Genomic DNA, 143,304 nt, shown 5'->3' on the forward strand with positions numbered 1-143,304 from the left:
ATGCCTTACTTTCCTCTCTGGGCATTAAGAGTCAGGACTATGAATGCTGCTGGATACAACATCTGTATACAAGAATCAACTGAATTTGTACATACTAGAAGCAAACTAGTAGAAATAAAAATTTTAAATAAGTGTCGTGTAGAACAGCCAAGGTTGGGGCTAGAGTGAGGAAAGAGAAGCACCTATGATGCAAAATTTAAGGAAGTATTCACTCTCTTTCTCTTCTATTGCCTAACCCTAGTCCTAGCCTTAAGAAAGTATCAGAAATTATCAAATAGCAAGGAACAAATCTAATGAAGGATGTTCAACATTTCTACAGTGAAAACACTGAACACTATGGAGAGAATTTAAAGAAAGCCAAAATATGTGAAGAGCTATACTTTGTTTACGTCAGTTCTTCCGAAGCTAACCCATAGACTCAGGGCAATCCCAGTAAAAATCCTAGCTGGTTACTTTGTGGTAATTGAGAAGATGATTCTGAAATTTATATAGAAATTCAAATGATTTAGAAGAGCCAAGGCAATTCTGAATAAAAACAAAATCGAGGACTTATGCTACCTGATTTCAAGATTTACTGTTGTTAAAAAAGAAAGGGAGTTGGCCTGTTGGTGCAGTGGTTAAGTTTGCAGATTCTGCTTCTGTGGCCCAGCGTTCGCTGGCTCAGATCCCGGGTGACAACATGGCACCGCTTGTCAAGCCATGCTGTGGCAGGCATCCCACATATAAAGTAGAAGAAGATGGGTATGGATGTTAGCTCAGGGCCAGTCTTCCTCAGCAAAAAGAGGAGGGTTGGCAGCAGATATTAGCTCAGGGCTAATCTTCCTCAAAAAAACAAAACAAATCAAAACAAAACAAAGAAGAAATAGGCCTAAAATGGAGTCATTTGCCCCTATGACAGCAAACCGAGATTTAATTATAGTTTCAACCTATCCCAGGAATGCGACTTTTTAAACAGTCAATCTGAAATTTCCTGATTAGCACTGGTGGAACCCCAGCCGTTCCTTTCCACCCAAAAGAAGAGTCCCGGCCTGAAACAATCCTTTCTTTTCTTATGCTAATAACTTCCTTACCCTACCCTCCTTCTGCCCGTAAAACCTTCCATCTTCTAAAACTCCTTGGAGCGCTCTTCTATTTGCTAGACGGGATGCTGCCCAATTCATGAATCATTGAATAAAGCCAGTTAGAACTTCAAATTTCCTCGGTTGAATTTTGTTTTTTCACGCTATACAGCTACAGTAATTAAGACAGTCTGGTTGTGGCGCAAGAATAGACAGACTGATGGAACGGGAAAGAGTCAAGAAACTGTCTCTGGATTTATGGCAAAAGTTCCATGGCAAGTCAGTAAGGGAAGAATTTTTTTGCAATAAATGTGAGTCGATTGACCATTCATATGGATGTTCATTCAAATTAATCTTGACCCCTACCTCACACAATATACAATAATTAGTTTGAGATGGATTGTCATCCTCAATGTGAACGTTAAAACAATAAGCATGGGGGCCAGTCCCATGGCCGAGTGGTTAAGTTCGCACGCTCTGCTTTGGTGGCCCAGGGATTCACTGGTTCAGATCCTGGGCGTGGACATGGCATCGCTCATCAAGCCATGCTGAGGCGGCGTCCCACATAGCACAGACAGAAGGATCTACAACTAGAATACACAACTATGTACTGGGAGGCTTTGGGGAGAAGAAAAAGAAGAAAAAAAGAAGATTGGCAACAGGTGCTAGCTCAGGTGCCAATCTTTAAAAACAACAACAACAACAATAAGCCTGATGGAATATCTTGACTGTGGTGGCGGTTATATGACTATATGAACTTGTTAGAAGTTTGTCCACTTTGTGACAATTCATCCAGCTATGTATTTACGTTTTATACTCTTTTAATTTTGAATTATAGTTCACAATAAAATTTACTTAAAAAGCAAAAAAATAGTGTAAGAACCATACATGAAAATGATTGCATTTTATTGTATAAATTACACTTTAATAAGAGAATGGAAAAACAAAGTAAGTAATGCTTTTGAGCTGTAGGAAGTGAGCCACCCTGACACAGATCAGTCACCAACCCCAACTTTGCGAACTGTGCATCCTACGACCTCTGCCCGCTATGTACAAGTCATCCCATTCCGAGGGCATCATGGGAGGAAGTGGAAAGTTCAGTAGGCAGGAAGAAGTCAGAGGAGTTGTGTGATGAGTATCTGACTCTATTTAGATTCAGTTTCAAGATATGATGAACATGCAGAAGAGAATGGAAAGCCCCGCTGCCCCAGGTCCCCAGGTTTTAGGCAGGAAACTTCATTATGAGTAAAACCAGAATACCAGTGTGTATTGAATGGATGAGCAACAAGAAATCATTTTTTCTCTGGATGCCAAATCCAACTTGCCCTTTGAAATCACCTTGTCTTTTCCTGGTGTCTTGGTTTGGGTCTATCCAAAAACAGATTCTGAGACGTGAACTTGAGAGCAAACAGTTTATACGGAGGGGACATATGGGTAGGGGGAGAGAGGAAGTGAGATAGGGAAGGGAATGAGCCAAAGAAGAGTGAGTTTTCAGGCAGGTGTCACAGAGCTATCCCCACTAGGGGTCCAGGAAGCTGTGGTACTGAACCAATAACCTTCTATCCCTTTAGTGGGTGAGGACTGCTTCCAGGTACCCGAGCTCTGCAGCAACTGTAGTTTGTCTTGCTTGAGAGTTGGGCACCCTCCCTGGCCAGATAAAAGTCCTCAGCCAGAGTCGCATGTATCCGCAACACACAGCCTGCCTGCAGAGGGTTAATGCCAAGGGACATGGGCACACCAGCGTCTGCTAAAACTGATTAGAATCCTGGGAGGACCCATAGCTTTCCAGGCCCTTTTAGTCACAAGCAAAAAACTCCTTTTAATAGTCAAAAAAGGCTTATCTGCTCTAATATTCAATATTTTGTTGTACTTAAGCCCTCTCCTTATTTCAGCGGGGCCCTGCCTTAGTCGGGGGACCAGCAGGAAAATGGTCTGATCACTTTTCTTTCTGACTCATTTTTCTTCTCCTTTATTTCCTGCTCTCTCTGGTCTCTGCAGGTCTGGAGTGGGCAGGGGATGAGATGTAAGGGGCGGGAAAGGCTTTGCTTGACTGGTTCCATTGTAATTTGGCTCTGGTGTTCTCTGACTGAGGCAGATGCCCACTTGGTGGAATATTTTGTCGGGAAACATTTTTTGGGGGCTCTTCAAGGATTCTACCATCGCTGATATCTTGCAACTACAGTTCCCCTGAAAGCGAGCAATGACTCCTCCTGCTGGCCAACTGATAACCAAAGCAAGGTTCTCCCTTCTGCTTTCTGCTTTCTGCTTCCCTCCCCTGCTGTGCTTCCGTGTGGTCCTCCTGAGCACGGTCTCTCTCAGGAAGACCTGGTCCAGCTCCCTCCAGCAAGCCCACCTCCGGCCTTTAGGAGGAGCATATCCACCCTTGTCTCATCAGGCTCTTGAAGTACAGGCCATTTCCACTAGTCATGTCTCTTTCTATAGCTGCCAGCTTCCTACAACTCACAGAGTGAGTTCCAGCCACAGCCTCCAGACTTTAGACTCTGTGGGTGTGGTTCTAGTCTTGTATCCTTTATGTCCAGCTCTCCAAGGGGTTCTCTTAAAGCCCCTGTCGCTGGCTTGAAGTGTGCATACTGCCTCATGATGCCAGCTTGTCAGCTAGGAAGCTTTGAGTTGCAATGAACGCAAAGTCCAAGTCAAACTGGCTTAAACTAGGAAGCCTTTAACTATAAGATTAATGTGTTCCAAGACAGACTGATCCAGCGGTTTGAAGATATCTACAAGGACTCAGGGTCTTTGCGTTTCTGTCCTCTGTTGCTCACCCTGTTGGCTGCATCTGAAGATGGCTGTTGCCAGATGCAGTCCAGGCTTCGTGTTTTCTGGTCAACATCTAGAGATTCCCATCCTTCTCAGGGGATCCCTTGTTCCACCATTCTAAGTGAGAGTCCTGAGAGTCAATCTGATTGGCCCAGTTTAAGATACATGTCCACCCCTGAACCAATGACTTATGGGTGAGGGAAAGGATGGATCCAACTTGGTTTGGAGGTAGGTCACTTCATTTGTAGTCCGTGGTTGGTGTGCAGAAGGGGAAAATGCACAAATGAAACTCTGCGTATTGTTAGGAAGAGGGGAGTGGATGCTGAGTAGACAACTGTGTTCATTTCCTAGGGCTGCCGTAACAAAGTACCCCAAACTGGGTGGCTTAAAGCAATAGAAATCTATTGTCTGACAGTTCTAGGGGAAACTAGAAGTTCAAAATCAAGATGTCAGGAGGGCATGCTTTCTTTGACAGCCCTAGAGGGGAGTCCTTCCTTGCCTCTTCTGGCTTCTGGTATTTGCTGACAATCCTTGGCATCCTTGGTTTGTAGATGCATCGCTGCAGGTGCATGGTGGTCTTCTCCTTGGGTGTCCTCACATTATTTTCTCTCTGTGTATGTCAACGTTCACAAGACATTTTCTTCTCTTACAAAGACAGCAGTCATATTGGATTAAGGACCCTCCCTACAAGAGTGTGACCTCATTTTAACTAATCTGCAATGACCCTATTTCCAAATAAGGTCACATTCCGAGATACTGGGGATTAGGGCTTCAACATATCCTTTTGGGGGACGCAATTCAACCTGTAACAACAACAAACATTTACTTAAAACTATTCTCACAGCTTATTTTGGCACAAAATTGTTTAACGTGATCATATAACTTATTCATTACACTTGAATCAAAAATTAAATTTGTCTCTTTTTTATAAGCAGTTTCAGTTAAAAGTAAAAAAAAAAAAAAAAAAAGGGAAATACTGACCCTCTCTGAAGTTGTTCAGAAGTACATGTTACCTATTCGGAAAATAAATGCCAAAAAGGAATACCAAAAATATTTGTATCTTGGCAGCATCGTTAGAAGGTAGGCAAAACCTCTGAAGGATGGTCTTGTTGGTGCTCACTCATTGGGATGAACGCCTTTTGGGGATTTGGGGGAACAGCCACTTTCATGATCTTGTTCTTAGAGGAACCTAGAAAAAGGTAGGAATAAAATCTCAGTGGAGTGATCTTTTCAGCTGCTCATATATCCCACGTGCTTTTCAACTGATCTGCTTCCCAAGGGTTACTCTGTGAGTCTTGTATATATCCCACTCTTTCTCTCATACCTATGTCTATATCTACCTGTCTATCTATCATCTATTTATCATTTTCTACCTACTATCTATATTTCAATTCGATCTACACATATTTAACTTTTTAATTACATAAATAAATCAAGTTTACCGCAGATCAGTGGGTAGGGGTAGGGGGTGGGGGCATAATTTTGCTCCCCAGAAGACATTTGGCAATGTCTGGAGATGTCTTGGTTGTCACAATTGCGGGATGCTAAGGGCATCTAGAGGATAGAGGCTAGTGATGCTTCTAAACATCCTGCAAGACACAGGACAGCCCCACAATAAAGAACTATCTGGCCCCAAATGTCAATAGTGCTAAGGTTGAAAAATCCTGCCATAGAACCATAGAAAATTCAAAGAAACAAATGGAAAAATAATTACCACTAGAGATGTCCACAATTAACATTTTGGCCAAATCCTTCCAGATTTTTTTTTATGGGTAAAGATACATACAGAAATGATTACAGATGTATCAAGAAAGAAATGCGATTATCATCAACATGCTGTCTTATAACCTGACCTTTTCCACTTAATAATATCGCCCTATGTCAGTAATTTTATATCTATCCCATCATTTTTCTCATTAAAAAGGAAGAACTTTTTAAAAACAAAAGTTTTACATTCCTGTGGTTAAAAATAAGAATGCAAAAGTATGTAAAATAAAGAAATGTTCTTTCACAGGTGGTTATGTATATTTTAGTACCTGTGAATTCTTAAAAAAACCACAAATTGGATTATGTAATAACATTGTTGTGCACTTTGCTTTCATCACTTAATAATATATCTTAGGACAATTTCCACATGACACATGTAGATCCACTCCGTTTTTTGTCCGGTGCATAGACTTACCTATTACCCTATAGATGGGCAGTTGGCTCTTTCCGCATTTTTGCTGTTACAATCAACGATGCACGGACATTTCTATACCACCTCTCAGTAGACTCCTGGAGTAAACCCCAAAGCATTGGAGTTGGCGAATCAGAGGATATGCAGTGACACTTTTGGGAGTTATCGCAAAATTACCCTCCAAGGAGGTTGTCACATTTACGTCTCCCACTCTCTCTTCCCACAGCCTCACCAATAAAATATTTAAATTTTGCAAATCTGATTTAAGAAAAATAGTATCCAATGGTTTCATTTGTGTTTCTTATATTAGTAAAGTTGTGCATTTTTTCATGCTCAATGGCTGTTTTTCTTTTTTCCTATCAAACGTTCATCTCCTTTACCCATCTTTTTTCTGTTGGGTTATCTTTTATGTTGTTGACTATTACAATCTCATTGGACTTAAATCCTCCATGAATACTTTCTCTTTGTTTGTCTTTTTCCCTGCAGAAATTAAATCTTTTATTTAGACACAAATTAAAACAATTTTTCTGTTTATGGTGTCTGGATATGTCATGCTATAAAGGCCTTTTCTATGCCAAGGATATAGTTAATTTCATCCATGTTTTCTTCTCTTATGGTTTAATTTTTATATTATATAGAAAAAATCTATCTTAAGTTTATTTTAGGGATAAGGAAAAAAGGTAGCCGGTCACCCCGAGACTATCTATGGGATCATCTATCTCACGCCACTAATCTGAAATGCACGCTCACCCTTGTCTCTATTCCATATGCATTTGGGGGCTATTTCTGGACTTTCTGCTTAGACGGAGAGTCCACTTCCCAGATGCCCACTCCTTCAGGAACAGGCCGTTTGTTGGCGTTTCTCCCTCTCCTGTCTGACCCTGTCCATCATATGTGTGTGCTAGCCCACCTCTCAAATAAATGGCCACCCCCGTGTCCTTGCCTTAGTCTTGAGTAGGGGAGGGAAAACCTTACCTCTGCTCCTCTGAGGTTTTCGTCTGCGGCTCTTTGGCAAAAACTGATCAACAAGAGAAAAACAGGTTATTAACTTGTGCAGCACACATGGTGCAGGAGAAACCTCAGCGGAAAGTGACTCAAAGCAGAGGCTTGGAACCCTGGCTTATGCGCATCTCCAACAAAGAGCAAAAGCTCGCAGAGAAATGACAGGACAAAGGAAAGCAGTTTTAGGCTTCCGAGGACGGCAAACTGTGGGAAGGTAAATATACAGGAGGCAGCTGATGGAGTAAGGTTTGTGTGCAGATTCCTCTGGTGCTGATAAGAGTCTGTCTCCAGGGTGAGGAGAATGTATGTCCTGCCTGTAGGCAGAAAAGGGAAGGCAGAGCTTTTCCTGTGTTTGCTGCTTCTTAATTGCCCTCAGCTCAAAATAAATTTTGTGCCAAAGAGGCATATTTTGAGGTGACTTATTCTGCTTTCCATACCTGCCTCGGGGGGAACTTGAACTAGTATGGGGCCACGGGTCTCCCCCACTTCCCCCAAAACCTCTTAGAATGAAAGCAAGTGGTAGAATAAATTCCAGGCAGCTCACGGAAGTCCGGGGAGGGGGCCTTGTAGACCAGTCCGATGACTTTGGCTTTTACTCTGAGCAAGGAGGGAACCATTAGAGGATTTCAAGCACAAGTGTAACAAGATCCGACTCATACTTTAAAGGCTCATGCTACCTCCAGGAGGAGATGTTAAGTAGGCAACGGATGTTCAAATAAGCTCAGTCAGAGATCTAGCTAGGTGATAGGGTTTCAGAGTCATCAGCTCAGAGATGGTATCTGAGGCTGTGAGGCTGGGTTAGCTCTCTGAGGAATGAGTATGGTTAGGAAAGGGAAGAAGTCCAAGAACTGAACCCTGGGGCACATCCTCCTCTAGAGGTCAGGGAGATGGGGAGGAACTGGCAAGAAACTGGGAAAAAGCAGCTGGTAAGGTAGGAAGAAATCTGGGAAAGGGTCAAGTCCTGGAAGTCACTGCAAAAAGCGTGTAAGGAGGACGGAGTGGCTGGTTTTGTCAAATGCTGCCGGAAGCTTCAGTTAGATTAAGACGAACGTTGACTGTTGGATTCAGCAACATAAAGTCTGCTCCTGACCTTGACAAAAGCAGTCCTGATGAGTGGTGGGAAAAGAACCTTTCTGCATTGGTTCAAGAGAGAAGGGAGAAGAGCAATTGGGGAAAATGAATAGAAACCTCTCTTTGGAGAATTTTGCTGTAAAGGCAAGGAGAGAAATGGGGCAGTAGTTGGAGGCGGTAATGGGACAGGCAAAGGTGTTTTAGGATGTCAGAAATAGTTGTGTTTTCATGATGCTGGGAAAGACCTCATATAGCGGAAAACCTAATGATGCAGGAGGTGGAGGGTAGAATCCTGAAGTGATGCCTTTGAGTAGATGAGAAAGAACGGGGTCCACTGTCCAAATGGGAGCTGTGGCCTTAGCCAAGGGCCCAACTGAATCATCCATGGTAACTTTCCAGGCAATATAATAGGATATTGCGTCTGATAGCCCCATTGTAGACCTTGTAACAGCATGTCAAAAAAGGAACAAAAGAGGTATCAGAGCCGTTCGCTCTGTGGATGACTTGACTCTTTGGGGATGATTTTGCACATGAAAATTTACACAGGAACACAACTCAAGTGTTCCCTCCTTAAAGCAGACTTCCTAACAAATCACCCCATTTTATTTTCTTCACAGCCTTATTCACCATCTGAAAAGCGCTTGTTAATCGATCGATCAATCAATTAATTATTTGATCTCTACATTCTAGAACATACACTCTGCAAGGGTTATGACCTTGACTGTTTTGTTCATTGCTGTCCTCCAAAAAATAGTAGTTGGTCAATAGTACACTGGTAAACCAACTCTCTGAAAAAAAAATTCAAAAAACAGCAAAACCCTAATTTGTAGCATTTGCCAATTACTGTGGTGTAAGTATTCCCACCATGGCCAATTTCAAGCTACCCACACAACATCACCAAATGTGGAGTTGGAAAGAGATGCGCACAATTGGCTTTCATGAGCCGGTACAAGCCAGCTGCCCTGTGCTTGGCCCCTAGGTGGTACCCAGTAAATATTGTTGAGTTAAAGAATAGGTGAATTATCATTAGCTTGAGCCATGATTCCATTAAAGATAGGCCTCTGGATATTCTTGGAAGGTTTATATTTTTCCTGTTACCTTTTAACCCTCTGTCTCCTCTCTTTTTGTTTGTCCACTGGGCATTCTGTATGTCTCCTGCACTTCCTTATTGAAAACTGCCCATGATGCCGCATATACCAAACTTTTTCTGATGGTTTGAGGCAGTGGAGGGGAGTTCTGTCAGGTCCTGACCCTAGGAGCATCTTCCTATTTATCCCTCTGTAGAGATCTCCAACTTGCAGGGTCATTGCTATCCTCCTTTTCTTCTCCATCAGCTGCTTTTTAAGAAACTAAATGTTTTCCTCCAATTTATCTCTTTTCAGGCCCACCAAACTAGCCTGGACATCATCTTTCTATAGCCAAAAACTCATTAATGTACCCCCTTGCCCGAAGGACATCTCTCTACATAGCATCTTCTAGCACCTTCGACCATCACGGTGCACCAGGAGAAACCTTGCAATTTTTCTTTCCATCATGGGCAGGGTTAAATTTGTGGGCACAGTTGCTACTCTGATTCCCATCTCCTCACTCCTCCTCGACAACCTTACACATCTTAGAAGACAAAAATGACGTCAGTGAAGTTATTTTTTCTTCACTGTGAAGTCTTTCCTTACAAGAAGAAAGTGTGTGAATGGGTAAAGGAAGACATTTGCCAAGCAGTCCCTGGGAATCTTATTGAAATGATTCTATGGCTTTGACTGCAAGTGTCTGATGGCATCTCTGGTCAACACGGCTGTCTCAGATATTATGGAGGATCCTCTAACTCAAGACTTCAGAAAGACAACAAACGATTTAATGGATATGGACAGGCCTAAGACAAACTTCCTGTTCCTCTTCTTGAGTGAAAACTCACCTGAACAGGGCCCTGGAATTGTCACATCTCTGGTCTCACTCGGATTTCTCTTTGATCCTGTTCCGGGCTAGCTAATTCTGTTTGTGTGTCCTTCACAGACATTGTCCTGGCCTCTTCTGCCCTGTGTAGCTGCTTCCTTGTACTGGGGACTCCATTACTCAATGGCAGGAACATGTCAGTCTCTCCACCTGCAGCTGCCTCAAAAGAAATCAAACTCTTTTTCAACTGTGATGGAGAGTGTTTTCCTCCAGTGCTCTCTGTAAAACCTCTTGTGTGTTATTTACAAATTTGGAAATGATTTTTTTTCCTATTTGCATGGTTCTCCGCCTCTCTCTTAGCATTCTCCACTAGATGCCTTTGCATTTTCCTGTTTTGTTAATTGTTCAGCTGCAGTGGGAAGGAATTTGTGTGTGTGCCTTTCTTGTGGCTGGTGTTCATTAGACAACAATATAAAGGCCATTCAACTTCCTCTGCAACTCTCTTAAGCCTTTTCCCTAGGGTTGGGAGAATTTTTGTTTTATCACCTTACTCCAGAGAGAGCTCTTAAAATCCCTTAACAACTTTATGAGCTGATTAAACACTCAACTTCTCATTTCTTCTCCAAACAACAGTGAAAACAGAAGTAGTGACAAAAAATAGTTACTATTTTATTGAGTCCAGGTCAGGTATTCTATTCTTGTCACATATTTTTAGATTTAATTCTCAGAACAGCACTAGAATTATTTCTATTTTCATATAAAGAAACAAACACAGAAAGGAATGTGCCCTAGGTCGCTGGAAGTAAATAACAGATCTAGAAATCAAAGGCAGGGCTAGCAGACTCCAAAGTCCTCGCTTCTAACCTTTTCACTAAATTTCGAGATCTGTCTCTGCCAGGGTCCATTGCAACCAAATTATTTTCAAGGCTGGAGCACCAATAACAAAAGCCACACTCACCTTAGTGGAGATGAAATTAACTCAAGGACAGCCCTGCCCAGTGGACGGGGGATTTCTACCTTCAGAAATACCTTTCTATCTCTTGTGCTGTAATAACGTTTATTTTCATTGATCAGTGCCCATTGAGATTGTTTCTTTAAAAATTATTTACATGGAGGCCCAAGAGATACCCAGCACCATGGAAGGTATTTATTGCTCTGCATTAGATGGCCCAAGACACTTAATGTTAAAGAAGTGGACTTGGGATCCATGATGATGATGATGATGATGATGATGATGATGATTTTTTAAGTCTGGGCTTATTTCTTGACTCCATAACCAAATTGGACTTTTCTTATAAGATGTTTTAATTCCTCTGGAAGGTACAAGGAGCTATCTTTCCTGGTTACACTCAGTTTGTAATTAAAAGCCTTTTCTAAAATCAGACCATGTTCCCGATGTACCTTCTTCTTTTGGAACTGGATAGAAGTGCACATTCTTTGGCTCCCCCCAGACTTAGTGAATCAGAATCTCAGGGGGTGGGGCCCAGCCATGTGTGCTGTAAGAAGCCCTCCAGGTGACTCTGATGCAAGCTCAAGTTTGAGAACTGCTGCTGTAGCCACTCAGCATGTTGGTGTAGACACTCATCTTGCTGGTGTAGACTACTCCTCTTGCCCCACTTGCTTTCCTAGGCAACCTCAACCACTCCAATAGTTTTAGCGACTTCCAAATATCTGCAGCCCAGACCTGCTTTCTGAGCTCTCCACTCAGTCTATCTACCTGTCCAAATGACATCTCTACTCGGATATATCACCGGGACCTCAAACTCAGCATCTTAATAAACGTTTATGTTTCAATTAAGTGCCATTTTCTCATTGGGCTAGGTTGGTTTGGCCTGTCTTCTCTGCCATTACAGTTCATTAAGATTTCTTGTCTCTGCCACCCCAGAGCTTGGTGAGGGCAGGGGCTGGGTCTGTCTGGGGATGGCTCACTTAGGAACACAACTAATATTTATTGAGTGAGTGAATGAAAGTCCTTGTATTCTTAATACCAGGGGTCGTGGGCTGAACTGATGTGTTGGAGCCCTAACCCCCAATGTGACTGTATATGGAGGAGGAAATAAAGGTGAAATGAAGTCAAAAGGGTTAGGCCTTAACTTGCTATGGCTGGCTGCCCTGTAAGAAGGGGAAGAGATGCCAGAGATCTCTCTCTCTCTCTCTTTCTCTCCATGCCTGTACAGAGAGCAGGCCACTTGAGGACACATGGAGATGGTGGCCATCTATAAGCCAGGAGGAGAGCTCTCGCCAGAAACCAAATTTAGTAGCATCTTGATCATGGACTCCCAGCCTCTAGAACTGCGAGAAAATAAATGTTTAAGGCACTTCTCTGGTGGCATTTTGTCTGTTGTTTAAGTCACTTATTTGGTGGCATTTTGTTATGGCAGCCTGAGCAGACTCATGCATCAGGAGGCGACAACTACAGCCCATGTGCCAAATCCAGCCCGCCACCTATTTTTGTAAATAAAGTTTTATTGGCACACAGCCACAGTATTTGCTATGTGTTGTCTACGGCTGGTTTTGTGCTACAGTGGCAGAGTAGAGCAGCTGCCACAGAGACCTTCTGGCCTGCATAGCCTAAAATATTTACCATCTGGTCCTTATAGAAAAAATTTGCTCCAGGCCCTCCCCCCCGGATGTGTCTCCAGGAAGGCCAGATCCAGATGCTTTTCTGTGCTATACTGTGCCAGGCGCTCTAGGATGCCAGCCTGGCGCAGTGGGATTCACGTGGCCCCAAAGCTGGTATAAACACATCTGAGCAAAAAACAGTGTTATGGGGGAAAAACAGTCTATGGATATTAACCAGGTTTGCATATGTTAGCAAAGTCATTTCAGCATTCCTTTGACTTGACTAACATAAATCTCAGTTCTTCAAAATCTCCTTTCAACTAGTTTTAACACCTTTCTGGTTCTCTCATTAATTAATGAATTAAATAAAACCACTGACATGTGTTCATTTTATATTTGTGTGAGAGTTGTTTTTAGCTTTTTGGAAAATTATAACATGAATGCAACCTATTGACCCATCCATGGATTGCTCTGGGGTTAGCTGGGCAGGAAGAGCCTCATGACACACAGGTAAGGAAGATGAGACCTAGTGACACTTAGCAAGAGAGAGGACAGTGGGACATTGTGGTCCACTTTTGAAGAGTTAGCCCTCTTCAAAAAGGCCATATGGAAAGAGTGCTGATAACAAACATTTGAAAGAGGTCACCGTATTTGTCCGGTAAAACATCTAGGATTTCTAAAGGGTTCTTCATACTCGTGTAGGGGAGAAACATTGAAGATTTGTTTGTTACTTGGGGGTTTTAACTTTCAGGATTTGTGACATGAAGCTCTTTTGTTAATGGAGGCTGTTTTCCTCTTCACGAGGCAGGAAAAACAGGAAACTCTGCTTGCTGTCGCACCTGCTCCAGAGTCTTACTTGCCCCTAGCGGTTGCTCTACGTAGATCTTATTTCCTGGGGCCAAGTGGTGATGCCATCTTAGTTAAGGCTGTCAGTCTGAGAAGACACATCTTCTTCTCCATATGGGGCCCCTCACAAATACACACAATGTTTCTGTCTACCAACCGCACATTTCACAGAGAGCTCCCATTGGTAAGAAGGGTCCTCTTTATGTCACCTCTGGTGTGGAGACACTTCTCCATCACACCTTGCCTCCAGAGCAGTGGTCAGATGCTACCTATGAACTCCTGCTAGAAAATACTCACACTGCTGGGGGATGAAGCTCTCCCCATGATGGTATCCACTTAAAACCACCCACTTCATGTCTCCCCTTGAAAGACAACTGTCTGCTGTGGTTATACTTACCTTAAGACCCAGCTTTTTCTTCTCTGTTCAAGCCACCATTGAGATTCCACTTGCAGGAGGCACTCACGGAACGGAGAATCCATAGGGCAAGCCAGTGGAAGCCAATAGATTGTGCTCTGGTGGAGGCTGTCCAGATGGGTATCCAAATGCCACTTCACTGCTTGGTGACTTCATATACCACTCTCCCCCCTTCCCGGCTCGCTGCCTGAGTCCTCTGCATGGAGCTCACTTCAGAGCACTGCAGTCTAAGGGGAAATCCAGAGGGCAGCATTCCTGGTCCTTGGGGACTCCTAGGCCCAATGAAGGCCCCAGAGACCTAGGACAGTGGACAGTTCAGAAAGCAGACGGAAAAGAGTCAAAGACACAAGGGTCTCCTCACAATTTGACCTGAGATTTCTTGGTCTAGGTCATAAATCCATTTATAGGCACAGGAATGTCCATATAGGAAAACCATCTCATGCACCAAGTCATTATGTTAATTCACTCTTACTTAGAAGGAAATAATTGTACTTCTAACCTTGATTTTGAACTATTTGGTTGGAGGGTTGAGAAGAGAGTTCTGCTTTTCGAGGATGGGCGGCAGGATGAGTTCGGAGAGGAAAAGGTACAAGACGCTTCCAAAGAGGTCTGTGCAATAGCAACATTATGTCACCAGAGGGCAGTGTAGACTATCTGGAGATTCTTGAGCGAGGCAAGGTATCAGAGGACCAGCAGGTAAAAGAAAAAGTTTCACTGTTAAAGTTAGAATAAGCAATAATCCGGGTAGTAGAGTCTTTTCTTTCATTCTGCTCTATGTTTATCTTTTCATAATCTTATTGGCCATTTGTATATCCTCTTTGGAGAAAGGCCTACTGAAGTCCTTTGCCCGTTTTTGAATTGTCTGTGGTTCCTGGTTGTTGACCTTCAGAAATTCTTTACATATTCTGAATATTAATCTTTATCACATATGATTTGCAAATATTGTCTTCCACTCAGTAGGTTGTCTTTTCACTTTTCTTGATATTGTCTTTTGAGGCACGACATTTCTTAATTTTGATGAAATCCAATTTAACTATTTTTTCAATCGTTGCCTGTGCTATTGGTGCCGTATCCTGAAATCATTGCCAAATCCAGTGTCGTGAATATTTTCCCCAGCTTTCTACGATCTTTACAGTTTTTTTTCTCTTAATGTTATGTCTTTGATCTATTTTGAGTTAATTTTTGTGTATGGGATAGGTATGGGTCCGACTTCATTTTAGCATGTGGATATCCAGTTTCCCCAGCACCATTTGTTGAAAAGACCATCCCTTTGTCTTGGCACCCTTGTTGAAAATCAATTGACCATGTAGATGAGGGCTTATTTCTGAAGTCTATTCAAGGTCTCTTGCAATTCCATATAAATTTGAGGATCGGCTTTTCCATTCCTGTGAAAAAGGATGTTGGAATTTCGGTAGGAATTGTGATGACTCTGTAGATGGCTTTGGGTAGTATGGGCATCTTAACAATGTTGAGTCTTCCAATCCATGGACACGGGATGTCCTTCCACTTATTTAGGCCTTCGTTAATTTCTTTCGGCAATGCTTTGTAGTTTTCAGCACACAAGTCTTTCATTTCCTTGGTTAGATTTATTCCTAACTATTTACTTCTTTCGGATGCGAATGTAGATGAAATTGCTTGCTTAATTTTTTTTTAGTTGCTGAAGAATATCTCTGGGCTGGGGATCAGCCCGAGGAGAAAGCTTGAGATCTTTTTCAGGTCTTTTCTGAGCCTACATCTGTCCCTGGGCTTGTGTGATGCCTTTCTAAATTCCCCTGTATTTGTGGTTACTTTTGAGTGTCCTAATCTTAAACGTCTGGCTTCCAAAAGGGGAGAAAGGGAAAAAAGAAATAAAAACGCCAAAACAAGTGAAGCTGCTTTAAATCCCCAGGAAACCACCTCAACCAGCGGGGGTTGCAACAATGGCTGCTTGCACCTCAGCAACGAAAACAGCAATCAGCGATAAGATCACAGAACCCCAGATTTGGAGGACCAGTTCATTATTGCCTATCCTGGCTCTAGAAAGCCACCTCAGGAACATGGGCACAGCTGTCTGCCACCGGGCTGGGGGGTGGGCAATACGTAGCCACTAGAGTGCTCAAGGCTGACATTGGCCAAAACTAGCCACACTTTACCAGTCGAGCTTTCTCCTGGAAGCTGCAAGCATTCAAATAGACTCCAGAGTTTCAAAACAGGGACTTCAGACAGTTTCTGCTAGTTAGTTGTTGTCTAAGGGATGACACAGATTCCTGGTGCTTCCTACTCTGCCGTCTTCCCTGATGTCCCCTCCTATTATTAAGCCCCATAATAAAATTAAGGGACGAAAATGAAATCTCCCGTTCTTTGTAGGTTAAGCTCCCAAAGAAATTGTAGCCCCAAGGTCCCCTCTGGCTGAACAATGTCCTTGTTCTGCTCAGACTTAGCTGCAGAGAATTGAGCGCAGTCTAGATTCTTACTGCCCTGTCCACAGCAGCCGGTGACCCTTGGGATACGTGGCTCTGCTAGTACTACCAACCCAGGTTCATCCAACCCTTGGTCTTCTATGTGTCCCACATTCTCTAAGTCCAAGAGGCCAGAGGGTCACCAGAATTGATAAGAATATCACTAGTCTGGTTCCAACCCACAAAATAATAACAAAAAAACACTAGCAAATTTGTAGCCAACCTAGCAATGACAATTCCTTGATCCCAGGACCCCTAAATTCATAGATTCTAGCAAAGACTTCCTCTTACCTGGGGTGCGGAACAGACAGATCAAACCACAGAGGGAGGAAAAATCATCAGTCAGTGTCTACTGTTCATTGTGGATCTTCATTTTAACTGGGATTGGCTTCCATCTGAATGTCAATTGTGGCCTATGTTTTCTGCATCCTGGAGAAGACCTATTTCAATGGCTTCCTTCTTCAGAGTGGTATTTGTCTTCCACAAATGTTGTAAATTTTCAGTAATAGCGCCCCCTGTTCTTGAGGCTTCTTGTGGCTCCCTTTTCTCCCACAGCGTCCATCCTGGATATTTAAAGCTTCTTGATTTCCATTTGCCCTTTGAGCCCTGTGCTCTGGCACACCAATGGTGAGTCAGTGTTGGACCTATCTATGAAGCAGCTTCTTTTCCAGCAGGCCCCTCTCCAAGCAAAGACTATAGCTACGTAGCTCTCTTGGCATTTGTGGGGATTTGAGGGGCCCCCACAATAACACCTTTTATGTGCTTGATTTCAGAGCCACTTAAGAGAGATAAGAAGTCAGGTAGTTGGAGATCATAACATCAGCTTTATTACTAATCAAAACTTGACTGAGGGACATGCTTAGATATGTGACCACAATGGATTTCCTCATACTGGGCGCCATGATTAGGGAACCTGCCCCAGCCAGGCAGGACCTGCTCTCGCAATGCCTATTCCAGTCTAGAAGCCTCTTCTCTGCCCCTAGGATGGCTCCGGAGAGATAGGCAGGAAGAGCCCATACTTCACAGCCTGTGCTCCCTCTCCAGAAACATCTAAGAATTTATGTTTCATGGAGAGGAGGAGGATGCAGGGAAGGACCAGGAGTGTCACGCTGATTGATGTCCTCCCTCTGAGAAGGAGACATTGGGAGCTGGGAATAAATGTTCCCACCCAAAGTTCTCAGCCTCCTGCTCTTTGCTTCCAATTTTCATCCACAGGAAGAAGCCTGGGCTCTTCATTCTTCAACCGTAGTGGCCACTGTTGCTGCTGCTGCCTCCTGCCCCTGAATTCTGAGGGCCCAGGGACCCTACTCCTCTGGGTGATAAACTCCTGGTGTCAGCTTTGACTCCTCCCTCAATACAGGATCCTGAGCTGAAGCTGTTTTTGGTGACGCTTACAAAGACAGTTACCTCAGTGGTCCAGTAAGGACCAACGTGTCTGCTGACCTGTGCTTCTCCCCAGCCTCAAATCGTCCCCTACTTCTGAGTGTTGTAGGCCTTGAATAATCTGAGCTGTCTCTGTGGGAGCAGAAATGTCATGTTTCAGTCCTTTCCCTGAAGCCATGAAAAGGCCTCTGTTATTACATACTTCCTTAAGTTGTTCCAGCAGGATCTCTCAAAGTTCAGCCCGCTTCTTAGGTTAGTTCTGCCCTTGTTCTTCTATATGTGGGTAGGATGCTGTTTCTAGGATCAGAAAATCTTTTTTCTTTCTCACTCTTTTTGTCTTAATCACTAGACCAAAACCTAGTTCTTAAACCCATCTCTATTTCTTCCAAAACCTTTTTTCTTCACATACTGAATTCTGAGGATTTTTTAAAGTTAGGAAACTTTCTTTCATAAGTTAACAAATACCCTGGCTCAAATTGGCCTAAATAATGAGAAGATGAGAGATAATGAGAGATCTTTCATAATGGAAAGTCTAGCAGTAGGACACAGGTGTCAGACTTGGTTGATTCAGTCGCCCAATGATGTCATCAGGCCCTTGGGTACTTTCCATCTTTATGCTCTGATGCTATCAGCGTTAACTTCACCCTAAGGCTGCTGGTCCCTCTCGTGGTCATAAGACGGTTACTAGCAGCAAATAGGTGACCTGCCGTCTTGTTTAAGAGCCACACAGAGAAAAAGACTGAATGGTTTTACACAAAAGCACCAGGCTTGTCTTTTCACTCTCTTAATGGTGTCTTTTGATGAACAAAAGTTCTCAATTTTAGGTAAGTCTAATTTATCAATGATTTCTTTTATAGTTAGTGTTTTGGGGTCTTGTATAAGAAATCTTTGCCTTCTTCAAGCCAAGAAGATATTATCCTACATAGTCTAGAAGATTTATTGCTTTACCTTTCATTTTTAGGTCTATGAGTCACTTAAAATTAATTTTTGTGTGAGGTAGGATATTCAATTCCTCCAGCACCATTTAGTGAAAAGACCTTCCTTTCCCCACTGAAACGCATCAGTGTCTCTGCTGTAAATCTGGTGACCACGTGTGTGCGTCTGTTTCTGCACTCTCTAGTCTATGGATCTATATGCCTATCTTTGTGTCCATGTTGCATTGTCTTAATTACTAAAACTTTACATCAAGTTAAACATTGTTATTCTTTTTCAAGATTGTCTTGGCTAAGCTTGGTCTTTTGCATTTCCATTTATATTTTAGAATCAGTTAGTCAATTTTCACAAAAATCCTACTTGAGTTTTGGAAACCAACATTTTATTGAGCTCTCTCCACCCCTCGGAAATCTATTCCAGCAGATTTTCTTTTTGTTGTGGGCATTACAGACAGGGAGGTGTGATCAAGACTCTCCCAGTGCTTGCCATATGACCAACCCAGGAGAGGAGGACTCCTTCTCCGGGAAAGGCAACCATAAAGTGGGCTGGGGTCAGGAGCAGAGCAGGCCCTGCCAGTCTTGGGTCAAACAGTTAACTCATAACAACTCCAGAGAGATAATCAATTAATTTCTTTCACAAAAAAACAAGAAAAAACTAGTATGACACCTCAGTAGTATCCTAGCACTCAGAGTTTAAATATAAAAAAGGGATCACAAAACAATTAAAAAGACAACAAAACCAACAGGGCCACCTCCAGGTGGTCAATGGGGAAGGGCGGGTCCCATCCTCTGCGCTGACCGGCAGTGGGCGTCACTGGAGGAGGAGTCCCTGACTGAGCGGCAGCATCACAGGCAGCACCAGCTCCTTCCGTGGTTGGGGGACACCCTAGTTTCTGAGAGTCAGGAAGCTCCCGAACCTTATGGTCTCCCTGAGGTTAGTGAGACTATCGATAAAACTTCTAAAAACACCTTTCACATCTGTCTGGTTGTAAGTGAAAGCCAAGCTGTACATGGCCATCTGGGGCAGCTGAGCAAGGTGAGCAGCATCCATGACAATTCTTTCTCATCATGATGAAGGCCAGCTGCAGGGCAACGTCGTCGGGGTTGTCACTGTTGGGGGAGGACTCACGGTCAACGTAGTCCGTGAGATCGATCGTGCCAGGAACCTCCTCAGGTTCCAGAACATGCTCACACAGGAAGGTGTCCAAAAAGAGGTCCCTGGAGAGGGAGCCTGCTTGAGACATTTCTTCTCTTGCGTTGGTAGTGATGGTGGCAGCGTCTGTAGCACTCGAGCCAGGAATCATATCGTCTACCCTTACTTGAATTTTCTTGAAATTATATTAGATCTATAGATCAACCAGAGAGAATTTACATCTTAACAATATTTAGTCTTCAATCCAGAAACTTGGTATACCTTTCCATTTATTTAGGCTTTTAAAAAATTATCTCAGAAAATGCTTTGTGATTTTCAGTGTAGTATTCTTGCACATCTTTTGTTAGATTTATGTTTATTATTGACAGTTTTTGAAGCTTTTGAAAGTGGTATTGTTTTCTATTTTTATTTCAACTTATTTGTTACAAATACATAAAAATTTAATATGCAAAAATAAACTGTTTCTTTAAAGTTACCTTGCTAAATTACTAATTAATTCTAATAGTTTGTCTATAAATTATTTAAAATTTTCTACACAATCATCTGCAAATAATGGTAGTTCTATTTCTTTCTTTTTACGTTATTTAAAAAATTTATTTTCCTTGCCTTATTGCATTGGCTAGGATTTCCACTAAATGTTAAATAGAAATGGTGACTGTAGACATCTTTGTCTAGTTTCAGATTGAGTGAGAAGTAGTTAATATTTCACCTTTAAGTATGATGTTAGGCATAATTGCTGGGTTTTTCTTGGTATACATTACTTTATTAGAGTAAGAAAGTTACTTTCTATCCTTCATTTTTGGAGAGTTAAAAAAATAATGAACAGATGTTGAATTTTATCAAGTGCTTTTTCTGGATCTATTGAGATTATTATATGATTTTCTCCTTTGTCAATGTAGTGATATACATTCCTTGATTTTTAAATATTAAAGAATTCTTGTATTTTTAGAATAAGTCCCACTTAGTCAGGATGTGTTATTCTTTTTATCTGTTGCTGGATTTGGTTTTTAAATGTTCTGTTGGAGTTTCTCCATCTATGTCTATGAGAGATACTGACCTATAATTTTCATTTTTATAATGTCTTTTTTATTAGGATTTTGCTGCCCTCCTTCGGCAAGTGGGGGTGTGTTCTCTTTTTTTACTCACTGTAGATTGGTAATAATCCTTCCTTAAATGTATGTTTTGAAGAGTTCACACGTGAAGTCATCTGGGCCTGGATTTTTTTTGTTTGCTTGTTTTCTTTTTTTGTTTGTTTGGGAAGGGCATCTCAAAATCTTGATGTTTATTTACTTATTGCATTTTCCCCCCCTTAGGATGTTCGCAATAGTCCAGAACAAGGAGAAGATTTTCCACAAGAACTTTCTGAGTCACTTCAAGGAAAATAAGGTGGAAATGGCAAATGCAATAACAAAGCCGTTTCCTTTCCTTGAGAGCCTCAGAGATCATGCCTTCATCATCAAAAAAATCTATAATGTACGTGAAGTTTATTATATCTCCTCATGGTAATTCAGCCCCATATTAATTTATGTCTGGCACCCTGGATTCAAAATTTAGTATATCAATAATGGGCTGATAGTCCTTTTGTGCATTTCACGGGAAGACTCTTTTAAGTTAATCATCCTGTAAGGTGGAGGGTAACATCGCAAGCGGACATCACTAAAGATATTTCTATTCTCGCTGAAGACTTTCTCTTCTGTGGCATGTGCTGGAGTGGGGGTAGATGGTAATGGTGATATGGCTGGATTGAAACGGATAGGTTTTGCAAATGGACGGCAATTTATACCGCATAACAAAATAAAACAAAATTAAAATAATTAAGAGAACTGGGCAGTATTCCATTATAATATCCACTTACATCATATGATATCTCCAGAGAATCTGTGCTATTATAAATGCACTTTCTGCCTGCTGTTGTCTCCTACAAAGTGTGCAAATTTTGTTAGGTGGTTCTGGAGTCTCAGAATTCAAGTAAATGTGATTTATCTCATGGAGAAATAGAGGAGGAAGCCATCTCTCCACCGTGTAACTGCGCGGTTCCTTTGTGCACTTTACAGCAAGGGCACGACCATCTCCCTACTTCCTAGAGTTATTTCACGACTTCTCACACCTGGGGTTGGGCAGTAGCTGCTGTGCAGTTGACAGAATTGCTATAAGATCCATTCTTGAAACCACCTGGAAAGATGAAAGCTCAAAAGTTAAGAGAAAGAGTTCCTCTGTTATTTTAAGCAGTTGATCAAATATTTAAGAAGCTCTAAAGTATGACATGAAAAATAGTAGTCTATGTACGTTGAGAAAGTAGAATGAGTGTTCTATGCAATTAGGTCCTAGATGCTTGTTTAACTTTGCAACTATTATTTTATATACTTTTTCCATTGCACTTTCTAAAAGGATTCTCAAGAAGCCTGTAGAAACTTGGTTCCTGTAGAGAGAGTGGTATATCATGCACCCTGTCACCTTGAGAAGGCATTTGATAGGTGACTTCTACAGGCCCTGTGCAGCAGGATACATCTGAGGGAGTATCCTGACTTAATTCAGGTTCACAGAAGCTTCAAAAATGGTAATCAATTCTCTCTTCCCTCTTGGGGTCCAGGTCTACTTCCCATTCATTCACTCAGTCATTCATTTAACAAGTATCTATGAAATACTTACCATGTCCCAGGCCCTGTGCTAGTCAGTGTGGGTGTAAGTAACAAAACCGATGTGTTCTCTGATCTCGTCACTGAAATGATCAGTCACACGACTACTCTGCCAGGCCCTACTTTGGGTTTACTTATGTCCTTTTTTCTTCTTCTGGAAATGTGTGATTTATCCTCTTTCACAGGTGCCTGATAAAGAGGAGGCGCTCCTGGACACGTTGTGACGTTTATTTTAAGGTGACCAGAGTGTCGTTGATTTCCATATAAAACTTTATCTGAGACAGTTTGGCAAAAAATTAGCTCTCCAAATAAAGAAGAGAGAAGTTGTAAGAGCCCACTCAGCCTAGAAGGCTGAGCTGACTCTGCACACGACGGTCGGTTAGAGGCAGACTGGGCAGTTTCTGACGTCCTAAACTGAGGATAGGAATTTTATTTTCACAGTAACAGGGGAGTAAGTTCTTAAGCAAGGAAAAAAAAAATCAAAAGACACTAATATAAGGTATGGAGTGTATTGATTTGTGAAAATAGTACGTTGATTAAAATAAGAGTAATCTATTTTCTATACTGATACCTGTGTTAGAGAAAGAAATAGCTTGTTTTCTATATCCTTAGTTTCTTTTCTCATCTTGACTTTTTTCTTTTATTTACTTTCTTAGAATTTATTTTGCACTTCTTTTTCTAATTTTTTGAGATAGATGCTTAGATCATTGATTTTCAGCTTTTCTTCTTTTCTAATGTACGCATTGATGGATACAATTTTTCCTTCTAAGTATTGCTTTAGGTGCATTCCATGAATTTTGATATGTGACATTTTTATTATAATTCAGGAAAAGTTTTTCTAAGTTCAATTGTGATTTCTTCTTCGATCCATGAGATATTTACAAGTTTATTTATTAATTTCCATTTAGATGGGAGATTTCCTTTTTGTTATTGACTTTTAGCTTAATTTTATTACTCTCAGAGAATATACGTGGTACTATTTTGGTCTTTTAAAATTTAAGACTTGCTTCATGGCCCCCCATTTGTCATTTTTACGTGTGTTCCATGTGTATGTGAAAAGAATGTATATCTACCAAGATCAAGTAGGATTTATCCCTGGGATACAAGGATGGTTCAACATATCCAAATAAATCAATATGGTATACCACATTAGTAGAATGAAAGATAAAAATCATACGGTCATCTCAATAGATGCAGAAACAGCATTTGACAAAATACAACATCCTTTCCTGATAAGAATGCTCAACAAAGCAGATATAGAAGGAACATGCCTCAACATAATAAAGACCATATATCAGAAGCCCACAGTAAACATCATACTGAATGGTAACGTGTTGAAAGCTTTTCCTCTAAGATCAAGAACAAGACAAGGGTATCCACTCTCGCGGCTCCTATTCAACATAGTGCTGGATGTCCTAGCCAGAGCAATCAGGCAAAACAAACAAATAAACAAAAAGAAATAAAAACCATCCAAATTTGGAAGGAAGAAGTAAAATTGTATCTATTTGCAGAAGACATGATCTTATATATAGAAAATCCTATAAACAAAAAAATTGTTAAAACTAATAGGCAAATTCAGTAAACCTGCAAGATACAAAATCAACATAAAATAACAATGGAATGTCTGAAAAAGGAATAAAGAAAACAATCCCATTCACAACTTCATCAAAAACAATATAAATATTTAGGAATAAATTTAACCAAGGAGGTAAACAATGTACACTGAAAACTACAAGACTATGATGAAAGAAATTGAAGAAGACACAAACAAATGGAAAGCTATCCTGTATTCATGAATTGAAAAAATTAATATTCTTAAAATGTCCATACTACCCACACCCATCTGTAGATTCAATGCAATCCCTATCAATATCCCAATGGCATTTTTCACACAAATAGAAAAAACAGTCCTAAAATTTGTATGGAAATACAAAAGACCCTGAATAGCCAAAGCAATCCTGAGAAAGGAGGAGTCATCACACTTCCTAATTTCAAACTATACTACAAAGCTATTGTAATAAAAAAAAGTATGGTACTGGCATAAAAATAGACACACAGACCAATAAAACAGAATTAAGATCCCAGAAATAAACTGTCACATATACAGTGAACTAATATTTGACAAGAGAGCCAAAAATACTCAGTGGGGAAAAGATAGTCTCTCCAATTAATGGTGTTGATAAAATTGGATAATCACATGCAGAAGAATGAAATTGGATTCCTATCTTACACCACTCACAAAAATTAACTTGAAATAGATTAAAGACTTACATGTAAGACCTGAAACCATAAAATTCCCAGAAGAAAACATAGAGAAAAAGATCTTTGGTATTGGTCTTGACAATGATTTTTTGAATATGACACCAAAAGCATAAGCAAGAAAAACACAAATAAACCAGTGGGACTATATTAAACTAAAAAGCTTCTTCACAGAAAAAAAAAAATCAGCAAAATGAAGAGGCAATCTATGGAATGGGAGAAAAATATTTCCAACCCACAAATCAGATAAGGAGTTAATATCTAAAATATATACAGAACTCATACACCTCAATAGCAAAAAAACAGTCCGATTAAGAAGTGGGCAGAGGAACTGAATGGACATTTTTCCAAAGAAGGCATACAAATGGCCAACAGTGCTCAACATCACTAATCGTAAGGGAAAGGCAAGTCAAAACCACAATGAGATATCACCTTGTACTGATAAAATGGCTACTGTCAAGGAGATGAGCTAAGTGTTGGTGAGGGTGCCGAGAAAAGGGAACACTTGTGCACTGATAGTGGGAGTGCAAATTGGTGCAGCCACTGTGGAAAACAGTATGAAGCTTCCTCAAAAACGTAAAAGGAGAACTATCATGTGATCTAGCAATCCTACTTCTGGGTATACATCCAAAGGAAAGAAAATCGCTCTCTCAAAGAGATATCGGCATGCCCCTGTTCACCGCAGGATTAGTCACAATAGCTAAGACATAGAAACATGCTAAGTGTCCTTAGATGGATGAATGGAAAAAGAAAATGTGGTATGATATGCAATGGAATATTATTTAGCAATAAAAAGAAGAAAATTCTACCATCTGTGACATCATGAATGGATCTTGAGGCTATGATGCTAAGTGAAATAAGTCAGGCAATGACAAAATACTATATGATCTCACTTACGTGTCGAATCTAAAAAACCCCAAACTCATAGAAACAGAGAGTAGAATGGTGGATGCCAGGGGGTCGGAGAAATGGGGAGATATTAGTCAAAGGATAGAAACTTCCAGCTATAAGATGGATACTTCTGGGCATCTAATGTTCAGCATGGGGAATATGGTTAACAATACTGTATTATATACATGAAAGTTGCTAAGAGAGCAGATCTTAAATGTCCTCACCACACACACAAATTTGTAATTATGTGAAGTGATGGATAAACTAACCTTGTTGTGGTATCATTTTGCAATGTATGCATTAAAAAAGAAAAAGAATCTTGCTATGGTCATGATGGTGTTTTGAGTCTCTTTATGTCATTGTCACCTTGAGCCCTCTATTCAACAGCCTTTGAATGGGCTGGCATTTACCTTTGGCAGCTGCACAGGGACTCTGGTAAAAGACACTTCAGGTCTCTTTGGAGAAGACTGGGGATTGTTTATTGTATATACTTGTGGCATATAGAGTCTTTCAATGAAGGGGTTCCAAGTCTGTGAACTAGGTTAGATACAAAAACTGGGTAAGTACTCTCAATTTCCCTTTGTGGTAGTGGACATAAGCTTTCTTTCTTCTTGGAACACTGTGGTTGTGTTGTTTTAGATGCCCATGAGTCAAGGTGTTCTAATTGCCATTCTGCCTTTGCTGCCTATTTTTGTAATTACATCCACCTGGCCCCTGTTGATTATGTGGCATAGTATCTGGCATTTCCCTTCTAGAATTCCATCAGGCCCATTCATACTAGGAAGTTCCATTACGTGGTACCATCTTGTAGCATCAGCTCCAGTTTACAGAGGAGAGGCAAAAGTGGGGTTCTCAAAAGTGCCAGCACTCCTGCACAAGTGCATTTTTTATTGGTTTCGTGAAGGAAATATCCTCTGGGCTTATAGGCGTAATGAAGCCATAGGGCATGTCTTCTTGTCTCATGTAATATACCCATTTTAACATTCCTACCCTCCTGAGCCTTCTGACTCCTTCAATACTATGCCAAGGCATTTGGGGCATGTCCACCTCATTTACAAAATGCCATCCTTTTTTCCAAGCTTCAAGGAGCCAACTCAGTCATAGATAGGACCAGCTCCAGGTGTCCTTGCCAGTACCTTATACCTTGACGCAGAGGAGAAGGCCTCAAGGTCAAAAAAAGTCTCCATTATCCAATCTTATATTCTACCCTTCCTGGTCCAACACCCTAAAAATCTACTCCTACAAGTGTTTCTCTGTTGTTTCTAATAAATATTAGCCAGGTCTTGCTAGGTTATGCTGTGGCAATTAACAACCCTCAAGTTCCAATGTCTTACACAACAGAGTTTACTTCTCACTTACTCAAAGCCCACAGTGGATCTGGGAGCCTCTCAAGGGTGGTAGTGAATATATATTCCAAGCTGTTTCAATGTGTAGGCTCTGCCATCTCAAAACAAGGCCTCCATAATCAATGAGGTGGGAGAAAGCATGCATGGAAAATTCTCACTGCTCTTCTAGAATCGGCCTGCAAATGACACATGCCACTTCTGATCGTATCCATTTGTCAGTGTACTGGTCATTTGACCCTGCCTAATGCAAGGGGTTGGAAAGTTTAAGGATATATATGTGATATCTGGTGAACACTACTGTTTCTGCCACAAATAAAAATGGTAGACTGGAAAAGAACCGATTCTAGACAATGATGGAATAATGAAGCCACATTACTAAATCCCCTAACTCAACAAAGCAAACAAAAAGGGAGTTAAAAAGAAAAAAAAGTCAAAATTTAAACAATAAATCTAAATGAAAAATATAACTTTATCACGAGGCAAAGGATTGAAAACAGAATATGCTACAAGAGAGTGCTCAAGAATAAAATATTTTGCTTGGTCTGCGATGGGACTGGTCAATTTTTCTGGGTAGCTGTAGTCCCAGAAAGCTTATTTTCTGGCAGGATCTCTGAACCTTTGACCTGTTTAGGAGACCATCCTCTTTTCAGTCATCAAATCAGTAAAGGAAGATAGAGCTTTGGATACATTTGTTTCTGAATCATCCCTAAATAATTTTATCAATTATAATAAGAAACTTTTTTGACTAGGTCTACCATGAGATGGAAACTACATTTATTACCCAAACCTCTTCTGTCAGACAGTTAATCATGGTGATTCAGGCTCTCAGAATTAGCTGAGGGTCAGTGTTCAATGATCCTTTAAGGACATGGGAATTTTCCTTTTTCCAGTGTATAGTTAACCTTGGGAAATAGACATAGGTCTCTCTGGGAAGGGTTAAGAAACATATCAACCCTGGTTTGTTTTATTTTTTTGGAAGATTAGCCCTGAGCTAACATCTGCTGCCAATCCTCCTCTTTTTCACTGAGGCAGACTGGCCCTGAACTAACATCCATGCCCATCTTCCTCTACTTTATGTGTGGGATGCTGCCACAGCATGGCTTGACAAATGGTGCATAGGTCCACACTGGGAATCCGAACAGGTGAACCCCAGGCCACTGAAGTGAATGTATAAACTTAACTGCTGCGCCACCGGGCAGGCCCCTCAACGCTGGTTTTTATGGCCTCCATTTGTCTCAGTTTCCATCAAATAGCTGAGTCGACACTAGAATTGCTCCCCTTTGCTTGAATTATCATTTTGAATACAGAATCCCTACTATGTGTAGCCTCCTGCGCTCTCGTGTTCTGGGAGGATCACAGGGCATCCTGCCAAGACCCAATTAGATCAGCTCATCTGCAGTTGAGTCTTACATGTGTGATCTATACGGAGACATGCAAGGTCACCACGATGCCACAGCAGAGCTATTCCCCAACAGAACCAAGAATTATCAGAGGTTTTAGTGCCCAAGTGAAGAATGCTTCCATCAGCTGTACCAATTATGATTCTATGAATTGAAAATTGGAAATTATATGCAACCATGACAGGCTTCCTGATGCCACTGGGTATGAGCCAAAAATGGATGCTGTCCAGTATTCAGTAAGGTAATCAGTGACCAAAATACATAAATAACAATAGCTTTCTATAAAGGGTAATAATCAAAATAATAAAATATAATGGGAAAAGGTCGCTTTCACAATAATGAGCAAAAAGTATAAAATATGCGAGAGTTAAAAAAAAAGAAATAAGTTAAGTCTTGTGTGAGGAGAAGAGAAAACTTTACTTAAGAACCTAGTAAAAGACTGAAATAAATGAAAGCACAAAATATGATCCTTTACAGAAAGACTTGATATTTTCTACTGTAAATTTAACCCCGTGTTAGTCAATAAGAGAACTTGACAAGACAGTTTTAAATTTTACTTAGAAAAATAAATGAGCATATATGGCCATGTGAGTTTGAAAAAGAAGTATAATATGAGGTTGTTTGTGCAGCAACAGGCAAAGTGTTCAGTGAGGCCACAGGCACAACATCATGAAGGGGTGGGAGAAATGAGGTATGTTATAAAACTATGGGCTCAAACTGAGAACTGGTTTTTACTTATTTCCTGAATTGCAAAAATGTTTTTGAAATTATTCTCAAATTTGTCCTCTAGTTGAAGTCCCAGCCGGACGAATTTCCTGTCCTGAAAAAGCAAAGACAAAAACAATAACTCCCAAAGTTTCAGAAAATCCAGAGCTTCATTTTAGACTACCCCAAACATTGTGAGAATTAATCCAGTGAAGAGAAGCTTATGTTCCCTGATAGCTTGATCATTTCTCTTTATCCAGAAGACAGAAGAGCAAAAATAGTGCCATAACTGCCATCTAATTTTTCATAAGAAATTTGATTGATTTGATTTTACAGAATTCTAGTTTTTTTATTTTGAACACAGCACATACTACTTGTAACAATACGATAGCACAGAAATGTCTAAGGTAAATTCATGGTGTCTTCTTTTTCCCTTCATTCTCACCCCTTGAGGTAATCTCTGTTAATTTTTTGACACAGCACTAGGAAATTCAGATCTAAAGAAGTCCAAGATTTTGAAATTTGAGAAATTCAATTTCGTATCTTCCTTTAGAGAAGAGAAACACTGGTTGCCTTTAAAATGCACTTCTATTTCTTGTTGAATGGAGTAGGTCTGCAGTCTACTGCTCTCTATGGGAGAAAATCAACTATCTAGAAGAGAGTAAGCTCTGAGGTCGTTTAGGGTAACGTTTGCAATGACATTTTCTGGTTTGTTGTTATTTTCCCCTCTGTAGACCACAGGGCTTTTAGAATACTTCTAGAATGATTACTTGTCACATCATGAGAGAAGTTGTAACATTTACCTGAGACAAGAAACTGAAAGTCAAAGTGACTTAATTGAAAGAAAAAGGGATGCAGGTAGAGACGCTTACCTTGTAAAATGCCCTGTGGTTCTGAAAGATGAGGCGCATGTCCCGCACAAACCCCTCCACTCGGGCGTACATCTTCTTATTCAGCTTTTTCTTGACTTTGTTCAACCACATGGGCTTCCTCTGGCTCCAGAATGCCTGTTTACTCTGTTGACGAAAGTCCCAGAGGGCAGGACCTTAGCATGGTTCTACCTTCTACAGGCTTCCTTTGTTATGGACTGAGTGTTCGTATTCCTACCCTTCTCCCCAAATCATGTGTTGAATCTTAACCTCCAATGTGATGGTATTGGGAAGTGGGGCCTTCAGGAGATAATTAGCTCATGAGGGTAGAGTGCCCTTATAAAAGACATCCCAGAGCGTGTGCTCTCTCTCTTTCCTCCCTGTGAGCATACTACGAGCAGTTGGCAGTCTGCAGCCTGGAAAGAGGGTTCTCACCAGAACTGGACCATGCTGGCACCCTCATCTGAGACTTCTAGTCTGCAGAACTGTGAGAAATACATTTCTGTTGTGTAAGCTACCCAGTCTACGGTGTTTCGTTATAGCAGCCTAAGTTGACTAGGACATCCATCAGTAAGGCAAAGATAATGGCAACTTGTACCCTCTGGATTCATATGACAAATTCGACAAATGCCAGTTTGGGGCTTTGTTGCTGTTACTTACATAGTATGGTTTTGAGGCAAAAAAGGGGCTTTCTGAACAGGAGTAGATCTTCAAGAGGAGGAACTCACATTTCTGCAAAATACCGAGGAGATCTTAAGTGAAAAGTGGCTTGGAGAGAATGAACTCTTATGAATGCTCAGACAGAACACACAACTCCCAAACTTGTAGACGTGAAACAAACATGGAATGGAGATTTTCTTTGGAAGACTAATTTTGATGTTAGGTCATGTGACCAAAGCACAGCAAAGGGACAGCAATTTGCCTTTGGACACCATTCCTCCAGCTCCCTGCAAGCCTGTGCTGCTTGTTTCAACTAAACAGAAAGGAAGAGGCTCCAGGTTCACATTTCAACTCACCAACTTCTCCTCATGCAGCATCTGCCTCTTCAGGACCTCAGATTCCTGATGACGTTGTTGGTTTTCTGAGCACCTTTCCTGAATAATCTTCATGCTGCAGAAGATGCAACTCCATGGGTTCCTGAGAGGTAAGACATAATGGGAGCAAGCGCAGGTCCTCTGTGAATCAGCCACCATTCCTATAGCTGCTAAAGAGTTCTGTTCAAGAATGACTAGTGCTTTCCACCTTGTATCCAACTTCTCTCTTGGAGGTGCCTCTGCACTAGAGCCCTATGTGGGCTCAATTGCCAACGACACCCCTCCCATCAATAGTGGTAGCAGGGCTGACAGTCTATTGAGTGGAGTGCCATGTGGGTGATGGACTATCATTCACCTCAAAGCTTAGGCTTCCCTTATGAGCCCCTGTGAGCTTGGTAATGAGACTTTGCAGAGTTGAGCATTGGAAGTCTATGCCTTAAGCACCAGAGTCTTGGGCCTCGATGAACCATCAGACCGTAGTAAAAATCAGGAATCCAGCTCTCATTTATCAACTTTACTGAATAAGCACTGAGCACAAGCTACAAGCATCCTCCCCTCTGGCACTGCCATAACAATACCTAGAATCTGTGCTACAGAAACTTCTTGGAAAGGAAGTCTACCAACACAGTGTCAGATATCTTCCATTTGTCCCTAGATTCGTTCTCCACTGTTCTCTACCAGGCTCTCTGTGCTGGGAGGCCTTTGATGATCAGGTGGATACAGTGATCCATCCTAGAGATGTCATTTAGCCTCTCCCCTGGGCCACCCCAGTGCTTGCTCAAGGAGTCCATTACAAAGTGCCCCTGGTACAGGGATGGGGACCATATGTGGGCTTAACAAAAAAGCAAATTTGCCTTCTGCTGTTGCAGATTGCCCACCTACAGAGGTTTATGCTGAATCCCTGAAATGGTACCATTATCTGGGAGCTACCCGAGAGTAGGTGGATTACGTTAGATTCTTCCCGTTATGGAGGGGCAATGCTCTGTCCTCATAAGGACAGACACATTCCTGGTACACATCATCCTCTGCCCACACCACCACTTATAGAATTGCCTGATCAGTCTCCATGTTATCCCACATACCATCACCTCTGACACATTTTACGGAAGTGGAAATACAGTAGTGGAATTCAGGGTCTTATCATATACCCTGTGACTCAAGTTCAGCTGACTTGATAGGCTACTAGGATGACCTTCTGAAGGCTCATCACAGCCCCAGCTTTGTCTGCTGTGTGATATTCCCATGGCAGGTCGAATATGCTTTAAGCCAGAAGCTAATGTATGGTGTCATCACCTCATCAAAGTGCATGGGTCTGGGAACCAAGTGGGAAAGGTGGTGGTGACCCCTCTTTATACTACACCTAAAAACCACCTGAAGAGTTTTTGCTACCTATTAATATACTGCTGCCAGCACTTAAATAGCTCTGGATCACATTTTTGGACCCTAATACTTAAGGATGCTACTCCTTCTGCAGCAAGACACATATAAGCAGAGACAAACTTTGCAGGCTGAGTGTGCATGGTGGGAGGAGCTGTATCACAAGAAGGAAGGGCAAGAGGGGGCTGGGTCTCACTAACCTGTCAGCATCTATAAGCTGGACGTGGCATTTCTCGTGAAAGGACCTTGGACACGTATCGCAGCAGAACAGTTGTCCCCTTGTACAGCACACCTCACATTCATTTGAGTTTTGTGGCTGGAAGGGGAGATAAGGCAGACATCACTGGGATTAGCGAGACCCTGGAAGGTCAACATATTGGGACTCTAGAAGAAACAGCGTTTGCTTGTAGCATCAAGATGACACTTGTAAATTTCTCCCCTCAAAATATTAAGGAACAATATTGAGCAGAGATTTCAGAAGAAGACATTCTGGTATGCAGCAAAGTTCAGGAGGAAGTGGCTGTGTTTTAGAACAGAAAAGTTTTCCTTATGAAGACAGAGATTCTGATACAGAAAGGCTAGCAACTAAAAAGGGATGAATTAAAGATAATCTGAGAAACTTACCATTCTGCTGGCAAAACATGGCTCATGAATACAGTGCCTTATCTAGTTGTCTACATTGCATCATCTAAGTTAACTCATTGAAGAGTGATTTACTGAGAATTTAATGTGATGGAATAAACTTCCGGGATATCACCGCATCCCATTTTCTCAGCCATGAGTTCCCCATGAGTTGAAGGACCTGGGAAGGAGTTCCTGGACTATGAATTCTGTGCCTGGGGGGCCCCTGGGCCTGTGACAGTACCTCTAGGTTGGAAAGACCATGGGCACAGATGACCAAGTGAAAGCCAGGGAGGATGGAGCTCCTCAGCTGTTGGAGCTTGGGGGAAGATGCCCCATGACTTAGCTTGGCATATAAGGTGTGGAGATGCCATCTCTGAATGGCCAGGGAGTGTAGTAACAGCAACCACTAAGGTTGAAGGCCCAGGATCTATCCTCACTTTCTGAGCCCATGGAAGAAGACCTGGTGATTTGTTCTATGTAAGGAAGATGGAGGAGTCCACAAAATTGAGGCTGGATTTTTCACCAATCTCAATATGTAAGACCTTTATCCAGATTTAATTTCATTTAGTGAAGTTAAAAATTTGACAGTGTTTGCATGCAAGTTTTGTAGAATAACAAACACATGTTAAAAATAGTAGAATTTCGGGGCTGGTCTAGTGGTGTAGTGGTTGGGTTCATGTGCTCCACTTCAGTGGCCTGGGGTCCGCCAATTCAGATCCTGGGCACAGACCTACACACTGCTCATCATGCCATGCTGTGGCAGCTTCCCACATAGAGGAACTAGAAGGACTTACAATTAGAATACACAACTATGTACTGGGGCTTTCGGGAGAAAAAAAAAGAGGAAGATTGGCAACAGATGTTAGCTCAGGGTGAATTTTAAAAAAAGGAAAAAAAGGAAACAGAATTTATAGACCAAAATAAAAATTGGTCAACGAATGAGCCTATTGGTAGGCATGGGAAGTCACGATTTTTTCCTTTTTGGTGATAATCTATGTAGCAATAACATGTGAATCCCTACATGCTATAATCTCCATGTATGAGGGTAGTGTGTCTGTGCTAAAAAAATAAATGTTCAGAAGGATGGGTACCTTGCTCCTCTCCTGGGACCACCCGAGCAGAAAGAGAGCAGCTTGAGGAGAACTATGTGGTGGGTAAACATTTCATTCAATGGGTAGCAGCTCTACACCTAGATGAAAACATTCTGTCTACACCATGGGCTGGAAGGAGTAATTCACATCCTGGTGTGACAATCTAGGTACAAAATAATGCACAGACTTGGGGACTGGCCCACCCACTGATGGGTGGTTGGGACTCTGGTGGGTGGTCAGGAAGTTGGGAGGTGACAGGGAGCACTCTTATGCTTTGTTCTGTGACACTCCACTCTCTTGGATTTTTTCTCCTAACACTCTGCCTCTTTATTTTCAGGATATTCTCTTAGAATGCTGGAATTCCTTGGGGCTCTGTCCTATATCCCCTGCTCATTTCACTTTCCTGGATGACCACAGCTACTTCATGACCACACCTACCACATTTATCCCCAGACTTTAAGACCTGTATCTCTGGTCTCCTTTTGAGCCTCCAAACATCCAAACTCTACTTTCCCTCAGATCCAATTAGATGTCTTTGCTCACACCTAAACCCCATCCTACTTCCAACCACATTCCTTGTCTTCCTGTCTTGAATCTGCTCCTCCTTTAGTGCTTCCTGTCTCACCAAGCATCCCACTATCCACCCAGGAGCCCCATTCCAGATATCCAATCCATTTCCAGTCCTGCTGATCCCAATTTTTAAATATCTCATCTCATTCTCAGTGCTTCTGTGCAGTCTGCTGCTATAAGGATGCAGAGGCACTACTTATAATACTATCTTCTGAGCCAAAGCAGAATGGCCTGCTATTTGGGTTACAAATCATAACGATCAGAATACCATCCCTGGGCCCAATGAGCTGAGGTGAACTGGGATATCTCAATTTGTAAATTCTCTTCATTTATAAACTTAATATAAGAAGAAGAGACGCAAAAGTCACATATATGAGGAAATTCTAGGCTGCAAGATGTATCTTGCCCATGTGCTACCTTTCAATAGGACAACTGTGGAATGGCCTGTTAGGGACATCCTTGGGCACATCCCCACATGGGCCTGGGTTGCCCTGGCACGGGGCCATGTAACTGTTTTTCCTTTTTGTCATAACAGATGAGACTCATGTATGCTGACCACTATTTTTAGGCTGCTGGGTCAAGGTTTCTAAACATCATGCTATAAAGTACACTGCAAGTGAGCCCTGAGAAAGAGTAAGTAACACGTGAATCCTGTGCTTGAAGTTCCATTGTCTAGGAAGCCTGCAAACTTGATGTATACCTCTTTAATCTTTTTAGCAAGAAATTTATCCTTTTGTTTAGCAGTGATTCTCAACCTGCTGTACAATAGACTCACCTGGGAAACTTTAAAGAAATTCTGACTCCCGGGGTCCCCTTCCCAGAGATTTTGGTTCAGTTACCCTGAGTTGGGGGATAGGCAATATGATTTTCCTTTTTTCTTTTTTCTTTCTTTCTTTTTTAAACATTGGCACCTGAGCTAACATCTGTTGCCAATCTTTTTTTTTCTCCCCCTCAAAGTCCCCTAGTACCTAGTTGTATATTCCAATTGTGAGTGCCTCTGGTTGTGCTGGCAATATGGTTTTAATGTGCAGTCATTAGTTGAGCCCTCTGGCTTCTAAAGCAGTGGTCTTTGAACCAGCAGCATCAACATCATCTGGAACTTGTTAGAAATGCAAATTCTTGGGCTCCACCCCTTACCTACTGAATCAGAAGCCCCGGAAATTCTGATGGACACTACAGGTTGAACAGCACCAGTCTACAGTGGCCCACAACTTTGTGCATTCAAAGCACCAGAGGAGCTTTGGAAAATCTCCATCCTCAGGTGGCACCTCAGAACAATAACATCAGAACTTCTGGGAGTGGGATCCCCCAGGTGATCGGAATGTGCAGCCAAGATTGAGATCCCAAGATCTAGAGGAATTTCTCCCGAGCAAGGGCCGGGGGTTGTAAGTAGAGTCATTATTAGCCTACAAGCTCTGACACAAGAAAAGTTATGAATAAGGGTGAGGACATCCTTGCTGGAAGAGTTGCCTTTTCATCTTCACAGAGGGCTTGGCTGTGGACTGTGAGAAATAACTCTCCTTGTCCACTTCAGTCATCAGTAAAGTTACATGGACACCAGAGATGAGAGCTCTTCCACTACTCAATTGTGGATGTATCTAGATCTTGCTGGGCAATGCATTTGCTAGAAAACCAGAGGGATGGCAACTCTTTTCTATCTCCTCTCTCTTGGTGTCTGGTATCAGTCCGGCTGAACAACATTCTATAGTGAGAAGTGCCCCCTGGAATTGTGCAAAAGGGTGACTGCCTAAAATGTCCATCTTACTGCAGTGAAAGCAATCAAGGTATGATTTAGCTTAGAGAGAGAAGCCATCTACGATTTTGGCAGACCTTAAAGCAGGCAGCCATATGGCCAGCAGCGAATGGACAGGACCTGTAGGATCAGAATGGTCTGCACATTATTGAGCACCAGCCAAGCAGTTTGAGTAAAAATGCCTGTGATTTGCTACATAGTGATGATTTCAATCCTAACCAGCTCAGCACCCTATCTCCCTTGGGATGGGCTACAGGGGTTCCATAAAGGACCCACTTGCCCTGTGTCCATTTCTCTGCAGGACTCACAACAGGGTCCACATCTTGAACCCACCAGCCTGGCCTGGCTTATTCCTTCTGGGTGATGCTTAAACCCATCTTAGCTCTGCCTGCACCCTGGAGTGGATTTTTTGGGATTTTCCTTCCCTTGCCTTCTTTAAAATGCTGTGATCCTCTCAAATTTACTCTTTTCCCTTAATCTGCAGGCCAGCCCCGCCCACTACCACTTCAAGCCCCATCTCTAGAGATCCCAGTGGTCTAGAGCTCTGCCTCTTGTACTCACTTTCGAGGGGAAATGAGGAGATGGGAAGGTTTCCACTGAACAAATGGAAAGGATGCTTTCATGCTGAGACACCCAACCTTAAAACCATCTACCTGGCGTAGGTGATGCATCAGCTGTTCTCTGCCCATCACACACAGCAATGTGCTCCCACTGAGTGCGAGCATGCTTCAGGGAAAAGCAGCAATGGCACAGATAATGCACTGAGGGAGAAGGCCTGGATTATTCTGGGGGTACAGGTGAGACTTAGTACTTACATAAGGGTCAACAAAGGCATCGTCATGAGATCCTGGTACTGCCTGCTGAAAAGAGAGAATGATTGAGTGACAATGTTGAATATGATATTTCATTAACCATACATCTGAGCAGTCTTCTTCATGTAAGAGATTCATGCCAGAGCCCTCTTTTTGTTTCATATCTGCCTTTATGGGTCTATATATCTAATAGAGAGTAAAAAAGCATTAAATTTTGTGTCAGTGACAGTTTGGCCCTATGCAACTTCCATTCCCTGGTTCTCAGACTCAAGGCAGGCCTTTGTGAAGCCATGTAGGGAGTCTGGCTGCCCTGGATTCCACAGACGGAGTTGGAGCTGCAATGAGAGAATCAGGCTGAGGACTCACCACCCACAGCCTCTAGTGCCCACAGGACCCAGGGTCCTGGATGCCATGCATGTGTCCCAGAGAATTCCACCACCTTCGCAAGCTCTCCTAGGGCACAGTCCTGAAGATAGAATGGGTCCAAGGTCCTTCAGTGCTGTCTGAAGGTAAACACATCTCCTCTTTCTCCTGAATCCCAAGAACTTGCATTGACCTTGGATATCAGTAGAATGACTTGACCTCTTTCCAGTCTGGAACAATGACTGCCTCAGCTTTTATCTCCAGCTTGGGACAGAGAGGCCATTAACAAACCACCCAGTGTGCTCCACAGCATAATGACTTGGGAGGTGGCCATGTCACTGCCGGCCTCTCTGAGTGGCCTAGAATCCCCCACCCCATTAATTATGCTCCCATGTTAGACAATGAAGTTGAAACAATCTTTTGGGTCTGTCATTTTGGTCTCCTTTGCATTGCCATTGGCCAAGCACATCATCCGATGCTTAGCAGTTGCCCCACAGTTGTTTGTTAAGTGGATACCCAAGTGCACAAACAAACGAAAACAGCTGAGACTCAGGAGAAGAGGTTTCTTAGCAACCAGTAAATTATCAGCTTGGAGTTTTATATCTTACTATCTTGGAGCACCTCAGCTATCACTATTGAGTTTAACAGGAAACTTATGAGTAGGGAAGCTGCCAACAGCACCACCTGTCACTGCCATTTGGTGCTGAGAGTGACACAAGCAACAGAAGCCAAGGGGCTGAGGAAGGAAGAGACCCTCTGGAGAGATCTTCTGAGAACTGCGGTGGTCATGCCTTAGGAGCTGTAAGCCTAGAGGGAGCCACAAGAAGGTGCCTGTGATAAAAGAATGGGAGAAGGCCAATTCAATTAACAGACTGAGTTACCTTTGGCTCCTTAGAACCGGGTAGAGATGTTCAGTCTTAGTGAACAGATCAAATAACATCTCTTTCTTCAGAAAACCCAGTGGATTCCTAACCTAGTTAATGAGTCTCTAGCATAAAGTCAGTAGGGCAGGTAGCCCCAGAAACCAGTTTTGGGAAGACCACAACTTCCTGGTGTGGCAGAGATGGCCAGGGTCACCTATGTTGGAGGTTAGGAAAATGGAAGTTCTTCCATCTCTTTCTTCACTGCACAGGTTCTCACTCACATCCAGTCTTGGGGAGGCAATGGAATGCATCAGCTATCTCACCACCTTCCCTGGAATCCACACAGCAGGGAAGCCACTGGGCCCTGAACTCCACATACTACTTTGAAGGAACGAGAAGTCACCTTCATAGATGGAACCAAAGTCTGCAAAACCCCTCTGATGGAGCCAAAGTGCTTCTCCACAATGGAAAAGATTTTCCAGGTCAGCAGCCTCTCCCACACGACACATCTACCTCCTACCCACTCTATTCTCTGAGGTGTCATCTCCATAAAGGAAAAAAAATTCCCTTGAAGAAGGATTGCTTGAAGAAGGATTTAGTGTGAGTGTGTGTGTGTGTGTCTGTGTGTGTGAAAGAGAGGAAAGATGCAAAAGAAAAGGGGAGAACGTGCTTTTCGTTCTTGGCTTCCCTGGGTGACTTAGGGCTATATATCCATTCTAAGGGGGAATTCTCTACATTAGGTTGGCTGGAGTGACCATGGGACATTTCTGGGGAAAGTTTTGCTCCATTCTTATTTCATTAAAGCTAGATCTCAGAAAAACCAACGAAAAAACAATCAGTGTTGCTAAGGCAATAGTCATTAAACGTATCATTTTGTGCATTTCAAAATCATGCTTTTCCAACTCCAGCCCCAACTTTTATGTTTCATTTTAAGACAGTATGGCATATATATCCTTTTCTAAAACAAACATATAAGGTCAGCTCTGTTATATTATCTACTTATAAAGGTTATTCCCTCCTCTATCTCAAACGTTTTAATGCTCAAAGAAGTCCTGGCCTCATACACTGTAATTTTTGGAAGCAGCAACTGCACCATATTATAAACCAAGTTTAATCATAATTGGTTAATTTATAAACTATTTAAAACAAGGTCAAAGAGATGGAAAATCAACAACATGAGAGATGAGACATTGGCAGACGGTCATCTGATAATCACCTTTTTTCTTTTTCTTGGTGGGTTTGGTAGAAATCCTTTCTGAAAGAGAAATGAAATTAATGCAATGATGGGTCTTTGCTTCTCTTTTGTGAGGCTGGCATTGCCAGCTTCCTTCTAGATATGTCCCACTGTCAACACAAAGTCAAGGTGTCTTCATGGAAAATAACCTCTCTCCAAATCTGTAAGATGCTGCTCTCTGTTATCCAGACTCAGCTCTAAAAATGACACCCTCTCCCTTGCTCTCCTTATAAAGTCTTGCCAGGTTTTCCTTCACAACCTCTTCTACACCCACTGCTTCCTTTCCATCCCGGCCCCCTGCCCAGTGCCCCTGGAGCTTGTGACTTTATACCTCGCATACTACAGCTGCTGCATTGGAACACACCTGGTAAGTGACTGGTGTCAGGCCCCCTCAGTGGCCTTGGGTACACAAAGGTGTCCAGGCCTTTGGGGAGACAAGTGGGAAGGGCTAGCATTTAATGGGTAAGGACAATAAAGTGTAAATCATGCTTTCACAGAGTATTTTGCGATCCAGGAATGGGTGAGAATGGTAGGCTGAATAATGTTCCCCCAAAGACATTCAAGTCCTAATCCTCAGATCTGTGAATATGTTAACTTATGTGGTAAAAGGGACTTTACAGACATAATTAAATTAAGAATCTTGAAATGGGGAGATTATTCTGATTCTCTAGGGGAGCCCAAGGTAATCACAAGGATCCTTATAAGAGGCAGGCAGGAGGATCAGAGTGAGTAGTAAGAGATGTGATTATAGAACAAGAGGTTGGAATGACGCGAGGAGGGGGCCTTGAGCCAAGCAATGCAGGCGGCATCTAGAAACTTAAAACAGCATGAAATAGATTCTCCTTGGAAGGTTCCAAAAGGAACCAGCCTGCGGACACCTTGACTTGAGACTAATAAAACTGATTTAAGGCTCTGGCCTCCAGAACTATAAGGTAATAGATTTGTATTTTTTTAAGCTACACTAGGCTTGTGGAAAGTTGTTATAGCAGCAACAGGAAACAAATATAGTGAGTTTTAAAGGACTTTAGAGAGTGTGACATTTGAGTTGGGCCTTGCAGTTTGAGTGACAGTGTACCAAGCAGAAAGGCGGAGAAGGTCATTTGAGGTTTCCATGGCTTTAAGTGCTCTACCCTCCAATCCATCTTGCATTCTCCCATCAGATTAACACTTCTAAAGCACTATTCCAACTCTGTCAGTCAGTCCCTAACTCAAAGCTCCCGTGATCCCCCCCATGATTAAAGGAAGGATGCAGACTCTTTCCTCTGGCCTCAGGGCCTCTACAATCAGCCCAGGCCATTTATTGAACCTTATTACCTACAACTTCTTGAGAAATCACGGGGAAGATTTTCATGCCATCCTTTTCCATATAGGATCTTGTTCCTTCATTTTTGTTTGTCAGAACTATCCTTCTAAGACCCAGCTCAGTGCAAACTCTTCCAGGAAACTGTACTCAACCTCAAAGCCAGAAATGACTTCCCTCCCCCAAGCTACTGCATCTGTTCCTGCCAGCATCTCTTGTTGAAGCACTGATGTGCTGTGCAGTCCTATGGTTAAGAATGTGCAGCCATCCTCCTGGTTAGGGACCGGGCTTTTGCACCAGTAGTCCCTGCAGCTTTGATAATCTCAATAGATACTTGCTGAGCACAGAGTTTTCATGGTCATTCAAGTGGCACAAGAAAGGGCTGTCTGGGGCATGTGATGAGTCAGAAGGCACGGGTTCATCAGCAACAAAGACCCGACCTGTTTTGTCCACATCAGGGGGCAAAAGGAGGTATTTTAAAGTGCAATTTATTCATATCCTCTTTCAAGAATGAATTTCATATGGCTATCAAAAGAAATAATATTGAAATATTCTGTAATCCAGGAAACACCCATACTGCTGTATCATTTTCAGAATCATAGTTCTTCTGTGTTACTTTAAACATTGGCCCCCAAAAATCTAAGACCTTCCCCCCCTATTTAAATTACTCTCCTGTGACCAAATTACACAATGGCAATTATTAGTGGCAGAGTCAAGGCCCCGATTTACTGTTCTACCTTCAAAAGGATAACAGTTCATGCATTTAAAGGGTTTAGCTATACTATAAGCCAGTCAAGATAACACCTGAGTGGAATGTTAGTAATAACATATGCATTGTGACGTGGGCGAGGCGGGTCATGATGGTTTTCTGGACACTGGGAAATTCTGCTAATGCTTGGAGTTGGTGAATTGTGACACTAAATCCTTGATTTCAGCCCTTTGTCACTAGAATACCTCAATCAGGAATTTCAGGGGCCGTCCAGCGCAGCGCACAGACAGCTTCCAGTTCTTGGATGGTCCGTAGTTTCCTTTGACTTCAAATTCCCTCAGGGTGAACCAGCTTTGACCCTCACTCTGGATGCACTTCTCTGAGACTCCTGTGAGATCAAGACAAGTTGAGCTCCCTTTGTCACCAGGGAGTGCCCCTGACTGTGAAAACCCCAGAACTCGGCCTCCTACCACGTGGATCTGGGTCACCTATTTTGGGCTCAGAATCAACAGCTAGAGAGCTGAGTTCCGCATCAGGGGCCCCACAGCAGCCTGAAAGGCGAGGTGGAAGGGGACTTCCTGCCGTGTGTGCACACTTCTTTGACCTTTGTGCAATAATTACCACCCACGTTTACTTTTAAAAATTATTTCACCACACTCAAAAGAGAAAAAAAAAAAGAAAAAAATGAAAAAAAAAAAAGGCTCTAAAGAAGAATGAACAGGATTCTTTCCCTTCCCTTCTCTGTCACCTGAGATAGAGCCAGGCTGAGTTTTGGGGGCTGCAGATGAGGGCCACAGGTGGCTGTGTGGCAGCTGCCTCCATAGCCATATCTCCCACCTCTTGTACAATGTTGATCATCCAGCTAACAGTGATCAATTATTCCTCATATTTTGACTCGTGGCTATTTTATGTTAAAAGTGATTATGGAAATATTATCAAGTGGAAGAGTTAAATTACACACATGCAATATAGTCATAGGGCAAACATTTATACTTGTTGGTGCCCAAAGAACTGTATTTGGGGAGGGAGGAATCAATCCTGACAGATGAACATTTGTACTGTACTTTAACAATTAGAATTTTCAAAGTATTTTATATCTATCATTTTTTTCTCATAATAATACGGTGAGGTGGACCAGCCTCGCTGGCCTAGCGGTTACGTTCAGCGTGCTCTGTTTAGGCGGCCTGAGTTCGTTTGCAGGTGTGGACCGACATCACTTGTCTGTCGGTGGCCATACTGTGGGGGTGGCTCACATACAAAAAGAGGAAGATTGGCAACAGATGGTAGCTCAGGGTGCAATCTTCCTCAGCAAAAAAACCCCCAAACAAACAAACAAAAAACGGGGATGCAAGTTTTATTACCATTCCCATTTTGTAGAGGGGGAAGTTCAGGATGAGAAAGACCAAGAACCTTGGCCCGGACAAAACAGCCACTCTTGGGATAGCTGCAACTTCAATCCAGGTCTTCCGATTCTACATCCTGTGCTCCTCCTGGTTAGTGCAAGGCCATCAGATGTTACAGGGAATGGGGCTGTGAAGGCTGTTGTTGGATTTCTCAAATGTGTCCACTTTCCACACTGATATTGAAGTACTTGCTCTTGTGTCGGATGCTGGATGGACATCCTGTGGACCTTTCCCATGGGGGAAAGCAGAGATGGCCTGGTAGGCTAATGTTTATAAATTTTTAAAAGTGTGGAAATGCCATCTTTCCTCCAGTCTATCTGGGATGCTGTGCAGAAATGAGCTAACAGGGCAGAACTGAGACTGCAATCTTTAGAAAGTTCTGCTTGCAAGGTTGGCCCTTGGCTGGCATGTTGGAATTTAGATTTTGGGAAGGGCCTACCTTTCCCAGAACTTAAAGAGTGGTTCACTGTGCCTAAACTGTTTATTCAAACAGTATGGTTTGTGATGAAAACTTGCTTTCCTTCTGGGAGTCTGGAATTTTGGCATGTGCTAGGCAGAGGGTACTTACGTAACTAACCCCTGATAAAGACCTGATAAAGACTCCTAGGCTCAGGGCAGCTTCCCTGGTGGACAACATTTCACACATGCTGTTACTATTTGTTGCTGGAGAATTAAGTGTGTCCTGTGTGACTCCACTTGGAGAAGACTCTTGGAAACTGGCACCTGGTTTCCTTCGGACCTTGTCCCATGTGCCTTTTCTTTTGCTGATGGTGCTTTGTATTCTTTCAATTTAATAAATCATAGCCATGAGTTCGACCATATGCTGAGTCCTGTGAGCCCTCCTAGTGAATCACTAAACCTGAGGATGGTCTTGGAGACCCCAACACAGATGTTTACTCCCTGAACAATATATGATTCACATGAGTGTTTTCCAGTTGAAAAGCAAAGGAGACCATGAAACCTACCTTCCTTCATTTTCTCCTTATATAAAATTCCCTTCACCTCACCACAGGTCACAGGAAGTTCAGGAAGTCGAAAATTTATGTTTTCATCTCCGGGAATTCTTGGACCTGCAAGAAAGCATTATTTTTTTCATTCCATCTTTCTCTACAAATGTGCACTGGCCTTCCTCACCCATCTTGAGATTCTTCTTTTATAACTTAAAATGTATTGGAGGGATTTCCCCCATGAATTGGTTACATTTCTGGGTCTTTCTTTTATGGCATATTAGATACATAAAGAAAATATTCTCCACTCCTATCCTGTAAAATCCCACACAAAATCCTCATGTGGAAGGATCTGAATTCCCAAGCTTGTTGGCTACAATACCTATTGTACAATGATTTTCCTCCTGATGTTTTCAAGGGAGATTTCTAGTCATATTATTGCTTTGAAGTTAGGTCGATGGAGAAAAAACCCTCAAATTTTAGCTTTGTCTCCTGACTGGAGGTATCAACTAGAGAAACAGAAAGCAGAATTACAATGGGGCACCTAGTGAGGGCAGTGTTTGTCTTCCTTCCTTGCTCTCTGCTTTATTTAACTTCTCTTTCATGTGAGCTTTCTCTGTGGCTAAATAGGAAGCTCAGGGTGGGGTGCTCTAGAAGAAAGTGCAAATTGCTCAGGAAGAGGGCCTCTGCACCTTTGGGTGGAGGCACCTGGATCTGATTCTGTTGAAGCAGGTGTTGAAAGTCTTACAATGAACTTCGGTAGCCGGAGCACATGCTCCTGCTCTTCTGGCCAACACTGAGGGTGATCCATTAAAGACACATGTGGGGCTTCTCTCCGGGATGGCGTGGTGGGCTGTCCGTGGTCCTTCCAGAGTCAGTTCAGAGATGCATAGACCATTAGCGCTGGGAGTGGTGGGGGGTCGGTGGGGAGATGGCTAGGAGGCCACTCAGTCTAATTCCCCTGCCACCCACCCATTCACAGAGGAGGAAATTGTGGCAAAAAAGATCAAATGACAAGCCAAAGTCATACAATCAAAGGAAGTTTAGGAATTAGGATACAGGTCTTGTATTACTACCCAGGGTCTCCCTTGGTGGGCCATCTGAGACCTTTTTATGTGGGCAAGAGAAGAGTCAGCTAAATATCATATGAGTCATACACTTTATATTTTTTTCTTTACATTCTCCTCCTTGAAAGTCATCAGTGTAGTGAAGGGTGCCCTGCACAGGCCCAAGGAGGCCTGGAGTCTCTCACAGATCAACTGGCTAATCAATGGAGTGGGTATTATTACCACTCCATCAGTTGTCGAAATTGACCAAGGCCAATGAATATCCCAATGTTTGTTACTGGCTCTACCAGCCAATTAAGAAAATCGATTGATCACTCAAAGCACAGATTATAAAATAAATATTTAGATGCTTAATTATTAAAAGTATATTAATCACTTCTTTTTACCTCTTCTGCCTCTTTTCAAAGGCCCAGTGGTGACTGTTTTTCTCCCTGAGAAAGTAGAAAAATAACATAAATGTCTCTTGTTGATAACACTGCATTGCAAATAGTAATGCAAAAACACCATTTAAATGTAACTTTTCAGGAGCCTGTCTAGTACTTCAAGAAAAGTATCAAATGCCCGAATCAGGAGTTAGGAACTTTTTCTATAAAGGGCCAGATAGTAAATATTCAAGGTCCATAATCTCTCTTGTGACTACTCAGCTCTGCTGTTGCATTGTGAAAGCATCCACAGATAACACGTAAACGAAAAGATGTGGCTGTGACTGTGTTCTAAGAAAACTTTATTTACAAAACAGTCAGTGGACTGGATTTGCCCCGTGGGCCCCAGTTTGCTGAAGCCTGGCCTAGACTAGTTACAAAAATGATACTTAACTGAGATTCACCCTATATTTCTTTTATGAGTATCTCCAAATCATTCCAAATAAATACGAAACAGTGTTTTATGTATTTTCCAAGCAACAGGGCGAGAAGAATAATGAAATTAGACGTCTATTGAGTGCTTATTGTGTGCCAGGAACTATCCTTAGACCTTGCCTCTACTAACTTACTTCATCCTTAGAACAAATTTATTAACTAGCGACTAAATACTATCCTCTTTTTACAGATGAGGAAATTGAGGTGCACACATAAAAAATACAAATTAAATAAATGTATTGAAGATTTTCTTTGAGAAAGAGACAGAAATAAGAGGCAGTAATATAAAGTCTCAAGGGAGATCACATGGTAGACTCTACTGATCGGAAAGCTGCCACAAATTTAAACTTGAAAGTAGACTTTTGTACTGAAGATCGTGGCAAAAATGAACAAAGACTTCAAAACTAACCCAATGAAGGAGAATTTACAGAAGCTGACGCCTAAGCTCTAAAAGTTGTAGGGTTAGAGATAACACAAAGTGTTGACAAAAAGATGTCTCGGAAGATTGTAGCATCTGATTTATGTGTTGATTATGTCCAAGAAAAGAGCGAGTCATGTCCACCTGCATGTTTAGGTCTGCCGTCATCCGAATGCGTTTGAATGTTGAAGTTAGGAACCCACAGTGGATGCTCTTTCTTTCTACAGGTCTGTGCGTATCATTCTGTACCCATGGTTGTCCTCCTGGTGTGCTAATTTGGGTAGTGCAGGTCCTAGAAGAAAATCTCCTTCAGATACTCAATCATGACTGATTTTTCCTTTAAGCAGATTATGATCAGATGAGGCTGGAAAGGAATCTTTCCCTCAATCAAGCAGGAAAAATTTTCGAATTGGTGACGTTATTTCATCGTCTGTGTCTTTTCCCTAACAATTACTCAAAAGTTGTTGTTGTTGTTTTTAACCCCATCAAGATAAAAATGGCCCCATGAGACATTTATTGATGATTCCCTGCCAAGAGGAATCACATCTCAAGATCAAGCACATTCTACTTTATAAGGTGTTATCTTTAAGAAGTTTATCAAGATATTATTGAGGTGCACTAGAAGGAGAGATTGCTAAACCTGCCTGAAAGAATCATAAGTAGATGAAGTTTTCTCAAAAAATTGCAAAGAACGTGATTGTGCCAAGTACAGTATTTGGTATGGTTGCCAGGTGTAAAAGGTCATCCACACAGGTGTAGCTCTCTGTGGATCAGTCCTCTCCTGTCACTCATGATGCTGAGTGATATGTGTACCAAGGAAAACTGGCAAGTTCTCATTATCTCTCTCTCTCTCTTTTCCTCCAAGGGTCAAGGCCCACTGTCCCCTGAGAAGACACCTGTGCTTATTTTGGCTTCCTCCTTGCTCTGTCTGTCCTCTTCTTTCCCATTAAGTGACCAAATCGAAACCGCAGCCTTGGCTGTAAGCTGAGTTCATTCAGCAGTAGCCATTATTGGCAAATATACACTCTCTTGCTCTCAGTTTCTCTCTCTTCAAATCCTTCTGGGACTAGTGTGTGAGCCAGGCTCTGCTTTTGTCAAAACCTATTGCAGACCAACAACTTCAGGGAAAACAAACAGAAACTCATTGTACTCCAGCTTAGTTCTCAGCATGGAGAAATTTGGGCTGAAGACCAGATCATATGCACCAAATTGTTGCTGAGCTTTGCTTTACAACGGTCGTTCGCGTGTTAGCTTGTTCCAGCATCTTCTTGTTATCTTACATCCAGGAAGTAAAATGCCTTGGCAAGGCAGGATTTAACTATTCTTGGGTCTGCCATCTTAATAACCACCTAACAACACTAAAACCTCATGTTAACCCTTATAAATAATAATGTGGTCAGAAAAATTAAGTTGTTCAGAAATAATTTTCTGAATAGTTGGGACAAATCATTATGGGCAAAAAGGTATATCAGAATGTTTAGGTGGCTTTTGTTTGCCTCAGAGAATCAGCAGAGTCCTCAACATTCAAGAACAGTGCAATCAGAACCCAGTATGCCTATATCCAAAGCAAAGTGCTAGTCTAACCCTGCTGCACAGATCATTGTAGGGGGTGGTGAGGCTGGGTCTGCCAGCATAGGCTTTCCCCACCTCCAGGCCTTATGAGAGACACCACCTTTCTTTGGAGAGAATTATCAGACACCACCCTCTGAGCTAAGAGAGAAGGTGTTAAAAGATCCACACAGGAGATGGACCTCTGTCCTTGGCAATGTCAGAGAAGGAGAGCCTATCAGTCTTGTCCCCAAGAAATGTAAAGGTGAAGGTCATGGCTAGGGTGTTTTGTGGTGGAAGAAGGGCTAAACCAGGAGCCAGCAGAGGAATCAATGAGGAAGCACGATTTCCATGGCTTGGTGGAGGATCTCTGGATGGGAACTGAAATGGATGTTCTTGAGAGGTCCTCTGCCCAGGAGAAACACCTGGATTGATGAGGTAACTGCGGCTGGGGTGCGCATCTTCCAGAAGGATCATCCAATGTCATAATTCCCAAGTAGGTTGGCCACCATCAACAACTGAGAGGCGGTAAAATATATTGCTTCTGCTATACTACTGGAGGGAATTTCTAGTCAAATCTTTTTTTCCAATTATGTGCCCAGAGAGAATTTACACTGTTATTTGTCTATAATTTGATAAGTTTGACTGTAGATTTGAGCCAGGGACTGGCTGAGCAGCAAGCAGGGTCACAATGGAGCATCCTAGCAGGAGGTGGTGTCTGTCTTATCTGCTTGCTTCATTTCTCCTTCACAGGAGCCTTCTCCTGGCTGAGAAGGAAGTTCAGTGGAGTTCTAGAGTCATCTGCAAATTGCACACAGAGGAAGCTTTCCATCTTAGAAGCTCTACATGGTGGTGGGAGGGCCAGGAACTGAGAATTTGACTACACAGAAACAGAGGTAAACGTCTTGAAATGAACTTCAGAACGATGAGCTGCTGTTTCTGCCATTCAAGTCAGCAAAATTGGGATTCCATTAAAGATCTAGGGACTCCATTAAAAACTCCCTGTTCACAATGCAGAAGAGAGAACTGTCCATGGTCCTTCCTGAGTCCATTGGGAGATCCACAGGATGCAAAGCTGTATATGAAGCTAGGATGGACCTTGGAGGGCAGTCAGCCTATTTATTATTACTTATGATCTCAGTTTATTTCACTTTACAGATTAGTAAACTAAGGCAGAGGAGGCGAGGCAACAGGCCCAAATCCACATGGTTGTTCCAGGGTGGTGAGATGTGAGGAAGGACAGCTATAGCCCTTGTGTGTTACACAGTGTTTTATGGCCACAACTATTTCCAGCCTTGAAAGCTATCAGTTCAGCAGAGGCAGCACTGCAGATTCATCATTAAGTTACCTGTTTGTGATATTATCAACTTCCTTTTCCTGTCATGTTTTAGAAATTGACTAAATCTGACATTTCTCAACAGTTAGCACAGCTACATAAAACAGTTAGGGAAATAGGTTTGTTACTAAAAGCATATATTAAAGCATGGGAATTTAGATGTTTAGTTACTGAAAATCTATCTTTTTTTTTTTTTTTTACCTTTTGGTCTGCCTCTTTTCCATGACACTCTTCTCACCCGAGTTTGGATTTTATTTACACCTCTCTTTTTCACTGAGAAAATAGAAAAATATATAAACAGATGCTGCTGAAAAGTTTCATTGTATATAGAAATGCTTTTTAAAAATTCTGCTTTGCTGTAACTTTTCAAGAGCCTCATGCATAAAGAAAAACATGTGACCCGTAGTCTTGCACTTACCAAGCCTTTGATACTTAACCTTGGTTCATCCTATAGTTCATTTTCTTTACCCTCACATTAATTCAAATTCATTTACATCCACATTAATAATAAAAAAAAGAATTTAAGTCAGAGTCTCATTCCTTGTATCTCAAGAAACACTGTGAGAATAATAATGAGAACTAACAGTTGGTAAGTGCTTATTATGTGCTTGATACAAACACAAGACAATTAAATCTATAAATTTATTTATGAGATAGGGACTTTTACTATCCCCATTACCAATGAAGAAACTGAAGCATCCAGAAATGTAAAAATTAAGTGAAGCAATGCAGATTTCCTTTGGTTGAGAGGCAGACATCAATAGCAGCAATGCAAGAATTTAGGTTATCTAGAGAGATGTGATGGTGAGTTGCACAGTTGAAACACTGGCCATCATCTTAGTCCTGAGAGAAGGCTTTTGGGGTGAAAATATAGTGAAAATGACCAAAGATCTTGTCCACATGGGTTTGGACAGAAAATTAGGATCTAAGAAGTTAACCAAGAGAATATCACCCAAGGGGAATTTATAGAATTAGAAATTCAGGTCCTAGAAAGCCTTAGGGTTGCAGATACAAAGAAGGGTAGATTAAAACCCTATCTCAGGGGAATATGCTCTCAGATTCAGCAGGTGATGAGTTGTGGGTGGAAGATGATGAGGCATAAGAAGTACATCTCCTGAGAGCCATGTTCAAACATGTTGATCTCCAGGGCAGGGCCATGAAGTGTTCACTCACCCTTCCTTCCTTCCTCTCTTCCCTTGTTCCTCTTTTACTCCTTCCCTCCCTCCCTCTTTCTATGTCTGTCTTCAGTTCTATGGCTGGACTACATTTGAGGCTTGTTCACCCAAAGACATCTTGGACAAACACATTCTTTTTCTGTCCCTCTGTGTCTTTCTCTGCTACTGTTGGATTCACCTTTCACCAAAGCCTGTTGAGGCAAAATGAGCTATGGGTATAAAAGTAGTTTAGTTCAGATTACCAGAGTTTTCTTTACTGCAAAATTCGATGTTTAAGAACTGCTAATAATACAGAGCTATTGGACTTTACTTTATAATTGTTCTTGTGAATTTTCTTTCTCAAATATGCCACAGGAAGTAGGAGTGGCTGTTAGTGGGTTTCCTGTTCAAATATTGTCTATGAACATCACAGACTTGCTATAGAAATTGAGTAAAGTGCTCCCCTCCCCTCCAGGCAAGTGAGAAGGTTCAGCTTTAAGATAATTGATCTGTGTCTCCAGGAATTTGAGGGAGGCAGAGAAGTTTAAAGACTCAAGTCTGGAGAGTCTAGATGCTCTGCTTATCTTGTTGACTATGTTGAGAACCAGCTACATGCCCACTGACAATAGGACCATGAAGAGGCATGATTCTAATGGGCCTCCCTGAGGAAGGGAGGAGCTCAGTTAGTTCTTCTTGAGAGATGCTCTGTCCAGAAGTATCATTTGGATGGATAAGGTGACCCCAGCAGAAGTGTGGACCTCCTAGAAGCTGGGAGACTAAGACGGAAGTGGTAAGCAGTCAATCGGAGTTCCTATATTAGGGGAACTTCAGTTTTCTTAAGAAGGGGTCTCTGAAGAACTCATAAATGTTGCTAATGAATCCCCCATATTTGGGAGACATGACGGATCCATCGTAAGAGGGCCACTCTTACTCCTTAGCACTTCTTTCTCTTTCTCCTCCCAGAACTTGAATTAGCTAAAAGTGGTAAATACTGATGGGGTTAGAGAGGAAGAATGGATGAGAGAAGAGGCTGGCCTCAACCAACTTCCTCACTACATAGTTGCCTGTTTTAATATTACATCAGCTCCGACTTTTTAATAATGAATAAGAATATCCCTGCTGCTGAAAGGGACTAGCATAGCTCTGGGGCTTACCCAAGACTTCATCCTGGGGCATAAAAAATACTATTTGAGAGAACACATTTGAAAAGAAAGCAGGAGAAGGAACAAATGTGATTTGAACTTAGACTACAAATTCCCACTGTTTTAATAAAGCAGCTAAGGTAGAAAGGTTTCACAAAAACTCAGAAGAAAAAAAATCTTAGACCTGGTTAAGTATAACCTGGGAAATAACCAAGATGATAAAGATAAGCATAGAGATAAAATGATAGAGATGCTAGAAATATATGTATATATTTATTTATATTTAAATGTGTTTATACTTTTGTTATATTACACAATTATATGAATATGTATTTGTGATAGAATTAGTCAGAAGAAATGGAAAGGAAATAAGATGTATCCACATACGTTTTAACTCTAGAGGAAGAAGCTCTGCCACCTCTACAGTACCATATAAACCTAGTAGCAGTATTTTATATAATGTGATGTTAAAGAATGAACAAAAGAAATAAAGTCTACGAGAGAAACATAGGTAGAATGGCAGAGGGAATGGAAAAAGAAGAGAGGCAAGGAAGAGGAAGAAAAGAAGGAATGCAATAGAAATGAAAAATTGCAGAACCTAATGCAGAAAATGGAGCGCCACTCATCTCTTTCATCCTCTACTGCACAAACAGTGTGATGTCTGTTCTGATTGAGGTTTAAATAACTGTGTTTCCCAGGTTTAGATCTGATGTGGTACCAGGACTCTGTCTTCTGCTTAATTGATTCAAGTTCCCTGTGTATGTTTCTCCTTATTCTGTTGAGGGCTGTGCTCCTTAGTTACAACAAACCTTTCCAACGCTTTCTCCTTGTCCCTCATTTCCCACTCAAGGCTGACTTGTCTCTGTTCACATAGCTCTGTGCTGCATCTGGGTTCCAGTTCCTTTTCTTGTCAGAGGCCAATGGAGAGTCTGAATTTTCCTCCTTGATTGAGGAAATCAGTGACTTTGGATGAAAACATGGAGGGCAAGTAAGCAGATTGCTATTTGTCACCCATAATCATTCTCTTTTTCTGCCATAGGAATAGAGTTACAGCTGGACCTAAGACTGTCTGACTAGAGATCATATTTCTCAGACTCACTTGCAGCTAGCTCTGGTCCTGTGACTAAGTTTTGGCCAATGGGATATGAGCTGAAGACTCTGGGTCTTTCCACTAAAAGAAATAGATAGGTGATTTCCTTGTCCATTTCTCCCATTCCTACTGGTTGAGAGACAATGGTAACCAGATCAACTTTCTTGGGCCCAGAGAGAGAAACCATATGTTGAGGAAGGCAGGTTCTTCCTAACATTTCTGGACTATTTGATGAAAGAGAAACAAATTATGTGATTTAAGCAGTTGTATTTTTGTGTCTCTTTGTTACAACGACTTAGCCTGTATTACTCTAAATAATCCACTAGTGATGAAGCCCATAGGAGGTTTCTGGGCTGCAGCAAAGATGGGGTCTGGCAGGAAGATCAGTGCTGCAGTAAGCTCACACATGTGAATCCTCACATTTATTCTTACCTTTTCGGAGACTGTTTTTTTTATTCATACAACCTCTCTTTTTTCCTGCAAATAGAAAAGAAAATAATCCTTTAGAAATATAAACAGAGATTTATAAGCTTTATGTGTCAGTAACCTTCAAGAACTTTATTTTTGTCTTCATTCCACTTTTGGGCTAACACCCTAGCTACCAACATATCATCTTGGTTGTCATTACACTGAAAATAATAGCAATGAAAACATTTACACAGTACCTGGCATTTACAGTATGCTTTTACATATTCAATGAGGTGTTCTCATTCACAATAAAGGAAACGTAAAAAGCAACAGAAATCAGCAGAAGCTGACAGAAGAGAAGGAAGGTCATAGGGGTCAAGGACCAGTAGATTTCACCAGTACAGTGCACATCCTGGAATTTAGAGCCTTGCCATGAAAAGCTAAGGCTATCATCCATGTTCTCGATACCAAAACTTAAGAAAGAAGTAAAAGAAAAAAAAAAGCCCCTCAGAGAAATGAAGACAAGTTTAGAAGGAAAATAAAAGAGATTAGACGTTTCAGAAATTAAAGTGAAGGGATTGATTATAGAAAGTAGAAAAGGAAACAAAGACGTTTAAGAACAATTAAGAAAACTTTGAGAGAAAATAAGGAAGAATCACTGGAGTTCTTGAAGAAGAAAATCAAAGTAATGGAGGAAATACTTAAAGATAAACTCAAGAAAAACGTTGCTGAGATTATAACAAAAATTTGAATATACATATTATAAATACATATATTTTCACTCTGTAGTGGAGAAAATTGACTTCAAACATTTAACCTTGAAATACATTCCAGAAAACTTACTGGACTTTAAAGGTAAAGAAAGAATTAAATGGGCAGACTAGGCAAAAAGATTAAGTCATTTTTCAAAGGAGGGGGACCTTATTGGCTACAGAATTTTCCACAGTAACAGGACAGTGGATGAAAATCTACAAGATACTTCTAGAAATAAATAGTGAGCAAATTATTTTTCAGGTATAAATAACAAAAACAAATACTTTTGAATAGAAAAATTGTGTAAATATCGTTCCTATGAGTCCATATATTGAGAAAACTACTGAAGGATCCACTTCAGCAAACCAAGACAAAATCGGAAAATTTGGGGAAAGGGATTCAAATAAAAGTGTGGAGTGAGGTGACATACCAGAATGATCAACAGTTATCCCCTGGCAATATAGAAATAGTATAATAGCAAAAAGAAAAACAAAAAGTAGGAGGAAGGGGAAAATATGGGTGGTGGAGCAAGGTTATCGTCTGTTATATAGCCAGAAGTCAAAGGGTGTTATTTGGACAAATCAAGGGGTAAACATAAAGGACATTTAATAGGTGAGAGGTAAACATAAAGGGAACATCAGGGCCTAAACTGGATAAGAGAGGAAAGAGACTGGACAGAGGAAAACGACATATGCTGATTTTATGAATCTTTCGGGTGGTAAACTAATGAATACTGTCTAAAATAGAGGACCAAAAGTGTCACATACAGGTAATCCTTTTTTTTTTTTTTTTAAAAGATTGACACGTGAGCTAAGCTAACATCTGTTGAGAATCTTCTTTTCTTTTTTTTTCTTCTTCTTCTCCCCAAACCCCCCCAGTACATAGTTGTATATTCTAGTTGCAGGTCTTTCTGGCTCTGCTCTGTGGGATGCCACCTCAGCATGACTTGATGAGCGGTGCCACATCTGCGCCCAGGATCCGAACCAGTGAAACCCTGGGCCACCAAAGTGGAGCACGCCAACTTAACCACTCGGCCACAAGGCTGCCCCAAGGTAATTCTAAGAGTAATCACTAGAGCAAAAATACAAACCTTTCTAAATATCAGAAATATATAATCCTAATCAATGAAAATATGGGACATGAGCAGGGGCTCAACCACTCATTTCTCTTAAGGGAAAGACGCAAAAGTGGCTCAGATTTCTTCTACTCAGATGCTATTGACCAGAACTTAGTCATGTGGCCAGGGCTAACTGTAGGGAAGGTTGAGAGGTTTAGCCTTAGCTAAGCAGCCATGTGACCAGCTGTAGCCATGTGACCAGCTGTAACCACTAGAACGAAAATGCAAATCTTAAATATCAGAAGTACACACACGCACATAAATGCATAGAAGACAGAATGCAGAGAGTCAACATTTTTAATATTCAAGATACTAGAATATATAATACAAATTCATCTAACAGAAATAAGATCAAACATTTTGGTCCTATCAATAAAAGCAAATGGGCTTAACTCATTTAAATAAAAGATTTTGAGATTAAATTACACAGTAGATCTCAACTTTCAATCATGTTAGGGACTCATGTAAAAACATTAAAATATTGAAAATAAATGTATAGGCAAAGGTATATTCAGCCTACATCAGCTGAAACAAACCAGGGAATCATGATATGAATAGCAAAAGAAAACATAACTCAGGCCAAAAAGTTTTAAGCAAGTAGAAATTACAGGAAATACAATGAGAAATAGGTAGAAACACACTACTAGTAGACAACTTTATTTTTACCTTCCTCAGTCCATGAGAGATCAAGTGGACAAAATGAGGAAGCTATGATACATTTAACTAGGTTGATATGACTGATACATATTCAGCTCCATATTGAGAAAATAGAGAATACACATTTTTTTCCCACCCTTTCTTAAACAACCCTTGGGTCAAAGAGGAAATATAAATCCAAACGGCAGGCTATCTAGCAAGTAACAACAGCAAAAATATTGCCTGTGAGAACCTATGCATTATCTAACTTAAAAAACATTGATTTTAGAAAGAATGAAAAAATATACAACCAATCTTCATTATTCATGGGTTCCATATTTGTGAACTCTCTTGCTAAACTTTATTTGTAATCCCCAAATCAATCACTTATGGCACTTTCAAGGTCATTCACAGACATGTGCAGAGTAGTAAAAAGATTTGAACTGCTGGATGCACACTTTCCTAGCTGAAGTTGAATAAGGTGATGCTCTGCCTTCTTGTCTCAGATCTCATTCTATAAACAAGCGTCCTTTTGTGATCTATGGAGTGCCGTGTTTTTTGCATTTTTAAAAATTTAATATATGTATGATCTACCCATTAGTGTAGGTGGAGTGTTAAATTCCTCTACTATTATTGTTGACTGTCTATTTCCCCTTTTATGTCTGTTAATAATTTCTTTATATATTTAGGTGCTTCTAGGTTGGGTGCATAGATGTTTACAAGTGTTATATTCTCTTGTTGGAGTGTTCCCTTTATCATTATGTAGTGTCCTTCTTTGTCTCTTGTTACAGTTTATGTTTTAAAGCCTGTTTCGTCTGATATAAACATCGTTACTCCAGCTTTCTTTTCATTGCCATTTGCATGGAGTATCTTTTTCCATCCCTTCACTTTCAGTTTGTGAGTGTCTTTAGGTCTGAAGCTTGTCTCTTGTATGCAGCATAGATATAGGTCTTGTTGTTTTTTTTTTAATCGAGTAAGCCACCCTATGCCTTTTGATTGGAATATTTAGTCCATTGATATTTAAAGTAGCTATTGATAAGTATGTACTTATTGCTATTTTGTTACTTTTTTTCTGGGTGTTTTAGTAATTCTTCTCTGTTCCTTTCTTCTTCTCTTGCTCTTGTCCCTTGTGGTTTGATGGCTTTTTTTGATATCATATCTAACCTCTTTTTTTGTGCCTGGCTGCAGAGGTTGTAGGCACCCTGTCTATGTGGGCCCACAAGCTGCCTGAGGGCTTGCTGTTGGGTGGGGCCAGTCCCTAGGGTGGGCTTCCTGCCCTAGCTGAGCTGGATTGAATCAGTGCTCCAGTGGGTGCAGCAGACTCTGGGCTAACAGGCCAGCAGAAGAACTCCAATGGTGTCTTCCAGCGTCTGTGTCAGCACCCCTGTACTAGGTCACAGTAATGGCTGCCACCAATGTCTCAGTCCCTGGAGAGATCTCACCTCTCACCAAGATGCACCCAGAGCCTATCAGATGAATCTTTTCACCAAAGGACTGTGCACCTTTCTTTCTGGTGATTTTAGGTTGCTTTCTGAAACAGGTGAATTTGTGCATGGGCCTTTTAAGAGCCAGCCTTTTCCCCCTTATGTCCAATAGCTTTTCTGGGGGTATTCCCCATTGTTGTTAGTAGCCAGCACAGCCAGATATTATGACACTCATCTTGGTTGTGCTGAGTCTAATGTGTGTTTATAGCAGTTATGCTGCCCTGCTCAGATCCCCTGCTCCTCCAGGGAAGGCTTCGTACCTTAAGGTTGCTCCTGGCCATCTGTGAAGTGCTGTGGTTCTTGAAGGTGGCTTTTTTCCTCTCCAGAAAGGAATTTCTGCCTCTTTCATCTCACTTAGCACTGTCCCTTGTGGTGGGGGTTCTTTTTTATCCAGTTTTCAGTTCTCTCTCAGGGGTAATTTTTCCAAGAGTAGTTGTAAATTGGTTGTGTCTGTGGGAGGAGGTGAGTTCAGAGTCCTCTTACCCACCATCTTGACACCGTCTCCAATTTTGCTCTTTAAAATGGCCCCCAAGGGGCTGGCCCAGTGGTGCAGTGGTTAAGTTCACATGTTCTGCTTTGGTGGCCTGGGATTCACCAGTTTGGATCCCCAGTGCGGACATGGCACTGCCTGGCAAGTCATGCTGTGGTAGGCGTCCTACATATAAAGTAGAGGAAGATGGGCATGGATGTTGGCTCAGGGCCAGTCTTCCTCAGCAAAAAGAGGAGGATTGGCAGCAGATGTTAGTCCAGGGCTAACCTTCCTCCAAAAAAAAAAGGCCCCCAAGTGTAGTGGTGAAGTGTTATCTAGCATTCCTAAGCACAAAAAGGCTGTGCCTTATGGAGAAAAGATGTGTGTTAGAGAACTTCATTCAGGCATGAGTTATAATACTATTGGCTGTGATTTCAACATTAATGAATCTTCATATATATTAAGTCATCTTTAAACAGAGACATTCATAAAACAAAGGTATGTATTGATCAGTTGACAAAAATGTTGTGAACAGAGGCTTGCAGGAACACAGCCCTCCATTTCCTCTAGCAGCAATAGTTCAATATTAGCTGATTCAGTGTTTGGGTGGCTTTACAGAACATATCTACCAAGAATAAGGAGAATCAGCTGTATATGTATATATATGTTTACATGTATAAATACATAACACACAGTGTATTTTAAGAATCCACCCACTTTTTTTATTGTTTATTTTTTTGTTTATTTTTAAAGATCAGCACCTGAACTAACAACTTGCCAATCTCTCTTTTTTTTTGTTTTTGCTTTTTCTCCCCAACCCCCCCACCCAGTAGATAGCTGTATACTTTTAGTTGTGGGTCCTTCTAGTTGTGGCATGTGGGATGCCACCTCAACAAGGCCTGATGAGTGCTGCCATGTCCGTGCCCAGTATCTGAACCGGCGAAAACCTGGGCTGCCGAAGTGGAGTGTGCGAACTTAACCACTCGGCCATGGGGCCGGCCCCTTCCTTGTTTTTTATTTCAGTTATTGTACTTTTCAATCCAGATTTCTATTTTTTAATATAATTTCTATCTCTTTATTGATATTTACTATTTGGTGAGAAGTCATTTTCTTACTTTTTTCACATGGTTTACATTAGTTCATTGAATATATTTAAAACAGCTGATTTAAAGCCTTTGTTTAATTGATGTCAAAGAACTGTCTGCCTATATTTTCTTCTAGGAATTTTATAGTTTCAGGTCTTACATTCAAGTCTTTAATCCATTTTGTATTTATTTTTGTATATGGTGTGAGATAGTGGTCCAGTTTCATTATTTTGTGTATAGCTGTCCAGTTTTCTCAACATCATTTATTGAAGAGATGTCTTTTCCCCATTGTATATTCTTGCCTCCTTCATCATAGATTAATTGACCATATATGTGTGAATTTACTTCTGGGCTCTCTATTCTATTCCATTAATCTATGTATCTATTTTTGTGCCAGGACTGTACCATTTTCATCACTATTGCTTTGTAGTATAGTTTGAAATCAGGGAGCATGGTGCCTCCAGCTTTGTTCTTCTTTTTCAAGATTGCTTTGGCTATTCAGGGTCTTTTCTTGTTCCATACAAATTTTAGGATTCCTTGTTCTAGTTCTGTGATAAATGCCATTGGTACTTTGATGGGGATTGCATTGAATCTGTAGATTACTTTGGGTAGTATGGACATTTTAACAATATTAATTCTTCCAATATATGAGCACAGTTTATCTTTCCATTTATTTGTGTCATCTTTAATGTCTTTCATCAATGTCTCATAGTTTTCAGAGTACTGATCTTTTACCTCTTTGTTTAAATTTATTCCTAGGTATTTTATCCTTTTTGATCAATTGTAAATGGGGTTGTTTTCTTAACTTCTCTTTCTGATAGCTTGTTGTTAGTGCATACAAACCCAACCAATTTCTGTATTTCAATTTTGTATCCTACAACTTTACTCAATTCATTTATTAGTTCTAATAGTTTTTTTGAGGTAGTCTTTAGGGTTTTAAATATATAGCATCATGTCATCTGCAAATAGTGACAGTTTTACTTCTTTCTTTCCAATTTGGATGACTTTTATTTCTTTTTCTTACTTAATTGCTGTGGTAGGACTTGCAATACTATGTTGAATAAAAGTGGCAAGAGTGGTCATCCTTGTCTTGTTCCTGATCTTAGAGGAAAAGCTTTCAGCTTTTTACCATTCAGTATGATGTTGGTTGTAATTCTACTTTTGAGTATTTATCCAAAGAAAACAAAACCGCTAATTTGAAGGACTAGCCTGGTGTTGTAGTGGTTAAGTTCATGTGCTCTGCTTTGGCATCTGAGGGTTTGTGGGTTCACATCCCAGGTGCCAACCTACACATGGCTCATGAAGCCATGCTCTGGCAGCGTCCTACATATAAAATAGAAGAAGATTGGCACAGATGTGAGCTCAGGGCCGAGCTTCCTCACCAAAACAAACAAAACCCCGAAAACCTCCCCCTAATTTGAAGAGATATATGCGCCCCTATGCTCACTTTAGCATTATTTACAACAACCAAGCTATGGAAGCAACCTAAGTGTCCATCAATAGATGAATGGATAAAGAAGATGTGGTATATATACACAATGGAACATTACTCAGCCATAAAAAAAGAATGAAATCTTGCCATTTGTGATAATGTGTGTGGACCTAGGGGGGAATTATGCTAAGTGAAATAAGTCAGATAGAGAAAGATAAATACCACATGATTTTACTTATATGTCGAATCTAAAAGACAAAAACAAACAAGACTAAACAGAAACAGACTCATAGATACAGGAAACAAACTGGTGGTTACCAGAGCTGGGAAGAGGTTGAGGGTGGGCAAAATAGGTGAAGAGGATTAAGAGGTATAAACTTCCAGTTATAAAATAAATGTTATGGGTATGTAATGTACTGCATAGGAAATATAGCCAATAATATTGTAATAACTTTGTATGGTGACAGATGGTAACTAGACTTATTGTGGTGATCATTTTGTAACGTACATAAATATTGAATCACTCTGATGTACACTTGAAATGAATAGGATATTGTATGTCAATTATACTTAAATAAAAAAATAAAACTTTCATCTAGTAATTCCTGTATCTGGTCTTCTTTAGGGACTATTTCTGTTTTTCCTGAGTATAGGAAAATACTTTGTTGTTTCTTTGCATGTCAAGTAATTTTTTTAAAAAGCCTGACATTTTATGTAATACAATATGGTAACTCTGGAAATCAGATACTCCTCTCTCTCCCAATTTTGTTGCTATTGCTGTTTGTTGTTGTTACTGCTAGCTTTTATTGTTTATTTAGTGCTTTTTTTTCTGAACTAATTCTGTAAAGTCTGTATTTTTTGCCAGGTGGCCACTGTAGTCTCTGTTCAGTTAGCTTAGTAGTCAGCTAATGATTAGAAAGAGATTTCCTTAAATATCTGGAACTGGTAAGTTTCCCAGTCTTTGCCAATGGGTCTTTGCCTGTGTTGATGCATGGCTTCAACAAATAGCTAGACAGTTTACAACTCTACCTTAGCTCTCACTTCCTTCTTGCACAGAACCTCAAGGTTAGCCCGAGGTGAGAGCTCAGGTCTTTCTTAGCTCTTTCCTGAGTGTGCGCACAGCCCGGGGTACGTGTACTTCCCTAGACATGTGTGTGGCCTTCTAGATGACCAGAAACATGTTCGAGTTTTATATATAGATGTATTTATATTTATTATATATATAGCACTTATTATATATAAATATATATGTATTAAATATAACTTTTTATAATATTTATTTATATATAATTTAATATTTATTTATATATAATTTATATATTTAATATATTTTATTATAATTTATAATTGTATATATTTATATGTAACATCTTTATATTATATATCTACATAAGCATATTTCTATATTATGTATAAACATTTACATATAATATATAATTATACATTTATATATAAAGTATATGTATTTATATATGTTAGAGTATTATACACATGTGTATTTTCAGAATCCACCCATCCACTGCCACCAGCTTAGTCCAATCCACCATCATACTTTCCCAAACCATTATAATGACCTCCTTAATGATCTCTCATCCTACACCCTCCTAAAGTCTTTTTCCATGTGAATTCCAGGGCAATCTTTTAAAAACATAATTCAGATCATATCATTCCTCAGGTCACAACTTTCCAACGTCTTCTCCTTTTACTAAGACAAGAATCTAAAGTCTTTACCATGACCTATAAGGTCTACATGATCCTGACAAACCACTTCCCCCTCCATCCCCTCTACTTCCCCAGCCAGTGGCCTCTGTGCCACTTTCTCAAAAAACCATGCACATTCTGTCTTGGGCTTTGCACTAAGGTCTTCTCAGCCTCACCTCTGTGGCTTAGTCCATTATCTCATTTGGTTATGTACTTATTTTTCAATTTGCCAATGAGGCTCTCCCTGGACACCCTATATAAGATGGCATGTTTCTTTTACTCTATATCTCCATTACTCCTTATTTTATACTTATTTGTGTATTGCCTATATCCCCCCATTAGAATGTAAACTCAATATAATTTTGTTCACTTCTTTATCTCTACTGAGTGGCTTTGACAATAAATATTTGTTGAATAAATGAATGAAGAATCTAAAAAGAAAAGAGAATAAATAAGTAGTGAGATATATCATGTTCATGAATTGGAAGACTCAATATTTTAGAGATGTCATTTCTTTCCAAATTCATTCTATACAATTGCAATAAAAAATTCAACAGGGTTTTTTAGGGAACTTGATAAGATGATACCAAAATTTATATGAAAGAGCAAATGATTATAATAGCCAAGACAATTCTGAAAAAGAAAAAAAATTGAGAGAAACTTGCTTTACCAGATATCAAGATATTATAAGGTTTTAATATTTAATAGGGTATACTATGTGTTGATGCAGAATAGATAGAGCAATGGATCAGACTAGAAAGCCCAGAAATAAATCCATACATATATGGCAGTTTGATGCATGCCATATGTGACATTACACATTATGGGAGAAGCTGAGACAATTGATTACCTATGTCAGAAAACATTAGACCCCTACCTCATATCACACACACAAAAATCAATTCTAAAAGGATTAAAGATCTAAATGAGGAAAGAAATAAGTGTATTCGCCTGGTATTCCCAGAAGCCAATGTTGAGATAAGAGTGTGTGCTCAGTAAGTTTATTTTTGAAACTACCTTAAGCTTCAGGAATAGAGAAATGGGAAGAAGGAAAGAGTCAGAGAGAAAGCCAACTGGATTGGTTGCCACTGTGGTCAACTGGTTCCTGATCCTGCTGGGGATCCCTTGAGGAGCCATAAAAAAATGATTCTCAAACTGTTCATCCTAAAAATGGAATCACTGGATCCTGTCCTCCATTGGTCAAGATGTCCCATAAAAGAGGAAAGATATGAAAAGATAACCTGAAAGGTAGCTTCAGGTTAGGTCAAGATTTCTTAAATAAGATAGAGAAGCATAAGCACAAGGATAATATAGACTAATTAGATTACATAAAGATAAAATCTTCCATACATAAAAAACATGATACAACAGGTGAAAAGACAGGTCAAAGGGTGATATAAAAGAAGCTGGAGGGGATATTTAAGAAATGGAGACCAGGGAAGGCCTCTCTGAGGAAGAGACAGTTGAGCTGAGAAGAAAAGTATTTTATGTAGTGTCAACATCAAGTGCAAACTTCCTGAGGCAGAAACATACTCAGTTTGTTCAAAGAGGCCAGAGTAGTATGTGAAAGAAAGAATGGTAAGAGGTGATCAAAGGGGCAGCTTATGTAATGCTTTGTAGGCATGGTAAGGAGGTTAAACTTTTGTCTAGGTTCAACCGGAAACCGTTGAAAGGGTGGAAGTAATTGGGTGGCAGACTATTGAGTGGAGAATGAATTATACGTGGGCTGATTCAGATTTAAGTGACAAGATGGGTGGCTGTAGTAGAAAAATCTATATACATCCTATTTTACTGCTTTTAGGTAAAATCTTTTTCAGGCCCTTCTCTGTTTCTGCCAACAAAATTGAACTCTATGGGTCTGTGTTTCTTATAAAACTAAAGAAATTCCAGAGACCAGACTTTAAAAATGTAAGTCTTCATAACTAACAAAATTACAGGAAAAGATGGAGGGAAATTCCTCTCAATTCATAGCTGTGAAAGGAGAGAGACCGTTCTATACCATAAAACTAATGTAAAGAATCTGATTTGACAAAGTGTCAAAACGAGAAATTTCATAAGAAGAGAAGTCTTGTTCTCTTGAAAAATACGGAGATGTGTCTATTCGTAACCATTACCAATTTGTTCTGTTCTCTGTTAACAAAAATTTGTCCTTGGAAGAGTTATTTGAAGGGATCTTGTAACACTCCCCCAAATTAGAAATTGTTTCCACTTCTCATGAAGCTAATTTCCAAAGAAACTTTAATTCTGATTGATTGTCTTGAAAACTTTTGGGCCTGGTCATAATATTTTAGGTGATGTCTACGTCTCTAAATTGTATAGACACTTGTAAGATTTTAATGTTAAATCAGAAATAGATCCATGGCATTCTGATTTCCTCACATGCAAGTAGTAATCAAATGACCACAGATTTCCTATTTAAATAAAGATTTTGAGATTCTTGTCTCATTTAAATTCACTCCAGCTATAATACAATGGGAAAAAAAGATATTCATAGTCACAGACAAATTTGCACAACATATAAAACAAAAAGAAGTGTAGGAAAATTCTTATCAGAAGAACGTTAAATAAGGTGTGAATAAGTCTACAAAAGTCTCTGTTCTCCTCAAATGAATCTGCAAATTCAATGCATTTCTAATCACAGCTTCCAATGAACTTGGGAAGGAGGTAGGAGGAAGCTTCCTGAGCAGATTCTGAGCTCCACTTTCTTTTCTGTAGCTCCTTCGATCACAAAAGAAAAACCAGTATATAGACAGGTAAAGACACTGTGTGATCAAAGTGATAATTCAAATCACAATGTAGCAGCGTAGGCAATCGCTTTAAAATTTCCACCTCACATACACACAAAAAGGCAAAATCCACGGGATTGTGGATGTAAACATTAAAAATGAGCAGGTACTTCAAATGCCCTAGAGTCAAATACAGAAAAATATTTAAAAAGTCTTCAGTTAGAAATGGCTGTTGCAAATGATAGGAAACCCAAGACCCAGAGAGCAAAAAGCTGACAAATTTGACTATGTAAAAATTTATAACGTCTCTAAGACAAAAGATTCTAATAACAAACCTATAAGAAAAACAACAAATGAGGTTACATATTAACAACATATATGACCAAAATTTAACATATATATCATATATGGATTTCTATATTCATTCAGCATAGTAAGAAAAAGACAAATACCACAATAGGACACACTGACACAGCATTCTATGACAGAGAATTCTATGAAGAAGAAAAACAAATGACCAATAAACTAAAAATGCTCAATCACACCAAAAATGAAGGGTGCCATGTTAAAGCAGTCCTTAAATAAGACTTTTTATAGTTCAATTAAAAATGTTAAATGCTTTTATCATCTAGGTATAGTACATTAATTTTTAAAAGCAAGAAAAGGAAAGTATATATAGAATTACTGTATTTAGATAAATAAAAATATATTCCAAAATGTATAAATACATGCATGAAAAACTGGGGAAAGATATATACCAACATTTATAAGAAACATATATTTAAAATCAGAGTAAAAAGCAACAGGAAGACATGAGCATTTTGAAAAAAATAGTTACTTTAAAGGCATTCATTTTCTGTCATATGAAAGCTATAGAAAATGCTAATAAACTTTAGCATTAAAAGATAGTTCAATTGTAACATCAAAATCAAGTAAATTCTTAATCACTCTTACTTCTTTTCCCACTGTGTTTTCCCAAAGTAGAATTGTTTCCAATATCCATGGTATCTAGAAAGTAATAAGCAGAGGTCAGAGAAGCATAATTTATGAATAAAAATTACAAATGTTATTGTGGAAGGCGTGAATTTATAATGATGTTCTGAGTATCATTTCCCTGTCTCCATTCTAAAGGAACTAGACAGGTAACGAAGTGCTATCTAAGGTCTTGCTTTATTTCTCTGAGACTTTGAAAAAGCTCTTAATTACCTATGTGCATCACTTTCCTCATTTACGAAACAAGGATAACAACAGTTATCCTGTTCAGGCTTTAACTTTTTTATGAAGATGAAGTAAGATTTTATTTGCAAGAGTTAATGAGAAGTCACTATGTAAATCAATAACGTGCTGGAGGGCATCCTTCAAAACGAAACGTTGAGTTTAAGAATAGTTCTCAGAGGTCTTTTTTCCTGACAGTTAGCAGGACCATTTGTCTTTTGAGCCCTTTCCAAGGTAGTGACAGAGTGACACTATCGTCTATCAGCAGAAGAACACTTGGATTTCTTTGTTCCACGGGTAAAGGTAGAAGTCACTATATAACTCCAGCACTTTAGTATCAATATGCCAATATAGTAAATGAGATACTGCTGTTTTTGCCAGTGTATTTCTTCTACATCATCCATGTATAATCAAGATGGCCCATTCTATTAAACACAACTTTGTAACAATCTCTTGTCTGCCTGCAGTTCCCAAAAGGATCAGATCAAGCAAATGCAGAAAGTGGGATTACGGCATTGACTGGACCCACTTCTCGTCACAGTGTGCTCAGACTGAAATGCAGCAGGAAACAGGATCTCTGATTTCAGACACCTGACATCCTGCAGCCCGGGCCCTGCACTTTTCATCTTCATAACTGGCCCACGCCCTGTTGATGGGCTGTCTGATGTTCTTTTTGAACCTTGAACACCAACCACAGACATACGCAGGTTCTATTGTATCCGCTGAACCACCTCCACCCCAAGGCCCATGGGCAGCCTTACCCATCATGTCAGATGGTTGATTATTCTCAGTTCTTGCTTCTTGGCTTCCTGGAACACCTTTTGAAAAACACATGATATAGGAACATTTCTCATTTCCAGGTTCTTGTAGCACTGCTCTTAAGTTGTGATCTGTAAGAAATTTTCATTTGCACCTCCTCCCTTCTGATGATCCTCTTTTTCTCTACTCCCACATCAAAGGATGGTTCTACCTCTGAAATCGTTTTCTCTTCATTGTCTGTCCCTTCCTTTCAACCTGTTTTTTTTCATCCTTTTCTTTTAGCCCAAATCTGTATTTTTGTTTTTCTATTTTTTCTTATATTCTTCTCCATCCACTCATTGATGACTTTTTTTATATATTTTGAGTACACCTTTATGTGATGTTACTCTTCTCTAGAAATATTATTTATTACATTTATATGTATATGCAGTACATATATATAGAATTCAGTTGTTAAAATAATTTTTGTAAATATTCTGTATAAATACTATAATAAACTAACTTTTGCCAGACAAATTTCCCAGTGTTGGAATATAGAAAGTGAAAAACTTTTTTCACTCACTCAGCAAGTTTCCTTCTTTTATGTGTCAGATGCTGACAATCATGCAGGGCACAGGATTACTGAAGCATTGGTGCTTGTCAGTCTTATGAGCAACCAGGGAATTGACACACAAATGAGTGAACATATTGAAATATGATATATGATAACAGATCATACAGGGGTGCATAAAGCAAGAAGAACTAGCCTAGTTTGAGATGAGAAACCTCTCCCTGAGGATGTATCACGGAAGCAGGAGTTGGCCAAATTAGGGAGGAAGGAGGTCAAGACGATAATCCTAAATGGATGGAGAAGCTTGTGCAAAGGTCAGGGTTCAGCAAATGTGAATAACCAAAAGGAGTTTAGCATGTCTGAACATGGAGTGAGAGAATAAGGGGCAATGATGAGGATGGAGAAAGAGGCAGGAGTCCCAAAGTAGGTGGCTTTGGAGACCACACAAAGGGTAACTGACTTAATCCTAAAGGAAATTAAAGGATATTTCATTTTATGTAGGAAGCAGCATGAACATATTTGCATTTTTGAAAGATCAATTTAACTAAATCACTTAGAATACATCTTGTGGGAGCAAGTTAGAAGGAAGACAAACAGGAGACTGTGGCTCCAGTTCAAGTAACAAGTGATATAGATATGGGTTAGAGTGATAGCTATGGGAATAGAGATAAATGGACAGGTTGGAGACACTTAAAAGAATTGATGGAGTTAGTGACAGATGGGGTATATCGACTGAGGAGATGGCAGTGCCATGGATGACTCTGAGAATTTAAATTTGAAAGAATGGGTAAATTGATGCTGGTTTTAAAGGAAAATATGTGCTCACTTTTGAAAGTGTTGAGTTTGAAGGTCTTGAGAGAGACCCACGTAAACAGAGAAGACTAGAACTTTCAGAACCTTGGACAAAGACTTTCCCGACAATTGAATGATTGAGTTTAGACATTTACACAGGGCTAGGTTGGATATCTATGCTTAGGAAGCATTAGGTTGTGGATGGTGATTGAAGGCATAAGAGTGGATGAAACACCTGGGGTGAGGTCTCTTGTAATCTGGGTGAGGTACAGGCTCTACTTCGATTCCTGGGGACACTTTACCCTGAAAACTCACTTCTATTGTGAGCCACTTCTGTGCCAATGTTGCTTTTGTCTTATGATCATTTCAGATCCCACAATTTCTCCATCTCTCTCTTCTCCTCCTTTTACACTGTCCCCTCTTTCTACCATTTTCTCTCATCTTTTAACTCTTTCTCTACATAGTTCTCTTTCTGCCTCATCTTTACTCCTCTTCATTTATTACCTTATGTATGTATCTCATTCTTATCTATTTCCTATGTTTCTCTCCCCAGATCAAGTTTTGGTATCAAAGTAAACCTCTTTCTACTGTAACTTCCCTTTCTGTTTTTTCTTTCCTTCTAGTCCATTTCTCTCAATCTTATCTGACACTTTGGCTTTTTTTTTTTTTTTTTACAATTACAATCTTGGTCTTTATATTTCCTTCCTCTATATTCAGCTTCATCTCACAGATTACTACTTTTATCACCACCAAATGTCTGATCTTTTGACCCTGACCACACTCTTGGCCACTATTACATTTGCCAGCTCCCTGGGAGTTTTCTATATTGCAGGTCTGTCAGTCAGTCATGGACTTTATTACCACGTTTCTGGTACAATTTCTGGGAGCCCTCTTGAAAATTACCTCTCTTCCCCCACAAAACTCCTCAATCTGGTAATATTTGAATTCCACATACACTTGGAAAAACTCGAAACTTACTCAGAGAGGTTTTCATTTGGAGACCTCAGCCTATCTTTTTCATTCTTTCTCCTTATGTTATCCATCAGTGACCTCTCCCTCTATTCAGGAGCCCAGCTCTTCTCTTTTGGCTCCCTCAACCCTGTTGAAAGCAGCCTGAGTCTGTGCACAAGTCTCTATATGTGTACATAAGTGTGTGTGCATGTACATGAAATGTCTAGAGGGAGAGTTAAGGTAAAGAAGGAAGAGCTTTTCCTCTGTGCAGACCAAAAAACAAAGATAATTGATAGTATTATAATTGGCTTCTCCATCACATGCTAACAGGATGGCATCTCTTCTGATTCTCTTCCTCTACTCATTTGAAGACCTTTGAACTCACAACACACTGATGGACAATATGGAAATGGACGGACTTTCGACTGTGATCAGGAAACACACTTCAGTGTGGTCATGCTCATCTATGTTTGCCACTCAGACGAGCTGAGACGATACCTATTCCAATGACTTTATCTTATATCCAACAAAGATTTGCTTTGTCCTTTCCTATCTAGCCACACCTCATTCTCCTCCCTATTTGTTAATTTTCTGCCTATTGCCCTGACTTACACATTTCTATCTCCATCACTTGATTCTCCATTGCTGTGAGCTTCTCTCTCCTTGATTTCTTGTGTCCTCTGTGTTGCTTTCCCTCTTTTCATCATTGAGTCTCTTAATCTCTGTTCCTTTTTATTTCTCTGTTCATCATTTTTGGTTCTGTCTTTCTGGTTTTTTATATGCCATATAGCTGGCTCCATGCCTATATTCTTTGTTTCTTTATGACTTTTATTTTTATCTACCTATCATCTATATTTCCAATATTCACACCAATATTGGTGGTTATATATCGAATAATGTATATATATAATGTTTGAATGTGTCTATGTGTATATATACATATAGATTTATTTATTGGTGTTAAGTTTTCTTGCATCAGGCACTGATACATTCCACTGTGAATATGCCAGGTCCCTTGTACCTCTTCTTTGGACTTTGATCATGTTTGTGGCACAGCTCTTATCTTCCTGCCTGTTACATACAACAGTCATTCTCTTTAACCATATACATTTGTATATCTGTTTTCTCATCCCAAGATGGGGATAGTAAGAGTTAGCCTGCCTAAGTATCAAGAATTTTATAATGACAAAGTAAGCTCTTATTTGCTGAAGTACTGTAAAATAACATGACATAATCCAATTACAATGGGATGGACATCTGTCAAAAACTATACTAAAGTATGAGAGTGGTTGATCTGAAGCTTTTATTTCTGTCTATAATTACATAGCAGGACCAAATGTCTTTTGAGGCTTTTACAATTACAAATAACATTAATGTCAACCAATATATCACTAAAGAAATCTAAGATCTTAGTGTTCGTAGGCATGACAGCAAGCATTAAAATATATACCATCATTTTGCTATTCATTTCTTCTACAGCGATGATATATAATTACATACATTTAGTCAATAGGATTCATCCTATTAAACATGAGTTCATAATAGTTTCCTGCCTCCTTCCATTTTCTAAAATGCTGGAAAAGAGTTCCCAGGATTAACTGGATACAAGGTCGTCAAGGTGCTTAGAATAAAATGCATCTGGAAACAGTAGCTTTTAAATCAGATTCCCGACATTCTGCAGGCCAAGGCTTGGCATCCTAATCTTCTTTACCTGACCCACTTCTTAGGGCTGAGATAGAAATTTCCTGAGGCTCTTCTCCATTATTCAATTCTGAAAAGTCATCACTGCCGATCCCTGCAGAAAGAAGTAAAATTCCTTAACCGTCTCAGTCTGTGTCCTAGGAATCAATCCAGCATGGAAATCTTTAGAAGGAAAATTGGAAATGGAAGCTCATGTAGGACCAGTAGGAATCTTCCTACCACCAGGCCACCTTGTGGTTCCATTTGACCTATCTGTCAAAGTTGCTCCAGGAACCATCCCTAAGGGCTGGGAAAAAATTTGCCATGGAAGACACTCTCTTTTGTCATCATTTCTTATGCTTCTTACCCTTTGCGCTTGTATGCACATACTTCTTCTTCTTGCAGCTCTGTATGTTATCCAGAAAGACTGTGGAAACAACATTTTCAAGATGTTAGGTCAAGGCCTCTATCAGCTGGGCCCTGAATAATCACGTGGAGCAGAGCACTCTTCCATCCTGGGAAATAATTTACCCTACTTATGCGAATGAAGAATAAACTTGTATTGCACTCGCATCATTGAACTTTTTGAGGTCTATGTGTTATATCAATTAGCCCATCCCACCTAGTTAAAAATGTATAATTTCAACAAATTAAATATTCTTATTTTAAAGGGTATAACAAAAAATTTGAATGAAGCCTTTGTAGCAAAGAAAGACATTTGTTACATCAAGATTTTTTAATTGCTCTTACATCTTTTCGTATTACTTATCCCCAGAATAGATTTGCTTCCAATATCCGCAGGATCTAGAAAGAAAAGGAAAACACAATGAGTAATCTATAACTAAAAGCGTTGTAAATCTTACGGCTATTCACGCTGTAGACAGGATTTAGACTAGAAAGATGCAATGATAATCATTTGTGTCTCTTCCCATCTAAAGGAAATAGGTCGCTACCAAATGGAGCAAAGGCCCACATTCCTTTGGCCCCAATTGCAAAATCAAAGCAGTTTTGAAAACCAATACTTTTTCATAGGTTTGCAGCTAACTAATTTGGCAGCAAATCTGGACCCGTGCTACCATGAGTCCATGTAAAATCTTTATTTATCACACTGAGGGTGAATTCACACAATCTGCTGCAGGAACGTTAATATAGTATATTTGAGAATGGGATTCTGCCTCAGACCCTCTTGGGAGTGTTTTGTAACATATATGAAATACAGCACATTGTATTTTAAAACAACACAATATTATTATTTCACATCTGGATTCAAAGGTTTTGAATTAAGGATTATGGATGTTTGCTAGGAGTTCAGGCTGTTAGTTCTGCCTCTTCCAGTAACTTTCCGTATGTGATGTGTAAAAGATTCTTAAATGCTTATGTATGGGAGTTTCCCCATCTGTGGAATGCGGGAGAACAACTGTTATCTGGCCTACCTTTTAGGTTTTCGTAAGCATAAAAGGATAGCTTATTTGTGAAGATATTTTCAAATATCATTGTCATGTTGGGGACCATTTGTGAAGAGTAATAAATTGAATTTGATGTTAATAACCAGAAGCTTTTCTTTCTGTCAATAATTAGAGAGTATGACCAGAGTCTTTTGAGTTTTGAACAAGTTTATGACAAAATCAAGTAATGGCAGACTATTCCACTTTCTCTGTTCTCTACAGAAAAGGCAGTGGGCAGGGGTGGAAATCACTATATAATCCAAAAATTTGGGGTATGTGTCTGACAGTATGTAGTAAAAACAGCACTGCTGTTCAACTAGAGCCATCTTATTAAGCTTGAATTTATAGTGATTCCTTTTTTTGCATTTTTCAAAATCGCCACATGAGATAAATGCAGAGAATGGACTCCCAGGTTGTGGAATGAGCTCAGAGTAAAATGTATCAGGAAAGAAGAGCTCTGAACTCAGACTCCTGATGTCCTGGAGCCCAGTAATGGCAGTCCTTACCCTCCTCATCAGGATCTCTTCGCCAGACAGAGCTCCTGGCTCCCAGAGGTGCCTCATCCACTCTGGACTCTGAAGAGTCTTTACATGCCATCACTGCAGAAGGAGCAAATGTCCCTTGAAGGTCTCAGTATATGACAAAGGAACCAAGATAGGAAAACCCCCAGTAGCTCTGAAAACCCAAGGCAAGAACGTTTCTAGGACAGCCTTGGAAGTCTGGTTTTGAAGAAGGCAGATCTCCCCCTTGGCTGCTTCCCAAACTCTGTTTGAAACGGAGTGCCACCCCTCCCCCGTCTAAAACTCCTTGGAATGTTTACTTGGGAAAGAAATTTTAAATTTTATTGTGTTTGAGTCCTTGACTTCTTTGGGTTTGCTTGTTACAGTCATTAGTCTAACTAATACAAAAATTAAAATACAAACTATCTTAAATTAAAACAAATTTGTATTTTACTTTTAAGGATATACCAAAGGTTTAGGATGAATCTTTTGTAGAAAACACTGTCCGTTTACAACTGTGAAGAGCTCTTATTTGTTCTTACATCTTTTCCGAGGGCCTTTTCTGCATGTTGGCAATTTTCTCAAATCCATGAGCTCTATAAAGTAAGATGGAGGAAATAGTTATTTGTTTGCAAAAGTCTTATGATTTCTATGACAACTCACACGGCAGATGGGCTTGCAATGGCAACAACATTTTGATGATCATTTCCTTCTCTTTCCTTCAACTGAATCTAGTTCTGGTGGCCAGAGGTCACAATGCCAGGTTCTTGCCCTACTCTCCCTTTTACTCTCCATGTGAATTTGTGAATGACGCTTACACACCACTGGCTCCAGCTCCTCATCTATAAGGCTAGGATAACCTGGTTACCATATCTCCCTCTTAAGGTTTTTGTGAAAACAAAGTAAAGCTTTATTTACAAAAGCCCTGTGAAAAAATCACAATAGAAGCCAATGGTTTAACTAATTTGGGTTTAAGAGTAGTTGATCACAAACTATTTTTCCAATAATAATTAAATAGCAGCACAAATTATTCTTTGAAGACTTTCTAAGTGTGGGACTAATGACAATATTGTCAACAAATAGAGGACTACTGTGCTACCTATGATCAATAGAATATAAAGCATACTGATAGAGAATAAGCACATTGTTTCAACACTTTAGCGTTAATAGACATGATAGAGTGTAGTCAAAGATACTGTCCTTTTACTAGCATATTTTTGCTACATTTTCTGTCCATCAATCGATTGGCCCATGCAGTTAAACAACCATTTATAACCCTTCTCTCCTCCTTCCACTTCTCAATAGGGTCAGAGAAGTTAAATGCAGAAATTGGTATTCTAGAAATAATGGAACCAAGGCATATGGAGAATGCTCAGAATAAGATTCATCAGGAAAACAGAACCCTGGATTTCGATTCCGGTTATTTGTTGTCCAAGGTGGCAAACCTAATATTCTTACCTGGTGTAAGCTGAGATCGTGAACAGGTGGCTTCTTGGATCTCTCCTCCTTCTCTTGATTCTAATGAGTCAAAGTTATTGACCACTGCACAAAAGAATAGGAATCCTTAAGGGTCTCAGTGTGTGACCGAGGACCTGATACAGCAGGAAATTCCCCACTAAGGAAACTTGGAAAAATCTTGAAAACCAATGGAAATCGTGGCCTGTGCTCAGGCCACTCCGATCTGCCTTTCTAAGTCATCTGTCCTGTAGGTTAGTGATGCTCCATTTCTTGTCCCCACAGCAAGGGGAAACGTTACTCTGTTGGAACCTTGCCTTCCTACATTTCGCTCTCTTCTATTTCTTATTCCTTCTACTTGTCATATCACACTTCCTTCACTTCTGCTGTTTCTCATGCCAGGAGATCTTAAAACTCCTGTGTCAAAGATGGAAGAGCCTCATTTACCCCCTGCCAATCTGGTGCCTCCTTGAACTGTTCGCAAGGCTGAGAAACAATATTCTCTTGTGTTTGAGCCATAGACATATTTTAGGACTACTTTTTAGAGCAGTTTGCCTACACTAAGACAAAAGTTAGAATGTGCACTCTCTAAAAACTGAAGCAGGCTTACATTTTACTTTGACAGATCTACCGAGCAATTAGAGTGAACATATTATTTAAAATATTGTTCTTTTGTAACATCAAGATCAGGTAACATTTTTATTTGTTCTTAGGTCTTTTCCTAGTATTTTCCCCCAAATAGGCAGGTTTCTAATATCCTCTGGGTCTAGAAAGTAGAAAGGGAAAACAAATCACCGATTTGTACGCTAAAGAGCTACAAATCTTATGACAACTCATGGTACCCATAAGATTGAGGAAACACAACATTTTGATAGTCATTTCCACCTCCAATTTTACAAAAGAAATAAGGCAGAATGCAGGACACTCGTCTTGTCTTTCCCTTTAATTGTCTATGAGACTTTTCGGAAGACCTTGAAACATTTATGTGATTGTGTTTTCTCATCAAGAAAACAAGAATAACAATGTACATCCTGCTTACCCCTTAAGGTTGTTGCAAAGGAAAAAGTAAGATATTATTTGTAAAGGTCCCTTGAAAAATCACTATTATGACACAACTTGCTGAAGAACTATGTCAGAAACAATACTTTCTGTGAAAAACAATACTTCAGCCCAACCAGAAGGACCTACCACTAGAATATACAATTATGTACTGGGGGGCTTTGGGGAGAAGAAGGAAAAAGACAATACTTTATCTGAAGTCTTTTTACGGCTAACACTAGATAGCTGGATGAGTTATCTTATGACAATATGAGAATATGACCTTCCAATAAAGGAATATTTAAGTTTCTGTTCCCTATAGAAATCACTGTATAAATCCAACGCTATAAACATAGAAACCAGTTTTAAAAACAAGCTCATGGGGCCGGCCTGGTGGCGCAGTGCTTAAGTTCGCATGTTCCACTTCTCTGTGGCCCGGGGTTCGCCAGTTTGGATCCTGGGTGCAGACATGGCACCGCTTGTCAAGCCATGCTGTGGTAGGCATCCCACACATAAAGCAGAGGAAGATGGGCAGGGATGTTAGCTTAGGGCCAGTCTTCCTCAGCAAAAAGAGGAGGATAGGTAGCAGTTAGCTCAGGGCTGATCTTCCTCAAAAAAATAAATAAATAAATAAATAAATAAATAAAAACCAAAAAAACCCCAAGCTCACTATTTTGCTATCCTATTTCTACTATATAGTCAACATATGGGTGCATATATTGATTAATAGAAGCCATCATTAATGCGTCTTCTCTTCAAAAAGAAAATATAATAGTTTCTTATCTCCTTGCATATCCCAAAAAGGTTAAGTAAAATAAATGCTGAGAGTGGGATTACAGGAGAAACTGGATCCATCATACAAAATGGGTTCAGAATAAGACGCCTCAGGAACCAGTAGCTCTTCATTCAGGTTCCTGCAGCCCAAGCCTTGCCCTCCCGCTTCCTTACCAGGGCAACTTTTCAGTATCCAGGTTGAAGCTTCTGAGAACTCATCTCCATCGCTGGATTCTGCAGAGTCGTCACTGCTGATCACTGCACAGAGGAGCAAAACCCCTTAGGGTTTCAGGATGGGGCCAAGGAGCCCACGCAGCAGGAAACCCCATTATGAGAGCACTAGGAAGACCTAGAAGCTAATTTAACTCAGGGCCCCCTGGTCTGTGCTTGAATGTGTGTGGCCTGCAGGTTGCTCCAGGTCCTACACAAAAGGTGATAAAATTCATGCACAGAGGGCAGCTTTGACCACCCTGAGACTCTTCCTACCCCAACCATCATGCTACCTCTTACCTTCACCCTCACTCAACATCTTACCCCCATCTTTGTTCTCCCTCCTACCTCCACCCTCATTCTCCTTCCTACCTCCACCCTCATTCTACCTCTTACCCTCACACTCAGTTTACCTCTTTCTTTCTTCCTTCCTTTCTTCCTTTCTTCCTCCCTCCCCTCCTTCCTCCCTCCCTCTCTCTTTTTTCTTTCTTTCTTTCTCTTTCTTCCTCCCTTCCTTCCTTCTTTCCTTCTTTCTTTCCTCCTTTCTTCTTCCCTTCCTTCCTTCCTCCCTTCCTCCCTCCCTCCCCCACCTCTTCCTTTCTTTCTTTCTCTCTCTCTCTCCCTGTCTTTCTTTCTTTCTGTCTTTCTTTCTTTCTTCCTTCCTCCCTCCCTCCCTTCCTCCCTCCCTCCCTTCCTTTCTCCCTCCCTTCCTTCCTCCCTCCCTCCCTCTCTGCCTTCCTCCCTCCCTCCCTCTCTCTCACTCTCTCTCTCTTTCCTTCCTTCCTTCTTTCCTTCTTTCCTTCCTTCCTTCTTCCTTCCTTCCTTTCTTTCTTTCTTTGCTGTCCCCTTGGCCTGGCCCATTTCCTCTACTTAAGTCTCTCTGGTGGTGGTATCTCTTTATAGCTTTCTTTGTCTTCATTTCTTTCTCCATCTCCTCTCACGACTATTTTGTTTCACCAATTTTTTCCCTCTTCTTTATCTCCTACCACCATACTTTCCTCTCTTGCTTTAGAAATAGTCTCTCAGACATCAATACTTAAACCTACCATTTCTGTCTTTTGGTATTTTTCCAATTCCTGGGGACTCTCTTGTGCTGAGCTCACTGCATAAGGTGCTGGTTTCCTCCCCTTCCTGCCTCTATGCAAGGCCACCGGGACTACTTTGAAGGACCCTGGACTTTGATAACGTGTTCCAGCCCCTTGCCTGGTACCTGTGATTCACATTACACATTCTTTTAGTCAGCCTTACCTATTACGTCAGATGCCTGGTTAGAGTTAGCCCTTGTTTGGGATTGCCTTTCATCTCCTGGGTTAAAAATTTCCTTCTTTATATCCACCAGATGTACAGAACAGGAATTCAGTTGGATTCCATGGCTGAGTAGCTGTGCTGCTGGACCAAACGGTAATGAACAAAGAATTTTCACTTGTCTCCCCAAAAAGGAGTAATCACCCTTCGTTACCATTAATAAGTCCTTCTCCCTGTAATCCCACTGCAGGGGTGAAGCTAACCCTTTCTCCCTTCTCTTTTCTTGCTGCTCAATTCTGTTCCTTCCTTTGCGCTTTACTTAATTCCGGGTTTTTTTTTGCTTGTTTTTACTTACTCTTCTCGTCCTTTTATGAATAATTTTTTGCTTTTCAAAAAATAAAAGTTTTATTTGCAGTATAACACACATAGATAAAAACGGGTAAATCGTAAATTATGAATTATCACAAAGGAAGCATACCTGGGTAACCATCACTTTGGTCAAAATTACTAACACCCCGGAAGCTTCTTAATGATGCTTTCCACGAACTTTCCCCACCACCTAGCTCAAGTAAACCACCACCTTGATTTTTGATACCATCAGCGATTAATTTGGCTTGTTCTGAAATGTATATAAATTTGTATAAATGGAATCATGCCCCCTTCTCTTATTTGCTCTCTCTCTGTCTCTGTCATTTGGGGGGAATTTGGCTTCCTTTCTCAACATTATGTTTATTAAAGTTATTTGTAACCATTTTGTATATTTATTTTCACTGCTGTATGGTATTTCATTGTAGAAATGGACGATTAAAAAAATAAAACCATAAAAAATCTATTTGTGCTGTTTCAAGCTTTTGGCTATTATGAATAATGCTGCTTTCCTATGTGTTTTTTTCAACATAGCATGCATTTCTGTTGGTTTCTGCTGAGTAATGTAATTCTCAAGTCACAGGCTATATGTATTTTCAACTTTGGAAGATCATATCAAACTGCTTTGTAAAAGCACGTGTAAAGGCAGAGATACAATTGAGAGAGCTTGGCAAATTCAAGTAACTAAAAGGAGTTTGGTGTGATGGGAATGTAGTGTGAGGGAGTGAGAGGCAAGTGATGGTGGAATATGCAACTGCATGGTAGGTGTCCTTCAATACTCGAACCAGGAGCAAGATAGGATGGAGGAGCCCTGCAGGGGATTGTTCCTCTATCTGAAGTGAGAAGTGATAGGGAGCTGGATCAGAGAGCATGAGGGGAATGAAGAGAAATGGACAGGTTGGAGATATTTTAAAGTTGGAATTCACAGAAGTGGCAAACAAAGTTGTGGTTGTTTTCATTCACTAAATTATGGGACTGTTTGTTACACAGCAGTAGATAACTGATGCAACTTCCAAATAGAGATGTCTTTCAGATCTTTGAATAAAGATTTTCAGGCACTTGGAGGAATGAGTCTAGAGGACAAGTCTGGGCTGGAGATGTGTGTTTAGGAATTAATAGATTATCGATGGTGGCTGAAGCCATGGAGAAGATGAGACACCTGGGGAGAGACCTATTTTTATCTGAGAGGGTTACAGAGCCATTTTGATCATTGCAGACACGTTACCCTTGTCAATCATAGTAGGAACAGCCTCTTGTGCCTTCTTTTCCTTGACTGTCTCCTTAAATTGAACAATGTCCTGATTCGTCTTCTCTCTCTTTACTTGGTCCACTCTCTACTGATTTTTCATTCATTAACTGTTATCTCATTCTCTACGTAGTTCTCTTTGTGACTCCTCCCATTTTTTTCTATTTGTTCATATTCATTTCCCTCTGTATCTTTCTCTATTCACACTCTTTTACTCTACATTTTTTTTAAATCACTGTCCCCCAGTGTCCAGCAGGGTTTAGGGTACAAGAAGGTGCAGAGAGTGAGATCCTCCTTACATGTGCCCTCGGGCTTCCCTATCTCATGCTACACCTGGCCCTGCTGTCCTCTGCCTGATTTTTTGGTTTATCCATTCTCTGTTACATTTTCTACTTTCTCCTATTCTCTGTTTCTTAATTGTTAATGTGACCTTCTGTATGCTTCTTCTGAATCAATTTTTGTCTTTCTATACATTTTCCTTATCTCAAGCATTCCCATCATCACCAAAGTTCTCCCTCTGTGCCTTTGTCTACCCTACTGAGTCCCTCCACCTCCCACTTTCTTTTCTAAAGGTCCTTCATCTGGGCTTCCTTACTTGCAAGTCTGACCAGGAGCATCATGCATGATTTCCATGTTTCTCTTATAACTTCTGAAAAGCAAGTTGCAACTTACTTCTTTTCCCCAACTCCATAACATGGCACTGTTTAGATTCCATGTCAATTTATCTGAAACCTATCTCACTAGTGTACTTTGTTATTTGGTGTCCCCAGTCTACCTTTCCCATATTCTCTCTCTTTATGTTCTCTCCCCAGGGACAGCCCCTCCATTAAAGAGCTCAGCTCTCTTTCCCCTTTGCACTTCATGCCTGTTAAAAGCAACCAGAGGCTACACACAAGGTTGTGGATCTTGGGAGGTGTTAGGGCTGGGGTGGAGGCAAGGTGTAGTATGGGAGAACAAAGGAAAGCTTTTGCTATCACAGAAAAATGAAGAAATAATTTAAAAAATTGGTAACGTAAGTAATAATTACTTTCTTCATCACAGGACGCTGGGCTGGGTGTTTCCCTTCTTGCATCTCCATTATTCTCTTGGATAGGTGCTTGTTCACAGGACTCTGAAGACAAAAAAGACCACAGCTGAGATCCGACAAAGCCTTGCTCTGCCTTATTTCCATTTTGTTACACCTCACTCAGCTTCACTTTCCTTCTCACATTTCCACTTATAGCTTGTGCAAATATTGCCAACTTCACCCCATGAAAGTGTTGGTGCTTCATGGTTCTGCAACCAATCTCTCCCTGATATCTTTGGACTTTTCTTTCTGTCTTTCCTCCCTAATGAGTCACTGCAACTCTTTCCCCTTGTCTCCTAGTTCTTCCTTTCTGACTTTCTTCCTCCAGGTCTCTCCCATCAATGTATCAGGCTCCATTCCTGTCCTCTATGTGTCTGTGTGATTTTCCCCTTGTTTGTTAATAGATGCCTCCTTGAGTTATGCATTACTCCATTCTCTGTCACCAGCAAGGACTCCTTGGCCCCTCCACACTCATGCAAACCCAGTCAGTCAGTCCTACCTGCTGGCTCAGACTCTCGGGCACATTGTTCATTTGCTTGATGGCTTTCTAGTTCATTATTTTTGTCACTTGTGGTATCTTTTCTGTTTGCATTTATCTGTTCTGTTTCACGGAGGTGCTCTGAGAGTCCATTTTCAGGTGGGGCTGTACCTAAACCACATTTTGATTCATAGATATTTTATTTGCCCCCTGCATCAATCAGAGTCCAACAAGAAAATACAAATCACTCTAAGCTTGTAAAGCAGAGGAAATTTAATCCAGGGTACTGGTTACACAGTTGATGGGAGAGCTGAGAAGTTCAAATAAAGGAACAGAGCAACCAGAAGAATTGTCAACAGGAAGCTATAGGAGGGACCAAGAGTGAGCCTAGTGACCAGAGTCATTGTGTGGGTAGAAGCTGGACCATGGCTGGCCTGCTTGATGGGAGATAGAGTCATGGGTGAGATGAAGTCACTGTCAGAATTGTGCCAGAGTTAGTGATGGGGTGAGGGCTTCTCCCTTGATTTCGCTCTCCAACCTCTTCCTACTGTCTCCCATATTAGGAAGCCAGCATTGAGGAAGCTGGCAAGCAAGTCTGCAGGGGTTGGTGGCCAGAAATGGAAGGCAGAGTGGAACAGGGGTGGGTAAGGAATGAACTCTTTGGAAACAACCCAGGACCAGCACACACTCCTTCCCACAGGGTGAGCCTCCTCTGCTCTTTGTGGGTTCCATCAACCCATCACACTGTATTCTCACCAACCTCAATAGAGTACGAATGGATAAATATATTTTTCAGTGCACTGTGGGGTGTTTTCATTTCGTGCCATTTTTCTAAACATAGTAATTTATGTAAAGTATGATTTAAAAATAATTCCCAAAATTTTATTATAGAACATGTGCCCTGGTGCATATTTTGTGCCCCATTTACAGCTCCTTGGAGCCTCCTCTTGGCATGGTGGGCACAAGACACAGCCCCGTCCTCACCTGTGCCTGTCACAGCCAGCTCTCCCTGCTGGGTCAGACTCTTGGACACACTTATTGCGCATCATTTGGGTTGTAGGCTGAAACTTCTCTCTTTATTTTCATTGCTCCCCATCACTGAGATGCTCTCAGATTCCATTTCCAAGCAGGGTTGCACCCAGACCACATTGTGAGTTATAACTCATTGCTTCCTCCCCTCATGCCCTATACACACACCCTGTATCCCTTCTCTTCTGCTCATTACTAGTCACAATTCCCTCCACTCACCTTCTCCTGTTCTCACCAGCTGCACTCGTAGATGAACAGCTAAGAATTTGGATTAATGCATGTTGTTTTTTATATTTTTAAGTAACTTTCTGAATAGACACGATTTGCTAAAATTATAACTATGCTTTCAAAAATCACTGATTTTTTTCTTTTATAAAATATACTATTATTTTTTTGATGGGAAAGATTTGCCCTGAGCTAACATCTGTTGCCAATCTTCCTGTGCTTTTTTTACCTCCCCAAAGCCCCAGGACATAGTTGTATAGTCTAGCTATAAGTCCTTCTAGCTCTTCTACATGAGCCACTGCTACAGCCTGGCTACTGACAGACAAATGGTGTGGTTCTGCTTCTGGGAACCGAACCTGGGCTGCCAAAGTGGAGCGTGCCAAACTTTTACCACTAGGTCATCAGGGCTGGCCCTATAAAAATGTTTTGTTAGTTAGAACATCCTTTCTTAAATAACACATCCCAACTGGAAGCTACATAATAAGGGTTTTTCATGGTGCAAGAAGTTCCTTGAGACTCTTCTACACTACTCATTTCCAAGGAGAGTCATGGAATAAAGACATGAAATTCACTATAGACTAGTGCGTTCTAAGGGCAGGCAAACCGTGGCCCTCAGTTGACCTTCATGGGCCAGAGGTTGGTATTACTTTTATCACTGCTTCTACAGCCTGGGGAATAATTAAATCCACAATGGATATCTGTGAGAGAAGACAATCCCAAAGTTTACTATAATGGTTAAAAGTTTAGACTCTGGTGCCAGAGACAAATTATGATGATAATTAAATGTAGTAATAGTAACAAATGCATGGAACACTGATGAAAAACCAGGCATGATTGTGAATACTTTACATGACAGAACTAGTTTAAAATCCATCACCCTGTGAAGCAGGTACTATTATCTCATGCATTTTATAGATGATGAAACTGAAGGACAAAGAGGGGAAGTAACTTCCCCAAGAGCACAGGGAGAATTTGAAGTCAGGTTGTGGGCATCCAGACCCCTTGCTCTGACACTACCTTACAGCAGACTTCAATCCCAACTCTCAGTTAAGTGAATTTGCACAACCAAATTCTCTAAGCTGATTCTTTCCTGTCTGAAAAATGGAGATGATATAACAGTATTTTAAGGTGTTTGAGAAGATTAAATAAAATATTACCTGTGTCATTATATGGGATACTGTGACTGATCAGAAAATTAAGTCATTATGATCAATGCCTTAAATTTATAATATTTAAAATATTTAGTAACGTTATTAAGAGTGTCATGGATTAAGGGGAGTCAAGAGTTGTAAACAGTGATTATTAGTTGCTAAAGTACCAAAGGATTTTTGCAGAGACCCATCTAGTGTTTGGAGGGCAGCTCCTGGCCCATTGCCCCAGGGATGATGGGAGAGGGTTTGCACAGGAGGCACTTGGTGGCCATGGTGCTGTGTGAGGGAACCAACCTGCGAGGTACCCTGTTGCAAGAGGAACACTCATCTCCCCCTCCCCCTACCACTCTCGCCACAGCAGTGGCCACCACTGGACATGATCTCAAAGCACCAAAGCAGTGATCAGATTCAAGCAATACAGAGGCAGAAAACTGTGAAGCCAGTCACATGGGCAAAATATCCAGAGCTGTCAGGAGCTGGCAGCAAGAGTGTTTGAGGAGGATGGAAGGAGCGACCCTCCCAGGCAACCCAGAGTAGGAAGACTGTTATCTAAGTCCTTGGAGAAACTGCAGAGGCAAAGACTGACAATTCTGGGCAATCTGTGATACACAGAAGCAGGCCCCACCACAGCACATCCCAGAATGGCACAAGAACAGCAAAGGATCACAGAACAGTCAACACAAACAGACCGTGATAAGACGAGGATTCTTCACCTGACCAGGATGGGCTTCGTGAGTTTTCGCCAGTTCCTAGGGGGAAGAAATTAGAAGTTTATTTCAGTAATTGGAGTATGGGCTGTGCCATTCTCCCCTAATCCCTTTTTCTACAAAATCCCTTTTTTATAAAGGGAGTTGGAGACCCCCTCCAGGGGTCAATGAGATCGGTACAGAGCCTATCAGTCAATACAGAGACCATCTGACCTGGTAGAGCCCACTCAACTCTTACAGTCCAAATCCATCCCTCTAGAGTCGGGTCTGGGGTCAGCTGCACCCCTGGTTGAGAGGGCTCCACCAGGCCATCTCACTGTGTGTCCTCCACGAGGCACTTGGGTAACTGCTGATGGCTTTTCTTGTCACCCACAACCATAGTGAACCTGCCTTTGTCCCCAGAGCTGCCCCTGACTGGTAGCCTTACCTCAGTTCCTACAAAGTCTGGGTGCCCTGTCCTCACCCCCTCTTACTCCACACTCTCCCTCTACACATCTGTTCACTCTGTCTTGTTGGCCTTTCCATGGGGATTCAGTGTCTGATTCTCCTCTACTTCCTCCAGCTCCCAGTATTCTTTTTCTCTCTTTCTCTCTGCATATATTTCTTTATTTTTGTTTCATGTTTCTGTCTTTTCCGTTAGATTATCTGGGTAGAGTATGGGGTTAAGAACATGGGCTCTGGGTTCAGAATTCCTAGGTTCATTCTTGCTCATTTGACCCCAGCCCAACTACATACATGGTCTCCAGACTTCAGCTTCCTTATCTGCATAATGGGCACATAAGTGATACTACCCTCCAATGGCAGCCATGAGCATTGAACCCACAAGTGCCAGAGTAAACGCTCAGTCAACTGAGATGTGAATAATATGGTTGTTCTCATTGTGTCCTTTACCCCTTTCTCCTCTGTCATTTCCCCTCCTTCCTCCTCTTTCTTTCTCTCAAAGTGCCCACATCCTCTTCTCCACATCTTGACTACTTTCTCTCTTGTCTCTATATGACTGCCTTTCTCCTTGAATATTCCTGCTCTTTAACAACGTCTCCCACATTTAAGTCAGTCCCTTCTTCTGCCATCATCAAAGGTCTCTTGTTTGATGCTAACTTTGGCCCATAGTTATAGCCCTTCACAGCTTCACATTGATCTTCTCCTACAGGGGACTCTCTAAATTGAAATTACTTCCAGGTAGTCATTTTCTTTAAATCTGGTTTACTGACACACTGGGTTCCTCTTCCTTTGTCTTAGTCATTGGACCAACAGTCTCTTGTCAGAGATTTTCCTCCAGGATTTGGCCTCAGGTCAGACACTCATGCAAGCACCCTCCCGTCTTCTCCATGCTCCTTCAATATCTCCCTGATTCACAGTGTCCACTCAGGGCTCAGCCCCCATCTCCCTTTCTCCTTTCCTCATAGCAGATGAGAATGGGTGTTTATCAGGTCGCAATCACCTTGTTCAAGTCTTAGCTGGATATTAGGCCTCTCCTCCATCTGTTCTCCTTCCCTTTCCTGGAGATATCTTTTCTCTTGGACTGCTGAAGAGAAGGTGAGAGAGAAGAAGGCAATTAGAGATCTCCATCAGAAACCAGAGACAACATCGCAAAATTACACGGTTAGGAATTTCCAAACCTCGGGTCACTCAGAGCTCAGATCCTCATGGCAAAATACCCCCCATCTTCCCTGAAACATAAGAGAACCCCCAGCAAGGGAGCCTTTATGTTTCCCACTCAAACGTGGGGATGAAGGAGTTTTGGAAACATTATGGGCCTGTTGCTCGTGTAAAAAAAAACTTCAGCTAGCCAGGAAAGCATACATCAAAATAAACGGTAGAATTGAAATATGTTTTCTGAACTGTTCAAGCTGTAAGGGAGAAACAGAGGGGTTTCCTTGGAAAAAGAGGTAAGATCCTAGAGAGATCCATGTGTATAATAGAGAAAGTCCACCAGCCTGAAAGAAACAGCTAGAGAAGAGGAGGGTTTGGCTTACTTGAGTCCGGGACTATGAATGTTCTCAAAGTGACAAGCCAGAAGACACAGGGAGGAACTAGACAGAGCTTCCATGGGGGAAAGATCCCAGGAACAAAGTAAAGACTCTCTGAAGCTACAAGCAGAGAGCGTATATCGCAGTGCTGGAAGACGTCCCCAAGAGTGTGGATCAGGGGCCCGGGAGGCTGCCAACGAGGGGGCCTAGGACACCAACCCAGGGCCCCTGCATGTGGATGACCCAGAAAACGTAGGAGGAAGCAAATAAACTAAGAAGCACAGGGGAGTGTCTCTGTGAGGAGTCCAGGGAGGAGATGCCATGGGAGGTGATGGGGCCTGTGCTGCCCCAGGGCTGATGACAGGAGCTCCTCCTGGGACAATGCCTGCAGGAGGTGAGATGGACAGGACTGTGGGGACCACAGATGCTTTGTCATCCCAGGACACATCTTCAAATACTGGCAAAATCAGGTAGAAGATGAGGAGAACAAAGGGCACAAACCAGAAAGGTGGAGGAGTCCTCTGCACAGGTTTTCCTATGAGGGGTTGGGGTTGGCGTGGTAGTGGAGGGCTTCTTTGCACTGGATGAAGGTGGGGGCCAGTCAGCAGGAGAAGGTGTCCCACCCTGGGCTAAACTCCCCAATCTCCTGGCTTTGGGCTCTTGACCTACATGTCCCATGGACAACAGGGTCCCGGAGTCAGCCACTGCCATCTCCCCTAGGGGCAGGTGGGTGGCAGCAAGTGTTGGTGCAGGTAATCTCAGCATGAGGAGCCCCAGAAACTAACATGTGTGATGTGGATACTGGGCCCGGGGAGGGGCATCCTGGCAGTCCATGGAGAGGATCAGAGCTCCTGAGATGTGGGCAGTAAAGGTAACTGCCATTCCCTTCGTACCCATGGCCTGGGGACATCTGGATTACAAAAGTAATATTGACGTGAAATTTGTGACTAGGTATTTGACTTCCTTTATTCCTTTTTTGAGTTGAATGACTTGCTGTAGAAATTTTGTTTTTATATTTTTTTAATTTTTAAAATTTTTCAAAATTTTTTAATTAATTAATTTTTTCTTTAAAGATTGGCACCTGAGCTAACAACTGTTGCCAATCTATTTTCTTTTCTTTATGTTTTTTCTCCCCAAATCCCCCCAGTACATCGTTGTATATTTTAGTTGTGGGTCCTTCTAGTTGTGGCATGTGGGACGCCGCCTCAACGTGGCTTGATGAGTGGTGCCATGTCTGTACCCAGGATCCGAACCAGTGAAAGCCTGGGCCGCTGCAGCAGAGCACGCAACTTAACCACTCAGCCATGGGGCTGGCCCAGAAATTTTGTTTTTAATTAGATAAGATTGCTATTGACATGAATCAACAAGACACAAGCTTTATGCTTACTTTTTTCCCCTTTCTTATAAACCTGTTAGCGTCTCTTTATTGCCTAGTAATAAACTTCAAATTGCTTAGCTTTATATGCTAGACTTTGCAAAATCTTCTTCAAACTTCTCTCTCTTGAATCAGCTCCCACAGTCTGCTTCTCACTCTCTGACTGAACCAAATGGAATTTGTCCTTGTTTTGAAAACACATTAGACTCTTTCACAATCCATGCCTGATCCATAGCATCCACCCTCCTCAGGACATGTGACCGTTTTTCTTATCTTATCTGGAGAACTCCACTGAGCCCAAACTGTGTTGGAATAAAAAGTTTTCTAGGCAAGTGCCTCTCTCTCTCTCTCTGTCTATGTAGTAGAGCATTCTCTTAACTGTGTTCCGTTAAACAAGTATAAATCATGCCTTCTCGGGAAAAATTCAAGAGTCAAACCTTTAGTTTTGTATAGCATCAAAAATAGTCCTGGGCAGAACAAGAGGTTTTGTGATTATTTGAGTAATGTTTGCTTCACTCCTTGTGGAGAAAGAGTTAATAAAACCATTTCTGCTTTTTTAAGAGCAAATTTCATGTTGGATTAACTTTCTTACTCTGGCAACCTGATGAAGGTGGCCTTTCTTCTGTGTTACTAGGCCAACACTGGGTTTAGGGTTAAAAATGAGCCATAAATGGTAGATTGCATGTAGATGGGGGTAAGGAAGGGTGTTTATGTATGGACTATAAGTCATACTTTGGTCTTCCTTCATTGTGGTGACTCTTGAAACTCAGCTTGTCCATCATGGGGTACCTGAATGTTACGATTATGGAGTTGTTACATGAGATGTCGACCCCCATGGTCATGGTGCTACTAAATCAATGTGGATCCTGCATTTACCAGTAAGCTGTCACTTGAGATGGGCAGTAGTGAACCAGGTAGACTGCTGTGTGGACTACTGCAAGGGGTATCACAGAAGAGGAGCAAATGATGCTGCCCTATCGGGATGCTGTGTTCCCTGTCATTTGTCCTTCTAAGTAAATCTGATGCCATGTGGCTCTGGCCATCCTGTGAGTCTAAATACCTAGTTAAGCAGATCTCTAGGTGGGTGTTGTGTGCCATAGTTACTATACCATAAGCTTCGAGAAGGCTCATGATACATGTGTTTTTAAACTGCTATATCCCCACTGCCCAGCACCATGTGTGGCACATGGTAGGAGCTCAATATATATTTATCAAAAAAAAAATTTGTCCTGGACATCAAAAGGTCAGTAATAAACCCAATTACCCTTTTCGAAGCTTTTATAAATGTACTGCAAATCGGGGTACTCCTGCATGTTGACCTCGCTGAACAAGGCTTCCAGAAGCGGCACATCAAAAGTCTTCTCCAGTTCACTGAGCACATGGTACACCACTCTTTGTATAGGGACCAGGCTTCTACAAGAATCCTGAGCATCCTTAAAAAAATATTGAATGGAGAAAATATAAATACAGGCTTCCAAGTTATAGAAGAGCCCTTGAAAGTGAATTTATGGGTAATGTACTCCAATTTCTCTACCTAGGTATCTTCTCAGGGAAAGTTTTAGGATTTCTATATATTTGCATGGCTACTAAGTGAAACAAGTAAATCCTTCCTCCTTAAAAATACCCATTTGTAAGATCTTCTCACACTCATTTACATTAGATGTAAGAGGAAGCAATTTTGAAGAACAAAAGTGGGTTCAAAGTTAAATGTTGCATGGCCCTTTAAGAACTTGGTCATATGTTTTAGGAATAGACTTAGCAGGTGATGAGCAGCTGCTTTGTTGATTGGACAAGCTCTGAACTGACTTGGCGTGGAAGAACTCAGGAAGCCAGGTGACAGTTCTCCCCTTTGTGAACTTGACCATAGAAAAAGCGTATTCACAGCGCAAAGGGAAGACTTGCATCTCTGTATGTCCAACAACACCTATTGCTAAAATAACCCAAATTCCTAGACTCTAGAAATACCAAAAAGAAAAAAAAGAAAAGAAAGGAGAAGAAAAGTGAAAACCGTTGGGGAAAGTATAGCAAGCAGCCATTTTCAAATTTGTCCTAAGAAGACATCAATTCTGCGTGTGCTTTAATGTTCTCAGGTCAAAGCATTTAAACCAAAGTTCATTGAAATGAAATGCTGTATCAATTATTGTTTCATTAAATCAATTCATTAAATTTATTAATCAATTAAAACTACTTTTAATTCTTATGCTATATTGTGTGCATTCCTGCAAGGCGTTATACATCTATGGAACACACCTGCTTCAGATCCAGCCAATCTCCACTGCTATTCACCCCAACTCCAGTGGGCACCATGGAGCACCATTCCTTCAGAAGCAGGACTGTCTCTGGTGATGCCTGCTTCTCCTTTCCCTTTGTACATACACGAACACTTACAGCAATAATTGAAAAGGTCCCCCAGTCATAGGAGGCTCCTCGGTTGGCTAGCTGTGCCCTGATGTTTGGGTCCAGGATAACAAAGCATAACTTAGTCTGGGGCTGCTTAACCAGATTGGGACATGACAAATTTACTTACTTCATACATTTTATTGGTAATGAGTTCACGGTCACGGAGGCCCTCAAAGAAAGGGTATGCTTTTCTAATTGCACTTGAAATCTCCACCTTATGTCTTTTGAAGTGCCTGAATACAGTCTCATAGAAGAGCCTGTCTTGTGCGTTCTTGTCTTCTGTGGATATGCTGGGGAGAAAAGACACCATGAGAAAATAGTCATCAAGACTTCGAGATGCTTGTGGAGGCCATAGGATTTTATGTATGGAGAATATAGGATTTTATATAGGAAACATTTTATATTTGAAGGCTATTTCATCCATAGGATTTTATATATGAAGAACCAATATATATGAAGTAAGTAGTCCTGAGGAGGGACTAGAATAAATGGAACTGAAGCAATAAATGGAGATATAATAGAAGAAAGTATAGAGGTTAAGAAAGATTTATACACAGGAGTGAAAAGGTCAGCCGTCCCAGTCAAAGCCATTGTAAAGATATGTTCTCTTATACATATCTGTAATATTTTGTTAATTAAAATTTTTTTAAATTTGTATAAAATTGAGATGGAGTAAACAAGTCATCCACAGAACAATAAAAAATAATGGAATAATAGTAGAATCCAACCTTGAAAATGCACCTTAATTAACAACTCAGAGAAAATATCTCAGAAAGAGAAAGACAAGGTGTCCCTTCTCTGATCTACAGCTCTTAAGAGAAATACCATCTTGGATAATAAAACTAGTTCATAAATGATAAGATGTGGTTTGATAATGATATGCTATGGTACAAATGGAGAATTTCGCAGTAATATCAATTATTTCTCCTGGGACTTCTGCTTTCTGTTAATATAAATCTGTCTGTGCTATTGTCATATATAGTGAATCTTTTTAGGCATCTGAATTTCAGAAATTGCTGCTCTTTCCTGTGAAAGTAATTTTAAACCAGAGTCTGTATTTCTGGTTCATAGTTGATCATTTTATTGCTCTGATATTAGTGTTTTAACCAACATCTTGTGTCCCTGAATATTATGAAGACTCAGAAGATTTCTTTGTCAAATTAGACGAGAATTACTCGCACTTCTCAGTACCCAACACGCATCAGGGAATAATAATGTCACGCTATTGTGTTGAATTTTATTTTTCAAAAAAGTTTCTGGTTAAATTTTGCAGACTGCAAAGAAGTGTTTGTCTTTTCTTTTATTAAAAGCCCACTAAAATACTAAAAAAGGAACTGGGTTCACAATAACAAAGAGAATGGCAGGGGCAGTGAGCAGATGAGAGATTTCAACCCAAACCTATAAGACAAAAAAGGAACTCTAATTGCTATTGTAGGTAAATGATGCTCCCAGGAGTCAGGAAGCAACCAGTGTGCCCTGTGGAATGCTGAAGAGGCAGGGGGGATAATAAGGGAGTCATGATCCTGAAAACTAATGTGTTATTTGTAAAACGAACAACAGAACAGTGCATCTTCTACCTCTCAACCCATAACGTGGCTACCTGGAGCCAGGCAGCCTCTCAAAGGCAAACATTGCTGTCCTGTCTATCACCGTATGTTCACTTGGATTGTTATTGGATTTCGTATATGGAATAGTATATCATGTATGCTTTTGTGCCTTACTTCTTTTGCTCATCATCCATGTTGTTGGATGAGTAGAAGTTTCTTTCTTTCTATTGTCGAGGGTATTCCACTGTGTGGGTCTATCACTGTTCTTGCCCAAGTCTCTTTGTGGCATGACTTTTTTCATTTCTCTTGGGTAAATAACTAGGAGTAGAATTGCTGGGTCATTGTGTAGGAGTGTTTATCCACTTTAGAACCTGCCAAACTGCTTTCAAAGTCTATTAGGAATAGCCTTTTAAATTTAGCCATTCCAGTGTGTGTGATGTGGTATCTCAAATAGTTTTAATTTGTATTTCTTTAATAAGTAATGATGTTGAGCACATTTTTATACGCTTATTGGCAATTCATATATCTTCATTTGTGAAGTATCTCTTCAAGTCTTGGCCCATTTATATTTTTGGGTTGTCTTTTACTTATTGCTGTGTAGGAGTTTGTTATAAATTAGGAAAGAAATGTTTTGTTTGATTTACGTATTGCAAACATTTTCTCCCAACTTGTGGTTTGTCTTTCACTTTCTAAATCATTTCTTTAATGAGGAGAAATTTTTAATTTTGATGAAGCCAAATATATCAACTTTTTTTCTTTTGTGCTTAATGACTTTAGTGTACTATCTAAGAAATCTTTGCCTCCCCCAAGTTAACGAAAATATTCAAAAAGCAATTTACAATATAAGCATGGGTCTATTTCCAGATTTTCTATTCTACATCATTGATCTGATTGTCTATCGTTATGCCAATAGCAAATTGGCTTGAATACTATAGCTTATAGAAAGTCTTGAAGTCATTAGAGAAAGATTTTCTTGGCTTTTCTAGGTCTTTTGTTTTTTCACATATCTTTTAAAATAAAATTGTCAATTTCCACAGGAAAAACCTCTTGGACTTTTACTAGGTTTGCATTGAACCTATAGATAAATTTGGTGAGAACTGACGTCTTAACAATATTGAGCTCCAGTCTGTTAACATTGTATAGCTCTCTGTTTATTTGGTTTTCCTTAATTTAATTTAAGAAGTGCTTGTAGTTTTTAGTGTAGAAGTCAGGTACAACTTCCATTAAACTTACTTCTAGTTATTTCATTCTTTCTGGTGCTACTTTAAATGGTATTGCTTTTTAAATTGCTTATTACTATTGTATGAAAATAGAATGGTTTTCAAAAATATTAATCATGCATTCATCACCTTGCTAAATTTGTGTATTTTAGTAATGTATTTGATAGATTTCTTTTGGATTGTATAGAAATAAGTAACTATGTCATCAGTAAATAAAACTTTTCTACTTCTTCCTTTCCAACAATTTTCCTTTTCTTTTTCTCCCTTATTGCTCCATTAGGCATTTAAATACAATATTGAGGAGAAGTGGTGAGAGTGGACTTCCTTGCTTGTTTCCTATCTTAGAGAAAAAGCATTCAGTATCACCATTAAGTAGGATGTTTGCTGTACACTTGTGTGTGTGCGTGCACATATATATATATTTTAAATATATGTATTTTAAATGAGACTGAGGAAGTTTCTACCCATTCCTAGTTTGCAGAGTTTTACCATGGACAGATGTAGAATATTATCAAATGCATTTATATGGTTTTGCTTCTTTATTCTTTAAATTGGTGAATCACATTGATTGATTTCCAGAACCTCCTCTTAAGTAGGAACAGATAACCACAGGTCAGTAGACTTTTGAGGAAATTCTCCAAACAGCAGAAAGAAAGAATAAAATGAAAAAGAGAAAAAAGTTACTCCAGAAGAAACAGAGATATTATAGGAAACAGGAGAAACTTAAAAACCTCTAATATTTTTAGAGAGATTGGAGAACACATATTGCACCCCAAGATACAATGAAAAAGGAGCTATCAAAGAAACAGATAGTGGCCTTAGATATTTTTTACAACTGAGTTTTGGAAATTGAGTAAAATTTACTAAAATGGTTATAAAATAAAATCGAGGAAATTTCCCAGAAAATTAAGTAAAGAGATTAAGCAGAGGAAAAATGAGTAAATTTGAGAGAAAATATAAGAGGGTAAAGATTAATTTAGGTGGTCTAACAGCCACCTAATTGGAGTCAAGAAAACGTGCAAGGAAAATGCAGAGGAGGAACACATCAAGAGAATTTTTTAAGGAGATACTATGGAGCAGAAGGACATGAATTTTTTCAAAGGACAAAATTGGGTACTTAGACAAATGAATTTTAAAAGAACCAAACAAAGGCACATCATTATAAAATGACAACAATTAAAAATCAAAGAGAACTTAAAAGCTTCCAGAAAGAATTATGAAACCGGTCACCTGTGGAGGAATGATGGCAAGAATAGCTTGAGACATCTCGTCATTGACAGTAACTGTACATAGCCCTTCAAAACTTCGAGTGAATCAGGACAACTTCAGACATGTAGGGCTGAGAAATTTTACTTTAAAAACACCCTTTGTGGGTATTTTTCCTAAAATTTTATTTCCTTCATGTATATACCAATGCATATATATGAAGTTTTAAAAATGCATTTTATACATGCTCTTAAATTTTTATGCAACTACTGCAGTCATTTGTTGTCACTTGATGGCGATACATTCTGAGAATTGTGTCATTAGGCGATTTTGTTATTGTGTGAACACGATAGATGGTATAGCCTACTACACACCTAAGCTGTATGGTATTAATCTTATGGGATCACAATTGTATAAGTGGTGGGCTGTTGACCGAAATGTCATTATGCCATGCATGACTGTATTTTTCTTTTTATGTGTTGCTTGTTTCCAACCACGTCTCTCCTTCCTTTCCATCCACATCACTGTTCCTACTCCGCTTGCATAATTCATTTTAGGAAACTTGCATGTATTCGTCCCTAAATTCTCTCTAAGCCAATAATTCCATCTACCTATATCTATAACCTACCAACATTTGGCAGGGTTTTTTTCATCATATTACATTGTAATATTATATCATTTTATTTCTATGCATTATAGACAGTTTTCTGCATCAAATTTGTCTTGTACATTAATACCTTGCAAAAAATTTTTCTAAGTCCTCTAGTATGGTTCTAGTTTATCTATTTGTTTATTTTGTAAGTGTATAACATTGAGCAGCACACATCCACCCTTAGGAAAATACAATAGGATGGATTCTAGAAAAACAGGGAAGTAATCCAGTAATGAGGAAGATGTGAAAACTAGAAACCAGTGGACTCAATCCTGGAGACATTAGAGGGAAACCCAAGATGGCAGTCTGACATCAGACTGAGAACATGAACATCTTAGATTGGAATAGGTGATGATTACAGCTTATAGATAAGTGCAATGAATGACAGCAATGTCATAAGGGCTAGGAGGAAGGAATTTGGAATACTCTGTTATAAGGTACCTGTGCTACAGGTGAAATAGTATAAAATGTATTTTGCAAACTCTAAGCAACCACTAAAAACATTGAAAAAGAAGTACAAATAATATGTTAACAGAAGAGATAGTATGGAACCATATAAAATGCTAAATTAAAACCAGAGGTGGCAGAAAAAGAGGGGAAAAAGACAAACAAAGAACAAATACAATGAATAAACACGGTACAGTTACAAACACAGTAGATACTAATCCAATAGATCAGTAATCACTTTCAGTGAATGGTCTAAAGACTCCAATTAAAAGCAGAGATTGTCAACATGACTCATAAAACAAGACTCAACCCAAGAAAAACCCATAAATATAAAGACACAGGTTCAGAATGGAGATAGAGAGATCATGCTAACACTAATCAAAAGAAAGATGGAATAGTTATAGTATTTCAAGGGAAACAAGACTTTCGAACAAGAAAAATTATCAAATCATCTCTTGAGCATTACATAGGACAAAGGGGTTGGTTTTCCAAAAGACATAACAATCCTTAACACACAGCATCAAATTATCTGGGGTAAACGTTGATAGAACTGCAACTGAAATAGACAAATCCACTAATACCCTTGGATACTTGAACAACTCTCTTTTAGTAATTTATACACCAAGCAGGTAGAGAAGCAATAAGAATACGGTTGACCAGAACATCACTACCCATCAACTCTATCTATTTGACATCTTTAGACTACTCCATCCAACAACAGCAGAACAGACATATTTCTCAAGATCAGAGGGAATAATCACCTTCACCAAGATAGACCACACTGTGGCCATAACACACCCCTTAACAAATTTAAAAGAATAGAAAACATAAAAAGTATGTTCTCAGACAACAAAGTAATTAAACTGCAAACTGATAACAGAAAGATAGGTAGAAAATACCCAAACACTTGGAGATTTAAAAATACGCTTCTAAACAACAGATGTGTCAGAGAAGAAGTCTCAGGAGAAATTTAAAAATATTTTGAACTAAATGAAACTGAACATACAACTTATCAAAATGTGATGGGTGCAGAAAAAAAGGAGTGATTAGAGAGAAATGTATTCCACTAAATGTATGTATTAAAAAAAGAAAAAAGAGGCCAGTCCTGTGGCCAAGTGATTAAGTTCGTGCACTCCGTTTCGGGGGCCCAGGGTTGGGATCGGATCCTGGGCACGGACGTGGCACCGCTCACTAGGCCATGTGGAGGTGGCGTCCCACATGCCGCAACTAGAAGGACCCACAAATAAAATATACAACCATGTACTGGGGGGATTGGGGGAGGAAAAAAAAAAACAGGGAAAAAAGAAAAAAAAAAGAAGATTGGCAAGAGTTGTTAGCTCAGGTGCCAAACTTGAAGACAAAGTTTAAAAAGAAAAGCAGAGAAAAGATCTAGCATCAATAATTTACATTTCTCTGCTTAGGGAACTGGAAAAGGAAAAGCAATTTAAGTCTAAAGCACTAGAAGGAAAGAAATAAAAATTAAAGCAGAAATCAGTGAAATTGGAACTAGGACACAAAAGAGAAAAATCCACAAAACCCAAAGCTGGTTCTTGGAAAAGGTCAATAAAATTGATAAACTTCTACTCAGGCTACCCAAGAAGGAAAAGGAGAGAGAAGATACAAATTATCAATATCAGAAGTGAAGGCAGAATCATTACAACTAATTCCATGGATATTAAAAAAAATAACAAAAAGAAATACTTTGAACAAATCTATTCCTACAAACTTGTTAACTTAAATAAAATGAACCAAATCCTAGAAAGACACAACTACTGAAACTCACACAAGGAGAAATGGATAATTTGAATAGGCGTAGGTCCGTTAAAAAACCAGAATCAGTAATTAATAACTTAGAAAAAACTAAGCACTAAGCCCAGATGGTTTCACTGGTAAATTCTACTAAACATTAAGAATTTATGTCAATTACCCACGATCTTGTCTAGAAAATAGAAGCAGAAAGAACACTTCTTAATTCCTTCTATGAGTCCAACATTACTATAATACCAAAAACAGATAAAGACAAACTACAGACCAGTATCTCTCATGAAAATACTTGCAAAAGTCTTCAAGAAAATCTTAGCAAATTGAATTCAACAGTGTGTAAAAAAAATTATGCAGCATGACCACGTGGAATTTATTCCAAATATGCAAGACCGGTTCAATATTCAAAATCAATCCGTGTAATCCACAACAGGCTAAATAAGAAATATTGAATGATCATATCAATTGATGCAGAAAAGTCATTTGATAAAACCCAACATCATTCATGTAAAATCTCTCCGAGAGGAACTTCTTCAACTTAAGAAAGAACATCTATAAAAAACCTATAGCCAATATCACGCTTACTGTTGAGAACCTGCACACTTTCCCCCTAAGATCAGGAACAAGGCAAAGATGTCCTCTTTACCACTCCTATACAATGTGGTACTGGAAGGCATAGCTAGTGTAAAAAAAGAAGAAAAGGAAGTTTAAGGTATAGAGTTTGCAAAGGAAGAGATAAAACTGTCTTTGTTTGCAGATGACATGATTGTCTATGTATAAAAATCCCAAAGAATTAAAAAAAAAACTCTTGGAACTAATAGGTAAGTATAGCAAGGTCGCTAGACATAGATTCATATATGAAGGTCAACTGGTTTTGCATATACCAGCACTGAAAAATCGGAATTTGAAATGAAATGAAACAATGCCATTCACAGTAGCAGCAAAACCATGAAATACTCAGGTATGAACCTAACAAAATGTGTACAGGATCTATATGCAGAAAATCATTCTAGAAAGAGAAAAATTCTACTTTGCTAAATAATATAATAGCAACTATCTTGACGTAAAGCTTCGAATTGTATTAAAAAAGTGTTGATCTGAGTGGTAAAGGGAAATTTGAGTTAAATAATTTCTTTTAAGTATGAAAAATGTGAACAATATAGTTTCAAATTCGATGCTAAGAATTGCAGAAATATAGATTAAAAATAATTTTTAAAAACTGGAAGTAACCACTGGTTAAGCGAAATCAGACTCTATAAAACCTTATGAAACACTAAAAAACAAAATCAAAAAGAAACATAGCTTGCATTTTTGAGAGAAAAAACAACGAAAACAACAGGCATTCTAAAAGTTAAAACAGAAAAAAATAAGTATGAAAAATATACTGTTTAAAACACTAAATGTAAGTGAAACGATGATATTGAAAGGCACAGGATCAAAAATGGAATCCAACAAAAGACACAAGAAAGACGAAGTGACACAAAATTTGTTAAATTCAAAGATAGGGAAGTTATGGTGTTCAAATGTAAACAAGACAAAAATAAGAGTGTTCATATCCATATCAAAGTAAAATTCAAGAACAAATAATGGGACAAATGTTTTATGGATGGGAAAAACAATTCCCTTTAGTTTTTGACTCTTCACATATTAAAAACATGGTCAAAATACACAGCTCTGGAGAAATTAGCAAGCATGATATGCTATTTAATCTGGTAATCTAAAAACAAGGAACACACTATTTTTTCCCAATGTCCTTAAAATGTATATCAATGTAGATCATCACGTTGGCCACAAAAGAAGTCTCAAAAAGTTATAACCAGCAGAAGCTGAACAGACTGCACGTTAAAGCAAAAAGTCACCCAGAGATTTTATAAAACAAAAAAGTACTGTGTTGGGCCAAAGATGAAATAAAACTTCTGTTCGAGGGTATTTCAAAAAAAGAAGAAAAAGGAAAATGAAATGAAAATGAATAAAGATGGTTCAACATTAGGAAATCTCTTTATATAATTTCTTACATCAGCAAACACAAGGAAGAAAAAGTATATAAATATATCCCTAAATGATTTTTAAAAGGAATTTGATAAGAACCAAGAGCTACTTTTTAAAAACTATATGAAATAGACATTATCACAATAGAAAGTCTTCAAAAATAGCAAATATTACAGTGAACATGGAAATGATGATGTCATTTAAATAGAAAAAATGACGGCAATGCCTACTATTACTACCATTGTCTTACATATATTTTTAGAAGTTTTAGTTAATGCAATAGAATAAGAGAATGAAGTCACTGGTATAAATACTAAAATAAGATACAACATCGTATGTCCTGTGATTATATACATAGAAACCCCAGAGACCTAACTAAAACCCATAAAAACGAGAAGAAGAATTTGCCAACATGCATGAATAAAAACATAGATAAATAAAACTTATAGATTTTATTTGGAACAACATAAATTGAAAAGAAATATAATACTTCAGAAGCAATAGCAAATACATACGCATATATTTATAAACACCTGAAAAACATGGACCTAAATGAAGAAAACTCTAAAATCTTATTGAAGGATCTAAACAAGATCTAAATAAACAGACATAAATGAGGTACTCCCAATTAGGAAAACATAGTGATTTTAAAACATCCATCCTTTTGAAATTACTGTGTAAGTGTGGTGCACTTGTAATGTGCAATCCCATTGAAACTGGTAAGATAATGTAAAAACTTATATGATAGAACAAATATGAGTCAAACCAAGAAAAATATAAAAAGAAAGAAGGTAGAGGAAGATTTAATAGATTTAAGTGTAAAAGATATGAAAAGAAATGTAGAAAAATATTTTGACACATATGACAAAGGGTAAATATATCTGATATACAAAGATTCCAGCTTATTAATGAAATATGACAAATAACCCCAAAGAAAATGGACCTGAACAGGCAGCTTAGGGAAGAGAAAATGAAAATGTCCAATGAATATGTGAATACACACAAACTAAAACATCAATGAGAAATGGCTTCTCACTTATTAGATTGGCAAATACAATATCTTAAGTGACACTGCAGTGGGGAGAAGGTTCAGAGAAACAGACATCCATTGCTGGTATGAACGTGAATTGCTAAAGTCTTTTCAGAAAAGATCTGGCAATATCTGCTAAATTTTAAGATACACTACAGCTGGACCCGGAGATAGTCCCACTTTTGGAACCTATCTTATGGAAATAAAAACACAAATATGCATCTTATAGAAACAAGAGCTCCAGAACTTTCAGTGGCTCCCCATTTCCCCCGAGTAAAAGCCAAGTCTTTACAGAGTTCAAAGGGCCCAAAAGGATCCAGCCCTTCTCTCCTGTCTCCCAGCTCGCTTCTCACTGGCCACACCCTCCTCTTTGCTGTTTCTTGACTACACCAAGCACACTCCAGCCCCAGGAACTTGGTGCTGGCTGTCTCCTCTGCCTGGTTTGTTCTTTGTTCAGAGATTCACGTCATGAACTAACTCCCTCATCTCCTTAAGATCCTTGCTCCATCTCACCTTCTCAAGGAGGCCTGCTTTGACCAACCTGCTTAAAATCATAGCCCCAGCCTTCCACCCTGCCCCCATACTCCCAACCCTCTAATCTAGCTCTATTTTTTGTCCACGTCCTTATCACTCCCTAACATATTAAATTAATTACTTATTTATTTTATTTATCATTTATTGTCTTATTCATTGTCTCTCTTCTTTCAAAAATACATGTGCCATAAGCACAGGGATTTTGTGTTTTGTTCCTTGATTTTTTCTTGAGTACTTGATATGCGCAAAGCACTAATAAATGTTTGTTGGTTGGATGCCCGTAAGTATAAAAGTTTTTATCGAAGCAAAAGTTTTATTGTAGCAAAATACAACAATAACAACATAACACTGACCCATAAAGCTGAAAACAACCTGACTGTCCAGTTGGCTGAATGATTGAATAAATTATGGCAAATCTATACTGCTGGAATATTATACAGCTGCTTATTTCTAGTAACTTAGATGGAGGGGCAGTTTCATTGACGAATAGAAACATCAAGTTCAGATTGACAGGTTACGACCTCATCCATTTTTATTCAAACCAAAGTAATAAAAATCTTTTATTTGTGTGTAAAGTTGGGAACAAATACTGGGAATAGCATGGAACTCTACACCCCAGGCTGTTAACACTGGCTTAATGAACAGTGCCAGAGTTCCACCCAGCTCCCTTCAGATCCTTCTTTTACTATTTTCTGGCAACCTCAGAAGAAATAGAAATAGTAGAGCCAACAGAACAAGATGTTAGAGTAAGTATATTTAATACTACCACAGCTTATGAGATAATATTGTTTTTATAAAATAATTAACTAGGAAACTTAGAAATTAAGAGTTTTGCTTTTAGATTCAAAAATAAAGGTAGGCAAAATAATAAAATATATAGGAATAAATTTAACAAATGAAACACAAGACATATGCTGAAACTACAGAACATTGCTAAGAAAAATTAAAGATCTCAATAAATAGAAACATTCATGGGTTGGAAGCGTCAATATTTTTAAGGTGGCAATTCTCTCCAAATTGATCTATAGATTCAACGCAATTCTTATCAAAGTTCCAGCAGGGCTTTTTGCAGAAAGTGAGAAGCTGATTATAAAATGTATGTGGAAATGCAAAGCACCCAAAATAGTGAAAACGATCTTGAAAAAGAAAAACAAAGTTGGAGGACTTATGCTTCCTGATTTTGATACTTATTTTAAAGCTACGTTAATTAAGACAGTTATAGTACTGACATAAAAATAGATATGTGGATCAAAGGAACAGAATTGAGAGTTCAGAAATAAACCCTTCTGTTTGGGGTCAGTTGATTTTCAACAAAAGTGCCAAGGCAATTCAATGAGGAAAAGATAGTCTTTTCAACAACTGGTGCTGGGACATTTGGATATCTACATGCAAAAACATTAATTTATACCCTTACCTCACACTGTTTGCAAAAATCACCTCAAAATGGATCATGGATCTAAATGGAAGAGCAGGACCAGACTCAGGGGCATGCATTCTACGCACTTACACAGCTCTTGTACCAGGTTTAATGTTGTGCTTTCACCGTTTGGAAATTCTTAATGGTTTGTGAACAAGACGCCCCCCAATTTCTTTTTCACTGGGCCCCACAAATTATGTAGTTGGTCCTGTGTAAGAAGGAAAACGATAAAACTTTTAGAAGAAAATATAGGAGAAAATATTTGTGGCCTTGGGTTAAACAAAAAGGTAGATACAACCCCAAAAGCATGATTCATAAAAGAATAAATTGGAATTACACAAAATTTAAATATTTTGTGTTTCAAAAGGCACCATTAATAAAATAAAAGACTAGTTCCAGTCTGGGAGAAAATATTAGCCAATCATATTTCTAATGAATGACTGCATCCAGATATGTAAAGAGTTCTTACAACTCAGTAATTAGACAAACAGCCCAGTTAAAAGATGGGCTAATGATTTGACCAGATGGTTCTCCAAGGAGATATATGGAAGGTAGCAAACACGTGAAAAGACGCTCAACATCATTAATCACTAGGGAAAAAGCAAATTAAAATCAAAATGAGATATCAATGCATAAACACTGAATTGGCTACAATCAAAGACATAAAATAACAGGGGTTAGCAAGATTGCGGAAAAACTGGAACCCTTAGACATTTCTGGTAGGAGCGTAAAATGGTCCTTCTGAACAACTGCAAAATAGTTTCTTAAAAAGTTAAACATAATATTGCCATATGACTCAATGATCCTACTCTTAGGTACCTACCTAGAAATGAAAATATACGTCCACACAAAGACTTGTATGCAAATATTTATGGCAGCATTTTCCATAATGCTCAAAAAGTGGAAACAATCCAAATATCCATCAACTGGTGAATGGATAAATAAAATTTCATAGATCCATCCAATGAATACTATTCAGCAATAAAAAGGAACGAAATACTAATGCATGCTACACCATAGATGACCCTCAAAAACGTTATGCTCAGTGAAAGAAGCAAGAAGCAAACACCAATATGACTTATGATTCCACCTATATGAAACGTCCAGAAAAAGGAAAATCTACAGAGACTGAAGGTAGATTAGTGGTTGCCTGAGGCTGGGGGATAGAAATAGGAATTGATAGAAATAGCCACGAGCGAACTTTTTGAGGTAATGAAAATGTTCTAAACTTGCATTATGGTTGTGGTTGCAGAACTCTATAAATTTATTAAAAATCGTTGAACGGTACACTTAAAATAAGCAAATTTTATGGTATGTAAATTATACCTCATTAAAACTGTTTCAAAAATAAAGGCAGATGTGTTAGCTGAATAGACTCGAAGAAAAGTTAGCTAGCCACATTTTCTTTCTGGAATGCAAGAAAAAAAAGATATGTAAAATATGAAAAAATTAAGACATACTGTGTAATCTGATGTTTCAACATTCTGCTGATGGGAATTCTAGATGGAGAGAAGAGAAAGAATGAGAACAAGGAAATCAAATAAAAAGAGGAAAAAAAATTCTCCTTTTGTTATTGCTGAAGGGTGTCTTGCAATCATAATAAGAACCACAAGAGTCGATTCGGTCCAGCCATAACATTGGTTTGGAAAGAGGAGGCATGTGTGGGAAGCTCAGGAGCCCATGTGAGTGCCCCCAGGCATTTCTAGCAGAGGGCATTACTATGGACAGCCTGAGACCATCATGAAACACTAATGGGAAGTGCAGTGTGCTCTGTAGCAAAACTAACATCAGAAACAAATAGAATTTAGGTTGAAAAGTATTACAAAGAAAGCAGAAGTTTATTTCATACTGATAAAATGTCCACTTCACCAGACTGTATGGTAGAAGTCATGATCTGTAAGGAAGTATCTTTAAAATATTGAAGGGAAATATTTTACAGCTATGTAGTGGCAGAGTTGGGGCCAGAACACCCCCTCCCTAATCTCCCTACCCACCCTCTCACCTCCTACCCTTCCTCCTGACTGGCATTAGATGGTGCCTTATTAATCACTACATTATATTGCCTTTCAAACTGGAGAAGCCTCAAGAATGACATTCACTAGGCCACAAAAGAAAGCATAATAGACTCCCAAGTTAAAAAATCTTAAGGAACACATTTCCTAACCACATATGATAAGATCAGAATAAACAATCAGGAAAAGGAAGGCCTCTCCCAGTCTATCCACTGAGAAATTTCCAAAGCTCCTTCTAACAGTCCTTAGTTTGAAGAGCAAATCAAAATAGAAATTACAGGTGATTAAGAAATAAACTCCTATGAAAACATTACGTATAAAAACCACAGACATACCCAAAGTGGCACAGAGGTGAACATTCATGGCCTAAAATGCATTTACTAGAAAACAAGATACATTGAAAAGTAAATTAAGTTTTAAATCAAGGTATTGATAAAGAAATCAAGGTAATCCCCCCAAGAAAATTGAAGACAAGAATTCAGAAGGAAAAAAATATATAAATATAATGAAAAAAGCAGGATTTAATTAAATGCCAAACAAAAAATAAGAGTAACTGGGGCTAGCCCGGTGGCATAGTGGTTAAGTTTACACGTTCTGCTTTGGCGTTCTGGGGTTTGCAGATTTGGATCCAGGGTGTGGACCTGCACACTGCTCATCAAGCCATGCTGTGGCGGCATCCCACATACAAAATAGAGGAAGATTGGCACAGACGTTAGCTCAGTGACAGTCTTCCTCAAGCAAAAAGAGGGAGATTGGGAACAGATGTTAGCTTGGGGCCAATCTTCCTCACAAAAAACAAAACAGAGAGAGTAATGGATTAACAGAACCAAAGGGTGGTTCTTTGAAGAGAATAAATAGAACATTTGATCAACAGAACAAAAGGAAAATATAAATGAACAATACTGGGAATAAAGAAAAAGACATGCCTCCAGTTAAGGAAAAGATTAAAACTTTATAAAAGAAATCCTTGCATAACTTTCTACCAATAAATACGGTAATCTAGGAAAAATGATTACCTTTTAGGAAAATACTAATGGTCAAAACTGAGAGTTAATATGAGAACTAAGAACTGGAAGTAACAGAAGAAATGGACAAGGTACTTGCAGGCCGACCCTAACCCTGCCCTCTCCCCAAACCCACACACACAGTTTCAAACAGTTTTATAGACAATTGCCAGCAATCTTTTAAGGAACATAAAATGTTCATATTAAATAAACCATTCCAATACATTTTTTAAAAAAATTTCAAATCATCCCAAAACATCAGGAAACTACTCTAAGTCTGCTATCAAGACGAGATAAATACAAGATAAAGGAAAATTGTAGGTTAATGTTGCTTAACACATAAGGTTAAATCCCTTAATAAAATATTAGCGAGTCCAGTCCAAGAGTGGATGACAAAGTAGTATGATGTGATCAAGTCGGTGTTATCTCGGGAATTCTAGGACAGGTCACGTTAGAAACTCTCTCCATGCTTTTGATTAAACCTGGCAGATTGAATACATCTGCATTTATCTGCACACCCTCTGAAATCCTTCTAAATGCCTGTCAGAGAGTTACATGGCAGAAAGTAGCCAGGGTGAGAGAACAGGGGAGGAAAGGACATCAAACACCAGATTTCAAGCAAATATTTCAGAACACGGCATGTGGATGTATAAACAGGAGCCAGTTTCACAGAGTGAAGGCATGAGAAGCCTAATTGGACCTCTGAGTTCCACCATATACAAAATCAACTCAAAATGGATTAAAGACTTAAACGTAAGACCTGAAACCGCAATGTAGTGTACAGCATGGGGACTATAGTTAATAACAGTGTATTGTATATTTGAAAGTTGTTGAGAGAGTAGACCTTAAAAGTTTTCATCACAAGCAAAGCAAATTTTGTAGCTGTGTATGGTAATTGATGTTAACTAGACTTATTGTGGTGATTATTTTGCAATATATACAAATATTGAATCATTATGTTGTACATTTGAAACTAATATAATGTTATGTCAATTGTATCTAAATAAAAAATTCATAAATTAAAAAAACCCACAAAAAATATATTCTTATCATATAACCCATGATAGTGCTCTTTGGAATTTACCAAAAGGAAGGAATTGAAAAATTATGTCCACACCAACACCCACACATGGATGTTTATAGCAACTTTATTCATAACTGCCAAAATTTGGAAGCAACCAAGATGTCCTCCAAAAGGTGAAGGGGTAAATAAACTGGTACATTCAGACAATGGAATATTTTTCAGTGCCAAAAAGAAATAAGCTATCAAGCCACAAAAAGACTGGGAGGAAACTTAAATGCATGTTACTAAGTGCAAGAAGCCAATCTGAAAATGTTACATTCTGTATGATTCCAATCACATGACATTCGAGATAAAGCAAAACTAGGGAGGCCGTCAAAAAATCAGTGGTCTGGCAACCACCGGCAGGGTTAAAGGGAGGGATGGATAGGCAGACCACAGAGGATTTTTAGAGCAGAGAAACTGCTCTGTATAATACTATAATGGTGGATACATGTCATTATATATTTGTCCAAACCCATAGAATGCACAAGAGGGAATCCTAATTAATCTATGGGCTTTGGGTGATAATGATGTGTCAATACAGGTTCATAATTGTAAAAAATGTACCACTTTGGTGAGGGATGTTGATAATGGAGTAGGCTATACATGTTTGGGGGAGAAGATATAGGAGAAATCTCTACTTTCTACTCAATTTTGCTGTAAATCTAAACTGCTCTTTAGGTCTACATAAAACATAAAAACCCGCATAAACCCCTGAAACTGTAAAACTTCTCAAAGAAACATAGGACAGAAACCTTCTTGACATTGTTTGTGGAAAGAATTTATTGGATTTGACATCAAAAGCACAGGCAACAAAACCAAAAATAGACAAGTGGGACTACATCAAACTAAAAAGCACTGCACAGCAAAGGAAACCATCAACAGAGTGAAAAGGCAACTATGGAATGGGAGAAAATGTATGTAAACCATCTATCTGAAAAGGGGTTAATATCCAAAATATATAGGAATCTCCTACACCTCAATAGCAAAAAGTCCCAAAAAACAAACAAAAAAATAAGTAAAGGACTTGAATAGACATTTATCCAAGAAGACATATAAATTGCTACCAGGTATGTGAAAAGGCGCTCAACATCTCTAATCATGAGGGAAATGCAGATCAAAACCACAATGAGATATCATCTTACACTTGTTAGGATGGCTACTGTTACAAAACACAAAAGATAACAAGTACCAGCCAAGAGGTGGAGAAATTGGAACTTGTGTACATTTTTAGAGGGAAAAGAGTGAGGCAGCCACTATTGAAAACAGTTTGAAGATTCCTCAAAAAAAAAATAAAAAATAGAACTACTATATGATCCAGCAATCTTACCCTGAGTATTTATCTATAAGAATTGAAATCAGAATCTTGAAGAGATATCTGCACCCCAGTGTTTATTTCAGCATTATTTACAATTGCCAAAATGTGGAAACAACCCAAATGTTCATTGACAGATGAATGGATAAAGAAAACATGGAATATACTTACAATGGAATATTATTTAGCCTTAAAAAAGAAGGAAATCCTGCCATTTGCAACAACATGGATGAACCTAAAGGACATTACACTAAGCAAAGTAAACCAGTCACAGAAGGACAAATATTGCACGATTCCTCTTATATGAGGTATCTAAAATAGTGAAACTCATAGAAATAGAGAATAGAATGGTTGCCAGGGACTGGGGGAGGAGGAAATGGGGAATTATTTTTCAATGGGTAAAAAGTTTTAGTTATGCAACATGAGTAAGTTCTAGAGACCTGCTTAAAACACAGTACCTACAGTTAATAAACAAGAGGAAAATTTTGGAGGTGATGGATATGTTTACTGCCTTGGTTGTGGTGATAGTATCATGGTTGTATGCATATGTCCAAACTCAGCAAGATGCATACATTAGATGTGTACAATTTTTTTATATATCAATTATACCTCAATAAATCTTTAAAAAATATAATTACTTACACAGGGGGCAACTGACAAGAGGCAAACCAATTTGGGATTCCGAATTGTGGAAGAGGTCCGGAATCAGAGGCACCATGAATTCAGAAGACAGGTTTGGAGGTAAAAATAAAAACTGGCACAATGAAGCTCACCAGTCAACTAGAGGCATCCCTTTACACAGATCCCTAATTAGGTTTTCACGTCTTATTCCCAAATGTGGATGGACACCCAATGGACAACTGACAGAATCTTTGAGAAAAACAAATAACAAGGCAGGAGCTGGGAAGAAACTAACTCTTGAAAGAACCTTGGAAGAAACAGATGGAATAAAAAAAAATCATCCTCATTATTAAGGAGAAAATATTGGATTCATTAAAAAAAGAAAAAAAGATGGTGTAAAAAAGAAGTAACTTTTAAAAAGAGCTGTTGGAAACTAAAAGTATGATGGCAGAAATTTAAAAATCACTAGAGGGAAGTAACGAGCTAAGAAGATTTCACAGATGGTAGGTTCAAAAGAAAAAACACAAAAGATTGCCAAGAAAAAACAAAAACCAGGAAGCTTGTTGAGGATCAACCTTATGTTGTTACATGCCATCAAAGCAGTTCTGACTCCTGGCAATCCTATGAATGAATGATGTTCACGACATCCTGTTCTCAACAGCCCTACTCAGCTCCTGTAGACTCATGACTGTGGCTTCCTTCATGGAGTCAATCATCTCATACTTGGCCTTCCTCTTTTCCTGCTGCCTTCTACTTTTCCCAGCATTCTCGTCTTTTCCACAGCATCCTGCCTTCTCATGATGTGCCCAATAGGACAGCCTCAGTTTGATCATTTTTGCCTCCAGCGATAGTTCAGGCTTCATTTGCTCTAGGACCCACTTGTTTGTCTTTCTGTCAGGATCAACCTAAGAGAGGTAATATCCAACTAAAAGGAATTCCAAAAAGATAGAAGAGAGAAAGCAGGAGGGATAAAATCATCAAAGGAATATTATAAGCTAAATTATGTGAATCGAAACAAATGTTTCCATTTGAAAGGGCCCTGGACTGCCCAGAACAAAGAATTCAACCAGCACCCAAAGCAAGGCAAATTTCAGAAATCATTAAATTTCAGAAATTAAGAAATCAAGGAGAAGAACCAGAAAGTCTCAGAGAGGCAAAGCAGGTGCTACACAGAGAAAGCATCGAGAATTAGAACGGCAGCAGACTTATCAACAATGCTGGAAACTGCAGGACAACGGACTACATTAATTTCCAAAATAGACCTTTATACTTAACAAATTTTCATGTAAGTGTGAGGATAAAAAATAAAGATTTTTTTAAGTACGTGCATGATCTTAAAAATACATGTATGTCTTCTATGAACTCTTACTCGGGAGGCTATGGATAATGTGCTACATCAAAATGGGAGAGTAGAACAAGAAAGAGGAATCGTGTTTCCCCATATTGATAAGAGTTTTATAGTTCTGTAGTGAGTTTGGGAAGAACTGGTAATGAGCACACAAAATGTGGGCAAAGATATAACAAAGCAATAGCTGTTTATGGGGAGGGGTGAGTGTTGCACATGAAAGAAATGCGATTGTAATATATCACATGATCTAGCTAGAAGGAACATTTAGATTGTCATAATAATGGTAATACTCATGGTTAACCCCAAACTGTGATGTATCATATGAAAGGAAGGGGAACGGAAAGGAGCGTTAGGAGAGAAACCTCCTTCTTCTGCAGTGTTATGTGAATAGATTGTCTGAAATTTTTTAAAAAATCACAGAACAGCTGTATCAGCATATCATTTAGAATTATGGATGTAAATACCGTAAAGAAGAGCTAAGAGATTAAAAAGAATCCATCTGAGCAGCTGGACATAGGGTAGGAGGGATGCAGGAAAGGATTGCTGGTTTTTTTAAAGGCCTTGTTGACTATTTGATATTTTAATATATCAAATATACATATTTGATATATGTGTATGTATTATTTTGGTGAAATTAGCAACCAAATTAGTAAAATATTTCAATATAATTTACTATGGATTAAACAAATTAAGGGAGAACAAATATATGATCATCTCAAAAGATTCTATTAAAATCACTTTGATAAATATCCAAAACATGATCCTGAAAAAAAGAAACAACTTTTAGTAAACAAGGACTAGCAGTAAATGTCCTTAACTTGATAAAGAGCGTCTATCAGAAAATCTCAATTTAACATTATAAACATCCTCCTGGGGGGCTGGCCCCGTGGCCGAGTGGTTAAGTTCGCGCGCTCCGCTGCAGGCGGCCCAGTGTTTCGTTGGTTCGAATCCTGGGCGCGGACATGGCACTGCTCATCAGACCACGCTGAGGCAGCATCCCACATGCCACAACTAGAAGGACCCACAACGAAGAATATACAACTATGTACGGGGGGCTTTGGGGAGAAAAAGGAAAAAATAAAATCTTTAAAAAAAAAAAAAAAACATCCTCCTAAAATCAGAAACAAATTTAAAATGCTTGTTCTTATTGCTGCTATTCAGTATTGCTCTGGCAATGCGCTAGCTAATGCACTGAGGCAAAAAAAAAAAAAAAAAAAAAAAAAAGAAAAGAAAAAATACAGGGGAGTAAATTCTGAAAAAAAGGAAATAAAACTATCATTTGTAGAAGATGTAGTTATTTATCTAGAAAATATAAGACAACATTAGAAGGGAGAGGGCCACTTAGTAAGATTTCTATCCATAAGACCGACAAACTCAATAGATTTTCTCTATGCCAGCCAAAAAAGTTAGAAATGTAAAAGAAAAATGAGTTCCCATTTACAAATACAATTGTAAAATGCCTAGCATGACATTTACCCAATGGGAATATCACAAGGCTCATTAAAAACCAACTTTACTATAGAACTTGACCATGTACTGTAGAACTTGATTATACACTTGAATCAGTGGAGAGAAATAGAATGTTTCTAGTTAGGATCCTTCAGAATTTTTAAAAATGTAAATTCTTCCTAAATTTATTTGTTCATTCAGTGTCTGTTAATTGAATCCCAGCAAGATAGGTTACAGAATATTAACAACTAGTTCTAAAATTTATTTAGAAGAGAAAATATTCAAGAATAGCTAGGAATATTTTGAAAAGAGGAATGATAAAGACGTTTATCTGTAAAGCCATGGTAACTAAAACATTTCAGTATCAAAAAAGGAATTTAAAAAAAATGGGAATATAATCTATCATAACATTAATAAAAAAATGGGAATATGGATCAGAACAGAGATCACCTATACATAAAAGAGAACCTAGTATATATTAAAGATGTTACTTCAAATCAGTAGTTAAAGGATAAGCTACGAAGTTAATACTATTGCATAAATGGTCCTTTTTTGGGGAAGAAAAAAAAGGTAGTTCTGTATCTCATTTCACATGCAAAAATAAATTTCCCATGGAATTAAGAATGAAATGTAAACCAACCAACCAACTAAACAAACTATACAATCTTCTGTCTTTCCCTTCTATCTGTCATTCCACTGGCCACTCCCTATTCAATGAAGATTTTAGCATGTGCCTTATCAGAGCTCCTTACAAATTTCTTGATTATTTCAATATCCACAGAAAAATTCCATTAAATACTGTGATCTTTCAACTTATTGATCTTCTTACCTCTAATAATCTTGTCGTTTACTCCATTTCTGCAACTTGCTTCCACGGTCATATTTTATACCTCATCATTCCTTCAATTTGTGCAGCCTCCAAAATCTCACTTTCAAATGTGACCACCACCTCATACAGCCATGTCATGTCTTCTAATTCCTGAACTCCAACATATCTTCGATCCCCTCCCCTCAGACCTTCAATTCTACTATCATTTTATTAACCATAACCACTTCCATGTCTTCACTTCTTTTCTTACCCAGCTAAAGTTCACGGCTTATTGTTACAATCCAGTGTTCTTAACCTTGGCTGTACATTAGAATCACTCAAGGAGATTTAAAACATCCTGATACCCAGGTGCAACTGGGAGTGGGATCAATAAGTTCAAAGCTCCTTCATCATGTGGTCAAGTTCTAGAACTGCTGTTAAAATTTGCCTCTTAAATTCACCCTCAACTTCCTTGCTCACATCTCCCTCCACTGAATTCATCTAACAAATCATTAAGCCTGGCTAATACCAGATTAGCTCCTTTCCACTCATCTACACCCAAGCTGTGGAGAAAAACACAATGGTGCTAAGTACGCTCTCTTTAAGTTTATGACCATCAAGCTGAAATGGACTCCCAATGTTGTTCAGTGGTCATACATTTTGCTATTCATTTCACTTTTCCTTCAGTGAATGACTGTGTTACAGCTTTGCCACCCTCAAACTCCAACCACCCCCTCTCCCTCCTTTCCTTGTCCTCTCAACTGAGAATATAGATGAAACCAGAGTGAAACTGTATCCTCCCACCATGAAATACATCAGCCTGTCTATATCTGTACCCGTTGGCCTTCCCTCCTGTTTCAGTGCATGAAACACATCAATCTAAGGTCAATCCACCCACTTGGGCACTGCTTTCCATCACCCAGGTACAATGAATACAGAAATTGTCCCCTCTCATTCCTACCTGATCAACTTTTCCTTCTCTATTAGAATATCCCTGTAAACACACTAGCATGCTTCAATATTACCCATTTAAAAATCTCCCTACATCCCACTCCCCACTCAAATTATCCTTTTCTGTTTCCCCTTTGAAATTTTTGCCTATATTCACTGTCTCCACTTTCTCTCCTCTCATTCCCTCTTGAACCCATTCAAATTTTATCCCTACCAATAATCTATACTTAATACCCTGAGTTTATATCTTCCCTGACCTCCACACTACTAAATCCAAAGGCCAATTCTCAGTCCTACCCTTCCTCCATCCCTCAGCCTCATTGACATCACTGTTCACTTCTTTCTTCTGAAAAATGCTTTCGTCATTTGGCTTCCGAGATGCCATGCTTTTGTGGCTTTCCTGCTGCCTCCTTGCTATTCTCTCCGCTCTTTCTGCACATATAGACTGCCTCAGGGCCAGTCCTCTGACATCTTCTCCATCTGCACTCCTTCCCTATGTAATCTCATCTATTCCCATGGCTTTGAATACGAGCCACATGGACAATTCCCAAATGTGCATCTCTACCATACATCTCTTCCCCAGACTCCAGATTCATAGTCAACCATCTCCACTTTGATGACACTGGTAAGCTCTTCACACTCAGCCAGGCAACAATTTATTACTGATCTTTTGAATCACCTCTTGAAACCTGCTCATTCTTCAGTTTTCTTATCTATGGGATTCAGCAAATACTTATAACACTTACTAAATGCTAAGCCTCATTCTGAGTTCTTACTTATATTAACTCATCTAATCCTGACAGCACTTATGAGGTATATGCTATTATTATCTCATTTTCAGATGAAGAAACAGAGGTACAGAGAAGTTAATCAATTTTCCCAAGGGCATATAACTATTAAAGAACAGAATGAGCCTTTGGACCAGAGTCCAGGCCCTTTATAACTACACAATTTTTCCATCTAGGCAAATGACAACTCTATCCTTCAAATTCTTTGGACAAAACCTTTGGAGTTTTCTATGACACCTCTCTTTCTCTAATACCCAGCATTTAATCCATCTGCAGTTGTCTTTGGCTCTACCATAGAAATCTATCCAGTATTCCAACCCCTTTCTTTGCATCTATTGCACCAACCTGGTCTCAGCTACCACCATCTCCTGTCTGGACTATTGCAATTGCTACTAACCTGCCTCCCTGCTTCCACTCTTGCCACACTGCAGCTGTTCTCCAAGCATCAAACATAAGCAGAGACCTTTTAAAAACTGAAACCAGATCATTTGACTCTACTGAAAACCCTCCAATGGCTCCCCATTTCATTTTGAATAAAATCTAAAGTCTTGACCATGACCTACAAGGGACTACATGACTATCTCTTAGAAACTCTGCAACCTCGCTTCCTACCCCTCCTCTTCTAGATCATTGCCCTTTGGCACCCTAACTTCCTAGCTTTCTTCAGACATTCCAAGCATGTTTCTATATCTGACCTTTCATTGGTTGTTTCTTCTGCTTGGAACATTTCTTCAGAAATTTGCTTGGTGCTTTTCCTCACTTCATTCAGGATTTTTACCAAATATCAACCTCTTAGAAAGCCCTCCTAGGACGTCCTGTCTAAAATAGCACTCCCGTTACACTCTATCTATCTATATATCTCACAGATTTTCTTCTTTATACTCCCACCACTTTCTGCCATTACATTATATGTTTATTTGTTCGTCTGTTTATTTTGTCTTTCTCACTGGAATGTCATCCCTGTTAGAGCAAGGACTTGGTCTGCTTTGCTCACCATTATATTCCAGCACCTAATCAAGTGCTGGAAACATGGAGTCAGGAAATATTTGTGAATGAGTGAATAAAGTATTAGAATAATATGTAGCAGAATATGGTTAGAATTCTGAGTATATGAAAGGTGTTCTTAAATAAGACACCAGAGGGATAACATTGGTAAACTTGAGTATCTAAAAAAAATTTTAATGTGATTTTTGAGTAAAATGTGAAAGTGAAACTAGACTATAGACTAAAGCTTACTTAGTACCTATGTAAAGTAATCTAAACAAAAATTCATCAGACAGTAGGATGGAATAGTTTGAGGTAGACCAGAAATCCCATCTAGAACAATAGAAGAGCTGGATAGAAGACCAAAAAAACTATTTTGAAAGGGATTAGAGAGCTCCAGAAACAACATAGATGACAGAGACTAAGATTCTAGAGACAGGAGAACTTTGGGAGCTGAGGGGCTAAAGTTGTGTTTCTGGGGAGTATTTGCTGATTCTGGGAGCAGAGGCTGAGATTCTGCGCTTGGCCAAGATCAAGGAGTGCTGCTCTGAGCAGAGAAACAGAAGAGCTTGAGGTGGCCATGCAGGCCTGGAGAATCGAGGGGCCCCAACACACAGACAATTACCCCTCCCAAGATAAAGTTGTTCAGGCCAGGAGGCTGGAGGAACTATGTCAAAAATCTTTAAAAAGCAAAGCAGAATTACCTGCAGGCTCACCATGCAGAAAGGACAAGGACATCATGATGAGGTCCAGAGAACAGAAAGAAAGAGAGTGGAAGTCCCTGCAGGGGGTGGTGATCTGGCTATGGGTTCTGTAGCCTTTTTGTCCCCTGTGGGCACTTGTAACTCTGGACACAGTTAAAAGCTGAGAATCTGAACTTGGCACAGGCAAAGGGCTGTGGCTGGAGGACAAAGAAACTAATAGAATTTTGATGGTTGTGTGTCGTTGGAATGCAAAATTAGAGACCAAGGAAACAAAAACTTGTTTGGTTTTTTTCCCTCAAGAACTTTTCTCAGTTGTAAAGCTGCATGAAGCAAGAGGCTGAAAATATGACAAAACCTTTGAAAAGCAGAGGAAATCTGATTGCAGTCTCTCAGTTGAAAGCCCAGGATGTCCTCATCTGGGATCAGGGCAAACCAGAGCTATTTAAAATCTTATCAAAAAAATGCAAACTAATCTTGATTCATTTCCTGCCCTGATTTGCTTCAGGTAATTTGCCTCATTATTTTACCTGCCTAGCAGAGGCGTGGGGCTTACCCTCATGTGGAAGAGAACGACATCTGGAGGTCTATATCTTGTGTACACAATGTCTGGCATTCAATCAGAAATAATTAATGTCAAAAGATAGGACTAGAGGACACAAGAGACATGATAGAAGCAGATGCCCAGATGATTCAGAGATGGGAGCTAGCACACGAAATCTATGACTAAAATGGTGAAGAAAATGGATGAAAAGATGGAGAAAATAAAGAGTTAGACAATTCCACCAGAGAACTGGAACCCATAGAAAACAATCAAATGAAAATTTTAGACCTGAAAAATACAATTTCTTAAATTAAACTTAGTGGAAAGATTCAGCAGAAGATTGGTCTAAAAAAATTAGTGAATTAACTGACTAGAAGATATCCAACTGAAGTACGAAAACTATAAAAATGGAAAAATCCAGAAAAGTGTGTAAGGAATATGTGAGAAACAGTCAAAAAGTCTAATATAATCTGCATTTGAGTCCTAGAAAGGGAGAGGAGGGAGCTGAGGGGAGGGCAGAAGAAATATTTGAAGAGTTAGTGGTGAAAAATTTTCCAAAACGGATAAAAAACATCAACCGCAAATTCAAGAAACTCTCAAAACCTCAACAGGATAAATGCAAAATAAAAACAATCAAAAAACCTCCCAACAAACAAACAAATTTAGACTCACTACGCTATAAATGCTAAGAGAAAAATCTTAGAAGCAGTCGGAAAAATACTTCACGAGCCAAAACAAAACCTCAAGCCATAAACTTTGAAAAATGGCAGTTAATCGACCAGTCAGTCAATGACCATAAGTTTCTGGTGTGGTGGGGCAGGATTCCAAAAACCTTAATACCTCACAACTCCCAGAAGCAATGCAGCTTTCTGTCGAAAAAGCTTAAAAGTTGGAAAAAGCATTTTAAAAGGTTATTAATCATTGAAGAGATGAAACTGCGGTAAGGATTTATAATGCAAAAGTAAAGAGGAAGCAGAAACAGGTAAGCACGCACAGAACCAGTTTTGATCGTGGGCATTCGCTGATCCCAGAGAATCAGGTCCTCAGATCTGACAGCCCTAAGGGGCGAGAGGGACAGAGATGAAGTCTAGAGTCCACACCGGGTAGAAGACCTACAGGAGTCCAGACCACGACCATCACATCTGCACAGACGATAAAGGAGAGGGGGCAGCTCTGACCTGGAATTGCTCCCCAGTAAACCACTTGGGTTCCTCCAGCTTCCCTCAGGCCCTGACCCTGTGATAAAGTGTTCCTGGACGGGTTGTGCCCTCAGGCACCTGGACCTGGGCCCAGCAAACAGAAATCCTTTCCAAAGACTGTACCTCCACTGCAGGCCTAAATTTTACCCATAAACAATTTTTTATTTTATTTATTTTACTTTTTTTAGGAAGATTAGCCCTGAGCTAACTACTGCCAATCCTCCTCTTTTTGCTGAGGAAGATTGGCCCTGAGCTAACATCCATGCCCATCTTCCTCTACTTTATATGTGGGATGCCTGCCACAGCATGGCTTGCCAAGCGGTACCATGTCCGCACCCAGGATCCGAACTGGCAAAGCCCGGTCCTCTGAGAAGCAGAACGTGCGCATTTAACTGCTGCGCCACCGGGCCGGCCCCCGCCCCCTGCCATAAACAATTTTTAAAATACAATTCCAATACCCAGTCAAAGATAATCAGCAAAATAAGCAAAACAATCGTTGTGAATAGACTGTGGAAAGGGAAAAATAGCAACTTTATAGTAGAAAAGTCTGGCAAACACCACCTAAACCAAATGATCAAGGTGACCATCCCTGGTGATGTCAGGTTGACATATCCCCTGATAAATATGACAAGGAGGGCACTTCATCTCTGTGGTATTCCTTCATAAAACCCATAACCCCAGTCTAACCACGAGAAAAACACCAAGATGAACCCAAATTGAAAGACATTCTACAAAATGCCTGATGAGTATTCTTCAAATTGTTGAGGTCATGAAAGACAAGGAAAGACTGAAAAACTGTCACAGACCAGAAGAGAATAGGTGACAAGGTGGCTAAATGCAATGTGGTACCCTGCACTGAATCCTGGAACAGAAAACAACAAAAGTGGAAAAACCGATGAAATTGAAAAAAGTCTGGGGTTTAGTTAAGAGTGATGTACCAACGCTGTTTTTTTAGTTTTGACAAATGTACCACAGTGACATAAGAGGATCAATCACAGGAAATGAAAGTGGGTGTGCAGTATAGAGAAAATTCTGTACTATCTTTGCAACTTTTTCATAAATATAAAATTATTCCAAAGTAAAAAGTTTATTTAAAAAAAACTTTATGCGTGAGAACAGGAGAAACAACAGAAAACAGGGCCATATTGAAAGCATCAGATGCCAACTATAAAACTTCTTTAACCTGTGTAACTCTTTTATTAGGAAAGAAAACCTACAGCAAACATCATCCATAATTGTGCAACGACAAAAGCTTTCCCTTTGGGATTGAGATCAACATACAGATGATGACTATCATTACTTGTATTCACCATAACACCAGAAGTCCCAGCCAAGACAATAAGGCAAGAAAAAGAAGTAATAAATATAAGGATTAGATTGGAAGAAACAAAACTGTCATTATGTAAACATTATGTAAATTTGTATATATGCATTTATATCTCCCAAGTCGATTGGACTCTGTACAGCAGAGCAGATCCCTGCCCGGTCTTTTTGTGCCATCCTCTCAGCTTCCGGTGCTCTATCAGACAATACTCCGCTGCTATTCATAGGGTTTTCTTGGCCAATTTTTTTGGAAGTGAGTGCCACGTCTTTCTTCCTGGTCTGTCTTAATCTGGAAACTCTACTGAAACCTGTCCACCATGGGTGACCCTGCTGGTATTTGAAATCCCAGTAGCAGAGCTTTCAGCATCACAGCAACACGCAGCTGCCACACAGTATGACAACTGACAGACGCATGGCATGTGTGGTTCCTTGACCAGAAATCAACCCGGGCCACGGTGAGAGCGCCAAATCTTAACCACTAGAACACCAGGGCTGGCTTATATTTCCATGTAAGTCTTTAGAATTAAAAAGAGTTTGGGGCCGGCCCTGGGGCCGAGGGTTAAGTTCGTGTGCTCTGCTTTGGCCGCCAAGGGTTTCGCTGGTTCGGATCCTGGGTGCGGACATGGCACCGCTCATCAGGCCATGTTGAGGCGGCATCCCACATACCACAACTAGAAGGACCCACAACTAAAATATACAACTACGTACTGGGGGGATTTGGGGAGAAAAAGCAGAAAAAAAAAAGAAGATTGGCAATAGTTGTTAGCCCAGGTGCCAATCTTTAAAAAACAAAAGAGTTTGGCAAAGATTCAATTTATTTTTATATCTCAGTAACAAACAGCTAGAAAGTTGATTTTAATACCATAAAGATATCAAATCTCTATGAATAAATCTAGAAGAAGTACAAGACCTCTAGGAAGAAAAACGTATATTTTACTAAAAATATTTTTAATTAGAAATATATGTATACCATGTTAATGAGATAGAAGACACAATATCACGAAGCTGTCACTTCACTTCAGATTGATCTATAGATTCAAGGCAATCCTACACAAAATCCCAGCGAGATTTTGATGAGCTGATTTGGAGACACAAAGGCCTAGATGCTTTGGAAAAAGAAAAGAGGACGGAAGGTTTACTCCCCAGTTATCAAGGGCTCATGTGGAAGGTGGTCATTACGACCGTGAGGTACTGGGATAAGGAGGGGCTCTCCTAGGCAACCACAAAGAGAGAGACAGAAACAGACGTGCGTATATGGCAAGGAAATGTGAAAAAACATCTCCCCAGATGAAGACGTGTAAACAGTGGGTGAGGGGAGAGCTACCCAGCTCGAGCATGAGTGACATGAGCTGTAGAACATGGCAGGCAGGTGAAAAACAAGGTAACGCAACACAGAAACCAAACCGCAGACACAATCAACCGGGAAGAATAACCCAGAGGGCGAGGAAGACACCCCCAAAGCACTCACCATCACACAAACCTAAATAAATAGAGCAGCTGTGTGAAGACGGGATGATAAAGTAACAAGTGTGGATTAAAGCGGAGCTTGCAGAGCTGTACAAACAAATTAAGATCACCCCTAAAATAAACACAATCAACTTAAAAAAATTGGAAATAGCAAGAAACCAAAAAACTACTAAAAATTAAATGACTGTCATGGACGAAGAGTTTGAAACAACCATTATGAACACAAAACAGAAAACAAAAGGGGTAAAAGTATTAGTGGGCAGATAAAAGCTGTGAAGGCTAAAGTTGTGCCAACGGAAGAATAATTTTAGCCAAAAATCAAAAAAGAAAGTTTTTGGAGATACTAGAGAAGAAACTTTCCCTGAAGTAAAGTTAGAATGGAACCTGCCACCCTGAAGAAGATGGCGTGCATGGAATTCACCAGTAACTTTCTGCCTGGCTTTATTTATTTATAATAACAAGGGTGCACCTGCCTTATAAAATCAATGCTATAATAAGACTATACTTTAATTTTTTATTTTTATTTATTTATTTTTGCTAAGGAAGATTCGCCGTGGGCTAAAGATAAAGTTAAAAGACAAAGAAACTATATTTATAACTTTTAGAATATTTTGCAAATTTTCCTTTATTGTTAAAGACAGGACTATCACCTCAACTGAATAACACTGGCAATAAATAAACTATCAATTCATAGAAGAGGAAACTTAAATGGCCAATAAACAGTGTTCAACCTCCCATGTAATGTGGAGAATGCAAATTAAGAAGCAGCTCCTTATCCACCACCTTTGCAAAGTTTGGGTGCGGCGAGGTGGCTCATCTCATTTGCTATTAGTAGGAGCATATAGCGGTTCAGCCACTTAGAAAGGCAACATGGCAGGATCTATAAACAAGTATATATTAGTATCCTTTGCCTCAACAATTCTACTTTTTTGGTTATTGACACAAGACAAATATACTTATATGTGCAAAAATGTAAAGAAATATATAGTTGTTATCATGGCTGGTTGGTAAAAGTGAACAATTGAAAATGACCTAAATGTCCATTACTGCGGGAGAATGGTTTAAAAATTATGGTCTGTCGATTCTGTGGACTAGCACGTAGCTGTTAAAAGAGTGAGATAGATCTCTGCGATTACTAAGGTGATCTCTATGATTTTCACTATTAAAATAAGTGAAAACTCGAAATGCAAAATGGCATACACAATATAATCTCATTTATTAAAAAAATAAGCACACAAATTGTGTATTTAAGAAAATGAGTTATATACGTAAATGCATAGAAAAAGATCTGGAAGGTTATGCCCACAATGCTTAGCAGGACCAGGCACGGAAGCTGCTGGGGGGCGGTTGGTGAACAGGGCTTTTTTCCTCTATATACTTCCGTGTCACCTGAAATTTTATGAACAAGAATGTATAATGTATTTCTTTTGTATTAAAAAACCAAAAGATTAAAAATATTAAGTACTGTTATTTCTGAGCCATTACTAGAGAAAAAGATAGGATTTCTGCCATTTTCCTTGTCAGAAGTATAACCCGTTCTAGAACAAAAAATCAAAGTGAAAATGAAAACACCCAGCCTGCACTAGTCTTTGGCATCTTGGGCCTTTCTCTTCCTTTTACTTTCTTCCATCAAGATCAGTGGAGGAAGAGCCCAGACTCCCAGCCAGAGACGGGAACAGGCCCAGAGCTGACCGAGGCTGGCACACGGAACAGGTACGAGACCCCAGCACCCAGTGTTTGAAAAGAAGTCAGGGGTTTACCCTGAATTTTATATTCTCTAAACTCCCTTCCTTGAAATGACCGATGTGAAGGTAGAGGAGGTTTGAGGAAAATGAGAGGATTCAGAGGTCGCGAGGAAGAAGAAATCCTGCCACAAAGCCTCATAAAGGACAGCTGACTTCAGATAGGCCCGACAGCTGAGCGGTAGTTATAAAACAACAGTCACGTGCCTTGTGGCAACCGGACTCACACCAGCAGGCGGCCTGCTGCAGTTTTAAACTCTGATGTCCTCATTACATGTGCCTGCATTTCATTATATTGCACGTGAGCGTTCTTGTAAAGCAGGTCTAGAGAACAGGTTTAGTTTAGTGTCTAAACAGCAGCCTCTGAAGCAGCAGCGTGGCCAGAGAGAAAGGTAAACGAAAGGGGGGTAAAGACTGACCTGGCGCTGAAGTTGCTGCCCCCACTGGCCATCTTGCCGCCCCAGGGCCCTGCCTGGACTGGAGCTTGGCCTCTGAACCTGCAGTCTCCCCAGCCTGGGTCCAGGGTGGCTGCTGAGCCCTGAGCAGGAAGTCTGAACCAACTCACCCAGAGAGAGCTCCGCCCAAATGGGGAAAAAGAGAAGTGAAAGTAGCTCAGTGTGTGGTGCAGAGGCTCTCTTCCTCCTCCTGCAGCTTCACCGTGGTGCTCAGCGATCACGTGGATCACGTCGCAGCAGGAATGCAGAACAAGCAGTGACAGTCAGGGCCTGGAGGGTTGGGGAAAGAGGAGCAGAGCCAGCCCCCAGGAGTCACTTGTTTGTGCAAAGACACCAGAAACACCTGTATGGAGCCCCCTGTCCTCAGCTGCTGTGCCTTCTAAGAGGGTGTCAGAGTTTACATGGGGTGGCTATGCCCCTTCCCCTTGTCGACATGGCTGTTGGGGAGAGGGAAAGACAGGAATTGCAAATCTTCTTGCCAGTGAGAGAGCCTGGACCTGACAGAGGTAGGTCCCAGTGTGTGGACACAGAGCTGGAGAGAGCGCAAATGCTCAGCACCATAACCTGGGGAGAATGTTCTCAGTGTTCCTAGAAATCAGAAGAGAAATCTTCAAGGCCCTGGGGCCAGAGGCTGGAGCAAGTTGGTGATTATGGTTAACATCATGGTGAACATCTTCAGTGCAGGGGTTTATGGTGCCCTGACTCTGGGGCTGCTTCATAACTGCAGCCAGGAATGGTGTGGAGAAACCTCAAAAGAAGTCACTGGAATGCCGAGAGGGCAAAGGCTTCTCTTTGGATGGAGATGGAGGTTGGAACTGAGATGATCTAGAAATGAAAGGGCAGGTGACCCCACCTGAGAGGGTGACCCTTGGTGGGGTTGTATCTGTCCACGGATTTTTCACTCACCTTCTGAGTCATTATTCCAGAAAGGATGAGAAGTGACCTAGAGACATATTTTACATCAGTATAAAAGGAAATTACATTTGGAAATGCAGGGGAAGTTTTCTTCCCTCTCTCCACTTCTGTTCTTTCTTTTCCCAAAGGAGTGGACATCGACCTGGTTGGAACAGATTCCAGGACACTGAGGGGATGTCTTTACCTGTGGGCAAGGCCTGTGTGTTCCAGGTGCTACATACACCTGGATCTCTCTCTCTGTCTCCCTCTCGCTCTGTGGGGTGGAAGGGCTGATAAGCTAAACCTCTGTTGGGCATGACTGTCCTCTGCTCCTGGTCTCTGTGGGGCATGTGGCCCAGACACAGCCTGGTACAGATGACGCCAGAGTCTTGTTACTGCACCAGGGTCATTTTTTCCCACTGCCCAGAAAGCCAAACACTGAGATGATGAGATTGCAGCAGAGAGAGGGTTTAATCAAAAGGCAGCCAAGTGAGGAAGCAAGAGCATGAGTCTCAAATCAGCTTCCCCCAAAATGGAGACTCAGGGATATTTAGGGGGTAGGGGGGCAAAGTGGTCTGAAATGTGGAGAGAGGTGATTGGAGGTGAGGAGAGGTGAGGTAATTGATGATCTGCACAAGCGTAGTTAGACTTCATGCCTCTTCATAGGACACATGATCACAAAATGGTAGTGTTAACATGATGTGAGTGTGGAGTTTTTAGCCTCCTGACGTCAAAAGATCACTTATCAGACATCTGCGTGGGCCCAGTTGATGGGTTGGTGGTCTCAACCATCCTGAAGTGGACAAGGAGCTCTACTCCTGAAAAATAGCTCAAGACATGCATTAACATGGTGACCCAGGCTCCAGGGAGGTGTCATCTATAGGAACCCGGTGGGAGTCAGATAGCATATTGCCTAAGCAGCACAGTTAACAATCGGTGGGTTAAATAGCTAAAAGCTGTAATCAGTAATTGCAGAAAGGAAAAAATTGTAGTTCCTAGCTGCTTAATTATCAATGGTTAACTCTTTGCCAGTTTCAATCCTCCCTATTCTTTGGTCATTCCTCATTCTTGAGGGATTTGGGGTGATGACCGATCTAGCTACTTCCCGCTGAATTGGAGCAGAGATCTGGGTTAGAGGAATAAAACCATTTAGCACTCATTAGGAAATATTCTCTTGTTCCTGGCTTTAGGTTGACATTTCGCGTTATTAGAATTTTGTACCTTGCTCAACAGCTTTGGAACAACACCTAAAGACATATTTTATAATCAAGGATTGGACCAGAAGGATAAGAAGTATAGACAATCCAAATTTTACCAGTCCCTGAAAAACAGATCTAATCCCAGTGGGGCCTCCATCTGATCTCCAGGAGGGGGCAGACAACTGGTCTTAGTTCTTGATAAGTCTTTGTTTTACTGGATATGCGTCAGAGACTGGAGCAATGCCCTATACCCTGATCTTTCAGTTGTCATTGATGTTGGCTTTCAGCATAGACTCTCCACCTTGGGGTCGTCACATTCCTAAGAAACTCAACAGAACAAAATTATCAACTTATAGCAGCTGGGAGGGGCCATAAAATCTACAGAGCATGTCTGGGTTAGTTAATGAGAGGTCATTCAAAGTTACAATATGGTTTCTTTTTTACAATATAGCTTCCCTTATGTCAACCTTGTGTTGAGTTGGTATCACTTTTCCGGTGTCCCCTCTCTCTCCTTCTCTGTTCCTGGGCAGCAGGCCAACTCAGGTCATGACTGTGCTGGATGTTGGCATAAATGTGCCAGCTTTTCCATGGGTCTGCCTAGGGTCACCAAGATGCCAACTAAGAGCTGGCTGGGTGGGAAATCCGCAGACACCCGCCCTCTTGGGGTGGGCACTCCCACGCTGGGGCTGCTCCTGGCTGAAGGAGGGGAGATGCTCCTTTGGGGCTGGAGAAAGCTGGGAAGGCACCATACTCTGCAAGAGCAGTGGTGGTTTATGGGGAATCAGGAGGCCTCTGTGGAGAAAGCAAAGTTTCTTTGACCAGGAAACAATGTCAGATCTGTCTGGGTTAAGGAAGGGACAGGACCAACTTGAGAAGCAGGTGGAACTCCTGAAAGTCCTGCTGGACTGATTTGAAGGAAATGCTGGGGTATTTTTCACTACTGCAAGAGCACTGAGAACAGGGACCATTTCTATTGTCACAGAAGTAGTCCAGCTCCCAGATCTGGAAATCTGGAAAGCAGGAGAGGACACGATTGAGGAGGGACCAGAAGGTGGAGGACCCACCAAGGGGACAGGCTTCATCAGCTTCACCAGGAGCAGTTTCCTCTCAGATTCAGTAGTGGGGCTGAGTCTGCACCCTGGGAGAGTCCTGTGGGGAACAGAGGTTTGTCCCTGAGATGAAGCGGTAACATCTTGGACCTGAGAACTCAAGGGCAGGAGGAAGTGGCAGCAGCAGCAGCAACAGTGGCCACTGGGGCAAGAGGACCAGACCCTGGGCACCCTGTGTGGATGCAGAAACGAGAGGGAACTGGCAGCTGGGACCTAAGTGGGGACACCCAGGCCCCAGTTCAATGTCCCCTTCCAGGGGGTGGCACATCAATCAGTGGGACTCGCCTGGTCCCCCTGGCCCCTCTCTTCCCTAGGGAGACTCTCTGGTTGGGGGTCCAGCGGAAGGGGTGAGTCTGCTCCTTGGTGGGTCTCCCTGGGCTCGTCCTGCCTGGAAAAGCCAGGGCTCTGTCGGCTCCTCCAAGATCAAGTGCACAGGGACAGGGGCCTATGGGGCTGTGGTTGATTGGAGCAGCCTGAGGCCATGTGGATAACCCCAGTTCTGGGGTTCCGTTTTAGGGATCCCTTTTTTGTTACGCACTAAACCACAACCCCCAATCCCACTTTTATCAGGAAGAAAGCTGCTATTTTGATCCCCATCTATCTCACCTTTTACTTGTCTGTTGGTTTGGAGCTCCAGTGAGGGAAAGGGATGCACTTTGTGGGGCCCACTAGCACCCTAAATTGGGTCCAGCACACGTGTATATGTCTGTCCTTGAGTTCTCGTCCACCTGTGCCCCAGATGGGTAAACAGGCTCCGAGTCATACACCCTGAGGCATGCACGCAGTTGCATTGTTGTGATGCAATTGTCCCGCAGTTGGAGTCAATGGACATTTGATGGCAACATCTCAGCTTTTAGGGACAGGGGTGGTGTGGAGCCACCTTCTCCCCCTTAGTAGAACCTCAGTGGTTGGGCTAAGGGGTGGTAGAGCTGTGGACTCCCGAGGCTGCAAAGTTTCTAAGAAGCTTGGGGGATTGCTGGGGGTGGAAATGTGATTATTTCTATAGGGAAGGGGGTGAATGTTTGGAAAGGGGATGGGAAGAGGCATCTTGGCAGAGAAGGAAGAAGTTAAGAGGTGAGAGTTGTGAGGAGTGAGGAGAAGGAGAGCATTGAGGAACACAGGCAGTCCATCTGAACTACTGTCATTAGGTCCGGGGGCCATCCTTGAGAAACACCTTCGAGGAAGCCCATAGTCCTTGTACAGTCCAAGGAGGGTCCCGACCCGCAGTCTGCACCCCATCACCCACAGCCCTCAGTTAGAGCCCCGGGCTGGACCTCAGGGGAAGTTGGTGACCCGGCATCCCCAACTCAACAGGACTGATTACCCCTGTACCCTGCTGGACAGTATCACATGCCCTGCGACCACTGAAACCACCTCATGCCTTTCTCCCATGACCACCCAGCCCCAGATACACCGTGTGGACACAAAGCAAGGAAGGAGCCTGGTACCGCCGTCACATTTCTCCTTTTAGTACCGAGCGTCTTCATCACCGTGGGCTGAGTACCGCTGTCCTCCCCGGCTCGGCTCCAGCCACGTCTGCACTCCCCTCTAGTGGTTGTGCTTGGTATAACAGTCTCCTTAGAACTGGGTTTTGTTACCTGTGCGGAGAAACTAAAACCGAAAGTCCCTCTCGTCTCAAGATTGTAACAAACTCCTCAAAATTAGTAGTAGAAGCACCATTATTTCCTTCTAAATTAAGGTGAACCGACTTAAGGATTGAGTTTTGATGTTTCGCAATACATCAGCACACAACGAGTTTATGGCCTGGACAAGGGAGTCACAGTTTAAATTGCGGGGGAGGCCCTGTGGCGCTGGCCTTGCATCCCCTCACAGCCCTAGGTCTTCCCAGTGAGCTTCATTCTGTCCCGGACCCCCGAGGTGACCCTGCCCCCTCCACCTTTCTGGAGGCAGAATGGCTCAAGGCTGCCCCTCCTCACCGTGAAGCCTGAGTTCCCAGGGCCTGCAACAGCTGCAGCATTGTCCTGAGGTCCCTCCCGGGATGTTGATTTTCCTTGTTGGTGAGTAATTATTAAGCAAGCTACAAGAATGCATGGCACAGAATGATTTTTTTTTTTTTTTCCGGAGGAAGATTCGCCCTGAGCTAACATCTGTGCTAATCTTCCTCTATTTTTTTCGTATGTGGGACACCTTCACAGCGTGGTTGGTGAGTGGAGTATGTCCGTGCCTGGGATTCGAACCCGCGAACCTGGGCCACCAAAGTGGAACACGGGGAACTTTTAACCACTTTGCCAGGGGGCCAGGCCCCAGAGTGAATTTTTAAGAGAAGACGTGACTTCGAAGAGGTTGTGGGTTTCACGCAGAGATCTTCAGGCAATGCCCCCCACTGCCCCTGGGGGGTTGTCTTCACCTTCCTCCACCATTAGGGTTCTCAGCGGAATGTAGGAAAAAGTGGTTTCAAGTCAGATGAGAAATTTCAGACCAGAGGATGTGAGAAGCGCCAACCGAAGGTCTGACAGGCATCCGATTAACCACACTGTTCTGTAGACACCCTGTGTCCGGGCTGAGTGTCGATGTACCAAACGGGCAGCTAATTGCTGACTCTTCTAGAATCAGAGCAGGATGAGCTCCTCTTAGCAGGTGGCTAGGCTCAAACTTCACATCCTGTGTCCTCTGCAGTGGGGCAGCTCAGCCCTTGGTTCAGACTGATTTCAGTTTGCCCCTGGCATCACCGAGATCACTGAGCAATCAGCATTGAATTTGGTTTTTGTTTGAAGGACTTGTCTACACATCCATCTCTTTCCAAAGGATTAGGGCCACAGCTTTCCCTCTGCCTCCTTCCTGCTCTAACTTCCTTATACATGTAACTGGAGAAGAAAGCACACCCAACTGTGTGTGTGTGAGTGAGAGCTCGGCCTAATAGGAAACAAAACCAGACAGTTTCGGTTCCTGGACTCTGATCTGGGGCCTTATGAAGCATTCCAGGGTCATCTCCCCACCCAGTTTACACAGAGAATGCTAGGGAGGTCCAGTCCCCTCCTCCCAGGCAGAAGGCGCTTCTCTCCAGCACAGCAGAGCAGGGCGTGTGCTGACGTCCAGAGGAGCCGCACTGGGAGATTCAGGCTGAGGGGTTGTTACCAAGAGCCCCAGGACATCAGGGGCACCAGGCCCTCCTGCTGCTCCCAGACACAGGCACACTCTCTTAGCTAAGACCACAGCCCAGCAGCCCAGCATCGCAAGAAACAGCCCACATCTGAGTCCTGGTAAACAGGGCTGACAAGGGTGATAGGCTTAGTGACCTTCCTTGCCCTTGGCTGTCCAGTGGGATGGGGTGGATGCCCTCCCTTCTAGAATGATGACCAACTCAGCCTTTATCTCCACAGCACAGAGCAGTGGGAACACAGTCAACCTGTTCCATGAAGGAACCCCCAGGCTCCGAGGTCCCTATGGCTGGGCTTGGACTCTGGGCCCCATTCCTCCTGTTAGACAGCAGGTCCCACCTCTGGAAGACCCCTGGGTGGGTTCCATACATCAGCATGTTTCCTTGGGCATCCAGCCTCCTCCTCCCTTTCCTAACAGACCCCAGATCTCTTTGGCTGGATGACTTCTCCCCTTTGTGTGCAGGAGTAGAGAGACTGCTGATCAAGACGCTGGCCCTTGAACAAGCCAGGCCAGCCGGACTCTCTTTGGGGAGTTGGACTCTGGAGTGACGTTTGTTAAGGAGTTAAAAAAACCCATTGCATAACATTCATTCTGTGGCAGCTCCTTAATGAGATGACTCAGTTGTTCCTGATGTGAATTCCTGCAGCTGCTCTGGTTCCCTCTCTGGTTCTGGGGCTGTTTGCGGTCTCAGTGGCCACCCTTTTATCCTTTCTGTGAGTCACTGTGCATCTCATCCATGAAGTCTCTTTTCAGCTAATCTAGATAAAGTTGGTTTTGCTGGCAAAGAGCCCTAATTGATACGAGGACGTTTGTGTGTAAGTTTTCTTAGCTTATTTCCTTATTGCTTTCAGGCTCAGGCACTTCCTAAGTGCATAACAAATATTAACTCATTAATCCTAACAATGATCCAGTGAACTAGGTACTTCTAGCATCTCCATTTTATAGATGAAACCACTGCATGGGGAGGGTAGGTAATTTCCCTAAGGACACACAGCCAGTACATGAGGAGCTGGGTTTCCCCCTCACAGACTAACTGCAGGGCCTGTGCTCTGTCCTCCAGGCTCTGCTGTCTCTCAGAACAAATTAGCATTGTTCACAACACCAAAGTAATCAATAGGAGCCAACTGCAATGGAGGCCTGATGAAAAATAAAAACTAGGATAGGAAGGATGTAGAACTTTATTTACTGACATGTGACAATGTCCATTACATACTATGTGGAAAACTCGTTTTTCCAGGTGTGTTGAGATATAATTGACATACAACACTGTGTAAGTTGAAGGTGTACAATGTGATGATCTGATATATGTATATATTGTGAAATGGTTACCACAACAAGGTTAGTTAACACATCCATGACCTCTCATAGTAGCAATTCTTTGTGTGTGTGAGAACTTTTAAGATCTACTCTCTTAGCGTCTTTTAAATATACAATACAATATTAACTGTAGTTACCATGCTGTACATTAGATTCTCAGAACTTATTCATCTTATGGCTAGAAATTTGTGCCCTTTGACCAGCGTCACCAGTTCTCCAGCCCCCACCCAGAACACCTGGCAACCACCAATCTATTCACTGTTTCTATGAGTTAGGGTTTTTAGATTCCACGTATAAGTGAGATCATGCAGCATTTATTTTTCTTGTCTGACTTATTTCACTTAGCATAATACCCTCAAGGTCCACCCACACTGGTGCAAATGGCAGAATTTCCTTCTTTTTTGTGTCTGAACGACATTTCATTATTCATTATTACCGCGTCTTCTTTATCCGTTGATACATTGATAGACACTTAGGTTGTTGCCATGTCTTGGCTGTTGTAAATAATGCTGCAGTGAACACGGAAGGGCGCAGGGTGCCGAAATCCCTTCAGGTAGTGATTTCCTTTCTCTATACCCAGAAGTGGAATTCTTGGATCGTATGGTAGTTCTATTTCTAATATTTTATGAAACATCCATACTGTTTTCCCTAGTGGCTGCACCAGTTTGCATTCCCACCAGCAGTGGACAAAGCTTCCCTTCTCTCCACATTCTCCCCCATACTTGTTATCTCTTGTCTTTTTGATGATAGCCATTCTAACACGTGTGAGGTGATATTTCATTGTGGTTTGGATTTACATTTCCCTGATGATTGGTGATATCGAGCACCTTTTCATGTACTGGTTGGCTGTTGAATATCTTCTTCGGAAAAATTTCTATTTAGGTCTTTTGACCATTTTTATTTTATTTATTTATTTTTTGAGGAAGATTAGCTCTGAGCTAACATCTGCCACCAATCCTCCTCTTTTCGCTGAGGAAGACTGGCCCTGAGCTAACATCCGTGCCCATCTTCCTCTACTTTATATGTGGGATGCCTGCCACAGCATGGCTTGATAAGCAGTGCCATGTCCGCACCTGGGATCTGAACCAGTGAACCCTGGGCTGCCGAACCAGAACGTGCGAACTTAACCACTGCGCCACTGGGCCGGCCCCATCTTTTGCCTGTTTTTAAATTGGATTATTCGGTATTTTGCTATTGAGATATATGGGCTCCTCATATACTTTGGATATTAACCCCTTGTTTGATATGTGATTTGCAAATATTTTCTCCCATTCCATAGGTCGCCTTTTCGCTTTGTTGATCATTTCTTTTGTTGCGCAGAAGTTTTTTAGGTTGATGTAGTCCCACTTGTTTATTTTCGCTTTTCTTACTTGTGCTTTTGGTGCCACACACATGAAATCATTGCCAAGACCAATTGCCAAGGACAGTTTCCCCTGCATTTTCTACTAGGAGTTTTGTGGTTTCAGGTCTTACATTTAAGTCTTTAATCCATTTCGAGTTAATTTTTTTAGTAGTGTAAGATATGGTCCAGTTTCATTCTTTTGCATGTGAATATCCAGTTTTCCCAATACCATTTGTTGAAGAGACTATTCTTTCCCAGTTGAGTATTCTTGGCTCCATTGTCAAATACTAGTTAACCACATATGCACGGATTTATTTCTGGGCTCTTGACCTGTTCCATTGGTCTATGTGTCTGTTTTTTTATCTCGGTACCATACTGTTTGCTTACTATAGCTTTGTGATATAGTTTGAATCAGAAAATGTGATGCCTTCAGCTTTGTTCTTCTTTCTCAGGATTCCTTTGGCTACTTAGGGTCTTTTGTGGTTCCATAGGCATTTTAGAATTTAGTTTTCTATTTCTGAAAAAATTTCCATTGCAATCATGATGAGGATTGCATTGAATCTATAGATGGCTTTGGGTAATATGTTGTGTTTCCATTTTTGTCTGTCTGAACATATTTTTTATTTCCCTTTTCATTTCTTCTTTGACTCATTGGTTATTCAAGGGTGTGTTGTTTAATTTCCACGTATTTGTGAATTTTCCAGCTTTCCTCTTGTTACTGATTTCTAGTTTCATAACATTGTGGGTGGAAAAGGCACAATATACTTTCTATCTTCTTGACTTTGTCGGGACTTGTTTTGTTAACTAACATATGATCTATCCCAGAAAATACTGAGTGTGCTTGAGAAGAATGTGTGTTCTCCTGCTCTTGGATGCACTCGTCTGTGTATATCTGTTACATCCATTGTTCAAATCTACTGCTTCTGTATTCATTTTGTCTGGATGATCTATCCATTGTTGAAAGCATGGTATTAAAGTCCCCAACTATCATTGTATTGTTACTTTTTTGTTCTTTTGGTTCTATTAGTATTTGCTTTGTATATTTCGGTGCTCTGGTTTTGGTTGCATAAATATTTATCATCATTATATCCTCTTGACGCATTGACCCCTTTATCATTATATAATGACCTTCTTTGTCTCATTTGACCATTTTTAGTTTAAAGTCTATTTTTATGACATAGGTATAACTTCCCCTGCTTTCCTTTGGTTACCATTTGCTTGAAATATGTTTTTCCAACACTTCACTGTCAGTCTATGTGTGTCCTTAAAGCTAAAGTCAGTCTCCTACAGGCAGCATATACTTGGATCTTGTTGTGGTTTTTTTTCCCCAAAGACTTTAAAAAAAAACTATTTTGTTGAGGTCATAATAGCTTATACTATTGTGAAATTTCAGTTGTACTTTATTGTTTGTCAGTTACCATACATATGTGCCCCTTTACATCTTATGCCCAACCCCCAGCCCCTTTTCCCTCTGGCAACCACTAATCTCTTCTCTTTGTCCTTGTGTTTGTTTATCATCCTCATATGAGTGAAATCACATGGTGTTTGTCTTTGTCTGGCTTATTTCGCTTAATGTAATACCTTCAAGGTCCATCCATGTTGTCACAAATGTGACAATTTTACCTTTTTTATGGCTTAGTAGTATTCCATTGCATATATATACCACATCTTCTTTATCCATTCATCTTTTGGGTACTTGGGTTGTTTCCACGTTTTGGCTATTGTGAATAATGCTGCAATGAACATAGGAGTACATAAGTCTTTTTTGAATTGTTGATTTCAAGTTCCTTGGATAAATAACCAGGAGTGGGATAGGTCATATGGTATTTCTGTTTTTAATTTTTTGAGATATTCCCATACTGTTTTCCATAGTGGCTGCAGCAGTTTGCATTCCCACCAGCAGTGTATGAGTGTCCTCTTTTTGCCACATACTCTCCAACATTTGTTATTTTTTGTCTTGGTAATTATAGCCATTCTAACAGGTATAAGGTAATATCTCATTGTAGTTTTGATTTGCATTTCCCTAATGATTAGTGATGTTGAGCATCTTTTCATGTGCCTATTGGCCATCTGTATATCTTCTTTGGAAAAATGTCTGTTCATATCCTCTGCCCATTTTTTGATTAGTTTTTTTGTTTTTGTTGTTGAGTTGTATGAGTTCTTTATATATTTTGGAGATTAACCCCTTGTCAGATAAATGATTTGCAAATATTTTCTCCCAGTTGGTGGATTCTCTTTTCATTTTGTGTCTTCATCCCTTTGCCTTGCAGGAGCTCTTTGGTCTGATGTAGTCCCATTTGTTTATTTTTTCTTTTGTTTCCCTTGCCTGAGTAGACATGGTATTTGAAAAGATGCTTCTAAGACCCAAGTCACAGAACATACTGCCTGTATTTTCTTCAGGAGTTTTATGTTTTCACATCTTACCTCCAAGTCTTTAATCCATTTTGAGTTAATTTTTGTGTATGGTGAAAGATAATGGTCTACTTTCATTCTTTTGCATGTGGCCGTCCGGTTTTCCCAACACCATTTATAGAAGAGATGTTCCTTTTTCTATTGTATGTTCTTGGCTCCTTTGTCAAAGATTAGCTGTCCATAGGTGTGTGGTTTTATTTTTGGGCTTTCAATTCTGTTCCATTGATCTGTGTGTCTGTTTTTGTACCAGTACAAAAACTATAGCTTTGAGGTATATTTTGAGGTCAGGGATTGTGATACCTCCAGCTTTATTCTTTTTTCTCAGGATTGCTTTAGCTATTCAGGATCTTTTTTTGCCCATATGAATTTTAGGATTTTTTTGTTCTATTTCCATGAAGAATGTCATTGGGATTCTGATTGGGAGTGCACTGAATCTGCAGATTGCTTGAGGTATTATGGACATTTTAAATATGTTTAGTCTTCCAATCCATGAGCATGGAATAGCATTCCATTTCTTTACGTCATCATTGATTTCTTTCAATAATGTTCTATAGTTTTTATTGTATGGGTCTTTCACCTCCTTGGTTAAATTTATTCCTATATATTTTATTATTTTTGTTGTGAGTGTAAATGGGATGTATTCTCGAATTCTCTCTCTGTTAGTTGATTATTAGAGTATAGAAATGCAACTGAGTTTTGTAAGTTGATTTTGTGCCCTGCAACTTTGCTGTAGTGTTGATTATTTATAATATTTTTCTGATGGATTCTTTAGGGTTTTCGATATCTAGAATCACGTCGTGTGCAAACAGTGAGACTTTCACTTCTTCCTTGCCAATTTGGATGCCTTTCATTTATTTCTTTTCTTGCCTAATTGCTCTAGTCAAAACTTCCAGTACTATGTTGAATAACAGTGGCAAGAGTGGGCACCCTTGTCTCGTTCCTGTTCTCAGAGGGATGGCTTTCAGTTTTTCACAGTTGAGCATGATGTTGGCTGTGGGTTTGTCAAATATGGTCTTTATTATATTGAGGTACTTTCCTTCTATACTCATTTTATTGAGAGTTTTTATGATAAATGGATGTTGGATCTTGTCAAATGCTTTCTTTGCATCTATTGAGATGATCATGTGGTTTTTATTCCTCATTTTGTTAAGGTGGTGTATCACATTATTTGATTTGTGGATGTTGAGCCATTCCTGTGTGCCTAGTGTAAATCCTACTTGATCATAGTGTATGATCCTTTTAATGTATTGCTGTTCAGTTTGCCAATATTTTGTTGAGGATTTTTGCGTCTATGTTCATCAACTTTTATTCTCCTTCTCATGCTGTCCTTGACTGGCTTTGGGATCAGCATGATGTTGGCCACATAGAATGAGTTAGAAAGTGTTCCATCTTCTTTGATTTTTTGAAATAGTTTGAGAAGGGTAGGTATTAAAACTTCTTTCAATGTTTGATAGAATTCTCCAGAGAAGCTATATGGTCCTGGACTTTTAGTTTTTTGGAGGTTTTGGTTACTGTTTCAATCTCTTTACTTGTGAATGGTCTATTCAGATTCTCTATTCCTTCTTGGTTCAGTTTTGGGAGGTTGTATGAGTCTAAGAATTTATCCATTTCTTCTAGATTGTCCAGTTTTTTGGCATATAGTTTTTCATAGTATTTCCATGGTATCCATCATAATTTATCCTCTTTCCTTTCTAATTTTATTTATTTGAGCCTTCTTTCTTTTTTTCCTAGTGAATCTGGCTAAGGGTTTGTCAGTTTTATTTACCTTCTCAAAGAACCAGCTCTTAAGTTTCATTGATCCTTTCTACTGATTTTTTTTTTTTTTTGGTTTCTATTTCATTTATTTCTGCTGTAATTTTTATTATTTCCCTCCTTCTGCTGACTTTGGGCTTTGTTTGGTCTTCTTTTTCTAGTTCTATTAGGTGTATTTTAAGATTACGTAATTGAGATTTTTCTTGTTTGTTAAGGTGGACCTATATTGCTATGAAGTTCCCTCTTAGGACCACTTTTGCTGCATCCTATAAGAGTTGGTATGGTGTATTTTCACTTTCATTTGTCTCCAGATATTTTTTGATTTCTCCTTTAATTTCTTCATTGATCCTTTTGTTGTTTAGTAGCATGTTGTTTAGACTCCACACATTTGTCACTTTCCCAGATTTTCTCTTGTAGTTGATTTCTAGTTTCATAGCATTACAGTTGGAAAATATGCCTTATATAATTTCAATCTTCTTAAATTTATTGAAGCTTGCCTCGTTTTGCAGCATGTCGTCTAGCTTTGAGAATGATCCATGTGCACTTGAGAAGAATGTGTGTTCTGCTGATTTTGGATGGAGTGTTCTATATATATCCATTAAGTCCATCAGGTCCGGTTTTTCATTTAATTCCACTATTTCCCTGTTGACTTTCTGTCTGGATGATTTATCCATTGATGTAAGTGGGGTGTTGAGATCCTCTGCTATTATTGTGCTGCTGTTAATTCCTCCTTTTAGGCCAGTTAATAGTTACTTTATGTACTTTGGTACTCCCGTGTTAGGAACATATATTTATAAGTGTTATGTCCTCTTGGTGGAGTGTCCCTTTTGCCATTATATACTGCCCCTCTTTGTTTCTCATTGCCTTTTTTATCTCAAAGTCTACTGTGTCTAATATAAGTGTGGCAACACCAGCTTTTTTGTGTGTGCCCTTAACTTGGAGTATTTTTTTTGTCTCTTCACTCTGAGCTAGTGTTTGTCTTTGGAGGGGAGATATGTTTCCTGGAGGCAGCATATTGTTGAGTCTTGTTTTTTAATCCATCCAGCCACTCTATGTCTTTTGAGAGGAGAATCCAACTTATGTGCATTTAGAGTGATTATTGATATATGGGGGCTTGATATTGACATTTTATCTCGTTTCCTAGTTCTGTAGTTCCCTTGTTTCTCGTCCCATGTATTTCTGACTGTCAATTCAGTTTGGTGATTCTCTTAGATGGTTTTCTAAGGTTTCTCTTCATTTATCATTTGTGTCTCTGTTCTGATTTTTTTTTTTAGTGGTTACCATGAGGTTTATATAAAAGATCTCGTAGATGAGATAGTCCATTTTCTGATAGCCTCTTATTTCCTTAGTCTATGCAGTTTCCATTCCTTTCCTCTTCCCTCTCTAAGTTATTGTCACAACTTATTCCATTTTGTGTTGTGAGTTTGTGATTAAAATGAAGTGATTACAGTTATTTTTTAAATTTTTTTAATCTGAGTTCATAATAGTTTACATCATTGACAGATTTCAGATGTACATTATTTCTTGTCTGTCACCACATAACTTGCTTAGCATAATTCCCTCTAGGTCCATCCATGTTGTTGAAAATGGGATAATTTTTTATTTTTTACTGCCGAGTAGTATTCCATTGTATGTATATACCACATCTTCTTTATCCAATCATCGGTTGATGGGCACTTGGATTGTTTCCATGTCTTGGCTATTGTGAACAATACTGAAATAAACATAGGGGTACATGTGTTACTTTGGATTGTTGATTTCAAGTTGTTTGGGTAGATACCCAGTAGTGGGAAAGTTGGGTCATATGATATTTCTATTTTTAGTTTTTTGAGGAATCTCCATACTGTTTTGCATAGTGGCTGCACCAGTTTGCATTCCCACCAGCAGTGTATGAGGGTTCCCTTTTCTCCAAACCCTCTCCAACATTTGTTATTTTTAGTCTTAGTGATTATAGCCAGTTTAATAGGCATAAGGTGGTATCTTAGTGTAGTTTTGATTTGCATTTCCCTGATGATTAGTGATGTTGAACATCTTTTCATGTGTTTATTGGCCATCTGTATATCTTCTTTGGAAAAATGTCTGTTCATACCCTCTGCCCTTTTCTTGATCAGGCTGTTTATTTTTTTGTTGTTCAGTTGTGTGAGTTCCTTATATATTATAGAGATTAACCCCTTATTGGATATATGATTTGCAAATATTTTCTCCCAATTGGTGGTTTTTCTTTTGGCTTTGATCCTAGTTTCTTTTGCCTTGCAGAAGCTATTTAGTCTAATGAACTCCCACTTGTTTATTTTTTCTTTTTTTCCCCTTGTCTGAGAAGACATGCTATTTGAAAAGATCCTTTTAAGTTTGATGTCAAAGAGTGTACTACCTGTATTATCCTCCAGGAGTTTTATGGTTTCAGGACTTATCTTCAAGTCTTTGATCCATTTTGAGTTTATTTTTGTGTATGGCGTGAGATAATGGTCTACTTTCATTCTTTTGCATGTGGCTGTCCAGTTTTCCTAACACCATTTATTGAAGAGACTGTCTCTTTTCTCCGTTGTATGTTCTTGGCACCTTTGTTGAAGATTAGCTGTCCGTATACGTGCGGTTTTATTTCTGGGCTTTCAGTTCTGTTCCATTGATCTCTGTGCCTATTTTTGTACCAGTACCATGATGTTTTGATCACTATGGCTTTGTAGTACATTTTGAAGTCAGGGATTGTGATGCCTCCAGCTTTGTTCTTTTTTCTCAGTATTGCTTTAGCAATTCGGGGTATTTGGTGCCCCATATGAATTTTAGGATTTTTCATTCTATTTCTGTGAAGAATGTCATGGGGATTCTAATTGGGATTGCATTGAATCTGTAGATTGCTTTGGGTAGTATGGACATTTTAACTATGTTTATTCTTCCAATCCACATGCATGGAATCTCGTTCCATCTCTTTATGTCATTGTCTATTTCTTTGAATAATGTCCTATAGTTTTCATTGTATAAGTCCTTCACCTCCTTAGTTAAATTTATTCCTAGGTACTTTATTCTTTTTTGCTGTGATGGTAAATGGAATTGTATTCTTGAGTTCTCTTTCTGTAAGTTCATTATTAGAGTAGAGAAATGTAATTGATTTTTGTAAGTTGATTTTGTACCCTGCAACTTTACTGTAGTTGTTAATTATTTCTAATAGTTTTCCAGTGGATTCTTTAGGGTTTTCTACATATAAAAGCACGTCATCTGCAAACAGTGGGAGTTTCACTTCTTCACTCCCTATTTGGATTCCTTTTATTCCTTTCTCTTGCCTAATTGCTCTGGCCAAAACCTCCAGTACTATGTTGAATAAGAGTGGTGCTAGTGAGCATCCTTGTCTTGTTCCAGTTCTCTGAGAGATGACGTTCAGTTTTTCCCCTTGAGTATGATGTTGGGTGTGGGTTTGTCATATATGGCCCTTGTTATGTAGAGATAATTTCCTTCTATCCTCATTTTGTTAACAGGTTTTTTTTTTTTTATCACAAATGGCTGTTGTATCCTCTCAAATGCTTTCTTTGCATCTATTGAGATGATCATGTGGATTTTATTCCTCATTTTGTTAACATGGTGTATCACATTGATTGATTTGAGGATGTCGAACCATCCCTGTGTCCCTGGTATAAATCCCACTTGATCATGATGTATGATCTTTTTGTTGTACTGCTGTATTCAGGTTGCCAATGTTTTGTTGAGGATTTTTGCATCTATGTTCATCAATGATATTGGCCTGTAGTTTTCCTTTTTTGTGTTGTCCTTATCAGGCTTTGGTATTAGAGTGATGTTGGCCTTTTAGGATGTGTTAGGAAGCATTCCATCTTCCCTAATTTTTTGGAATAGCTTGAGAAGGATACGTATTAAATCCTTTCTGAAAGTTTGGTAGAATTCCCCAGGGAAGCCTCTGGTCCTGGGCTTTTATTCTTTGGGATGCTTTTGATTACTGTTTTGATCTCTTTACTTGTGATTGGTCTATCCAGATTCTCTATTTCTTCTTGATTCAGTTTTGGGAGGTTGTAAGAGTCTAAGAATTTGTCCATTTCCTCTAAATTGTCCATTTTGTTGACATATCATTTTTCATAGTATTCTCTTATAATCCATTGTATTTCTGTGGTATCCATTGTTATTTCTCCTCTTTCATTTCTAATTTTATTTATCTGAGCTTCCTCTCTTTTTTTCTTTATAAGTCTGGCTATGGGTTTGTCAATTTTATTTATCTTCTCAAAGAATCAGCTCTTTGTTTCACTGATCCCTTCTACTGCCTTTTTTTTGTCTCAATGGCCTTTATTTCTGCTCTGATTTTTATTATTTCTATCCTTCTGCTGATGTTGTGCTTTGTTTGTTCCTCTTTTCGAATTCAATTATGTGTTGTTTGAGATTGCTTATTTGGGACTTTTGTTTGTTAAGGTGAGCCTGTATTGCAATGAATTTCCCTCTTAATATGGCTTTCGCTGCATCCCATGTGCGTTTGTATGGTATGTTTTCAATTTCGTTTGTCTCCAGATATTTTTTGATTTCTCCTTTAATTTCTTCAATGATCCATTGCTTGTTCAATAGCGTGTTGTTTAGTTTCCACATCTTTGTCCCTTGCTCATCTTTTTTCTTGTAATTAATTTCTAGCTTTATAGCACTGTGATCAGCAAAGATGCTTGTTATTATTTCAATCTTCTTAAATTTATTGAGGCTTGCCTTGTTTCGAACGTATGGTCTATCCTTGAGAATGTTCTGTGTGTACTTGAGAAGAATGTGTATTCTGCTGTTTTTGGATGGAGTGTTCTATATATGTCTATTAAGTTCAACTGGTCAAGGTTTCATTTAATTCCACTGTTTCCTTGTTGATTTTCTGTCTGGATGATCTGTCCATTGATGTGAGTGGAGTGTTGAGGTCCCCTACTATTATTGTATTATTATTAACATCTTCTTTTAGGTTTGTTAATAGTTGCTTTATGTACTTTGGTGCTTCTGTGTTGGGTGCATAGCTATTCATAAGTGTTATTTCTTTTTGATGGAAGGTCCCTTTGATCATTATATACTGCCCCTCTTTACCTGTCTTATCTTGAAGTCCACTTTGTCTGATATAAGTATTGCAACACCTGCTTTCTTTTGGTTGCTGTTAGCTTGGAGTATCATCTTCCATCCCTTCACTCTGAGCCTGTGTTTGTCATTGGAGCTGAGATGTGTTTCCTGGAGGCAGCATATTGTTGACTCTAGTTCTTTAATCCATCTCACCACTCTGTGTCTTTTTATTGGAGAATTCAATCCATTTACATTTAGGGTAATTATTGATATATGAGGGCTTAATGCTGCCATTTTATCACTCGTTTTCCAGTTCTCTTGCATTTCCTTTGTTTCTTGTCCTGTGTATTTTGGTCTACCAGTCGAGTTATATAGGTTTTTATGTTGTGTTTCTTTGTTTTATCCTTATTTATTATTTGTGTCTCTGTTCAGCTTTTTTGTTTAGTGGTTACCATGAGGTTTGTATTCAAAATCTCATGGATAAGATAGTCCCTTTTCTGATGGCCTCTTATTTCCTTAGACTAAACCGATTCAGTCCCTTTCCTCTTCCCCTCCTATCTTTTTCTCACATCTTAGTCTATCCTGTGTTGTGAGTTTGTGCTTAAAATGACAAGATTATCTTTGTTTTTGGTGTTTTCCTTCCCTTTGCCTTTAATGCTATAGTTGGTATTTGCTATCCTGTTCTGATTCTGTCTACATATTTATCTTCTTACTCTGTGCTTTGTAATCCCTTTCTCCATTTTTTTTTTTTTCAGGTAGGAGGGCCTTCTTGAAGATTTCTTGCAAGGGGGATCTCATGGCTACGAACTCCCTTAGCTTATGTTTTTCTGGGAAAGTTTTTATTTGTCCATCATATCTGAAGGATATTTTTGCTGGATAGAATATTCTTCGCTGAAAGTTTTCGTTCTTCAAAGATTTGAATATGTTATTCCAGTCTCTCCTAGCCTGTAAGTTTTCTGTAGAGAAATCCACTGAAAGCCTGATAGGGGTTCCTTTGTAGGTTATTTTCTTCTGCCTTGCTGCCCTTAGTATTCTTTCTTTGTCATTGACTTCTGCTAGTTTCACTACTATATGCCTCGCAGTAGGTCTTTTTACATTGACATATTTAGGAGATCTGGTAGCTTCTTTCACATGGATTTCCATCTTTTTCCTTAGTTTTTGAAAGTTCTCTGCTATTATTTCACTGAATGAGCTTTCTGCTCCATTCTCCTTTTCTTCTCCTTCTTGAATACCTATAATTCTTATGTTGCATTTCCTAATTGAGTCGGATATTTGTTGGAGACTTTATTCATTTCTTTTTAGTCTTAGTTCTCTTTCCTCCACTATCTGGAGCATTTCAACATGTCTATCTTTGACTATGCTGATACACTCTTCTATGATGTCCGCTTGAGTGTTCAGGGAATCCATATTTTCCTTTATTTCTTCCATTATGTCTTTCATCTCTAATACTTCTGATTGCTTCTTCTTTATAGTTTCAATCTCTTTTGTGAAGTAGCTCCTGAACTCATTGAATTGTTCCTCTACATCTTCTCTTAATTCATTGAGTTTTTTGATGATAGTTATTTTGAATTATTTGTCACTTAGATTACATATTTCTGTGTCCTCAGGACTGCTTTCTGAGTTCTTGTCATTTTCTCTCGTCTGGAGATCTAATATAATGTTTGTTATTGCTAGAGGGAGTGGCTCTGTTTTTTCCACATCCTGGTGTTATTTGGTCACAGTTACTGCTTATTGCCTCGGGTGTGGGTCAAGAGCTGTGTATTCTGAGCCCTCTGCATTCTGCCGAGATCCTAGGCACTGGAGCTGCTGGGCAGGTGAGGAGAGGGGTGCTTTCTCCTGTGTGCTTTCAGGTTTTCTTGCTGTGTTCTTGCTATCTGCTCTCCTGGGGTGTTGGCTTGATGAGGTCACCCCCTCCCCAAAGCTTTTGCCTTGGCAGAGGGCTTCCCTCCAGGTTGCAAGGGTCCTCAGGGGATCCTTGATGTTTCCATGAAGGAATGTCCCCTTGCCCATTCCTTCCCTCTCTGAGTTTTCTCTTACCATTCCACTTCTTCCAAGGGGGGCTCCAGCCTCTCCACCCTCTGTTGTTCGGCTGTGTGGTCTCTCCTAGGTTTTTTTTGTTCTGTTTGGATGTCCTCTGTTGGAGTATGAATGTCCTTTTTGTTGTATTTTGGAGGGGAGAGATTACCTGGAGAACTTACTCTGCCATGATGCTGATTATAGTTATTTTTGATGCTTTCCTTCCTTTTGCCCTTAATGTTATAATTAAGTATTCACTAAACTGTTCTGATAGAGAGCTGTGATTTTCTGATTTTGTCTATTTATCTCCTTGCTCAAGGCTTTGTCAACTCTTTCTTTTCTCTTTTTCAGGTATGAGGGTCTTCTTGATCATTTTTTGTAGCGAGGGAGGTCTTGTGTTGATGAACTCCCTCAGCTTTTGTTTATCTGGGAAAGCTTTTATTTCTCCAGTGAAGGATAGCTTTTCTGGAATATTCTTGGATGAAAGTTTTTGTCTTCAGAATTTATTATTCTACTCTCTCATAGCCTGTAAGGTTTCTGCTGAAAAGTCCACTGAGAGCCTGATAGGGGTTATTTAGTTGATTATTTTCTTCTACTTTGCTGCCCATAATGTTTTCTTTGTCATCAACTTTTGCTGGTTTTACTGATATACGCCTTGGAGACGGTCTTTTTGCATTGGTGTAATTAGGAGTTCTATTAGCTTCATTTACATAAAATTCCAGCTCCTTCTCCAGGTTTGGGAAGTTCTCAGCCATTATTTCTTTGAACAAACCCTCTCTTTTCTCCCTCCCATCTCCCTCTGGAATGTCTATAATCCTTATGTTGCAGTTCCTAATTGAGTCAGATATTTCTCAGAGAATTTCTTCCTTTCTTTTTAGCCTTTGTTCTCTCTCCTCCTCCATCTGAAGCATTTCTATATTTCTGTCTTCTAAATTGCTAATTCTGTCTTCCATAAGATCAGCTCTGCTTTTTAAGGATTCCAGATTTTTCTTTATCTCATTCATTATGTTTTTCATCTCCACCATTTCTGATTTTTTTTATGGTTTCAATCTCTTTTATGAAGAACTCCCTCTGTTCATTAACTTTATTCCTCAGTTCATTGAACTGTCTTTCTGAGTTTTCTTGTAGCTCATTGAGTGTCTTTAGGATAACTGTTTTTACTTCTCTCTCATTGAGATTGTAAATTTCTGTGACTTCAGGATTGATTTCTGGGTCATTGTCATTTTCCTTCTGGTCTGGAGTGTTAATACACTTCATGCTATTTGATGGAGTAGACTTTTGCCATTGTATTTTAGTAGAATCTGGTTGCAGATTCCACCTGTCACCACTGGGGGTAGGGCAGGAGCTGTTTTCTGAGCCTGCTGCAACAACTGGCAGTTGTGCCTGTCCATTGGAAGCTGTGCCAAGAGGGCCTGTCTGCATTTGCCCTCTGGCTGCCACTGCTTTACACATGTATGCACAGGCACTCTGTCAGGTGTCACCTGCTCTGGCTGACTACCTGAGCTGGTGTGCAAGGTAGGAGGGGTTCTTTCTTTGGCATGCTTGATTCTGCACACTCCTGCTCTGCACTCACTGTCTGGCTGTGTGGGCTGCTCAGCTTGGTGGGGATGCCCCCACGATTGCTTAGCTGCCTTGGTGTGGCGTGTCCCTACAGGTTGGGAGGCAACTCTGAGAGTGAGAGTGTTCCCATAGAGGGCTGCCGTTTCCCCCTTCTCTCAGAGTTGCATGGCCAACATGCAAGTCTGGTGCCCTATATTGCTGCCTGCTGCCACTGGGGGAGAGAGAGGAGATCTGCTTACCTCCTTTCACCACCTCCCAGAGGGGTCCAGCACCCCTACTTTTAGACATATGGCTGTGTGGATCTCTCAGATGTCTATTGAGTTGTGTGAATATCCTTTGTTGGTTTGTGAATGCCCTTTTCATTGTATCTTAGGGGGACAGACTAAAGGAAAAGCTCACTCTGCCATGATGCAGATGTCTCTCTCCTTGGATCTTGTTTTTTAAATCAATTCTATGTCTTTTGTTTGGAGAATTTAATCCATTTATGGTTAAAGTAATTACAATAGGTAAGAACTTACTATTGCCATTTTGTGAATTCTTTTCTGACTGTTCCTACATACTTTGTTGCTTGATTCCTCTCTTGCTGTCTTTCTTTGTGATTTGATGACTTGTGGCAGTAGGCTTTGACTCATTTATCATAATCTTTTGTATATCTACTACAGATTTTTCCTTTGTGGTAACCATGAGACTTACACAAAATATATTTATAATTCCTATTTTAAGCTGGTAACAACTTAACTTCAAAAGTGATATAAGAAAATTTTTATCTATTGAAGAATATGGAAAAGCCATTCTAGTTTGCCCTAAATTTTATTTGAACCAAAGAAGCCTGACTTATGGCTTGTCAAACATATATTATACATCTCCTTTAGTCATTACCTTAAAGTAAAGAATATACTCTTTGAAGATAAGAATTAATGCCATCCTCCTTATTACACCAGTACTCTTTGAAGATGTCTCCTTCCCATGATGCCAGGGTCATGTTGACCCACTGTGTATGTACTAATCTGTGACAAACATCTCCTTGAACCCCTGAAGAAATGTACCCCT

General features: G+C 40.0%; 1 protein-coding gene, 1 long non-coding RNA gene and 1 pseudogene across 23 annotated transcripts; 1 reads left to right on the forward strand and 2 right to left on the reverse strand.

The window, feature by feature from the left end:
* Positions 1 to 19,304: 19,304 nt before the first annotated feature.
* On the reverse strand, positions 19,305 to 19,990 carry LOC139041040 (bcl-2-interacting killer-like; annotated as a pseudogene).
* An 8,645-nt stretch (positions 19,991 to 28,635) lies between these two features.
* Positions 28,636 to 120,644, reverse strand: SP100 (SP100 nuclear antigen). Of its 21 annotated transcripts, none has more exons than XM_014836015.3 (29): positions 120,482 to 120,644; positions 89,068 to 89,230; positions 87,805 to 87,973; positions 84,637 to 84,720; positions 83,178 to 83,237; positions 80,105 to 80,254; positions 79,567 to 79,650; positions 76,931 to 77,071; positions 75,647 to 75,730; positions 73,664 to 73,747; positions 72,748 to 72,801; positions 72,212 to 72,304; positions 71,011 to 71,064; positions 70,628 to 70,687; positions 70,292 to 70,375; positions 66,290 to 66,346; positions 65,268 to 65,321; positions 52,935 to 52,979; positions 49,318 to 49,389; positions 45,344 to 45,388; positions 43,909 to 44,013; positions 41,786 to 41,928; positions 39,514 to 39,552; positions 37,075 to 37,119; positions 32,422 to 32,537; positions 30,827 to 30,947; positions 30,471 to 30,542; positions 29,814 to 29,957; positions 28,636 to 29,056 (listed from the first exon to the last, which is right to left on the reverse strand). In XM_014836015.3, the coding sequence occupies exons 1-29, from the start codon at positions 120,511 to 120,513 to the stop codon at positions 28,949 to 28,951; spliced, it is 2,562 nt and encodes an 853-aa protein (XP_014691501.2). In that variant the 5' UTR covers positions 120,514 to 120,644; the 3' UTR covers positions 28,636 to 28,948. The 21 variants fall into 21 exon arrangements, with proteins under 21 accessions (XP_014691501.2, XP_070345539.1, XP_070345537.1 ...); XM_070489438.1 differs by having other exon boundaries at positions 37,075 to 37,116; positions 76,931 to 77,068; positions 83,202 to 83,237; positions 84,637 to 84,717; positions 120,482 to 120,642; XM_070489436.1 differs by having other exon boundaries at positions 76,931 to 77,068; positions 83,202 to 83,237; positions 84,637 to 84,717; positions 120,482 to 120,642.
* Positions 50,700 to 66,851, forward strand: LOC139041041 (uncharacterized). 2 transcript variants are annotated; one of them, XR_011495517.1, is made up of 3 exons: positions 50,700 to 51,060; positions 54,562 to 54,715; positions 65,996 to 66,851. It is a non-coding gene; the product is annotated as an uncharacterized lncRNA (long non-coding RNA). The 2 variants fall into 2 exon arrangements; XR_011495518.1 differs by having other exon boundaries at positions 50,711 to 51,060; positions 54,542 to 54,715; positions 65,996 to 66,800.
* Positions 120,645 to 143,304: the final 22,660 nt, after the last annotated feature.

This window comes from Equus asinus, chromosome 19 (assembly GCF_041296235.1).
Source record: "Equus asinus isolate D_3611 breed Donkey chromosome 19, EquAss-T2T_v2, whole genome shotgun sequence".
Classification (NCBI taxonomy): Eukaryota; Metazoa; Chordata; class Mammalia; order Perissodactyla; family Equidae; genus Equus; species Equus asinus.

Excerpts from the sequence above, each read along its gene's own strand:
- SP100 (XM_014836015.3), bottom strand. The coding sequence starts at position 120,513 with ATGGCCAGTGGGGGCAGCAACTTCAGCGCCAG. Across the intron at positions 89,231-120,481 it reads GGCAGCAACTTCAGCGCCAG|CATATCCACAGAAGACAAGA; the intron begins GTCAGTCTTTAC and ends TTTTCTCCCCAG. Across the intron at positions 87,974-89,067 it reads TTACCAATAAAATGTATGAA|GATGCTCAGGATTCTTGTAG; the intron begins GTAAGTAAATTT and ends TATTTTTTTAAG.